Source organism: Falco peregrinus, chromosome 10, assembly GCF_023634155.1.
Source record: "Falco peregrinus isolate bFalPer1 chromosome 10, bFalPer1.pri, whole genome shotgun sequence".
Taxonomy (NCBI): Eukaryota; Metazoa; Chordata; class Aves; order Falconiformes; family Falconidae; genus Falco; species Falco peregrinus.
Window position 1 is genome coordinate 34,295,851 of NC_073730.1, and position 109,106 is coordinate 34,404,956.

At 43.6% G+C, this 109,106-nt stretch overlaps 3 protein-coding genes across 9 annotated transcripts; 2 read left to right on the forward strand and 1 right to left on the reverse strand.

The window, feature by feature from the left end:
* The first annotated feature begins 359 nt into the window (after nucleotides 1-359).
* SRSF11 (serine and arginine rich splicing factor 11) lies at nucleotides 360-22,494 on the forward strand. Of its 6 annotated transcripts, none has more exons than XM_055815788.1 (13): nucleotides 360-509; nucleotides 656-805; nucleotides 7,020-7,153; nucleotides 11,143-11,252; nucleotides 13,303-13,395; nucleotides 14,869-14,918; nucleotides 16,439-16,566; nucleotides 17,564-17,645; nucleotides 18,771-18,902; nucleotides 19,484-19,573; nucleotides 20,166-20,261; nucleotides 20,906-21,044; nucleotides 21,154-22,494. In XM_055815788.1, the coding sequence occupies exons 2-13, from the start codon at nucleotides 678-680 to the stop codon at nucleotides 21,349-21,351; spliced, it is 1,380 nt and encodes a 459-aa protein (XP_055671763.1). In that variant the 5' UTR covers nucleotides 360-509; nucleotides 656-677; the 3' UTR covers nucleotides 21,352-22,494. The 6 variants fall into 6 exon arrangements, with proteins under 6 accessions (XP_055671763.1, XP_055671765.1, XP_055671764.1 ...); XM_055815790.1 differs by having other exon boundaries at nucleotides 21,157-22,494; XM_055815789.1 differs by lacking the exon at nucleotides 360-509 and having other exon boundaries at nucleotides 554-805.
* Nucleotides 22,495-25,628: 3,134 nt separating this feature from the next.
* Nucleotides 25,629-53,169, reverse strand: ANKRD13C (ankyrin repeat domain 13C). Of its 2 annotated transcripts, XM_055815448.1 has the most exons (14): nucleotides 52,596-53,169; nucleotides 46,473-46,514; nucleotides 42,458-42,562; nucleotides 41,429-41,514; nucleotides 39,868-39,913; nucleotides 38,090-38,156; nucleotides 36,470-36,614; nucleotides 35,567-35,698; nucleotides 34,466-34,627; nucleotides 33,630-33,709; nucleotides 32,035-32,133; nucleotides 31,382-31,482; nucleotides 30,100-30,242; nucleotides 25,629-29,238 (listed from the first exon to the last, which is right to left on the reverse strand). In XM_055815448.1, exons 1-13 carry the CDS (start codon nucleotides 52,942-52,944, stop codon nucleotides 30,112-30,114), a joined length of 1,545 nt encoding a protein of 514 aa, XP_055671423.1. In that variant the 5' UTR covers nucleotides 52,945-53,169; the 3' UTR covers nucleotides 25,629-29,238; nucleotides 30,100-30,111. The 2 variants fall into 2 exon arrangements, with proteins under 2 accessions (XP_055671423.1, XP_055671422.1); XM_055815447.1 differs by having other exon boundaries at nucleotides 25,629-30,242.
* A 3,613-nt stretch (nucleotides 53,170-56,782) lies between these two features.
* Nucleotides 56,783-74,270, forward strand: CTH (cystathionine gamma-lyase). The gene is made up of 12 exons (XM_055815581.1): nucleotides 56,783-57,011; nucleotides 58,556-58,637; nucleotides 59,166-59,261; nucleotides 62,271-62,380; nucleotides 63,020-63,151; nucleotides 65,174-65,231; nucleotides 66,009-66,086; nucleotides 67,309-67,461; nucleotides 67,672-67,793; nucleotides 69,670-69,722; nucleotides 70,938-71,076; nucleotides 73,508-74,270. The coding sequence occupies exons 1-12, from the start codon at nucleotides 56,820-56,822 to the stop codon at nucleotides 73,526-73,528; spliced, it is 1,236 nt and encodes a 411-aa protein (XP_055671556.1). The 5' UTR covers nucleotides 56,783-56,819; the 3' UTR covers nucleotides 73,529-74,270.
* Nucleotides 74,271-109,106: the final 34,836 nt, after the last annotated feature.

Sequence of the window (109,106 nt, forward strand, 5' to 3'; positions counted from 1 at the left end):
TGAACCCAGGCAACAAAATAACCGTTCCACTCGTCTCTACCTGAATGCAATTAATTCACGTAGCAAGCAACTTCGCCTGTCAAAAACATGGCGGCTTTAAGCTTGAAGGAACCAAACAGCGCTACCAAGCCGATCTGGAGCACCTCGGGCTGGGCACTACTAGCAGTACGTCAGGGTAGATGCCCCCGAGCCCTATCCGGCCCTCTGAAAGACTGACCAGAAGTACTCTAGAGCCCCCGCCACCATCCGGATGAGCTTTGGCGATAAAACACAACGGACAGCCCAGCCCGACGCTCTCTTATCAGCACTGAAGTCCCTCAGCGCCGCCTCCCGCCCTGCGCACGCGCCGGCCGCCCCCCCGCGCGCCCGAGGCCGGGGACAGGCGCATGCGCAGGCGCGCGCGGAGGCTGGGCGCGAGGCCCGGGCCGTGAGCCTGCGCGGGGGCCGCGTGCGCCTGCGCGGGGGGCGTGCGGCGGGGCATTGTGGGATACTGCGGCCCAGGCAGGCTGGTGAGGCGGGCGGGCGGGCGGCCGGTGGTGCGCGGCGGCGGGGCAGGGCCGGGCCGGGCCGGAGGCGGCAGGAGGCGCGGCGAGGAGCTGCAGCCGGGAGCTGCTGGGGCCTAACGCGCTCTTCCCTCTCCCCGATGTGTTTGTAGCAGCGGAGCGGGCGGCAGCGCAATGGCTTCGAGCAGCGGCACCGACGTGATCCAGGTCACCAACGTCTCCCCCAGCGCCAGCTCCGAGCAGATGCGGACGCTCTTCGGCTTCCTCGGAAAGATCGAGGAGCTGCGCCTCTTCCCCCCCGAGTGAGTTCCTCCCCCCGGAGCGGGCCCCTTCCTCCGCCTCTCCGCGGCCCGGCCGCCGCCTCCGCCTTCCCCTCCCCTCCCCCAGGCCCGCCTCCCGCCTCCATGGCGGCCGGCGGCAGCTCGCGCCGCGCCGATACTCCAGGCCGCGGGCTGCCCCCGCCGCCGCCCGCACCTCGGTCCTGCCGGGCCCCGCAGCCTCGCCCCGGGTGCCTGGGGCGCGGTGGAGCCCCCTGCCGCGGGCCGCGCTCGGCTGCCTCCGCAGATCTCTTTCTTCTTGACTTGCTGGGCTCTAGTACGGGCCCGTGGGCTTACCGCAATCGCGGTTACTCATGCAATTACGTTATGCACGTATGTGGGGAAAAGATGGTGGTTGATGGCGTGCTGTTACAAGCGGGATGCCTCCTGTCAGACGCACATTTTACTCAGGAGTGTTTATTCCAGGATTGTCTCGCTAAAACCTCTGCTGTCTGCATAACCTCTGGAACTGTGGGCGTTTTATGGATTGTTGGCCAAAACCCTAGAACTTTTATATAAGTATGCCTTCTTTGCAAGGAATTTTGCGCAAAATGGGCAGGTAATCAGTAATACACAGACAATACACATTATTATGTTAGGCGTTAAAATTGATTTTGGTCATTTCAGTTTGATTTGTTTTGCAGAGTCTAATGTCATTGTATGTTGACCTTTTGCATATGTATTATGTAAGTAAAAAGGTTTTCTTTTGCGGTGATGAACGAGGTTTGCTTGATTGGAGAAAAATCAAACAAGAACACAGTCAATTATTTTTACTACCCAAAACTTCGGATTTTTTTTACTTTAGGAAAAAAAAACCCACCACCAAAGCATTCATTTTCTTCATCATTGAATCTTCAATCCCTGTTAACACAAAACCAAGAAAATTCACCTACCCTGCTAGCTGCTTGTGTATGCAAATTCAGAAACAGTATTTCTAGTGTTTTTGCAGTTTCTTTATTTGGGTTGGATTTTGGCAATGCCATGTTAGATGTTAAAGCATAGAAGGAGATGGACTGTATATGTGACTGAAATTGAGGGACAGTTCCAAATGCGAGAGTTGCATTGTTAATAACTGGGGTAACTGTACTTAAATGGCAGAACCATTAATGCTTGGCAGCCAGTGAAGTAACTCGCCTTTAAACAGATGCAGTTATTTGTGCTGCTCTGTATTTTAATGTTTTGTTCAGTTTTTAAGGAAGGTTATTATGGGTGAATTCTGTTTCTGAAACTTTGTAGCTCTAGTTACATTAACTAATATATTTAAAGATCACTTTTGTGGTGTTGGAATGAAGTGCTCTACAAAAAAACCCAAAATCCAAAGCCCAGCCCAGCAAGTCTCCCTCTACCATACCTGAGACTGTCTGTACATTCTTCACTTGGCTCCTTTGCACAAATGTCTAGTGAAACACTGGCCCCACAGGACCCTACTCGGTATAAGCATCAGATCTGTCTTGGGGTTTTGTGTTGGAGAGAAGTCTGTGATAGGTGTGTTGTGGAACTGGGCTGTGGGAAGAGAAGAGGGGGCTTCAGGGACATCTGCATTGTAGCCTTGTGTCTGTAATGCTTGAGATGACTTAGGTACTAGTCACTATCGGTCTTCAGGGCGATCTTACTGGTTTGTGTCCTAGCATAAGTTTATTTCTGCCAGAAGGCTTAGGTCCTGCTTGTGACTGCTGCTTCCTTTGTTGTGGCACAGGTGTTCTTGTCACTTCAGCTGGGTTGTATTGTTGGTATAGAAAAATACCGAGTTGACTGCCTTTACAGCTGCCTTGGTGAAGGCTACGTGCTGAGGGAGAAAAGGCAACAAGATGCAAATAACTCCAGTGACCCAGGTGGCAGATACCTCAAATCGGATGACCAAAAGTTACTTACAAGATTTGGCCTAAATGTCTGTCTTATTTCAAAGTCTTAAATAAGAGGAGGATAATACTTCTTCATCTCATAGGGAGATTGTGAAGATTTCTTAGTATTTATGGGTTACTGTAGAAAAGCCATGGAAGAAATTTAATACGGAACAGGAAATGTAGTTAAACTAGATAGGGCTTGCACAGAAGGTGTAGAAAATACTGAATAGCTGTTGACATGAATGTTATATATCTTTATTCTAGAATGTATGGCTTGGTAGAAAAACAGCATTATTGAAAACTATGTAAATGTTGTGCAGCTGATACTAGACCTGGGCACTTTTCCGGACTGGGATTAATTTTTAACCTTACTGTTGTAAGAAGGTTTTGTATCTTTTCCTTTGTGCTGCTGCCCATACAGATGCCAAGGGCTCTGGCACCTCTAGACCTGCTGCAGTTCTCTGCTGGGGTGCTCAGGAATCTGATCTCAGATTGCTGAGTGTCTGATGTCATTTCACACCAAAGGGGGATGTATTTTCTGATAGTGGCAGGTTCTTTTATCTGTTTCTTTTAAAGCCTTTTCTGTTCCTTCTCCTTTAAACTTCACATCCTGACTTTTTCCCCGCCCATGGTGTTCATCTGTTTTTCAGGGGGTAGAAGATATAAACTGTAATCTGTAAATTCTCTCTGTAGTCTGAATCTCTGTAATTCCCAGGTTATACTTGGATTCTTTCTTGCATGTTGTATTTCTGAGTAACCAGTTACATTTTTCCACTCCCTTATTTGATCTTTCTCTTGGTTACTCTGATTGTGCTGTCCCATGTTTAGATGTTCCTTATTCTCCCGGGCTTCCATATCAGATATAACTTCCAGAGCTTCTCTACACTTCTGTTTCTTCACCTTCATCTATCTGCTTATCCCAATTTATTTAATCAGCTATTACACATTTTATGTATAATTCAGCTTCATATTGCACATTAACCCACAACCTTTTTCTTTTGTTTTACTTCTTAACATTTTTCCTCCCCAAGCTTGCTTTTCCTTCTTCCTTCTGCTTTACCCCAGCTCTCTTGCCTGGTTCTTGCATTTATTGTATTCCATATAGCTTCATCCTCCTTGGTAGGCAAAACTGAAAAGTGAAAGGAGTGGATTTCTGAGAGTGCGGGGGTTGTGTTTTTTTTAAAAAAGGGGAGGAGGGGCATTGTGTGTGCATACACACATGCTGATTTCAGCATATCCTGTTTAGCATATGAAAATTTTGTTTCCATCAAAACTTAAGTTTCTGCTCTGAAACTTGGATATAAAAAAGTTTATGCCACTGGTGTTTCATATACAAACCAATGTGTTCTCTAGTCTTGCTCTTTAACTATGAGTGATCCAGTCAAATTTTTATGGTCAGATAATTTTACCAAAAAAAAAGCACATCTGGTGGAGAATACAGAGTTAAAGCTTTGATAAAATGAGGAGTGTGCTTAATAAAAATTTCGTATGTGGATGGCATAGTAATTAGCAAGATCTTTTGTCTTATCTAATAATTGCCGATAAAAGTTACACTGGCATTACTTGCAATGGCCACTGGTAGTTGTTCTGCTAAGAGGATGACGACTTTCAGTTTCCAAATGACACCCTTGGATTGGTTCTTTTTTTGGGGGTTCTTTGATTTGGGTTTTTTTCTTCAGTTTTCTTTCTGGGTGCCTTTTTTTTTAAAAAAAAATGTTTCTTCCCACCCAACAAACATGGTAGTGTTGAAGAACACCTCTTGTGTGGTCAATGTATTCGATCCAGCCTGATTTGACATCAGTAATAATGCCGGTAATGGTGTTTATGTAAGTGGCAGAAATACCCTTTAAAAAAATCAGACAATATTTAAGATGTTGGTTGCAACGTGAGGCAACTTTGTTGGAGCAAGTAGTTAGAGGTTATGATACGAAGGTTGGATTTCCCTGTTTATCTGCTGTATTTCAGAATCTACGGTACTTCAGAATAGGTACGTTGTTCAGACACAAACCACAGTAAATTGTCGTGTGTCTCAGCATTCATAGGCATGATGTCTGAGAGACAATTATTAAATTTTTCGATCTCTGGTGAATTAGAATAATGATGTCCTTTTTAGGTAACTGTTGAGAACATTCTGTTCTTGATAAATTTCGCTCATTACAGCTTGGATTATAGAGTGACTGGAAATACATTTTTTAAAATGAAATACACTGATTTGTATTAAATGTCAGGCTGCATAAGCATAGCCTTACATATTTTTGATAGAACTTGTGGATTCAGGTAGCTGTACAATTTAGTACATAGTGGTACTCATGTCTACTCTGTCTCATGTTCCCATGTTATCACAGACCTTTTAAGAACGTTTGAAAATGCTGTACTGCATTTATGTAATAAATTGTTTACTTTTTTTTAGAACTTGGTTTAGTGTACCATTTGGGTATGCCATAACTTCTTGGTTTACTTTCTTTAAAATTTTACTGCTGTGATTTTGTTAAACACTATGGGCTGATGTTTCTCTAGTTTTTATGCTTTGGACTAGAAAAGGCACCATCTTGGCAAGCTACTTTGTATTCATAGATACAAAAGAGCTAATAGTTTCAATTTTTCTATCTCTGTGACATTAATCACTGCAGTGTTGCTTTCCAGTTTATTAAATCTGCAAGATGTTGGGTGAAATGGGTGTTTCTAACTTTTAAGATCCTAACAGCTGTGATACGCTGGCTCCGCTCTAGTTTTTCACATCAGGTGAAATTTAAAGTATATTAAAATGTGATCTGAAGACTTTAATTCTTGCATTTGTGTAACTTGCATGTCAGGCTGGGCCTTTGCTCGGTGGCGGTGAAGGTTAGATAGGTTTTGGCATTTGCACTAACAAAAATAGATCTTGGATGTCTTTCTCATTGATGTCGACGTCGTTCTCCTGAATTCTGACAGCACTGTCCGTGCTTTCAGTGCTTGGAGACTTGATCAGTGTTTTTCAACCCAGATAAAATTGTTTTGGGAGGGGGATGAGTTGTGAAGAGCTAGTTTTACAACCTTTTCTGGGAATCTGGTTAGTAAAAGTAGATCTTTGTCATGAAGAATTGAGAGGATGTTTCAGAGCTACCTCTTTAGGCTAATTTGTACCTCTGGTACTTGAGGGCAGAGCTGAATAGCACATGTACCCTGGCCTTGTTTAGGGACAGGGGGTTTAGGACTTGCTGCTACTTTTGGTACCTGCACTGTGCCTTCTGGAGGCAACTTTTAACTCATCTGCTGCACAAGTGGCCTGCGTACGAATTTTTCTTACTGTCTTTTAGTTTATATGTCTGATTAAAGCAAATTCTGCACCATTTTCAGGATATATGGACTCTCAAAGCCCATTCAGGACCTTTACCAGGTTGATTCTGCCTGCAGTTTTTAGACATTTGATTGGGGGCGGGGGCAGGGGGAGATGCGCATGCTGTTGAATGGCCTAGAAATCTTTTCTGTTGTTGTAGGAAGCAGATATTTCTCGTTGTTTTTTTTCCCCAAGGAACCCAAAACTTCTGCCTTCTCTTTTCCATGTCTGGGATTTTTTTGTGCAGTTCTGCTGACAGATGCTCATTTTGAGCTGTGGAGTAGGTACAGACTTATCTTGTGAAGAGGTCTGTGCTTACTGATCAGTTATTTAGGAGCTTCTCACCCATTAGTGAGGTTTCAACTGTAGTGTTGCCTACCTGAACTTCTTGATTTTCTTTGCTTAGTTCTGTTACCGCTGAATGATAGACACCTGTTTGGCGGCATACATCTCTTCAGAATGAACTTGGGCAGTTCCTATATGTGTGAGAAGCAGCATGATGGAAGTCTAGAAGCTTTTCTGAAATTGTGTTGATAACTAAAATCATAGTGGTCTTTTAATTGTTATCCTCTTATTTCATAATTCGCCTTAATAAGTATTTGGGGGCGTAAAGCAGAGAGTGTAAAACTACTGGGTTTGTTAACTTATGTGGTATACTTATTAGGTAACTTTTTCTTGAGCAAAATTTCTCTTCATCTTCTTCCCTTCTCACAGACAGGTCATGAAAACTAGTTTGCATTTAGGTGACTGGTCATAGATGTATTGTGTGTAATAGAATTAATGTCCGGTTACAAATGAGTCAATAAAACTATTTCTTCTATTTTACAGTGAATTAGCTTCATTCAGTTTAATTTTGTATCTGTGGTCATGCAAAGTGATGTTTGATACAAAACCTGAAATCATGTTCTTGCATAGAAAGTACCTTGCGACTTCCTGGTTTGACGAAAGTGGGGAGCCAGTAGAAGCTACAAGTTTCATGCTGTCAGGCTTGCTTCCATCTAAGTAAATTTTTGGGTTTTGTTTTGTTTTTTTTTTCCAGTGATTCTCCTTTGCCTGTTTCATCGCGTGTCTGTTTTGTAAAGTTCCATGATCCTGACTCAGCAGTTGTGGCCCAGCATCTGACAAACACTGTATTCGTTGACAGAGCGTTGATAGTCGTACCATATGCAGAAGGTTTGTGAATTGTTTAATGGCCTATGAAGCCACCATATGATGGCATTTTATTCCAGTATAGTTCACAAAAATGAGGATTAGTAAAATGTCAAACATGTAAGTTATTAACATTTTGAAACCCTTGGTATATTGCCATTGGCCCATGGATTATATGATTATTTTTTTTACTCTATTGACACTGAAGGGAAGTGGAAAGTTTACCTCTTACTGGTTTTGCCTGTCTTTAAGTTTAGAGTATTAACATCTTAGGCAGAATTATTTGCAAATTTTGCTCTTTATCAGTCTCAGTGAGACATTTTCCTAAACAAATTTACAGAAACAGGTCAACATTTTAAGGAAATTTTGCCTTAATAATTAAGTGTTTGCCACTTTGACATAGGTGTAAATCTCTTCATGAGAATGGTTTCTCCCTCCCTGAGAGTGCATGGGAGAGTAGATTAACATTTCTTTGAGAAGCTGCCACTGTGTTTAGTTGGGAACTTCCTTGAAAAGGCACTCACTTTCATTGTGAATTCCAGTATACCAAGGGTTTGAATAATTATGGTTTAAATTGAAAGTGAGATCTTCCCAGAGGTGCCAAATGGGCACTGGTATTAGTTTTTTATTCCAAGTTTTCTTGTTCATCCTTGATATATTTGATAGAATTTCACTAAATAATAAACTCTTCTCTCTGTTATTTGTGTGTGTGATTTTTGTAGTGGAGAAGGCAAATGCAAAGCCCTTCCAGATGACTGAAAAACAGTGGGTCCTCTGCAGCTACAGGGGATTCTAGACATTAACTAAAGGCCAGCAAGCACTCAAGTCCCCAAGTGTTTTCCTGGTGTAACCACTTGTTAACTACATTTTCTCTTCTTCTTTTTATTTTTACATTTTAGGGTGTTACAGTAATTTGAAAGGCAATGAGCAGGGTTTTTGGAACTTACCTTAAAAACAAAGTGCTGAGAAGACACCTCTTCTTACAGAAGTCTTATTAAACTCTTCTAGACTTGCTTTAGAAGTAACTGATTTCCATTGTACTGTTTCTTGATTTACTTCTGAAATAATGGATTTTCCCAGATCGCTTGAATTAAATACATTCTCTGCAGATTAAGTCATGTTACAGTAATAAATTTGGTACATGGCCTGGGTTCAGACCTGTAATGAAGACATTGTAATGCTGTAGGCTGTCTTTTGAGTCCTGGGGAGCTGTCTTATCTCTGTATTCTTTAAACTTAAAAGATATGAAAACTCAATTTCTGGAACGTAGGAATCTGCAGCATGACCTTTGATTGAGATGTGCTGCTTTTTGAGAGTATAGAACACATTCTGAAATTGCCATTGAGTTACTGCTTCTGCTAGTTTAGGTATAATAACATAGCTGAAAGGTATCTTGTCCTCGTCTTTGTATTATAGCATGATATAGCAGCAGTCCATCTGAGTTAGTACAAAATACTCTCCAAGGCCCATGGTGAAGATTGTTAGTGTTTAACTTTTCCAATAAGGATAAAACCATTTTTCTCTTTGTCAGTCTGATTTTGTCCATTGTGCTTGATGGTGGATAAATCTGGCACATAGACAAATCTGCCCAGTAGTTTTGTTTCAGATTGTGTAAAGAAAATAATAAAGTAGAATATTTTAATGGGCCTGTTTAAATCAAGGAGTTCCTCATGGGCTGTTTCTTGTGGTGGTCTAGCAGATCACAATGTTGATGTTTTTGGCATAATGATGTGGCGTATCACAAGAGATAATGTTCAGCCCGTAAAGTTATGCCCCCTGGTTTTGTAATTATATGCTCTTGTCCCTGTGCTGGAGTATAGTTTTCCCTGCAAATGCATTCTGCCAGGGTCCCAATTCAACAAGCTATTTAAGCACAATACAGCAAGGTTCTTAAAACTATAATGAAATTGCTCATGTGCTTAAAGCCAGGCATATGCTTAATTACTGTGCTGAACTGGGCCCTTTTATCTTTTATTTTCTACTGTGATAATTCTGTATTAATATTGCCTGTCACTAAAGTGAATGTTTATTATCTGTTTAGTGCAATAATTATCCCCTATATCACAAGCGCACTCCAGTTTTAGCATACACAGACATTTTGGTGTTGGCTGTTGCTTTGTGTTATAGAACTATACACAAAGTCTACGGTAAGGTTTAGTATTTGTAATTTTCACTGTGATATTCCTAGATTTGGAAGGAACTCTTAAGATTAAAGATGGCTGGGGGGGTATTTAGGTTCTTTGGTTAATGTTTGTTTCTTTTGTCTGTTTCTTTTTCTTTCATTTCTACACATTCATGCAGTATTTCATGGTTCTAACAAAGCAGCAGTAAAAAAAACTTGAAGCATGAAAATTAACTGGTGAGGGGCCTCATTGCTTTTTTTAAAATTGTAGTTTATTTATTTCTAAATACTTTTTTAAAAAACAATTAGAGGATCAGATGCATGATTTTTTTTTAATGGATGCAGATCTTCTATGAGGTGTCTCAAGATAAGTCTGAGGATTTGTATTTAGATGCCAGAAATGTTGTAGTTGCACTAATTTGAAATGTTTAGATATAATTTATAAATATCCTCTGAGACATAATTTTGCATGCAAAATTACCCCATAATCTCTCTGTAGGTATGTTAATATATTTATGCATTAATGCCCTTTATCTAAATGACCTTTTTCCCCCCCTCTCCCTCCATAACTTTTGGTATCTAAATTGATGACAGCTCAATGACACAAGCAAGATAACAGTGCTGTGTATTATACATTTGTTTATATTATCGGCACTTCTCAGTATAGGTGGAAGGAACCATTACCTTTATTTAACAGTGGTTTTTCTTTTTTGTTGTTGTGTTTTACAGTTCTTTTCCCTGGTTCAGCCTGAACTATATACCAGGCCCTGCTGAAAATACCACCCAACAGTTTTCTTCTGCAGCTTATCCAGTTTCTCTTAAGTGCCCTGTACATATTGTATGTTTTATGATGAGATGCAGTTTCTTAATATGTATTACAGAAACACTACTGGTATTTGCAAATATATAGTAAAATTGTTTTATTGAACTCTCATTCTGGGGGCTTGGGCACATTAACAAATTAATCCATCTGTATAGGGCTTTTGCTGTTGGATAGAATAAAAATACCTACATAATTACTTGTTTTATAGTAGGACCCTTAAAATATGTGCAGAGCAGGCAGTAAAATAAGACACTTGTCTTAGTTGGCTGCAAGATTTTGGGCCAGAAGTTTCTTCTGAAATGGCAGTATGTAGCAGCATTCTTGGTACAATAAGCATGGCACATATTGGAACAAATGCATTTTACTGCACAGGTAAGGAATGTGCCACGATATACTGTATGTATGCACCCAGCCACCCACAGACACACATACACAGCGTGTATTTGAAGATCTGCAGAGACCTTCATTTTCATTTGACAAGTCAGCAAAAGCCCTACGCTTGATTCAACAAAAAATATTTCCATACCTTCTCTTTAAGTTTTACAAAATTTATATGGTAGGTTAAAAGAAAACATAGTGAACTGTACCATATTATTAACCCCTAAATCAAACTTTTTTTGTCTTGTGTATCTTGATTTTTCTGTGTGCTTTATAGTGAAGCAGCCGACACGAGTCGTTGTTCATAAAACAGCTTTTGAAAGTTGAGAGCACACCCCTGGAGAACCGACTGTGCTTGCTTACGTTTGGTTCATGACTTAAAAATCGAGTACAGGTGATGAAATCTTGGCAGTGTTAACAAAAAAGTAGTGTGTATTGTGCTATTTTTTTGCTCTAGAAACTTAACCATTTGTAGAGAAAAAGGAACAGTCAAATTTTCACACATTGAAGTTTCATTCTGACAAAAAAATTAATGATAAATATTAATAGACATCAAGCTTTGTATTTTAGCCAACATAAGTACTTTCAACAAACTCAGGTGGTGTATCAGGGAGACATTTTCTGGGTGTATTTGTGTATTTTCTGCCTTTGAAATGGAATGCGTTCTAATGCAAGGCTATTTCTCTGCAGGAGTTATTCCTGATGAGACTAAGGCTTTGTCTCTCTTGGCACCAGCTAATGCTGTGGCAGGTCTGCTGCCTGGAGGTGGACTCCTGCCTACTCCCAACCCACTTTCTCAGGTAGGCTTTCCAGTTAGGCTAAAGTCAAGGCAAATTATTAGTTGTATTGTTAGATTCTAACTTACCTTCTCTTGGGTTTTTTTAGGACAAATAGACCGATGTGCTAATACGGATTCCTAAATGTTTTAGTTCATATACCTTGATGGATTGTTACAGCTGTCTGATATGAATTGTGGCAAAATGGCGATAAGTTGCCAGATGGGTTAATTTTGTTTCCTTAATGTGTTACTTCTGGTATCTCAGGGGCCCTGTGTTTATCTCTCTTTCACCCCTCTTCTATCCATTGCATGCTTACAGACAGATTTGACAAGCCATAGACATCTCGTAGCTTTTAAATTCATGAAGTTCAAGGAGCTGACATGCTGTGGAGATACCTTCTGTTAATACTCCAGCTGAGGGGGAAAAACAGTAGCTTGTATTTGTTCAATATCTAAATACACAAGAATTTGTGTGGAAGATAAACAGCAAGAATAATAGATTGTGGAAAAAGTTTCAGTCAAAACGCATACCTTATTAGGGAACAGAGAATCAAAGTACTAGAGGCAAAGTAATAAGAGTAAAGCTTCATTAATTCTGCAGTTCTCACATCTGCTTCATCTTGTGCTTAGCTCTTTGTGTAGCTGCTGTTAGGGTTTCTGATTGCATGAAAGATACACTTGCCATTGAGTTGTTCAGAAGGTCTTTATAACCATATGCAGAGGGAAAAGTCTAAACTTTAACTGTGAAACTTGAGGAAATGGATGGAAGAAACAAATCAAATACTGTCTTAAAGATTTCTTTCACCTAAACCTGTACATATATAAATTCCTGAAAACTATTGTTGAACCACCTTAATTTTAGTTCTGTCACTGAATCCCCACCTACTCCCAATCCATTTAATGGTAGAATTTATTTAACACATCCATTTTTATGGAAAATGATGGTGGATGGTCAGTTGTTTTTTTTTTTTTTCAAGCGCATCTTGAAAGCTTGTTACATAGCTCCTTTTGGCTGTTGCTGGGGGTTGGGCACCTAACTCAGTAAAAATGAATTAGCTGTAATTTACATTCACAAAATCAACATGTGGGAATGTGGCTTTTTATTTTGAGACTGCAGGGAGAAGCCAATACAATTCAAGAGATCAGCTAATGGAAAAACTCGTCAAAAAGTGGAAGGTTCTGCTCCCTTGCTCTTGGCTACATGCTCTTCTTGCTGCTGCTTTTGTGCTGGTTCTGGAGCTCATCTGCTCCTGTAACGAACTGTTGTGTTGGCCTGATGCAGACAGCACAGAAATAAGTTCTCTGATGGCTCAGTGGGTTGAATTGGTTGACAAATGAGTCTCAAGTGCCGGAGCAGTCAGAAGGGAGGTGGTGAGATGGAAGGAAGGGGGAGCAAGGCCTCATAGCAACAGGACAGTGTTTGATTAACATAAGGTCATGTGGGTTTTAGCATGGTGTGTGTTTTGTTCCCCCCTATGTTTTGATCATGTCGCTTTAAATGGCCAAAAATGAGGTTCCTTTATGAGACTTCAAGATTACTCTAAGGAATTCACATGTATGCCATCATCCTACATATTCTTTCAGTAGCTTTCCAACTCATTTGCCAGTTTTAAGCGAGTTTGAGAAATTTCCAGAGAGATAGTAATATTATATTGTCTTTTAACATAAAACATGTTAATTTCAATCCTAAATTGATTTAGATATGTGGTAGCTGGCTCAGAAACTTTGTCATTTTAACACTGGAAAATAATTTCATTTTAAACTGTTTCTTGAATGCAGTAGAATGCTTTACTTTCTTACTTCCCCCCCTAGCCCGTCCTTGGGATGCAGAGAAAACAGAATTTCGTTTTAGAATATTTATAGGAAAAAAAATCTTTCATACACTAGGCTTTGAAATACCCAAATAAGGAAAACCAAAATACTCTCACTGGCCTTAATATAACATCTTCTGTAGCTAGAAGCCTAAGTAAAACCCAGTTCAGGTTTCCACGTGTCTTAATGCGTGGGAATCTTGATCTAACCACTTTTTATCAATGGAATATGGCTTTGTCTAATTGCTGTCTTTGTTACAGATTGGTGCTGTTCCTTTAGCTGCTTTAGGAGCTCCTGCTCTTGATCCTGCCCTAGCTGCTCTTGGGCTTCCTGGAGCAAATTTAAACTCTCAGGTATGTCACACGTTCTGAAATTTCCTTTATTCTCCCTAGCACATGCATAGTTTGACTAGCGTACATGGTGCTCTTAGTGTTCATCAGTATATAAAATAACAAGCTGGAGATCTGGAAATACTATACTTAGGTTTGAAGAAATGTTACAAAATATTACTTATTTTTAAAGACTTGGCTCGGTGTAGGCTGCTGGCTCATTTAAACGTCTTTGTTTCTATAAACATAGCATGTTTATTGTTGCTATAAACTTAGCATGTTTATAGGTGAACACTTCGTTACCCTATTTTCTTTTTTAAATGTAATTTTTATTTATATCAGTTTAACAGCCACTGTCTGAAAAATGCAGTGATTGATTTTTCTGAACACCAGTTTGGAAAAAATAGTACCTGTAGGAGTATCAAATCAAATGCTAGAAGGACCTAAAAAATAATTTGGGACTAGTAATCTGATATTTCAGATATGTGTCATTATCAAGCTATGAACCTGTCTTGTACTGACAGTAAAAAAACTCGACTTCTTAATTTTGTAGGAGTAGAAAATACTGAGGAGACCTTGTTAGACTGTAGTCTTTTTAAAACTGAATAAAAGTACTTAAGTACTAAGTAATAGTAGAATATTCAAGTTAACATTTGATACTGTATAGAGAACGTGTTTTACAGGTACAAAAATTTGATGCATTGCTAAGAAATCCATCATTTAGCATTCTCTTTATGCATGCCATGTGTAGTAACAAGCAAATAATGGTGATAATGAAATAACAAATGGGACAAAAAGCATTCTAAATGCGTATTAGAAAAATACAAATTTGGTATGATGAAGATTTGTTTCCTCTGTCCATTAAGCCAGCTGATTGTAACAAACTGTTTAGGTTGAGCATGTGGCTGCCTCTGTATAAAGAAAATTAGTGGGGACTAACCATTTTGTTGTTAATACACCACTGCTACAGGAAGTGAGCAATTGTAATAATATCTGGATTTTCCTAAGAGCTGTAAAGTATGTATTTTTTGTGGAATTTTTAAAGTAAAGAATTTATGAAGAATAAACAGAAGCTTGACATTGAGACTTCCCATGGACAGGCAACTTAGTTCTCTTTAAGAGGTCTCTCCTTAAGTAACAGAGAAATAACCTGTAAATATCAGAAGTGTATTTGTATATTAAAGTTCTTTGATTTTGTTCTGGAAAGGGCCTGTGCTTGGTTGCTGTAGAAAAAAACCAACTACCTAAGCACCACTGAAATGTGATGTTGGCACCCTCACCACCATCCACAAGTTCTAAACCAGAACAATACGCCCTTTCATCTGTGACTTGTTTGGGGGTGTGTGTTTTGTTTTGTTCTTTCCTCTGTAGAGACTTTGTGCTTTAGCTAATGCTTGAGCATACGTTCAAGGAAGGTAATATTCCTAAACATATACATCTTCCAACAGGGTTTAAACTTTTTTCTTTTTTTTTTTTTTTTTTCTTTTCTCCTCACAGTCTCTTGCGGCAGATCAACTACTAAAACTTATGAGCACAGTGGATCCAAAGTAAGCATCAGTGTTTACAAATACTTGTATTGCAATACACTTGGATCTTGGGAATATCTGTTGTGATAAATTATCCAGTCTTTGTCCTGCTGGATCTAATTAAGGTTGGAGAAGACTAATGTCCTGGGGATCTTGTGCAGACTCTTTTCTGTGGTAGAGAGAAGGGGAGGAAATTAAGATTATCCAACCTTGCATCTGTGGAATAATGCCGATTAATTTCTGGGATTTCATTTTGCTAGAGACAGAAATTCAGTTTTTTGTATGTCATTTTTGTCACTTCTGTGTCTAACTGTAAAGGTGCATCTGGCACCTTAGTCCTGCGAGGTCGACATGGAGGGGCTGTAACTGAGAATGTGCCGAGACCAGCAACTGTTGTAAAAGACAGTAACAAAAGTCTATGTATGCTACAGCTATCAAAAGATAACAAAAGACAGCATCTTTTATTACTTGGTAGAAAGAAGGAGCAAATAACAGTAAGCACAAGTATTTGCTCATTTTATTTAAGTATCCAGAAAAAGGATAATTTTATTCGAAGTATTATGGCTTGGGGACAGCAAGTAGGGAAGGATTGTAGTGCTTAATGTGCCATTAAGCTACTGATAACATTGCTGTGGGATGATGGAAGCATATGCCATTGGAAAAAAGCTATTAGAGACATTAGTAGATGAAAAGTCTACTTAAATGCAAAGAAACCACATCTGCCTCAGAAAGCCTTTGTGTTGCATACTGCATGAAACTTTGGAGAGAATTCTTTCCATTCTCAACTTCATGAAAGATACCGATGTATGCTTGCCCTGCTGCTGTATTAGCTAAATAGACTTCTAACCCTGTTTGGCTGTTCCATTGTTTTTACATTGTCAGAGCAATCTGACCTGTACCAGGGGATAAGGTTATATATGTGATCTATCTTTGTTTTAATACTGTTCTGGTGTATTATTACCTATTTTAAATTGACATTTCTGTAAGCAGGGAATGCGTAACTGATTGAACGAAATAGTTACTCAAGTTAGCGGATTAGATAAACATCAGTCAGGTATATTGGGTATACCTGCCTGGTTTCAAAGCCACCTTGTAGAACACACCTTCCACACTTAAAATTCCACCGGTGTTTGTATGCTTCTCAGTGTGGCTTACAAAAATGAAGGCTGGCTCTCTACTGCGTAACATAACTCTTTCCTGTGGAGTTGCTTTTTCAGGTGATGAGAACTGAAATTTTGTTGTGCAAAAATGTTCTGAAAAGTCTCGTTAGAAACATCTGTGCAAGACAGTACAAACTTTCCTGCGATTTACAGTTTACTGGAATTCTAAGAGCTGTATATGCTAGTATCTTGTGCTGCTGTTTTCAGCACAGATACCGCATCTTGGACTTAATACTCTGTTGCCTGAATGGTGACAGAATGCAGGCTGATCCAGATTCATTTGGATCGGTCACTTGGAATAGGCTACAAACGGACAATGGAGGCATTTCTTTCTTGGATTCATCAATACTGAATTTCTAAAATTCTTTTTTTATTTACCAGGTTGAACCATGTAGCTGCAGGTCTTGTTTCACCAAGTCTGAAATCAGATACCTCGAGCAAAGAAATAGAAGAAGCTATGAAAAGAGTACGAGAAGCACAGTCATTAATATCTGCTGCTATAGAGCCAGGTAATTTTAAATTGTAGAATACTTTGTTCAGTTCAGGGTGAGAGTTTTGATGTAGTATATGATAAAAGCTAATAGTCTGTTGCAAAATATTGGCTTATTGGCTTAATGGTTTCATGTTCTGCACTGACTTAATTTATAGTTGACAGGTTTTTAATTGTCCTACAGTGTGAATGCTGCATGCGTTCTGCAGAATGATGCAGGGAATTAATCATCTGTTGTTTTTCCCAAAATTCATTTGATCTGAGGACTGCAAAATGCTTGAGCTGCCCCTGATGGAAGTTCATACTGCCATCTCTGAGATTTCATTGGAAACAGCAAGTGGCTTAACCACTTGACATCCCAGTGATGTTTGTTCTTGGGGATTATTTCCTTCCTTTTAATTCCTAATCTGTGGAAGTTTGTAAGTAATTCTTTTTATTGAAGCTTAGTCTGATAGGCCTTATTCTAGAAAAAGATGCAGCAGTTCATCCATAAATGTCAGATCCACCAAATCTGAGAAGCAGTAACTTGGAACTCTGAAAATACAGTTTTGCAGCCCTCCTGATACGTTTTCAGGGAAGAAAATGCTTTTATTATACCAGAAAAATGGGCTGATAGTTTTGCTTGAGGCTTTTTGTGGGAAATTCAAAACAATAATTTGAGAGATTTCTTCAGCCCTTCCCCAAACAGCAGAAATTCTGAGATTTTTAACAAGACTTCCCTTTGCCCTGCAGCTGTCATCTTTTAATTGACTTAAACATTTTCTGAATTTCGACTTCTTCAGTTTTGCATAAAACTCTATGTTGATGTCACATACCCGTCTTTGTCATGTGTTTGTTGTTCATGTCATCTTGTGAGGAAAAGGATAGATAAGCCTTAATTTCAAATGTCAAAATATTCCGTAGGTTTTCTTTATTATATCTATAGCATGAAACTCAGTTTGCTTTCCTTTATAAAATCTTTTTGAATACTAAAGTAACATTGGGGGGTTTGCTATGTTTTTCCTTCTTAACTCTAGACAAAAAAGATGAAAAACGAAGGCATTCAAGGTCAAGGTCACGCTCAAGGAGGAGGAGGACACCTTCTTCATCTAGGCACAGGTAGTTAGATTATTTGAATTTAAAAAACCACACATATCTGAAACAATTCCTTCAAAAATACTTGTTGGAAGTAACACTTCACTGGTGGAGGCTGACAGACGGAAGGATGTCCATGACCTGAAGAAAGCTGAGGCTGCGACTTGGCTAGGCTGTGCTGTGAGAGGGAGGCCCACCTCTGTTTTTGTAGAAAGGGTCCGAGAGAGATGATAGCAAAAAGTATTTTGAAAAATAAACCATTGCAGAAAGCATGTCAGGGCACCTAGTTTGGACTGGACTCCAGTTTTATTTATCTTGTATCAGATAAGAAACACCTTAGCGCAGAGCCTTGGTTGTACACCGCCCTCACTACTATGAATACCTAAGGCATTGTAGGCTGTCCGTTTTACAGTAGTTCCTTAAATGGCTGTTCTTTCTTCAGTCTCTTTCCAGTGTGCTCGTGTGGCACTTAAAATTTGTCTTAACACCAAGTACTAAGAGGCTTCGCTGAGCATTGTTATTTATGTATGTAAACATTCACCTATTGGGCTGTTGGGTTCTAGTATGTGCAGCAAATTCAGCTTAGTGGAAGTCTCTGGGACAAAAGTTTTTCTAGCATTTTCTAGGTATGATTTACTTGGAGATCGGGTCTGGTCAGGTGTCCTGACCAGAGATCTTAATATTGTCCTGCCCAGACAGAAAGGCATATGGCTTGTTTAAGCTGTTGGCTTGTCAACTGCAATTGGACAGTGCGTGCCAGTGGTCCGTGCAAAGCCATTTTAACAGTGGCCTTCCCATTTGTACTTTGCTATTTGCATGTTCAGTAATTGGCTTGTATTTGGTTTAGTGTACTAAAAAGGTCTTTGCATTTCTGTGTGACTTAGCAGTTTTCCTCTACAAAAGGACTGATACTTACAAGGAGAATAGTAAGAGAGCTGATAGAAGCATCATTGTTCTTTGACATTTAGCATTTGTGCACTTACTCTTCCCGTTTCCTTGGCAGACTCAATGAGACTCCTTTGCTGTTTTCTATGTTCTTTTTTCTGTATCATTGTGCATTATAATACTATTAGCACTGAGCAGATGGATTCTGAACGGTATATCAAAATTTCATATATTTAACTCCCTTGTACGACGTGTTACTGGTAGACGGTCAAGAAGCAGATCAAGGAGAAGGTCCCATTCAAAATCAAGAAGCAGGAGGCGATCCAAAAGTCCAAGGCGAAGAAGATCTCATTCCAGAGAGAGAAGCAGAAGGTCTAGGAGCACATCCAAAACCAGGTGATTGCTTCAGTAAATCTCATCTATTTGCTTTAAATTAAATTACTAAATTCTGGTGCTTAATTGAAAAAATACAATCAAAAACCACACAACCCAAAACGTTAAAAAAAACCCCACAAATAAACATAAAACCTAGGGCACAATGAACTAGTGGTTCTTTTTAAAGTCAGAGTCTTTTGTAACATGTCACAGAATTACATTACAATTGCCCCATACACATGCAGTTAGTTACATAAAAACATGTAACATGCTTTTCCTGAGAGTCAACAGATGCAGCAGGAATTAGCTGAATCACTCACTAGCTGTCTTTGCAAAGCAGGAAATGTGAGCATCTAGACTTGCAGATTTTGTGCTGTTCGTACGCAGAAGCTATCAAAGAGCTATTCTTTATTTTGCTATAGATAACTGTAATCTTTGTTGCCATTCATACAGTGTGACTGGCCCCAGGAATACTAAACAATGTATACTGTCCAGTGTAGTTACTGTGTCCTCATTCTTTTTCGTACATGGCAAAAACAGTGGAATGCTGCTTGAATAGTTTGAAACCGACTTGCACTTAAAATCTGTGTTTTACTTAAAAGGGATAAAAAGAAGGAAGAGAAAGAAAAGAAACGTTCTAAAACTCCCCCCAAAAGCTACAGCACAACTAGACGATCAAGAAGCACAAGCAGGTATGGTCATATGAAAGTTTTCCTTGGTCTCTATTTTCAGCATGCTTTATCCACTTCAATAGAAATAGCACTCTTGTGTGTAATAGGGTGATGATTCTGTTGTGGGCATATTGGGTGCATGCACAAACACATGGATATGCTCTCTCTCTCTGTCTGTAAGCTGCTTTATTTCCACCCCCTGGTTCCTGCAGTTTTGTGGAGGTATTGTTTGGACTTGGAATAGTTTTACTTGCTGTATATCAAAGAGAGTGTGATGCTTTGAGGTCACTATTAAACTCTTCCCTGATTTGTGGAATAAATACATGCAAAGTGTGTGCCGTTCTTTTTTAAAAAAACTTCTAAAAATTAACTTGCCATATTAACAAGAACAAACTGTTTCTATTTGCAGAAAGAGTCAGTGTCCCTAATACATTCTAAGCTAGCGATTTGTTTGTGGAGGTAGAACAGGAAACAACTTAACTCTGCTGAGCAGCAGCTGTGTGGGCTTTGCAGTGCTGCTGATAGTAAATACCCATTTAGAGTTACATGTATTTACTCCCTGTTGCTTGTGCTGGTTTTGGAGCCAGAGATGTATTTGATCTCTTTCCTGCAGAGAAAGACGACGTAGAAGAAGCAGGAGTGGAACACGGTCACCTAAAAAACCTAGGTCTCCTAAAAGGAAAATGTCCCGGTCTCCATCTCCGAGAAGGTCAGTAAGCCTCTTGCCTTAAAAAAAACACCACTAACCAACTGGTTTTTGGGTGGAAAATTCCCAAGATGTGAACTATAGCAAAGATCACAGTGGGGTTATTTCGAAGGTGGTGTGTGTTTGGCTTGTTCCTTATACCTAGCCAGTAAGCTGACTTCTCAAGGGAGAGCGTGCAGCCTGCTGCTGCTTTTACCGTAATTGAATCAGCTTCAGGCATAGAGGATCTCTGATAGTGCCCAAGAACTCCAAACACGAGGTGTTCAGGGGTGAGGAGCAGGAGATACCCAGAGTGCCCGGCCCATGTGGCTCTGTACAGTAGGAGTCAGCTGGGGTTCGGGTGGGCCTGGGCGATTTGTGATCCTCTCCCTGGATGGGGGGAGCATGAGGTGCTGCTTCGTAAAATGCTGCAGTGTTGTGTTCTTAACACGGTCTTCCTTCTGCTTCGCTTTGTTGTATGAGCCATAGCTAAGAATTGGGGATGTTTGGTGATTTTCTGAAAGTGAATGGTTTATCTTCGCTGCACGCTGCTGTTTTCTGTCTTTAGATTTGTAATGAGCTATGGGTAGCGGTCTGGACACTGTCTGTGTTCTAGTTACGCACTGGTGTGATAGCGGTTTTCATTCTACGTACTTTTATCATTGTAGACATAAAAAGGAAAAGAAGAAGGATAAAGACAAGGAGAGAAGCAGAGATGAGAGGGAGAGGTCAACAAGCAAGAAAAAAAAAAGTAAAGACAAAGAGAAGGATCGAGAACGAAAATCCGAGAGTGACAAGGATGTGAAAGTATGTTTAAAAACCTGTTTAACTTCCCTGCCTGTGCTGTAGTATTAACCTTAAACCAACAGGGGCTTTGAAAGCAAGTTTTACTTTTTTTTTTTTTATCTCTGCAAAGCAGGTCACAAGGGATTATGACGAGGAAGAGCAAGGATACGACAGTGAGAAGGAGAAAAAGGAAGAAAAGAAAATGGTGGATTCTTCCTCTCCTAAAGCAAAGGAGTCTGCCGCTGATAAAGGCAGCGGCGATTCAGCAAGGGAATCCAAAGTCAACGGGGATGATCATCATGAAGAGGACATGGATATGAGTGACTGAATTTTGCCTTTGCAGTGAACAGAGCTGCAGACGTGCATCAGTGTCATTCCTGTGTGATTCTTTTATGCTGTACTTGTTAATCCTAAATCTAGATGTATACAGCTCTGAGCTATACATGGTTTGTAAATCTCCTGATACTAACTCACATCAAAAGCTTTATAGAAAGGTAACCATTCTTGTTCTGGCCAAAAGGGATTGCGTAGCCAAGCGATTTTTACTAACTTGGTGATGCTTCAAGCAAAAGTAAAAAGCTGCATGCATCTACAGCAGGCATGGACTGTTTGTTGTATGATCTCCTTTAGTAAATCAGCTCACTTATGATAGTGTTTCTAGAATTTGATTCATTGCAGTAATAGAGCAGTATAGGGAATGCACTGACTGCATGTTGATTGTGGCAGAAACATCCTACATGTTCTAAAGTCCTACAACATACGGTGGATCTACTTAAAGGTCTTAAGTGTGACTACACAAAGAAATTTGACAGTACATCTGAAAATAAGCGTTCTGATATAGCTAGGGTTTTTTTGTTTTGTTTTGTTTTTTTACGCCATGTGGCTGGGGTTAGTTTGTTTGTTTTGGTTTTCCCGGTGGGTTTTGTTTGGCTTTGACAAAGTTAAAATGCACTAACCTTTTTGAGGGCTTTTGGGTTTTTTTAATCTGTCAGTTGAAATCCATCTCAGGAGACTCGTAATAGTTTGTAACTTTTCTTCTTGAGCCTTGGGAAGTAAAAATCTCTGCTCAGTCAGTGCCCAGTCATTAAAGGTTGATTTGTGCCGTTTTCATAATCCAGGTCGTGTTATTTGTTAATGAGCTAAACACATTGCAGAAAGGTAGTGCATTTTAAGATTGACCTTCATATGCTTTTAAAAGCAAGTCTACTTGATAATGTACTTTTTACTTGATCTCAAGTTGTACAAACTAATGAATTTGTGTTTACTGTCACTGCAGTAGTAATCTTATGCACACAGTGATTCCATGTTATATGCAAAGTAGTTAGGCAAGCTGTTTTCTTAGTTACAGAAGTTCGAGAGCTTTTACTTTTGTGCAGGTAAAAAAACAAAAGTAGGCTACAGTCTGTGCCATGTTGATGTACAGTTTATGAAATTGTTTTACAAAACTTTGATAATAAAACCCTTAAACTTATACTTGTGTTCCTATAAAACTCTGCTGGTATTTATTTACACCACTGAATGTATGAAACTTTACCTCATTCATTTAGATAATCTGTTTTTCCCCATCTACCTATCTTAAAAAGACCGTAACAACTCCATGTCTTCAAAAACTGTAAGTGTGGTGACAGAGCTGCTCAGCCTGCCGTTTTACCTCTAGTCACATATGTTACACTACAGAATTATTTTACTTTTGGGGGAATGAAGGGGATGGGCTTAAATGGGAATCTAAAGGTGTTATGGAACAAGTACTTTTAAAAAGAATATGTATTTGTAAAAATATTTTGTATTTTCATTGAAACATGAACATTCACCTCTTCAGGATGGTAACAGAAGACTAGCAGAAGGAGGAAGCAGCGTGAGCTTTGTGCATATCGAGTAGGCTGTTAACATCAACCAAGGACTCAACCGGTTTACATTAGTAAGTTCTGGAATGAAACTGTAAGTGGTGCTTGAAATGCTTGAATCTGATGAGTCAAACCACCTTCTTTCTAAACCGTCCTTCTGCCCCAGGCAAAGTGGAACTTGCCATTTAGATATGCAGTGTCATTTTTAGATTTTGTAGAAATGTAAATTTTTACCGTTTTGAGTATTTTGTCAATACAGAGAGGTATATGTCATACAACCAGTTCTAGGCATTTATTTCTAGCGGAGAGGGAAAGGTGATAGTTCTTGTAATAAAATAAAAAATCAGACATGGACAAGGTGCATGATGTCTTCATAGATGTGCCTTTTTTTGTTGTCATCAAGATATTTATATGTGAAGTACAAGAACATAAACCAATTTATAGTAATAAAGTAAACCTCCTTGATCCTTAGACCGTGTTGTTGTGAAAGTCATTCACGTGCTGCAGTGAAGGACCAAGTCAGGGTGTCTCGCTCAAGAGCTACGTGTAATTAAGTGTCGCTTCTCATTTATTTTGCCAACAAACCAAGCCAGCTGTTAACTGTGTACCTCCTGCAGTTTTGGTTTGTTGCCTTGCAGGGGCAGAGCAGGTAGAGCCGTGTGGCGAGGGGTGGCTGCTGGTGGCTGCAGGGAGCAGCCTGCCCTCCTGCATTGCTCACACCTGTACCGGAGCTTCCTCGCCCAGGCACATGCATGCCACGTTGCACACGGCACAGAGCCAGAACTACTTTATTTTAGTAATTTGAAGTTGGTTTGCTAATTATTACGGAGCACAGGCTCACCAGCCTCTCGAGGGGAGGCCTTCCAAGTCATGTCACACCTCTCTGCAGGACTGGAGTATCCTGACACAGCCGTAGCTCCGGGGCTCTGGCATCCCTGCAGCTGGGCTGAAGGGAGCCTAACTGGCAGTTTTTCTGCTTTAAGTTGTGCAGAGATCCAGGCAGCCATGGCCCCGTGTGGTGCAGCACCCTTGAGCACTGCCTGGCTGGGTCACAGCCCAAAGATGCTGAAGCACAGTAACAGTAACTTGCTAATTATGAACTGAAGGATGAGGGAAAGTGGTTCCTTGCTTTTCTCCCAGTGTCTTTGGCAGGCTGCAACCACCAATCAGCAACTATTTTTAGACCAAACCTAAAACTGTTGGTACAAACACCAGGTAGGAACCACCGGTGAATCATGTTCTTTTGTGGGTTGCAGCTGCTGAAGCCCACGCCGTGTTAAAAGGTTTCAGCAGCTCTCCTTCCTGCTACCGGAACTAAAACCCGCAACATTTTAGTATCAAATAGGATTTGCTTACGCGTCGGCCTTACATTTGCTGTTGTCAGAGTGCAGCTTCCATTCAGAATATGAGGAAGAACTTCTTCACAGGGAGGGTGGCAGAGCCCCGGGCTGGGCTGCCCGGGGGGGTCTCGTCCCCGGAGACACTCAAACCCACCGGGACGCGGCTCTGTGCGGCTGCTCGGGGAGCCCCTGCGCTAGCTGGGGGATGGTGGTGGTAGTGGTCTGCAGAGCTGCCCTCCCACCCCACCATGCTGTGACTCTCTTCCACTTGCACATCAGCAGCAAGGTGGCCAAAAGCATATTCCCTCTGATCCTGAGGAACAAGACATCTTTTCCTCCAAAACAAAACTAAAAATGTCAGCAGTGATTTTGTTCCAAACCCTCAGACAGCCCGCACGCAGCAGTATTTCATTTGGAATGAATGTGGATGTCACACATTAGAAGAGAACAAAGTACCTCAATTCCGATGGAAAAAGCTCCGTCCTACTGTTGACACCAGGGAATTCCGTTTCAAGAGCTGGGCCACCACACATACCATATGTGATAGAATGTCTTGCTCAGGCCCTTCATAGCAACCTGGAACGTCCCTAGCGCTGTCCTACTCCTTGTAGAAGTACTTTGCCTTGCGGCAGCTGGGCTCGCAGCTGCCCACACTATTGAACGGTGTGTTGCAGCAGCATAAGGGCTACCACTGCACCGTTCCCTGAAATCTTTGCTTTTAACCAGTGATGTTTTAAGCACTTTCTGTAACTCCAAACACGAGCTCTCCTTACCCTTTATAAATATGACATTTTAAAAGTTAGCAAGTCCTTAACTATAGAGGGATGTCCTGATCTTTGCTTTGATCAAAAGCTCAACTTTTGATGCTTGCAGAGGGCAAAAAAACAATTCTAAGTAAAAAAAACCCTGAAACAACCACAACTAAAAAACCTTGTACAAGACAAAATGAAACTTCAGAAGTTCCAAGTTTTGCTCTCCAAGTCATCCAGGGCTCTTCAGAGAGGCTACTGTTAAGACCAATTGTCACATCTTGTTATTTAAATGACTGCATTCCTGGATTTAGGGGATAAAACTTCCATAACTACTGAAAAGGTCTCCTTCCCTCCCTCCCAGGTCATGATTTCTCACCCCTTAGCCCCAGGTAAATGCCAGAAACGAATGTCTCTGTCTTCCCACTGCTGCTATTCCACTGGGTACTAGACAGTCCAATAAAATCTGGACCTTTACAGGGCTTAGAGAACAATCTATAATGAAAATGCAGGATTTTATTTAAAAAGTGAGCCATGAAATTCCCTTGCAGAATGTAGCAGTATGAGCCTGTCCCCTCAGATCGAATCCCTGCCCAGAGACGCACACCTACAGTGTGTGTATCCTGTAAAGTGCTCTGATGGGAGAATTAAAACTTTTCACATGTTGAACAGTTTCAGAATCAAACAGCATAATTTGGTCTTTATTCTAACAAATGATACAACCAAAAATTACTATTAGTGAAGGTAAGTTAAAAACATGGACCAGACGACTAGTAAAATGCAAAAAAGTGACATTGTTTCCATGATAATTACAAATTGTAAGGAAAATAAATGTGAAACTGCAGCATTACAGGAAATTTGTTAATACAGATTAAATAATGCAGTTACCCTTGCATGAATTACAAATCAAGAACAAATACTTTTAAAAAAAGATGGTTGCTTTGAATATCAACTGAACGAGGTGGGTTTCCAGCACAAATATATCCAGAGGTTTGTCGTGGTTTTTTTTGTAACAAGTCATTTCAATACATAAATCAAGAATTGCAGTAAAGTGAGGACAGTGACTGGAACAGCAGCTCCTTGAAAGGAAAAAGAAAACGCATTCCCTTTGCCACAAATTAAAGCAGTATTTTGGAAGACTAGTAAAACAGTTTGGTTACGAAACAACCCTAGGAATTCTTTTACCAAAATGAACGGCTGTCTTTTAATATTTGTAAAAAAACCTTACAGCCATCAGAAAAAGAAAGAAAAAAAAAAAAAGCGGTGAGATCAGAAAGAAACAATGCCCTAAACTGTGAACTGAGGTGGTCACTCCCACAGCCCCGGCACGGAGGTTTGCCCCTCTGCTCACGCACCACCGTCAGCTTAACCTCAAAGGGCACCAAGGGGTCGACATGGCGGCTCTCCCCGCCTGTGCCAGCTCCGCTCCTCACCCCACCCGTGTTAACCGCGGGCAATGCCGGACCCCTCAGCTGGCGCATCCACAAAGACGCTTCCAGTTACCCAGACACACACACACACCGGGCCTCCCGGGCAGTGGAAGTCCCTGCGTGTGCACGAGTCACAGTGCAAGGTAAAGCTGACAGGCTGCCTGCCGCGCAGCGGTGATGAGACCACCTCCGAAACCGCTGCGGCTAGGTATTCACTCCACAGGGGACCAGACCTTCCCTTAACACCCAGCGTGGTCTTAAGGAAAAGGGAAAAAAATAAAAATGAAGTTCTGCTAGAAAAAATAAATTACCAAAAGATATCTGACCAGGAGATCGCAAGTGGTACAGGACACCGGTGCCCACAGCACAGCTGCGGACTAAGGCTCCCTCTAGCCTAGAAACACTTCCCCCATCCACAGCACCGGCAAAGCTTCTGCGCAGACGCATCCATACTGACAAATACGCACTTTGTGTCTGTACAACACAAAACCCCCTTGCAAGCAAAACAAATTACAGTGGATAAAACATTTATATCAGTGTGGACAGAGTCACCACTAAAGAACTGCACCAGCACAGCTACGCTGCCAGGATCGCACCTCTTCGTGCCTGTGGATTGCTACAGTTGTGCCAAGACGCGCGTCCCTAAGGTAGGCTCAGCCTAACGTCCCTCTTGCTCGTGAGGACTCCTGCAGCTTGCAGTGCAGCCACCAGGAAACTATGCCCCAAGCGTCCCTGTGTTTGAAGTTTTGAAACTCATCACTAGGAATGTTTCAGAAAACACATCACCAAAAGTTGGAAGGAAATGTACCGAGAAACCGCACACCGAGTCTGACTTCATGAGGCTGTCACAGGAATCCGACAACAGTCACCGAACTGGAAAGGACAATCTGGTTGGAGTCAGATCATTCAGCTCCATAGTAAGAAGAAAAGAAGCAGCAGGGTACGTTCACCGTAATAATGTAAAAAACAACTCCAGTCAACCAAATCTGGGTCCACTCTTCTCTGCTGACACTCCAAATTACAGCAAGTCTTAATATAGCAACCCACTATAAAAAGTTTCTGCAAATCTTAAAATGTATCAAAGTTAGTAGTTGTATAATCATGACTGTTAAAAAACCCCACATAATCTGCAGCCAGAGTCCGAGGAAATGGCAGAAAACACTTCCGCAGACTGCAGTGGGCTTCGAGTCGGACACCTCATTTGCCACCAGAAGATGACATGGGCTGTTCTATAGGCAGACGGAGATACACAGAACCCTCTGTTCTCATGTAAGGCTACACAAAAAGCTTTGTTTTTTCAAGTCTAGAATCCAGTCCACTGCAGTTGTTATACTGCCTAAACCATGTAGCTATGTCCGCTCCTTCCTATGCCAGCCAGCCCTGTAATGGTAATCTGGAATAACCGAAAACGCGAAGTAATGTGAAACATATGGTTCCTTCCCTGCAAGACTGAGAAAAACGATCTCTAACATTCACCTTATGGAGAAATGTTCTTCTGCATTTGCTGAAATTTCCAAGTAACTCTGTGCTCCTGTATGGCGCCTGCACTCTGCAGCATCACGCCTGGCACAAGACCCGATCCAGCAGCACTCCACCAAACATTCTACCCTGCAACGGACGTCAGTTCAAGAGGGCAACAGCAGAAATCTGTATTTGGCCCCACGGACATTTAATCCAGACCTCCAGCACCGACAGGACAACTCAGTCCCTCCATACATTCAGCCCTGGTCTCTCACGGCAGGGGTCTCGGCTGATTCTGAGGAGCACCACGAGGCGGGTATCAATTCATACCGTAGATGTACAACGCTTCAGGAATTCATAATGACTTGGAAGACCAAGTTCCATCATTCCTACTGAATGTTCGACATCTGCTACTGATACAGTACTTTGACAGTAATTACAATTCTACATTTCCCTTTGCTTTTTCCCCCCCCTATAGTTCGATTTTTGATTTGCTTTTGAATTAATAACTCCAGTGTATCGATCATGGTCTGCAAAGTAAACATTACTCACCTGTCCAACTTGCAGGTTTCTAGTGATGCTGGAAGAGGATCAACCTCAACCTCCTATTTTCAGTTTACCTGTACTTTGTACAGGTCCTAGATTCACTAGGACCCCATTTAGAGTGGGTACCACACCTCTCTAGAGCAGCCTCTTTGGGTTTTATACAGACGGATTGCAGAGGTTTTGAAAGAACATCTGCTCCAGACATGTATTTCCACATTCTGTCAATGTGCCTGACTTGTGATAAGCCATCTCCATTTATCACCTGCACAGTTAGTTAGGTTGGTTACCTTTACTAAGCATTGATGGTACTCTTTATTATAAAGTTTGATACTTAACTCTATTGATTTCCAGAAAAAGTTTTAACTACAGTGCACAAAGAATATAATTTTGAAAATATTTACATATTATTTTTTTACAATTACACCACAGCACTTTAATCTAAATTTCTTAATACAAACAAATAGCACCATTAGCCTTTTGCACAAATTCTTTCTAACAAACCAAAAAGCTGGATTATTGTCAAATTAGGAGACTGGAACCACTTGGAATGAGAATAAGCTCAAGAAGCCAGAGCGCTGAAACGCCTACCTATTAAAAATATTAAAAGGAAGGAAATTAAGCCAGAAACATTCTAAGCATTAGCAAATAAAATCTTCCCATGTGAGCCCTATTCAATGTGCACTACAATTAAACTAACTTCAAGAGAAACTTTTTCTTATATGAAGATTTAATGCTCAAACCCATTGTTCTAGTAACTCTTTATACGCACCCCATGTTTTCAAGTGGCTGCTGAATACAAATACAAGGTAACCCAGCTGATGCTCAACCATTATGGAGCAAGTCTCCTAAGTAAGTAAAAAAAAGAAGATCAAAGTGACTTCCTAGCTAACAAACCAAGCATGCTAATCAACAAAGCATCATGGACACAGCAGGGACTCCCAAGCCAGTATGGTGGAGAGAAGTTAAGCGCAGAGTCAACGAAAGGAAGATTAATGAACAGCTCAGTGAAGAAATCAACGGTTCAGAGACATGGATAGCACCACAATGGATTGCACTAAGGTGCTAGAGGAGGTACCTTATTCCCTGCAGAGCAAATGCTGTTTCTGAAGTGTATTGCAGTATGAAAATGCAATTGTTTTAATGGTTACCATTTGGTTCATTCATCTACAGAAAATGCATTCCTTCTAATATACGTTCAACTAACGTTAGAATTACTGAACTATACATAATGATACATACTTTACAATTCATGAAAACAAAGCGTGAAAGAATATAATATGGTCACCTTAAGTATGGTGGGATGTTTCAGAGGGCTAATATCCAGCTAAGACATTTCAACTTTTACGCTAATGGTCCGACAGTGCTTTTTGTATCACCAAGAAATGTAAAAAATTTAAAAACGAATGATAGTCCTCACAGCTGTTAAGTATTATCAGGGTCATTGAGGTGTCAAACTACCACGCTTGCAGTACTGGATGTATAAAAGTGTGAACGACACATCAGGAGACTTGCTGTAAATCAGGAACTAGATTAGATGCCCATTATAGTGAGTATCAGTACGTCAGTCATTCGATGCATGTTCCCTTTTCTTCTGGATTATTAAGTTCATCCCTTCCTTTATGACCCACTTTTCTATCTATATCTGTGGGCTACTTGCATCCACTTGCTTTCACTGTGGTACGCTGGTATTGTTATTCACCACTAACCTTCCAGTTTAGTTAGAGATCAGGAAAACGGCTGGGGTCCTCCTTGTAGTCATCAGGAATAGTGAAGATGGATTCATCAAATTCATCGTAACGGAACTCCTGAAAAGTCACAGTGGCTGTGATGGTGGGAAATACAGGAATATCTAGATAGGAAGCAAAACAGTACAATGAAGAGCCAAGAAATACAGGCTTACCACTAACTGCCAACTGCTACTTAAAGATCTGGAACTTCAGTCTTGCTAAAGACACAGAAGCTTGTTTAGCATGCTATACAACGGTGATTCAAAGCTCTTAAAAAAGGGGGTTTAGAGAAAGTTATTTCAGAATATACTCAAGATACCCTCACCACCAAAAAAACACCCAACTCAATACAGCATTCAAAAAAGTAATTAGTATTACTAATTCAGAGGTTTTCCCTTCTTGATGCAGACCAACAACACAAAAACCAAGGTGCTGTGAACATACAGATTAATCTCTTGAAGTAGAGGACACTGGCCTGAAGATGATAGAAGATCAAATAACCTTGCCACACTTAAGAGTTTGGCTGAGCAAACCCACATGAGAAGATGAGTCTTTTTAACGTTTGCTTGAAAATATAACCCATTTCCAACCTGAATCTAGGCTGAACACTTAAAGAGTTCTCCTCAATAAAACTGGCTTGCCCATGAATTAACGAGCTAAGCAAAAATTCAATCCTAAATAGAGCTGTGCAAATATGACAAGAGGTAGAACACAGTCTGTTTGGAATTTTCTAGCTTAAACAGCTCATTGGTATGCAAGAAGTCCTGTAACACTCGGAAAAGGTACTGTTATTTTTTGGCAGTTTATGCTGTGATAATCTATATCATGAATAAATTGCTTTACACATTTCCGTTTGTTAGAAATGTAATAGTTTTCTATTTATTTGTAAGTGAAAAATATACCAGTAATCCTTGAGGAAAAAATTAAAATGCTACAAAATATTTAACTTATGACCAAGATAATATTTTAATCCAAGGATAATTCAGCATATCTACAGTACTCTGAGAGCAAGACTCTAGCATTAGGAAAATGTAAGCTACAGAGCTCTCTTCCCGATTAGCACTACATTCCCCTTTCAGCTGCACATTTCCCACCTAACACTACTTCCACTAACTTCGCTACACTCTCCTGAAATCTACAGCAACACACCCTTATGTAAGAGTTCTTTTCTAAAACTCAACAGAAGTTTTGAACATACTGCAGGAATAAGTACACTCATTTTGGAAATACAAAGCCACAAGAATTGTTGTAGTCTTCTTACCTAATTTTACAGGAAAGCCTGGTGGAAGCTTCATTTGAACAAATTCTCTAAGTTTGTTAAAGTGCTTGAAGGGTGCAATTACTTCTAAAACATTCAACAATCTGAAAAGGAAACCAGATTTCATTACAAATTCTTGTTTCACAATCTCTTCCTTTGTGTAGAAAAGATAAAAATGACCCAAAGAGCAAGATGATAAAAAAGGAGTTGAAAAATTACATGATGTTTACATATTTATCTCCTTAGACCTTCTGTATCAGCTTCCTCCCACACCCTCTTCCCCATGGACATAAGAAACCTGACATGGTTTTGTACTGGCTTAGACGACATAACTTTGTGCTAAAACTTCTTAAAGGAAAAAACATTTTAGAATTCTGTAGGATTGGGCACATCAGTATTGTGACAAGTTAATGATAAGCCTGGTCAAACCTCTGGTCTTATCAAGTAACGTAAGCTCTTGGCTCTTCCAAGAACAGGCACACCAGCACTGAGGTCTCCAATTTTAACAGTTTAGATGCTTAGCAGCATGACTTCATTCACAGGTTTTAAACTGTCAAATCCCCATATCTGAATATATGAAGAATTCTGCACTCCATAAATACATTAAAACATTTCCTACATATATGAAACATTCATGGCCAATAATTTTGACTTACGATTCAATTCCCAAGGGAAATTCCTGGCTCATAGCTATTGTGGCTTTAAAGGTTTTCTTGCTTTCTTTGCAGACCAGCTCTCTACCCAGATGAGGTGCTCTGCAAGGTGGAGGGGAGAAAGACAAAGTCAAGTTTTTCCCAGTGAAACCTTGGTTTTAAAGGCAGGCAGGCAGACTCAGGTTTGAAAACACCAGTAAAGAATTCTTACAATAAAGCAAATACTTGAAAGTAAAAGCTGTGCATAGTAAAGATGACTCCGTAACCACCTTAATTTAGATGACTACAAGTTCTGCTAAACTGGGAGAAAAAGAGAGTAACAGTTAAGGAAACAAGTTAAATAATTCCTCATAAACATTGTATCAACAAACACTACAGAAATATATACAGCTGACTGCAGGTGTTAATTAAAATAGTCTATATGTGAACAAAGTATCAAGCTGGCCTAGAAAAAGGTTAATTTGCTTTCAGCCTAAAATATCAAACAATCTCAGAGAAAGCAGAAAAGTTACACTTATCAGTAGAAGGCAATACTGGAAAACACAGGACAGAAAATTCTTTCATAGGAGAGGAACAGACAGGTAATAAATAACACATCTTTCCCTCTTTTGCTTTACATTAGCTAGACACCTAGACTTCCCATTAAACTCCTTTCAGTTGATCAGATTATTAAACAAAGTAACATCTTATATACATCTTTATTTCTGTCCCAACAGTAATAGCCGTTGAAGCATAACCTATTTATTCTGCTTGAATATTCATTCTATCTCAAATATATTAAAAATTAAATTCATTTAAAGAACTCAAAACAGAACCATGTGCATTTCTAGTAAGCCTGTACTGTAGTATCATGATATTCCCTGGTAACATCTGTATATAGGCTGGACTAATTATCTTTGGAGAAAGGATTTTTATCATTATTACTTATGTGACACGCTCAGTACATTTTTGTGGTCCTTCTACATTCAACAGCTAGACGGCATGCAGTCTTGGAAAATAAACTCAACTGCTTGCATCTCCTACAAATGAAGCTACTGTTACAGCTGTTTGCTACCCAGCTACACACCTAGAGGAGAATATCTTGCAAAGATCTAGCCAGTACTAGATCTGTACGTCCTTGTATTCCAGAAGTGTGCATTTTTTAACACTGCCACTGCTACTGGAGTCTTATTAAATCATAAACTTTTATTTTAAACATGGTGGATTATTTATTACTACCATAAGATAAATTAATTACAGAAATGAATTTGTCAAAATCTTCCTAAAAAGAAGCCAGCTTAGATGTGCGTATTTTCAAAACATTTAAATTTCAAGCCATGAGTATCAGGTAGACACCCATCCAATATTTTCATTGCCAGTCGATGCAATAATACTGTTTACATATACAGGTATCAACCTCCGAGTGAGCCTACTGAAAAATATCAAACATCTCAAGACATCAAAACCAATGCTCCTCTGTCTGTTTATAGAAAACTATAAACAAAAAGCACACACAAACTAGAGAACACACACACACAGAAAAGACAACACCTCCCACCCCACCCCACCAACCTGAAGGTGTCTATGAAAGTTAATGTCAATAAAACAAAACCACTTACTTCCCATTTTCAGCAGATATGTACTCTTCCCATGTAATCGTATTGGGTGATGGTGGAGTAAGTGACTGCCGTCTGACAGGCTGTTCAGAAAAACATGTCTTAACTGTTTATCTTTCCTTATATTCTCTTAGAATTTTGCCATTCAAAAGATAGAGCTGTACTTCAATTCTACGAAGAACAGCAATAAACTATCCAGTTTGTGGTTGATACTTCACTGGGCTTTTCAACCTCCTGCTCTTGCTCTCACAGTCTCCATTTAGGTATTTGGCCTCAAACTGGATTTTACATAGAAGTTAGCTGGTATTAATACATCAGTTAACCAGTCAATTCATGTGTCTGAATGACACTTAACAAAGCACAAGCTAATACAGGAATAAATTAATCATTTTAAAAAGGCTCTATGCATGCTCCCAGATGATGTCTGGCTCATTATGAATAGCTCTTGATTTCATGGTGATAATAACAGGCTTAGTTCCATTTTAATGAAGCTAAAGGAAAACATGATTGAAAAGAAAGCCCGAAAGGCGTTCCAAGCAATCAACATTTGATCCAAAAGAAGTTGGAGTGATTTGCCACAGCCAAAACCATCATCTTTTACTAAGAGACAAATTAAGATTGAAATATCCAATACCATCACAGAAATTCCTCAATGTGTGCACTAATCAGGATAATCCATTAACATATCACCGTGATTATAATTGTAGATCATACTTACTATTTTAAAATTAAGACAACCAGAATAAAAACATTATCTACAGAATTTGCTGAATGACTGGTGCAAAAGATTATTCTCCTACACAAAAATTTACATACTGTGAAGAGTTACTCAAGCATACCTCAAAATTTTGTTCCATTAAGTTGCCACCTTTGCTCAGGCTCTCCATGATAGCTTTATTTCGAAGAATATCCTCCTCACTGAGATGTTCTCTTCTTTTCCTTGATTCTAATACAAGTCCATTAACCAAGTAGAAATCTGCCAAGAAGTTTCCTACTCTTTCCTGCATGAAAGGAATTGGACATTAACGACTTGCAGAAGATAAAATAAAAACATTTAAATTCTTGTATATCCAAATAATTGCACTTCAGTGCAATAAGGTAACTTCAGTATTGAGATGTTGTAATTTACACAACCAACCACACGAGCCATCAGCGGACAATCGCAGTGAGGTATGTACAGCACAAACACAAGAACTCCATCAGGAACAGATATTTCATACCAATGGGAATTTTAAAGGCAGGAAAGATTGTTTAAGAGTGGCCAAGGGAAGTCTGACTAAAATCCCCTTCGACATCATGCTGTGTTAAAGGATCATTTACACATGTAGAATACGGATATGGTATGCAAAAGGGAAAAAGTTCTGAAATACTAGCTCAGACAAAAACTTGTGATGAACGGCAACACCTGAACAGATCCAGATGAAAACAAAATCCTTCAGAGCTAGTCAGATAGCAATTCCCTAACCAAAGAAGTTACGACACTGGCTGTTTCAATTTCTTTCCCAGGTGAGAACCTGTACCTCAGTCAGGCTGGTGACACAAAAGGAACACCCAAAGGAAACTACCCAGAACACTCCCGTCTTCCTGCATTTCTCTGACAGAGGAGCACGCAGAATCCTCACTACGCACCCCAGAATGAATTTGTGGAGACCCTATACTCCTACAATACAGTAATTTTCAGTACTGTCTGTTCTCCCCCCTGTCCAATAGCTACAGTTTGCTGTCCTTCTTCCAGGTGACTTTCTTCTTATGAAGGCAGCCCATCTTACATGTTCTGTGTGGTCAAACCAGTGACAACTGGGAGGATATGGGGAGATATTTTATCTCCATCCTGGACATCTTACTCTTTTACTCCTTATTTCTTCCCAACCCCATCATCGTAAGGCTGTCTGAACTTTTCTGTCTTTAGTAATGCAGTCTGAAATTTTCCTTCAGCTTACTGTTTTGTCTTCTCGAAAAAGCCATCCCGTTTGGGCACGTGTGAAGGTAATTGATTTGGTTGATAAAGTTGCTGAGTAAATATCACTGCTCATCAAAATGTCAACCTCTTCTTCTGTTTCCATCTCAGATTCCTAGAAGAAAAATTCCCAAATACTGAACAGAACTTAATAATAATGATTACTTCTTCTAAAATATTTTTTTTTAAAAAAAATATTTAAAAATCAATAAACCTTTTGCTTTGGAACTTTTCCCAGAACCAGCATTTCCTGAATTTTCAAACTGTTTTATAGAAGCTCTGCCCAAATAGTTACCAAACAGCTTAATCTCAAATATTAATGCAAATAAAGCATTCAAGTATGATTTATCCAGAAGCTCAGCACCCACACCCTTTGCACAGGCAAAGATCCATATGCTTAAGTGATTGGTGGATAAAGCTATGATTAAAAACTTGACTAAATACAAGGGGTCTAATGAGTCATACCCTTGCATTGGTAACAACCAAACTGGCCACAAAGGGACTAAACGGATGCAAAGCAGTGGCAAGCAAGTTTGAAAATCCACCTGAGGACACCTCAATTAAACCCACTGGAAAGGTTAAAAGTAGCATGCCTATGTGTCTATTCAGACTAATAAAAGATTTTTCCAAAAGATTCACATTCTAGCTTTTGCCTCATTTGGAAGTTTGTGTTCAAAAAGCACTGTTTTTCATAACAAAATTTTATGTCATACATATACATACAGCTTAAGTTATAACAACCCAAGGAAAAACTCATTGGTTTGCATTCCTTTGCAGCTTGTTTGGGTCTTTCTGAGACACATTTTATTTAGTAAAATAAGTCAGGCTTCGGATGTGAAGTAAAAGCTTGAGATATTTCACAACCTACATTCACACGGATCTTTACCTCATGATGTATTCGCTGGTAAACTTTTTGTTCATTGTCTAAAACTACAAAAGATTCAGAGGGTGCGGCATCACCATTAAAAATGAAGCTTAAATCCCCTCGTTGGCACTTCATGTCAGTAAAGTCTATGAGAGTTGTGTCCAGCCTGTGAAAATATACCAATACTTTAAAAGGAGTTATGTTCTAAAAGTAGTAAGTTCAGTTTGCAAGCAGAAGCATTTTTTTTTTTATTTAATCACAACCAAACACACTAAGGCCTAAGTTTTCATAGAATATTTCATAAGTGAAACCTGGATGCAGAAATAAAACCCCCTGCTATTAACAATTACGCAGTTTCACATTATAATATTTCTACTGTTATAAATGCATTCCAAACTATACTTATGTTAAATTCACAGGATAAGGTAAAAGTTCTATTCTGAAAACTTTATTTCAAAACCGTCAGCATGAGGAAGTGGCAGAATTTACATAGCCAGTATGTGCTGCACCCTGAGAAATACAACTACTCCATATGATCAGCATCCTGTTCTACAAGAAGCAACCACTGCTTTGAGGAACAGTATTAGGACATGACCCAAATTATGAGGAGGACTAAGAAACAGACTGATTTTTTTATTTGACTTATTTTAGTTGCTATTTCTATTTTTCACCCTCACCAACACAAAGGAAATGCTTCTGCTGACCTAAATAACTAGAAGATGGAGCCAAGGACAAAGATCTCTCTAGCAACTCATATCTGTTACTGCTAGAATATTTACTTCTTTAACAAAGATGGTTAAAGAACCTGAATTTAGGCATCACTTCAGTTCTAAGAGGCGATTGCTTAACACTCATCATATATTGGCCTCTGAATTCAAGAAAGAATCTGTAGCTATTTCCACTCAGTGCCAGTCGTTAACTCCCAGTCTTGTACAAGCAGGGCACACAGAAATGAGGAGAAAAAAAAAAATGCTTTCAGACTCCAATTTGACCTAAAAAGTCAATTCACACACTTTCACTATCATCTTTAGAAGAACAAAATTTTCTACAGATTGAATCTTCTGGATCATATTCTGGACTTTTTGTTTGTTTTAAACTTTGGAAAAAGCCAGGAAAAAACACCTGAATCCAAACCCCCAAACTAAACCAGTTAAAGAGCTGTGCTTGGAAAGACTCCTGGAAGCACTCTATTAATAGAGTTTGTGAATCTGTCACATTAAGCATTTTAAAAAGAGAAACTATATTCCTTTTTTTACTACACAGACTGGAGCAGCAACATTTCTCCACAAAACACTGAAAATTCATTTATTTGAAATTGTGTTAAAAATACCAAATATCAATTTGCAATCAATCATTGTCATGTCTGGTAGCTAAAGCTCTACACAGCTTAATTGCTTTTGCTTTGTGTTTTAAAGTGACTCAGGAACTGAAGTTAAATTCAGATCAATAGAGAAAAAAGATAGGCTGAAGTTCAAACCACTTCTTGCCTCTAAACACCAATGTACAAACAACAGTGCTGTTTCACAAACGTTTGCAGACTCCTCGGTGATTTCTTTAAGACCACACTGGAACCCAGTGTTTTCACTAACATGCAGGTTATTTACGACTTGGATAACACACACTGTAAAAATCAGTGCTTACCTGATATTTATACCTTGTTTGTGTATTTTACATGCATCAGAAGGCAGAATTCGGGAAAGTAAAGGCACTAAAGGTAAGGAGAGAGAACGCAGTTAGACATTCAGATTCCTCTGCAAAGTACTTCTATTAAAACTATGCATCAGTTTGAATCTCAATGTATTTTAATACAAATACAGCATACCCATTTTCCATCATAATCTCAATACAAATACAACTGACTAATACCAGGGTTATTTCCATTCAATAACTGCAAAACTGATTTGTAATTGTACAGACTACTTTCAGCATCAGGAGGTAATTTAAAATGTCCTCAGCTGCAGCTAAATCATTTATAAATTCTAGTAACTCATCTTCTAGATGTCTGAAATTTTAATTCTATGATTTGACAGTTTACTCATCTATTGTACCAACTGAAAGCCTAGCTTTGTAGCTAGCTAGCTTTAATTGTTTAAAGCAGAACACCCACAAGCAGGAAAAAAACCCCATCCAATGCACTAAGCTTAGAACATCAAGCAAACATTAAACCACCGGTGGAACAGAGTCGTTACAGTATTACGAGATGGATATATGAGACTGTAGCTGCCCTTATGCTAAAAAGGACAATAAAACCAATTCAACACACTGGCATTTCAACACTTCCTTCAAAATGAACTAAAAGAATTAAGTCCACCGGTAAAATTTAATTAGCCTGGAGGACCAATAATTAGGACAGAGGCACTGCCCAGAGCACCTTTTTCCCTTCCAGAAAGGGAATATATAGAAAAAGACTAAGTAAGGTAAACAGCAAGACTCCGCATTGACTCCTGGAGAAGAGAACCCCTAGAAGTTGGCTTTACCCTGGCATCACTATTTCTGTGCAATGTCTGACTGTCACCATCATACTCCGCAAGTCAGGCTGCAGCCTTGTCACTAAGCAATGTCTTATCTTACTCCATGCCTAGTTCTACTCTTTTTTTACACTGACTCTTCCGTGAAAAATTCCACTCATTACATGTGCAGCACACAGTAGGCCACCTAGAAAAACGAGGTGTTTGTTCCATATCTGTTCAACATTTGATGTCAGCCTGGCTGCTCATTCCTCCTCTGAATATTGGAAGAGGTATACAGCATAGTAAATAATACCTAAACTATACCTATATGAAAGTATATAAAGTTACCAACTGAAATTGCAACCCGTAACAGAAAGTATCCCTTCAGATATTTTGACATTATTCAGACATGTTGGTTGTTGTTAATACATTTTTGCTAATTTATTTAGATTTTTCTTCTACAGGTAAGAGGAGGTGGAAACTGAGAAAGCACTAAACATTATAGAGTCACATAAAGAAGCATTAAGGTGAAGCTAGCGTCTGAAGAACCTATCACATAGCTGCACTTAACTGACAGTCACCATTCAGAGTACAAGCTGAAATTCAGGAAATTAAATGCCCCGAAGTCCAGTTAATGACATCGTTCAAACCACTGCTCTGTCATAACACAAATCAACCAGACAGAGACATTTTAATACTTTAATCTTCTAATAATGGATCTCTTAAAGTAAACAGGTTGTTCCCCTTCAATAGTATCACTGGATCACAGAACAGAATTCAGCTCCAAAATGAATAAGCAAAAATAATTCAGAAAAAAAGTTGTCTGTCCTTTCATTATAATTCAAGTCTTGAGAACTGGATTGTTAGCTTTCCAACATGCAAACCGCAAGAGAATTTAAGCTTGAGAGAACAAGTGTGCTGAAGACTGATTATATTATCTCCCTGTGAAAGGAATATGCAATTGCTTACCCCAACTTTGAAAATCCCAGTGAAGCTCTAGATAGAAGTCACCTAGCTGAGATGAAAGGAAGAATATATTAACAAGGTTTTTAGTCTAAAGAACAATTGTAAAAATTGCTGAAACACAGGCAGAAGTTGTGTTTTGCCAAAGAAAGAAAACTTTTTCTCTAATGTTAGTACTTGAATTTGTACTGAACTTACATGTTTCTGAAGCTTTAACTAGAGCAGAATCAATAATGATAAAATTATGTAAGTCAATTGAACTACACATTTTTAATGATTTTTAAAAAGTCAGTAATTCACACAGCTATTAAGATGTGGATTATAAAAGATTTATTGTAAATGTAAGTTTTTAAAAAGATCTATGGGGCTCTTTGCTTGCTTTGATTGATCACATCCAACCCGATGGAATTATATGGTCTGGCTTAAGTTAATGAGTCAGGTTTTAGCTGGGAGTATTCACATACACAAATTTCAGTTTGCCTTCTGGAAATATGCTTACATCATTACACTAAAATTCCTCTACCTCCATAAACAAATGCCAGCCAACTCCTTTAAACTGCATGCAACGCAAAAGCAAAGTAAGGGGTGACTTGATTAAAATTAGCAAATGTTGGCAATACGCTGAGGTAGGCACATACTGCCACTCCACGCAAGAAGAGAAACACACAACTCTAGGCCAGGTCTTACACTAGCAGGAATAAGGAACAGCGGAGCTGTTTTATTGAGGCTGTACCTGCTTTCTGTTTGCTCTCACACAAAAACTGAAAGCTTTTCACTTCTAGACAGACAGCAGGGTGTGGGTTTTTTTCTTGAATCATTGAAAAACATAGGAACATTGGTGAGCATATTCCTAGGGTGTTATCACTGACGCAGTTTAGCTCAACTTTCCAGATGTATGGTTTAATTAACTCAAGAAAAACGGTTAGTTTTCTACAAACCCATTCATATTTTACCAGTTGACTATGCAGGAGAAGCTCACCCCACCTAAAGGGAAATAAACACCTGTGTTTTATAACCACAACTTTAGCACGCTAGCAGCAGTTTGAAATGGAGCTTTTCTTCCTGGTTTCTGTAAACTGGGGTACGTTTCACTCTGCTCAAGAACTGGCTGCTGCACACAGATGGAGAATCAAACCAAAAATCTTTTTCATTACACTAAGCAAGAAAAGAAAGTGCCATTCATGACTAGTAACTAAAAAAACCTAGTAAATTATTCACCAAAATGAAATATTTAAGAAAGACTTAAAAGTCTAATGAAATAAACACAGATTAAAATTACATTGTTTAATTTTTAGACTGCAAAGACGGCTAGCAGGTCTGTCTTACACAGACCTTTCTATCTGAATTTCTAGAAGTTAAGAAGGAAGTATTATCTTAAAAACGCACATAATTCTGTGACCCCTTAAAATGGACACTGTAAGCCAAGACTGCTATTAAGAGCAAAAGAGATCTGTAAAAGCAAGTAAAAAAACTTTTTCACAGCTTGTCAGAGCATCCGTACTAAGAACACAAACCACTGCTTTCCCTCATGATCATGTTTTTGTCAACATAACTGCCTTGAACTTACCTCTTTCAGGGCTTTTAATAATCGAGGTCGCTTTTCTTCAACACTTTCCCTGGACTGCTGTTTAAGCTTCCTTAGAAGTGCTGAAACTAAAGAGAAATTAACTATAAGGTAAATCTATTTTTTTGTTAATTACAGGTTAGTGTCATCATTTGACATCTTAAGAAAAGAAAAACCAATGTACGTGTAGCATTTCATCAGACTTTGGAGAAATTGACTTAAAGTTATAGTAATTATACATAGCCTACTCTGATCACACCAGGAAGAGAAACCTCAGTAATTGAATAGAATATGAAGTATACAACCATGTTAAGAGGTCTTTTAAGTGCATATTAGTACACATGCAGGTACACATGTATATTATTTAACATGAGCCTATAGATTGCATAACATCTACTCCCACTGAGAAAATTCTTTAATAGTGAGGAGCTGACATGCTGTTAGAATGTTGTTAGAACATTAAAAACCAGTGCATTAATATATTAATATATCTATAATATATAGCAAGTTTTCTGCTATGGGACATGGTAATAGCAAATAGTATTAACATCCGCTAGCAAGTAGTAGTAGAATAATTTTCCTTTTACTACTTCATATCTAAAGTGAGTAATCACTGAATTTGCCTACTGAGATGCAACATAAAAGCAGTATCCCATTGCCAACTGATATATTTAATATACATATGACCACACACAGAAGTTCCAATTAGATAATCCCATACACCTGAAAATCTATTCTGACCATGTAACTCCAATTTTTAAAAAAGAAAACTGATTTATAGCTATTACAATCACTTTAAGCAAATCTTTACTTAGGTTTATGTATCCTGATGCAATATCTTTCTTATCAAGCAAATGGACACGTGTAGAACTTGTCATATCATATTTAGATATAAAAGGTTCAGCTGATTAAGATAAACTCTTCAGAGGACAAAACCAGAAGTACTGTAATAAACTGTAGCTTGAAAATTCCTGTCTTCCTGGTCTGAATGAGGCCTCAGTTTCTGATCAATTCGGAAGCAGAGGTTCTTACTCATTTGTCTGTCTCCATAGCTGATGGCTTCTGCAAGAGGGCTCCATCCCTGAGCATTTTTCACCTTTACTGGAGCATTATGGGCTAAAAGCAAGTGGGCACATTCTGTAACAGAAAAGTAATAATTATTTACAGTAAACGTCAGGGATGTAGCAGTATCATTCACAATAAAGGAAACAGTACTAAAGCAAAAGCACTAGCTATTCAGTATATTAAACAGCTTATCAAAATACATATCTGGATTCGGACTCAAACTTTAGACAAACAAAAAGCATTTATGTACTTACAGCACTTCCCAGCTAAGTGTCAGCACTAAAAACATAATTGGTGATCAACCACCAATTACATAACCTCTGAAGCAATGTCTCTTCTGCTTCATGTATTTTGCTTTTTATAAAGCTGTATTTCTGCATGTGCATACACCCCCTCCCCCCACTATGTAACAAATATTTTTAAAACATGACATCAGCTCTACTTAATGCGCAAAACCGTGTAGGCAAGACACCTTTCATGGTCTTCCACACAGGGAAGTTGCGCATGGTCTTCCCCCCCTCTGTCTCAGCCCCCTTCTCCCAAAGGTCAACAGTGAACAGATTTGCTGGAAATGGGCACGGAGACACAGACTTTAGGCAGCTCTTGAGAACACGGCCTGTACAGGTGGCAGAGAGGAAGCCGTGGCACTAACACATCCCCATGCGCTCTGACATCTTGTGGTAAACAGCATCTAAAGTGGGCCAACTAGCATACTCTGACCTAGGAAAGCCTCAGAATATGTGCATAACCGGCCATACAACAAGTAACAGGTATTGCAGGACTAACAGCGTGGATACCTGGAGCACTAATATCAGAGCACAACTCATGGTCCTGTGCTCCATCCACACAGAGGTACACTTGCAATGCACTACATTTTTCATCAACATCAGTAACAGCGTGCATCACTGCTATCCCTGACGCTCAGCATGCACACGCTGTGCCAATAAAGCAATGTTAACATCTCATCAAAAATACACAAGTTCCTAGCAGAGCCATAGCCCAACCTGCACTCCCTTCTCTGTCTGCAGGTAAAAGGTAATGCTAGAATGATGAACAGTCCTTAAAATTAAGGACAGAAGCAAGCTTTCAGTGTTTCCATGTTTCGAATAAGCTGTCCTCATTTGAAACGGGTTCTTCAGTTTCTAACTACAGAAAGTTTCCTCACCGCATCTCATTAAAAATCAACCTGACCCATATGCAAATGTGAAGCTGGAGCTGTAGGCTGAAGAAATATCTCATTAGGAATAGGATGGGCAGGCATGACGGATAGAGGAACTTCCTGGATTATTCTACTACTATAGGTGTTACAGGAAACTGTCCTAGTCATTCCAGATGCAACAATCATGAGTCACTGGCTAGCACCAGTGTTTGGAAAGGAAGAAATACTTCACTGGTGAATATACTATCTTCTGCGGTAAATAAACAAAAGCCCTGACTACTTTGTCAGCAAACACAGAGAAGTATTTTAATGGTTGCTACAATATAGTGCTTAATACAACAACAACACTGCACAGTGAGCAGGCAAATAAGCTTGCATTTATCAACCAGATTACATTTTCAGTTAAACAAACACAGTGTAAATTCACCCTGCACTTCAGAAAAGACTGGCTATAACATTGCTATATAGAGCTGGACAGCCTACATGCATCACCCCAGAAAGACAGCAAAGTGACCTTCGGTATTAACAAGACAGATCAACATGGTAGGAACAGACCTGGGGTTCTTGGTGGATCAATGACTATGCAGGATTCAAAGCTGAGCCAGTAAAACTGGGTATTGTGCTGGATGTCACATACAAATAGCCCTGCTCTAGGCAAGCTACACAAAGGCTCACCACAAGCATCCTAAGGGATGCAGGGCTTTACCCACAGGATGACTGACTATATGGAAAGAAGTCAAGAGGTGAACTGCAAACTGAAATCTAAAACATGCAGCCAATGAGAAAAGGAGTAGAGGCAAGAAATGGCTCTTCCTTCCTCGCTGGACTAATCACAAGGATAACTCATATTCAAGGAATCTGGCAGCACTGAACAGATTGCTTTTTATCCTAGAGCTGAAACATAAAATAACCAAATTTTAAGAAGGACTTAGGACAAATATTCAAACACACTGAATTAAAATTCGTGAACTCTTTTCTATCAGTTTTATCAGAAGCACCTTTGATCAAAATTGTTTGTATTCATTATTGTGGTATGATACCATTGTAGCTATATGGAAAGTGTCCCTTCATGCCAACTAATTGCCTTTTAACCAAAAACCATACAACCCCTTCTACACCCAACAGTGCAAAACTTGTAAATATTAACTAATAACCACGACAAACTAAAGCTTGAAACACTGTGATTAGGCACAACAGAAGTCATACACATTACTGATCATCACTGCTTGAAAACACAAAGTGGTTACAAAACTAAAATCTACCTTACAAAGAAAAATGCCTTGTTTAAGGCTGAGAAATTAAAAAAAAGCTTCTGCCTCTGTTTCCCTCTGTTGTTCCAGGCCTCTAGTCCAGGACCCTCATTGGGAAACAGCAGTTCTGATAAAGCACCGTTTTTTGCAAGTTGAAAAAAATCTATTTGCAATTTCCAGCAGGCAGGCACTTGTAAAACATTGGCCTCACTGCTGTCTCAAAAAGTTTGCAAAACTTTTCTTTTCTTCCTCTTTATTTATTTAAAGTATCCCAGGCTAGACCAACACTGGCAGATTCCAGCAAGCTCTACTGCTTCTTCTTTTGTGTAAGCCACCTCTCTGAACTTCTTCCCTCAAAATTACTTCCTGCTCTAACTCAATTATCTCAGATCACTTCATAGGTATTACCACAACATCCTAAGACAACTTACTGCATTTCCTACATTCCACTCTCTGAATCTGCCAGGTGTTTTGGTTACCAACAGCCCTCTCATGGCGCAGTACCCCGTACCAGGCACAGGACTCACATGGCTGAATGAAACCAAGCCATTCTTGTTTCAGTAACTGAAAAAGAACTTCACTGTCACAGAGACTGAACAATCATACTCCAGGTTTCTTCCCAGTCCTGAAATGTGTCTACTTCCATACTTTCTATTTGAAATAGAAATCTAAAACTTGTGCTTTGAAATTCTGCTGTAAAGAAATCCTCAAAGGGTAAGTGGAAAGATGAGAGCCATTGTGAATCAACAGACTGCAAAGCCATGTAGGCTGTCCTGTGCCCCACATACAGTCTTGACACAGGAAGAAACACCCAGGCAGTGAGCCAGAAATGTGAATCAAACAAGAGGAGTATGCAAAAAACAGGTGAGAGATTACATTTCCACTTACAGAGTCATTTTATTCTAGAGGATGTTATTCTGATTGACTTCAGTGGGAAAAAGCTAACCAGGGCTGTTCAATATACCTCTAGTGAGCAGATTAGCAACACACAGAGCAACACTAATAACCAGAAAAGTGTTGACAAACAGAAAGGGTATCATCACACAAACAGAAATCAGTAACTTCTGTACCATGAATTAACTGCACATTAAAAGAGAGACCTGTCTGGATCAAGTCCCCTGCCTACACACATCGAGTATATCCCTCCGCTTTAGCTGCCTGGATACCAAAGGGGAAGCAGGCGTGCACGTGCTGCCTCCACTGCTTAGAGGAGTTTCTCAGTCTTCTGTGATACTCCAGGTTTCCCAATTTCCTTCTAACTGCAAAAATTGAGGAGCTGGGCCCACCCACTCTTCTTGTTTTAGGCTCATAAAGAGTCCGACTGCTACAACTCCCTTCCACTCTACCCCATTCACTACCTAGCTACTTGATTTTGGCCCTCAAGAACAGCTCTGATTTCTTCTACAGTTTCTCTCTTCTAGATCTGCACAGTGTCTTCTTTTCAGAAAACCTCAGCTTTGAACTAGCTTGCAACACAGGAGCACGTTTAGGAAAACTGGAAAATCTTTTTCTCCTCTTGCCCCTAAGCTTTCAGGATAATTGAAGAGCTAGCAAAATTGATGGGTTTACCTACCTTTATGTCCCAACATCACAGCAAGATGTAAAGGAGTGTTTCCTAAAATAAATAACAGAAATAAAAAGATATTAGATTAAAAGTAACTGAATCCATTGTGATTCCTTCAGGTGTTTGCACATACAACTCAAAACACTGCATGTTAAGAAACTTCAGGTACATGACCTAATCAAGGAACACACTAAAATACACCAGAGCAGTTATATATTTATTTTAACAAGTGTAATCCAAGTGCTTGCTTAGAAAAATGTATCTGAAACACATTTCATGGGCCAAGAGTGGTTTTTTTTTTAAATGACATCTTGAAATTATTCCAGCCAAAGAGGTCCAATTGTATCTTCAAGGAAGAGATAACCCAAGCCTCTACGCCTATCATTGTCTAAAAAGTCTTGACATTTTACAAAGAATGACGTATCTAGGCTAAAAGCTACTCACAAGATATGATACTAATTAAAATTTTAGAGCCCAATTTATTAATTTTTCAGAGATTTAGTACAAATATTTTACTAATATAGTATTGTGAAGTAACACTAACTTCACTACAAAATAAAACCTTTTGGTTATTTCAGTTCCTTGTTTCCAAAGAAAGCTTTGGAGCTTATTAGCAGATATTACAAACATGACCTTATTTTCCTGGCTATGCATATGACACATTTTGTACTTCTGTTCTTAAATATGCACTGTAAGGTACAGAGGGTTGTTTTTCTGGATTAGTGCTGCAACCAGAATTCTGCTGTGTTTTATTTATGTAGCTTAAGGATGCAAAACTCTTCCATTTAACTGTATTACTCTGTTTGTTAATACATTTAAACATTTTCTTAGTGGAGTTAACAGAAAAATTGCTGGCAAACAAATTTATTTTGCAATTATAACAAATTCACTTGATTTTAGTTATTTTGCAGTATCATGTTAGCAATAAGTACTTGCTACATGCAAAAAATTATGTACTGTACATCTGAAAAACACAATCCAAAACACTGAGAGGTTGCTATACAAAGTAGTTGCTAACATACCACAGCATCGTGAAATCTCTTATCAAGATAGAAATTCTGCCTTCGACCGCTTGCCTAAGTGGTTTTGAACGAGCTATTCAACATGTAGCACAAATAATTCTTGCATGTCACTGGCAACATCAGACAGCTACATCCTGGTTCATTACACACACTCTAACCTAACCTCAAATTTTCTATTAATAGATTTTGTAATATCTGTGAGCCAAACAATAATTTAGAATACTGGATGCAGACATTCTTTGTTAAGTGACTGAAATAACAACATTATTGAGGAATGAACTCAAGAATGAGCCAAATCATGTACTCAAAAAATTCAAATTATGCAAGCCAGGGGCAAACACTTTCCACACCTTACCAACCACTTCAAGGGTATAGACAGATAGATAGAGAACAATAGCTCTACACTAAGGTTTCTCTTACATTAATAAACCTTAAAATTTAAAACCACACCCCACCTTTCAAACAGTGAATAAACCAGAGCCAGACAGCTCCAGCAACTACGACTGCTTGGTATAATGGCAAGAAGCAACAAAATGAAAGCTAACCAGGCCCCTGACAGCTTTCCTGAGAACTTTGTTGGATTTCACTCAGCTAACAAGCGGAAAGTGCAGTTGTGCAGTAACACACAGCATTTCAAAACTCCTCCGGACAAGGTTCTGACCAACCTGATCCAGTGTTACCTCTGCTTTGAGCAGGAGGCTGGAGTAGATCACCTCCAGAGAGCTCTTCCAGCATAGATTTTTCTTTGACTCAGTGATCATCTTCATACCAAAAAGTATGCAATTCAAAAAATTACATGGGAAACTCGAATACAGCAGACAAGGGGGAGAAGAGGAGCATGCAGAACAGTACAATAACCGATAAAGCACAGAAATGAGAATCTATCAATTCCAGAAGAAAAAAAAATTAAAAGCTATTTATGAGGAAGCTGAAAAGTGGTAACAAATATCCTGCTTGTTGGTCCTTGGCCAGTAAGTCCCTGGTAAGGAGTTCGTCTAAGATTTAACAAACACCAGCAAGATAAAATAAGATATCTGCTGTACCAAAGGGAGAGGAGCCACACTAACAGGTAAGCCAGGAAAGCACCTTTAGGAAAGGGTGTAAGAAGGAGAGGCAAGGCAAAAACATAGAAAAAGGATATTGCAAAACTTAGAAAGTAACACTATAGTTCCTGGCCAGTCAGGCCTTTTTCTCACTGCCCATGGTTAACTCCTTTCCAGGCAACTCTTAACCCAGACCAGCCAAGCTCAGCGAGCATGGACGCAACAGCATGTGGCTGCTTTAGAGAGCCAGCTGGAGCGTGGTGGCAGGACTGCGGATGGCACGGTCCAATAACAGGCACACAGCACACCAAACCCTGCAAGCACCACAGTAAGCTAATGTACATTTCTATTCCATCAAAATTCCATTACTACTTCACAGAAAGTACCTCCCTAAAACAGTCTCAGCAAGAGCTGAGCTTTGGCACATCCAAAAATCAAACCTGCAAGAGCATTTTGCACAGTTCCATTGCTAATCATCTATCTTAAGATCTGATAAACCTGGGGAGGTCTTGGTGCTCTTTGGGACAAAGAAAATGGGTGTTATCAGCAGCAAATTTAACTCAGACTTGTCAAAATAAGCCACCCACACTGTGTAAGGCTGTATGTCACAAAATGAAGAAATTACAGTGAGGAATCACTCTGCTCATAGAACGTCTCCATGTGATCTTCAGGTTTTTCCCCCCAGCAGGAGAAACGAAGAACTGTTCAAGCAAAAAGACTCCTCTTCTGTGCAATCACAGTCTTAAGCAGAGGTAAGCTTTCACTCTGCCCAGGAAAACCAAGAGAAGACAAAATACCTTGGAAAAGATGAGACCAGCGCTGCCACATCTCCCATCTAGCAGCAACTGCCAACCGTCAATACTGAGTCACAGTGACAGTACTTATCAGGGTCTGCAGTGGACAGCAGCCAAAGATTTTCCATACGTTTCATCTCAGAAACCTGGCTGGCTGGCAGGTGCAATAGGACAAGTTAACTTCTACTCCTTTGGGAGAGATGGGACATGAAAACGTAAACCAAATCCCAGCAGCTGCTGAAACAGAGCCACACTATCATGGTTCTTGCTAGCATTTGGACGATTAAAGTCCCAGACTGATAAATTAATTTCCACTTGAATTCTATCGCACTGCAACCTCAAGTTCCACCAATCCTACAACACCAATCACGTTTAATTGCTTCATCATGGCAAGAACAGCTGCGGCTCCTCTAGAATGTTCACTATCCAGAGCACACAGAATAACTCTAGGTAAAATTAGTCTGATTAAAAAAAAAAAAAAAAAAAAGGTGAACTTTAGTACTAATAAATTTTTCCTAGCCAGCGCACAGTGCCACTAAGCATTTCTGCCAGGACAGGCAAGAGGGTGGGAGAGGGCTGTTTCACTTCTTCCAGTTGCATGGACGGTTTTAACAGCTTGAGGTTTTCAAGGAACCACAGTGCAAGCCACAACAGTAAATGTTAGATTCCATGAAAACAAGTAGCTTTTCATGAGACAGCTGCTGGAGAGAGAGAGAGAGTTGTATATTTGCATCCTTCTCTATGTCATTTACTTATGTAAAAGCTGTAATAAAAAGGGCACTGTAAATAATTAAGTGGCTGACGTGTAGTTTTAATGACTTCCATGCAATTTAATCATAACGATAACATGCTCAATACGATCATTTCTAGACACTAACTAGAACAGGAATGAGCACATACTTGAACAGCTACAATCAAATCCATTCTCTTTTGGCAACGGCTTGAGTCACCACATAAACAAGTCTCACATTTCCCTTCCATCTAAAGACAACTTCATCAATATCTATAGCTTTGGGAAATGAGCAGACAAGCTTCCCTCCCCAAGTCATGTAGCCTACAGGGCCTTATTCCAAGAAAGCAGTGATACCACAGTGCCTGAAATCCTGCACGTGCACTTCCAGGCCATGCAAACAAAACCTGTTTGCACAGAAACACAGTACTTGTCCACGGGTGCGTGCATGTGTAGCTTTTAACCTTCCGTTAGGCAACTGCCACACCTACAGGGAAGCTGGGTCTGTTTTCCAAGAGTAATACAGCAAGATATGTCTATTCCAGAATATAAAACGTTTTTATTCTGAATATATGTTTAAGCCCTTAAATACCTGTGATAGTAAAAATAAAAGCAATCTAATAGGTACACATCCAAACTTCTCCCAATAAACTAATTGCCTTTGTCATGATACTGGTGTTATGATGGGGTTTTGAGGTTAATTTATAGAGAGGCAGGCTGCACTCAATTTACAGACACAGCCAGTGTTTCTTTTATCAGAACACCAAGAGTTTAACATTCTACAGGCCTTGGCTTTTCTGCACTTAACTGCACACTAAAAATGGGACTGAGTTGTTAACAATAACTGTTACTAGAAGTTCTTTCTCCCCTCTGTCACTTCCTTATTATGTACCAGGATTCTCCTGGCTTACTTCCGAGTGTAATTGTAAGCTGAAGTTATCTACCCCAAATAACTCACAATTCAAGTATGTAAACAAGTGACAGATGGATTCAGGCAGAAAGAAAACAATAACAAGGAAATATTAGTCAGGCCTTTGGTATGTGAAGACATCAAGGGTTTTGTTGTTGGGGTTTTTTTTGAAAACTTAATAGCAAAAGAACACTTGAAGTAAAAACTAGGAGAGAGATAATGAGACCGAAATCCCCAAAGCGCTCCTACTGTAAACAGCACTGAGAAAGCAGAAAGATGTTCATTTGAATTTTTTATATGTATATGAGTATGTATATATGTATACATTTTAAAAATGGATGGTATCACTGCTTGTGAAACACATTGAAGACAACAGTGCAGTGAAGATGGATCAGGAAGTGCCTTCAAAGTAAAGATATTAAGCTTATGATGACCAGTTATTTAAGAGGAATTGGAGGAGGTGTAGGAGAGAAGTCAGCAGAAGGAATACAACGAGTGTGAAAATGTCTTCCTGAGTCTGCTGCTTTCATTCTACCAGTATTTGCTGCAACGTTTGGAAAGAAGATGACAGGATAAATATATCTGTAGCTATATTTATAACAAAGTACTTAGAAAAATGTTGTGACAGTTGTAAGAAACAGTCCTCCCCATCTCGATTGAGAGAACTGAGCTGTATATTACTCCCCGTACATTAATCTGTGTTTCAGAGTGCCTAATGTTATCATGGACATGGCTTTTAATTTCCAATTAAGTTATTCTTCCCATAGTACCAATCCCAAAGATTGCTCTACCTTAATGTTCCTTTTTATTTTACATAACACAATTAAGTAAAACAAAGGGAACATTTATCTCTTAATCAGAAAAAGAACATAACCATACCCTTTAATCATAACTTCCCCAGATACCACATGCGGTATAACTCGGCACTCGCCAGCAGGGAGGTATCGCGTTACTTTTGAGACAGGTAGGAAACGCAGAGATGAAAAGTAACCATGGAACTGAAGCTGACTTGACAGGCTGATTAATTTTTTAACAACGTAAAATATCCCCCAAATTAAACCTTATTTTAAAGTATGTCCTAGTGAGGTTTTAAATGTTTATGCGTTACAAAGTAGCACGAGGATCCTATTTCTACCTTTGCTACTGCCACTCGTGTGTCCACAGCACGCTCGCGGAGGGGCAGAGAACAAGAATGGCTCTTTCAAATCGCAGAACTAATGGATTTTAAAAAATAAAAAACACAAGAGGGTTTTTTTTTGGCCGGGGGAAGGACCAAGGCTAGTTCCAAGGACCGAAGCTGGCTTTCCCGACAGCCAAAGACCCGCTCCCGAGCGTGCCGCTCACCCTCAAAGCGAACAGGTGACAGGTCGCTTTCAACAACCACCACGGTAGTTTTTAAAATGAAGCCGGTCTCGGCCGCGGAGCAGCGCCCGGCCAGCGGCGGCTCTCCCACCCTTCGAAACGCGGCGCGGGACTCCCTCAGGGCCGACCCCCCTGGGTCCTCCCCGGCGTGCGGCCGCGCCGCCCCGCCGAGCCCGCCCGCGCAGGGCCCCGGCGGCGGCCCGGGGCACCCCGAGGCCCGGTGGGGCCAGGCCGCGGCTCCCGGGGGAGCCCCCCCGCCCCGGCCGCTCACCGTGACTGTCCTTCTGGCCGATGCCCTGGGTGCGGATGAGGGCCGAGAGCCGCCTCACGTCCCCCTTGAAGACGCACTCGTGCACGGGGAAATGCGCCGGGCACTTGTCGGGCTCGGCGGCAGGGCCCGTCCCGCCGGCCGCCGGGCCCCCCTTCAGCGGCAGCCGGTGGTGGTTGCTGAAGATGCGGTGGCCCCCGGCCCGGCCGCCCTTGCCGCTGCTCCCGCGCCCCCCGGTGAAGATGCCCCCGGGCGTGGCCGCCGCCTCCTCCTCGCCGGGCGCCAGCAGGTCCCCGTCCTCCTTGCTGGGCTTGTGGTCCCTGCGCAGCGAGCGCAGCTTCTCTCCGGTCATCGCCAGCGGCGGCCCCGCGAGCGGCGGGGCCCCGCCGGGAAGGCTCACCGCAGCCGGAGGGTCGATGTGCTCAGAGCCGTGGCGGCGAGTCCCGTCCGGTCAGCATCCCCCGCCAGAAGCAGCCGGAGCCCGCCGCCCCGAGGAGCCGCCTGCCTGCCTGCCTGCCCGCCCGCCCGCGGGGGCCCGCTCAACGGCCCGGCGCCGCCGCCATCTTGGCCGGCTGCTCCCGCGAGAGGCGCGGCGTGAGGCAAGACGTGGGCGGGTATCGCGATACTTCGCGCAGGGCGGGCCCGCCCCTCGCAGGGACCGGCGGTTCCTGCCCCGGCCGGGGTTACGCGCGCGGCAGCGGTGTGCGGTGGGCAGGTCCCTCTGGTGAAACGGTGCGGTGCGCGCCGGTAGGAAGGGCCTGCCGTTGCCTCACGGGTACGGGGAGAGGGAGTAGCTAGTGGGCCAGGCAGCCGGCCGTTCTTCCCCTGAGGTGACTGCGTTTCACAGAGGGCCGTGCTCTCCTGCAGCCCTCGCAGCCCTTGCAGCGTTACTGCTGCTCCAGCACCAGCTGTGCTGCTGGGAGGTGCTCCTGCCGCCCAGGCTTATCTCGGCCCGTGGTGGAGAGAAGCGCTGCCTCTTGGTGCCGTGTGTCATGGGGGAACGACCCAGATTCTCAGTCTGTTGCAAAAATCTGCTGTGATGGCTCCTATGGATTCCCCTTGGATTCATTTTGAAGTAGCAACGTGGATCCAGGACTGTCTTGGTTTGAAGTTTAGTTATGCAACTGTATAGTATGTTACTGTGTGCCAGAGGGGTAAACAGACCGCATAACATTGAAATAGATGTGATGAGCCAATTCCCCTCGTTTGCAAAGAGAACAGCAGCTCTGGGTTGCTTCCTGGGTCGCAGAAGGTCCAGGGATTTCTCAAGGCCATCTCAAACTGGCACTCCCGCGCCTCTTCCATGAGTCCTCTTGTGAGCCAAGGAAAAGAAGGAGGCTGCTAATGCTGTCCTGAACAAAACATCGCCTGGTCTCTTTGCTATTCATCCATTTCCCTTATTTGTGTGGCTATTTTGTTCACTGAGGAAAAGGGAAAGACCCAGCATGGTGCGTGGCTGTGAAACAAGAAGCAACCTGAAGAACGATGGGACCTGTACAAGTTGTCTCCCTCAAAAGCACATGCAGAAAAAGGGAAAGATGAGACAGTCATCCTGTCCTTATGTCAGTCCTTGTAATGCATTGTCATCTTAGGAAGTAACTGCGTTAGGTTCAGAGCCTCCAGATTTCCCTGCAGCAGCTCCTTCTTGATGCTTGCAGCACTAGTTCTGCAAGTATCTACTTACAATAGTGGAATGAATCATTTAAAAATGATGATATGTCAAATTCCAGGTAAGCTGGATTTGTTAGTGATGTTTCCAGGGGAAACAACCTACAAGTTGTCAGGAAGATTAGATCTGCTGTGATAAAAGAACTACCTTTCTGTGTGACCTCTTTACCCAATTTGCATCATCTGCTCTCATGCTAAGTGGCTAAGAAGAATTCTAGGCAGAGATGGGAAATATGAAATACAATTGCTGTGCTTGCTGTCTTTAGAGTGACAGCAGAAATGCTTCCTGCACAGCTATTTACAATTCTAATAAGGAATTTAAAATAGTTCCAGGGGGAAAAAAAAAAAAAAGTCACCTTTGCTCTATATTCCACTGATCTTTCTGACAAGATTTTTTGTCTTGGTTCTTCTTGGTTTTAGGGGAGATTAAAACCAATTTACAAATAGCATTTGAGAGGTTGACGCTGTTCACAATTCACATGTCTCCTGTCTGTTCTCCAGCGGCTGTTTGCCCTGGTGCTGGGCTGGAAACATGTACAGTGCATAGCTAGTCTTGTGGAGGATAAGTACTAGCTCAGGTTTTAGCTGATGTTGGAAGCTTCATGTTGCATTTTTAATTACTGGAGGCCACCTAAGAGGAGACAGAGACATGAAGTCACTGTTTACCAGCTTATTATGGAGTCCCTTATTCAGTCCAGAAATATAATGAATGTATTACTAATGGGAACTGCTCTGTGAAAACTGGTGTTTGTAGTGAATCCAGACATCCTCCATGCTAGGACTGTATTGCATAATTATTATACACCCACAAATTCTGGAGAACATTTGTTGGGTGGTTTTTTTCACCATCTAACAACAGAACTTTGTCTTGTTTATATTTTCCATCTTCTTAAATTATTTAAATTGCTCTCTTCCAAGAACTACTCAATTTAGTTAAAAGTAGCAGGATCAGACACTGTGACAACGTGGAACTGCATTTTCTACGCTTCCTGAGCTTTAAGTCTATGGAAACTTCACTTACAGCATTCCTCAAGTAGGAAATAAATAATGTAGGAGTAATTTCTCATGGGTGTATTCCTCCAGGAAGGATGCCAACTTTTTTAGTGTATAAATGAACAGTTAAAAAAAATAGGATTAAAAGATTGAATTTGTACAAAACCCAAAGGTAGGCAGTAAATAAAAAAATGCTATACTGTAAGCGTGCATCTGCATTTATTCTAGCTGTAAGTCTGACAGTAACATTTAAACTTGCAAAGAGTACCTAATAGAATATTGAAAGAGCCCGCGTATCAGCAGTGCTCTTCAGTTGCCTTTTTCCTTGCTTCCACAAGGCAAAACAAAAATAAGTGAGGTCCTGGAGGACAGTGAATGGAGTTTGCTGGTTCTGGAGTAATTAACTTTTGCTTCTCCCAGGCATTCTGAAAGACTGGCTTGAGAGATGCTAGAGAGATGCTCAAGAGAAATACCTTTTTCAAAGTGACAAAGAACATGTAAGGAAATGAAATTTAACAGGGAAAAGTAGGTAAGAAACCTTAAGACATTGTAGCCTTGACGTCTTCTGTTCAAGTGGAAGTATTAATTTCCTTTTCAGCTGGTGCCATCCCGAAGCACTTCAGACATTTTTCTATCTCCTTATCACAAAGAAAAAAAACCCAAGCTATTTACTTAGGTTACTCAGACTAATTCATGGGACTAGCATCGGTATAATTCCTTTTTGGACTTACTCAGTGAAATGCCTCAGCAGCCAGTTGGGGGGATATCAGGGTGAGGGTCTGTGTCTGTGAAAGGAGTAGTAGCACCAAAGACCTGGGCACTCACGAATGGGACAACCTCCTCCAGAAATAGCCACAACAGTCTTTTGTGGCTGTTATCTACACAGATAACCATAATGTGAAACTGGAGGTGGAGGAAGAAATTTTGTATGACAAGGAAATAATTCCATTTTTCTCCTTTGTCTCAGCTTGACTATCTTGAATTTCATAATAGAAATTATTATAAAGGGAAAATGGACACTTTATGATCCTGAGATTCACTTGGCCACCTGGAGCTTAGCGACCTGGTGTCCTGGCAGTATGGTGGGTTCACAGCACAGCTTTGCCTGTGGCATCTCTGTCGCCATCTTCCACAGGCCTACGGGAAACATGTTTGTCACCACAGGATTAAAATTCCCCCATCCTACATTTCAGCTCTCTCCTGTGCGCCAAGGCTGGAAAACAGACTTGAGGCCAATCGCTGCATTTCTTTCACTTAAGATTCCGTTTTGCTCTACATTTACCTGCAGATGGTATGAAAATGATTTCAAATTCAGCCTGAACTGCAAGAGACGGGGGAAGAAGTTCTCTAGCCGTACGGATTTCGGCAGCGTGGCCCCGCACCGGTGCGTCTGAGCTGATGGGCCGCCGGGGCCGCTAGGCGGCCCCGGCTGCCCCACGGGCCCCGCCCACCCCAGCCAATGGCCCGGCCCCGCCCACCCCAGCCAATGGGAGGGCGGCGGCGAGGCCCCGCCCACGTCGGGCCCCACGTTGCGGCGGCGGTGCCGGCGGGAGCGGGAGAGCGGCCATGGAGCGCGGCGGGGTGCGGGATGCGGTGCGGCGGGGGTCTCTGTCGGTCGGCTTCTTGCCGCCCTTCGCGCACTTCGCCACGCAGGCCATCCACGCCGGGCAGGAGCCCGAGCAGTGGCGCTCGGCCGCCGTGGTGCCACCCATCTCCCTCTCCACTACCTTCAAGCAGCAGGCCCCCGGGCAGCACACGGTGAGTGCGGCCGCCGGCAGAGCACCGGGCCCGGGTTTGGCCCCGCCAGCCGGGGCAGGGGGCCTGGGGTCACAGACGTGGCGCTCGGCCCGGGTCAGGGGGTGCGGCCCGGCATGGCCCGGTCCGGCGTGGCCTGGCCTCGGGCGGTGCTGGCCGGCCGGGGAGGTCCGGGGAGACGGCAGGGAAGGAGGAGAAGGGAAGGAAGAAGGAGTCGGGACAAGAAGGGATGGAGAAGTAGAGGGAGAAGGAAATAGGAAGGAGAAGGGAAAGAAGAAGGGATGGAGAAGTAGAGGGAGAGGGGAATAGGAAGGAGAAGGGGAGGGGGAGGGGGGCTCCCGGTTTGCAGTGCATAGCCATGCTTTCCCTCCTGCTAGCTCATGAACAGCAGCCAAACACGCTTTTCCCGCTGGAAGCCACGGCTGCCCCTGCAGTGGGTTGGAAGGCACGTCTGGGGTGATGCTCCAGGAGCACCCAGCGCCCTGCAGCCTCAGCAGGTGCTGAGCATGGTAGGGCTCAGGCCCTGGCCGGGTGGTTTGTGTGCGGCTGGGGGCTTCCCCGCAGTCTCTGCTGACGATGCTTCACTTGGCTGCTGGGCCCTGGCAGAACGCGTTTTCTCATTTGCAGAGATTGTGTAAGAGGCTGCTTCAGTTGTCCTTCCACACCGAATGAATATTTCTCAAGTATTTTGTGGGTGAATTGTACTGGAAGTGTTTGTGTTGAACTATCATGAAATTTCTGATGGCTACTGTGCACGTAGGAGGGAAATGGCACGAAGCTGCAGCTCATAAATCACTACTTGTTCTGAACCTGAAGTCTGAACATCACGCTCTGCTGGTTGGGCAGTAGGAATTTGCCTTGTGATCTTTGATTCCACACAAAATCACATACACAGACTAAAATTGAGAATGCTTGTAAGTAGGCAGCTGTGTTGAAGACCACAGAAGGAGGAGCCACGTGCTGCTGAGCTCACTGACTGATGACAGAGTGGCCACGTTCTTGCCCGAAGCTCCGAGGGTGGTCTGCCAGATTCCTGAACATGATGAAGTTGTCATTAAACAGAAATCCTGAAAGTACGCAAATACCAGGATGTGTAGCTGGGTTCTCTCTGTACCAAATGCACCCGTACATGCATGAGTGTTCTTTTTTCTCATTAAAATTTCTCAGTATTTGCATAAAAGCTGTTGCAGTGAAACATGGAACTTGGTCTGATTGCATGCGAGGAAAACATTTGAGCTTCTAAGAACTTCTGATGGGTACAGGTTGGCCCTGGCCAGTACCCTGTAGCATCTTTCAAGCACAGCATTGTGGAGATGGGACACTTGCCCCAGCGCACCCCTAGAAACCATTTTCAGGTTGGGGCTGCCTGATCGGATGTTGTGTGCAGCAGCTTGATATAGCCAGAAAACCAGCCTGCTGTTCTTGGAGGAGGTGGATGCATAACCTCAGTGTTGAGAGTGAGGGCTTTTTAAGGAACCTGGGACTATTACTGTACAAAACTTTCTCGGTGCTCTCTCTCTTACATTTGTTTCTTGCTTTCACAATAGGGTTTTGAATACAGCCGGAGTGGAAACCCTACACGGAACTGCCTGGAGAAGGCTGTAGCAGCACTAGATGGAGCGAAATACTGTAAGCAATTAATAGGTTCCTCAAGCAAGATGTAAGCGTGTGTGTCTCCTGACCGTCTACAGTAGGCATAACTTGGGGAGCAGGGACACTGAGTTGTCATCAGCAGTTGTATCACAGCAAGGCTTTCACAGCTTCTGACTAAGGGCCATAGGCCAGAGCTGCTTTGTGGTGTGAAGAGTCCGACACTGTTCAGGAAAGTCCAGCTCAATCATTGGGTTTTCTGTAGTGCTTCTTGCTGCACTTGACACCTGAGCTAAACTGAATCCGTCCTTGTGCCGCAGCACTGAATGCGGTGGGGAGCGGGAGCTAGGCAGCAGCTGTCCCCAGGCTGTTACCAGTGCTTGTCCTGGGTTCTGCTCTGTAAAATCAGGCTGCTGCTTTTACTGAATTCACTTAACGAGCGCGATAGCGTGAGAGTGACAGAACAGGTTCCTTTTAAAAGCAAAGTGAGGAAAGTGGAGGCAAGTTTGACAAGGTTGTATCACATTAAAATACAGTCTGTCTGCCACTTACTCTTTTCTGTTTTAGGTTTAGCTTATGCTTCTGGCTTAGCTGCTACTTTGAATATTACTCACCTGTTAAAGGCAGGGGATATGATTATCTGCATGGATGATGTCTATGGAGGTATGTAAAGCACAAGCGTGTTTTTGATCTTCATTGTGCATATGATTAAATGTAGCTGTTTCTGATTGTCCTGAACTTTCTGAATTTCCCACATAGGACCTTGCTTTTCTTTAAAGCCTTTTCACTTAATGAGAATGCAAGAACACTCCTGTCTGATTTTGGTGTTAGCAATTCAAACATTGAAAGATTCTGCCACACAACATGGAAGTTTTAAAAAAACATAGCTAACTAGTAATATATGCTTGAATGAGGGGAAAATAGCAACATCCTAGCCTTGCACAGATTTGTTTGGACAGCAGGACCCTCTGCAGTCCAGCATAGCAGAGCTTTCCAGCTTCCGGTATTTCTGCTATTCCTTTTCTAGGTTTGACCCTTTACCAACCAGCATCTTGTCTGGACTGTTTCAGACAACTATTCTGCCATCATCCCTGAAGGCACAGCTTGCATCTGTTATGCCTGTGTCTTCTGAATGCTTTGGTGATGTTGCAGCCCGCTATTAGGTTTTGATCTTGCATATTTTTTTGGGGCCTTTTTTGATCCGTTCTTCCAAGAATCTCCTTGATAACAGAGTGCATCCACCTCTGCCAAAGTCCTTCAAAACGCTGATGCCACTGAAAAGTCCCTAGTAGGGAAGTCTGCCAGGATGCCCTGTAATGATCGGTGTCCTCAGTGCCACACTCCTGTATTTCACTGATCAGCGAAGCTTGTTGTCTCCCTCTGCTTTAAGACCTTGGCACAAAGAGATGGTCTGCTTTGTTTTCAGAGGAAGGCTAGGGAGGCCAGCAACAGGTGGCATTTTCCCAAGCAATAGCTGGAAAACCTTTTAGCAAGATTAATTACCTTTCCCATTTCTAAGAATAATTACTGTTTGCCAGTCAAGCTTGTGCACATCAAATATACATACACCCATTTGCTTTTAGTGTCTCGGTTCTGTCGTGCCAGATAGCTCTTCTCCAAAGTACATCTGGAGCCAAGTTGAGTAAAGACAGCAGGAATGCCTGCTGACAATCTGCTCCTTTAATTCATGGTCTTCCCACTGCTGAACTCAGTAAATCAAATTCACTTGGTCAAAGCTTATTATCAGTTCCTCACTTCAGAAAGGCCCATAGGTGTATTTTTTCAAGCCAGACCAGTTCACCTGCTCATTAAAGCCTCAGTCTGCGGTGATTTCTGCAGAGGTTCTTTGTTTCTTCTCTGAATTTTTTTTGTACTTTTGTTGCAAAGAGACTGGATTCCCCATGGACAGCCTTATTCGGTAGACTTCACACCCCATGACATGGTACATCTGTAGATATGCCACTGGCTGCCGATATACCGGTAGATCTGTAGATACGCCACTTGCTGAACAAGGTGTTCAGCCCCTTCATTCTTCCCTTGGATATTAGGGGCTCCTTGTCCCCTAAGTCCCTGCTTGTTTTTCTCCTAGGCTGTGCTCTTTTGGCTGTCCTAGTCATCTCTCTTGCTTGCATTCTTGCACGCTGCAGCCTGGTCCTTTGTCAGTCACTTTCTCACTGTCGCCTGTGCTGACTCCTTTTTGCTGTGTGGGGTTTACTCCTCCACCATGCTTGCCCTGTGCAGCCTTTCGTACTTCAGCCCTGTAACAGCAACCTTTGAGTCACTGGGTGCTGCGTGCTGGTGCGTGTCCCTGCTACCTCAAGGGTGCACTAACTTTGGTAAGCTTTTAGTGTGGGTTTTGGTTTTTGGTGGGGTTTTTTTGTTTGTTTTTTTGTTTTGGTTTTTTTTTTTAAAAAGCCTGGTTGGATAGGAAAGCAGTACTGTTCTTCTAACTCAAATGAGCCTGCAGTATTCAAGGTTGTCAGAAAAAACAGCAAAAGAAAACTAAAAGCTCTCGGGCAGTGCTGAAATTGCATGGGCCGTGTCTATAGATGCGTGAGGAGCTGTAGGTAGTTGGAACCTGTGAATCCTGAGCCATCACTGTAACTTCTTAAAAGGGCTACTTTGGGTGTCACCTCTCTTTTCCATCCAAGGTTTTTTGTAGTGTGCTATTATTAAAAGTATGTAGACTGCTATAAAGCAGCTTTTCTGTCATTTGTATTTGTAGAGTTGACGGCCTATGTGAAAATTTCCCATGCTTGAATAAACTTCTTACAGCACAAGAGAGAAAGTAATATATAGTTTATTGTAGAAATAGAAGTGTTTCCTTTAAAAAAAAAAAGAACATCATTCACGTGTGGCATTTGGCACACAGAATCATACCCTGCATGTTCTATGATTTGGTGGCTAGGTGGCAAACTGCTGTTTTGCGTAAGTGAGTAAATGTTGAATAACCTTGGCAGAAAGACATAATAAATTAATTTTTAATCCAGCAGTGTTGCCAGATAGTCAGTATGTTGCACGTCTAGTGATCAGCAAGTTGCTTCTGGTTTCTTCCTCTAATCTTTTCAATGAAAGGCTTCAAAGACAGAAAGGAAGGAAATAATTACTTTGTGTTCCTCACTATGTGTTTATTTAATGTAACGATAAGAAAAACAGTAGCTGGAGTCTTCCCCTCAGTTCTTCTTCTCCCAGATTCTCAATTAAGCTTATTAAATAGAAAAAGTTGTTTGAAAATATGTGGTGGAAAAAAGTTATTAAAAGGGGGATGGGGGAAGGAGGATATAAAAACTGGAACTGCTAGCTTGTGCATGGTGAAGTGCTGGAGGAAAGATTAGAAGCAGGTAAACTGAAAGGGCTCTATTAAATTTTCTGATTAAAAAAAAAAAACCCCAAAACAAACGAACAGCTATTAGCTGACAGTATTTCATGAATCACTCGCATACCCTATTTCCCATTATTACTTTTCCATGGTGTTTAAAACTACAGCAAGCTTTAAACTTTTTAGAAATAAAAAAATACTACTGTGTCTTTTGTGGTGTATGGCATAAAACTGTACTCCTAACTTTCCATGGATGTGTAAAAGAGACTGGAGGCTGCTGAAGGAAGGTTAAGGAAGTTGTTTCATTTTGTGTGTCTTTGTTTTGTTTTGTTTTGCTTGCGGGTTTTTTTTAGGAACAAACAGATACTTCAGGGAAGTAGCCATGAAACTGGGTTTGAATGTAGTTTTTGTGGATTGCGCAAAAATGGAATGCCTGGAAGCTGCAATTACACCAGAGACCAAGGTAGGGGAGAGGGAAATTGCTGAACTTACTTGCTTAATGTCGTTAAATAATTTTGTTGTTGCTCTTGTTGTATTGGGTGTATGTGTGAAGCAGGGGTGGCCTTTGCAGGGACAGGTTGGGGCACAGCTGACTCCAGCACATCCTCACTGCAGGCCACTTGGTGGGTGACATTTGCAGTGCATCATTGAAAACATTTTAAAAAGGGCAAAAAACACCAGAGAGGAAGAGAGGTAGGAAAAGGTAAGAAAGAACAGAGGAAGCGCCAAGGTTGGAGGAGGAGGAGTTCCACAGAACTGGAGTAGATAATCCCCTGCTCTAGTGGAAGATAATTCAGCTGGAAAAGGCTTACAGAATTTGGCATATCTGGCTATGTCAAGCCTTCTTCAGATGTGATGCACTTAGGTTTTCAAAAGCTTTGATGTTCTTCCCACGTATCAGTTGGTTTTTTTGGAGAATATTATCTCACCCAAGAAACCTTGCCCTTCTTCAGTAGGGACGCTTTGTTTCCACTCTGCAAACCTGCAAGGGGAGCTGACGCTCAATGAGTTAGTATTTAAAAGCACTTGTGACTTACGCACGTATCATCACCATCATTGTAAAATCTCTAAGCTGATGTTTTGTGCTGTTGAACTACTGCAGCTTGTTTGGATTGAAACGCCCACAAACCCCACGCTGAAGGTCATTGACATTCGGGCCTGTGCAGCTGTAGTGCATAAGCATAAAGATGTTCTTCTAGTGGTAGACAACACTTTTATGTCTGCATATTTCCAGGTAAGCACTTTATTTCTTTACAATTACCCCATTATTTCAGTGTATGCGAAGATACATTTTTGAAAAGGAAGCACCACCAAGGAACTTTAGATTTGATCTACACGCTGTAAAATTACCTGTCCTGTTTCTAAATGCACCCCGTGTACTGCTGCTGTTTACACCAGTAAATGTGGTATGCATAGTATTTTGTAGCTAGCCATATACCAGTATGATACCAGCAAAGCCAAGATAGCTCAGCAGCCCAATAAACACACTGTATCAGGACAGTCGGGTAAGCCCTTGGGAGGATGGCTTCTCTGTCATTCAAAAATCATATTTTTTAGTTTTCACTGCTGGAAATCAACAGTCCTGTTAAAACGAGTGTCCTGTTTTCTATCTTTGGCTTTTTTATGCTGGTTCTTTTATATATGCTCTTTATGATCTGTTCTGAACCACTTGATATTCTAAAAAGTAGTGGAAGAAAAAATGAAAACAAGAAAACTGTTAAATCGTTCTTTGAGATATTCAGGTTACCTTTTTCTTCAATATTTTGGTGAATATATGGCTTAGAAACACGTACATGTAATTTTGATCTTGAGCAACTGGCCTAACTTTTCTGGTTTTAGAATACACAAAGTGAAGACAATTTCTTAAGTTCCAAAAATCATTCAGAATAAACTTTGAAGTCTTACTCATGTTAATGTGGGCTAGAAATACTCATGTATATTTCCCAGGAGACCAAGCTAATCCCTTGTATTTTAGGTCTAAAGTAAAACTTCTTTATGAGCGCAGAAGGCAAGGTGTCTTTGTTTGTATTAAGGGTACTGAGCTCTTCATAAATTAAGAGAGCTTTATGGAAAGCACCAATGCTTAGCTAAAGCAGCACTTGAGTGTGTCTTGTACACATCAAAGGCTTGGTGATTTCCACACCCCCCACCACAATGTGTGTTGCTTCAGAAAGATGTGTGTGAAGAAAAAAAAAGTGAGCATCTGGGTATATGAGCTAGTTAAAGTAGCTTTTATTGGCCTGGTGCTAAGAGAAAGTCAGTTGTAAAGATTAATTCCAGTAAGCATAGCAAGTAATGCCTGTAAACCCCTCTGGACTGCTGCCGATACACTGTACTAAGATGATCATAATTGTAGAGTGATTTATATAGCAATATTGAATGTAAAAGGCACTGGTGTTTATGCTACTGTTCTCCTGGCTGTGCATTGGGAATGAACTTTATCCACGTTCCTTGAATAGACATCCATGTTTATCTGACAGCCACAGTCTTTCATTCTAAATCTGCTTCGTTACCTTTTAACGTACTGATACTCTTCGGTCTACTTAATGTGCTTATATTATGTGCAAAGTCCTTAACTTAGTGACAGATTTGTTCATTACTTCATGGCTGCCAACATCTCTGTTTGCCTCGCCTTAAAAAGGCTTCTGGGAGGAAAGCTGGGAGGTTAGGGAAGAGGGACCTGGCAAACGAAATCCTTTGCACTTTCTTCAGGTTTTCAGTTGTGCTTTCAGTGCAGAATCACCAATGCTGATACCTAGAAAATGATGCAATTTTTTTTGCTTTGCAGGCTGCATTGAGGTCTTCATCTTTCTAAGGAAATATACTTTAGAGTAAATACCATTAGTTATCTCTTCCTTAGCCAAGCAATATAACTATTTTTTTTTTATTTTTTTTTTTTTTTTTTTCACAAATATGAGTGGACTGTACATTAGATGTACTTACTCACTCCTCTCTCTGAAGCTGGTGGGAATTAGACCAGTGCTTTTAAATCATATTTTATTGTGGTTCTTTTTATTGTGCTTATCCTGAATTCAGAATGCTTTCCTGAACTGTTATTTTTGTCACATACTCCATCTGTCTTCATTCCTCAGGATTTGTGTTTAAGGCGTTAAGTTTTTGTGGCTTTTTTTTTTTTTTTTAATTTCTCCACCTATTGTTATTTTCTGTGGTGGACCACAGCCTTTCTGGAATAGCTTGAAATGAACCAGAGTGCACGCAAGCTTTGACTGGACCTATTCTTTTCATTTTATTTCAGCGTCCTTTATCTCTGGGGGCTGATATTTGTATGTATTCTGCAACCAAATACATGAATGGTAAGTATGTGAGTTCAACACAACTCAGGATGGCTATTTAAAAGCAATTCTGGTTGTGGGCAGTTCATCAAAGTCAATGTGTCTGCCAGTAATTCTTAGGTGGACCATTTGAGGTGGACCATTGAATAGACCATTAGTCTTCATAGCTCCTAAACTGTCCCTGGGAGAAGGAATATTGACCTGACGTCGGGTAATAGAGCTAGAGGTGTATATAGCCATGTTGCCTTTAATTTGACTACAACAAAGCAAGTGGCTTCAGGAGAAGGCAACTACCAGAGATTATATTGAAGTTCAAAGAAGGTTTTACACAGCTGTGTTGGAGCCTGTCCAAAAGCACATTCAGGGTGTTGTTTCCCAAAGAGTCCAGTCTTGGAGCTAACATGACTGTGGCTGTGCTGTAACCACGCGTCCCTGTCAGCGCGGATGGAAGTGGAAGCTTTCAGGCTGGTGTTTGCTCTTGCTAAGACGGCAGCCTGGTGCTGCTCCGCAGGACACACTGCTCCTGTACAATGTCCTGCTTTCTGGCAGCTAGCTGCAGTGGGCTTGGGAAGTGTCTGGGGGCATGCATGCAGCACACAGCAGAGCTCTAGAAAAAGCTGAGGTTTGCCTTAGGATTCATGTGCTGCACAGGAAGGATGGCTGTAGCAATGAGAAGGAACCCTCTGTCTCACAAAAATGGGACTGTGTTAGCACCAAGACTGAGGTAATGGGGGTTTGTGGCAGAACCCTAGAGCAGATGGAGTGTCTGATTCTGTTCTTGTCTTCTTGCATTTTTAGGGCATAGTGATGTTGTAATGGGACTTGTTTCAGTAAACTGTGATGACCTCTACGAAAGGCTCAAGTTCTTACAAAACTGTGAGTAGTCATTATAGGAAGTATCTTGAAATGAATCCTATTCAAATATACCAGCTCATAATGGGAAGCATGGTACGTATGTGCAAGTATGAAATCTTACCTAGAGGTGTAGCTTGGGTATTTCGGTGTGCAGGAGTGTAAATGACTGGAGAGAAAGTGGTAAAGCAGATGTAAGAAACCTGAATTCTCTTCCCTGGCTTTCACCAGTGTGTAGGGTGGCCTTATGCAAACATGATGGCTTTTGGTGTGCCTCTGTGGCTTCTCGCTCAAATAAAGTTAATGACACTGGTCTCTACTTCCTAACTGCTGCTAGAAAAATGCTGAGAGCAGTGTGGCTTGTTGAACGTTTGTTCACCAGGGGCTGGTGAGTGGGATGAATTGTGTGGTGGCAGGTGCTTGAATGCAGGCAGGACTCCGCTGCAGGACTAATTCCCCTCTTTGTCTGCTTTCCCCTGAAAAGAGGGTACCCTGCAGCTCCCAAGGCAGGACTGAGCCGTGGAGTGTCTCTGTGGTGCACTTCCCGGAGCCACACGCTGGTGTGGCACAGAGAGCTCTGCCCATGCTCTGTGCCTGTGCGCAGAGGCAGATGTGGCACTAAGCATCGGGTGCAGAGTGGCTGCGGTCTGCCTCCCCTGGGCAGCACCTGCCGTTACGAGAGGCGTGACTGCTTACAAAGTCTCTCTTTAGGTTATAGTTAAGACCATGGCAGAAAAAGCATTGTTTCCTCTATTCACAGGAAGTCATGTATGAAGAGGCATACAAATATTTAAATTATGTCTTTATTTATTTCCATCTAACTCGTGTCAAGTACACCTGGGGTTTTTTAAACTCATTTCACACATCAGATATGACTAATGCAGAATTTTCTTACATTGGTGTTTTTTTCTCTGAGGTTGATTTTAACAATTTTACTGCCTCTTAATTGTAATGAATAGATCTCTGGATAATATTCTGTCTGCCCTCTGCCTACAGCAGAAAGAGTAAAGGTATACTGTGTCTAATGAATTTAATCTTTGAGTCTTCAGCTTATTAATTCAGTTCATTAATTGGATTCCTATGTGTGAGAGATGAGGAAGACAGATTATATCAAATGTCTTTCCACTCATCTTTTCTAACTTTATAAATTTTGGAAATTAGTTTTACTGGGGAAAAAAAAAACAACAAACAACAACCAAACCACCAACCCTTTATTTTATGTGGAATTTTGTTTCAATTTCTGTAGCTCTTGGAGCTGTTCCATCTCCCTTTGACTGTTACCTGTGCAATCGTGGTTTGAAGACACTGCAAATCCGGATGAAACAACATTTCCACAATGCATTAGCTGTTGCTCGATTTCTTGAGTCGCATTCCCTGGTGGCTAAAGTAATTTTCCCAGGTAGGTTGGCAAGACTTCAGAGCAGGTGACGTCTTAGAGTGGTGGATTTGAATGCTGTAATACTACGTGTCGTTTGTGCACCCTCCACATTCAGTGACTCTGGGTTAGGTGTCCACCCCAGCAATGGGCTGTTTCTCCATAGCTGAGGGTGAGCTGCGTTACCCTTTGAAGTGATGGTAATTAACTTAAAGCAACTTTTACAAATTTCAGGCTTGCCTTCACACCCTCAGCATGAGTTGTTCAAGCGGCAGTGTACTGGCTGTCCTGGGATGGTCGCCTTTTATGTTAAAGGAAATCTTGAACATGCTACTACCTTTCTCAAGAATTTAAAGGTAAATGGCAGTAAATACACACTACCTTAGAGGGACATGAGAGTGTCTACCTGAGGGCGATAATGGAAGGAAGTGTTTTTTCTTAGGGCGGGGGGTCTTTTTCTGTACTTGCAAGGCTCCTGAAGTCTTTTGGGTGTAACCATCTCTAAATAATAGATTATTTGTAAATGGGAGGCTAATGAGAGGGAAGAAAAGGATGCCTCAGCTCATTTGAAGTATTTGTTTGCACATTAGGGTGTAGTATATCCAGGTTAGCCCAGGCATTCCTTCTAATAAAGGGCCTGCATACCAGCCTTTTGCAAAAATACCTGTAGGATTTGGAAGCAGAGAAGCTGTGGCTGGTGTAATATTATTGTAATATTTCAAAGTACTCATCAAGAGAAAAACCCATTGAGAAATGACATGAATCATGAAGCAAAGACGGAGTCCCTCAGTTTGGAGAATAGTTGTTTGTTTTACCTAAACCATAGGCTTTTGGGTTTGTCTCTGCACTGCATTAATTCTGCCTGTACTCTTTAATGTGTTTGCTAGTCTTGATCTCTGGTTAATTTGTACCCTGCTCTTGTGGTTTTTCTGGTTGTTTTTTTTTCCCTGGAAAAACAAATCAGTAATAATTGACACAGGTAAATTAGAACATCCTTCTCTTCCCTATCTTACTTGCCAGCTAATGTCATCAACTGAAAATTAGTGTACTAAAAATATTTTTTTTCCCCAAAAATGGCCTTTTACATGAGAGAGAGAGCATTTAATCCTGGCACTGTAGATCTACCAGCTTTGACAAGAAGTATCAGGGAATATGTTCCAGGAGAAGTAGTCCCTTGTGAGTATATTCACTTCAGCCCTTTGACTTGGATAACCATCCGTGTATTGCTAGGTCAGTACAAAATTAAAGCTATTGCCTTAAACCAGGCTGAGATGAGGATTATTTGGTTGAAAGGTTTAGTTGTTTAGTTTTTTGAGTTTTTTTAAGGGGAAAAAAGTGCACGTGAACGACTGGGACAGCAGGGAAATGTTGAGGGCAGTAAGTGCATTCATAGCAGACAAATTGTGAATCAGTGTATGAGTGCAGCTGGCTCTCTAGAGAGCCTTTCTGTCATCTAGGAATATGTTTGTAATTCAAAGATCAGTGCTAAAAAAACCCCTTACCGAACAGGAAGCATTTCACAAACGCTGGTCCTGTTAGGCACTGAGAAATTTAGGCTGGTTTTCAAAATACTGAACTAACCATCAGGCCCAAGGAGTGAAAAAAATCTGTTCAGCCTTATGGGAAGAATCTTAAATATTTGGGGTTTTCTCTGCATCAAGTCTGCCATCTGCCAGCCTGAAAAATCATAGGTGTTAAATATGAACAGTGATGAGTGATGCTGAAAGAACAGTATGTAAGGACAGGATATAATCACTTAAACCGTAAGTGAAACTTTTGAGATCTGAGTCTTACTTTGTTCAGGCAGCCTGCACTATCCTTCCTCTGAACAGAATGTAAACTCTGGTGGTGCCTAGACAGAACCTGCTCCCTCACGTTGTGCGTTGCCCCTTCTGCATTTCTTCCTCTGTTGCTGCCCTTGCATTGCATTGTAGGAACTACTCCTGAGTTATATTTGCTCAACACGGACATATTTTAATTTAGTTTTGCATCAGTGTCTCTTCAGACCCTTTTTAGGACAAGTCTGTTCTAAATATTATTAGCTCTTACCTGCTAAGTGTGCACGTTTTTTCCTAATTACAGGTAATACCTTTTATAATTTAAAAGTTATTATAGAAAAACCTAGGGGGGAAAAAAAGTGCCCCTAAACGTTCCTTCTTCCTTAACTGTCTCTTTCTAAGCATTCATAACCTTACACTTCTTCCGTTAACTTATGTTCAATTTTTCCCATAGGTTTTTGCACTGGCTGAGAGTCTGGGTGGCTATGAAAGCCTGGCAGAGCACCCGTAAGTCATTCTTCATCTTAAAAGTCTAAAAAAGCTGCAGTGTAACAACAAATTCTTGTGGGAGTTCTAAAATTTTCAAATACACAAAGCCAAAATATTTTGCATGTAATTGAGATTCAAGGATAGTGTGTTGTGTAGCACAAAACCCAGCGGCTACTCCAGAAATGAGTGTGACTTGTGAATATAAGATGCAGTGGTGAAAGAATTTCCACGCTTCCTGGTTTCAACAGGGGACTGAGACGCAGTTTGTTGTTATGACAACAAATCCAAGAAATCGGTGTGTCTTTGAATAAGTAGTATTGAGCAGCTTTGGTCACGTTGTTGAGGGAAGAGGTCTGCCATGCCGCCTGCTTACACAAGAGGGCATGTTCAGTATGCTGCGCCTAAATGCATCTGTCTCCGTGTCAGGTAAATTTTGTGGGGATTTTAGTAATACTTAGCTGCAGCTGTCTAGGTTAAAAGGATAAAAATAGGATTTTTATGGAATTGGATTACTTTATGTAAATCCAATTTGCTGTTCAAAAAGGTACATGGAGAGTTATGACTAAACTTAGATGCTAAATCATGTCAGTTACTCGTTTTAGAATAACAGCAAATCTTAAAAACACTCAAGCAGTCGAAAGGTAATTGCAAATTGGTGGATGTCACACTGACTGAGCAGACGGGGAGAGATAGCTTCTTAGAGATAGCATCCTCCATAGTTGGAGAGAATAAACTCTTTGATGTAAGTGGGTACAGTTTAACAAGTGATCTGAGAAAGGAGAAGTAAAAAAAAAAATAATTAAAAAACCAGGAGATTTTGTACTGGAGATTGTATGGTATGCGATGGCTGTTTCTCCACATGCTCAAAGCAGAGGTTGTAGATACTCTGTTTTTCCTTACAAAAAAAAAAAAAAAAAAATCTGGAAGGAAGAAGAAAATTATTTTCTCTCTTTTCAGTTCCAGATTAACTATGCACTTCTTATTTATTTCTTATTTGCTGTACTGAAATGCTGGGAGATACCAGTCACTGACTTGTCTGCAGTTCACATAATTTGCAGAAACTGTTGGAAATTGATGATGCAATCTTTTTACATCTGTGGGTTGACCAGCAGGTGGTATGCAAAAGGTGTGAAATCTTCATAGAATTTCAGGGGATGCTGGCAGGAAACAGATTTGTTTAGTCTTTACTGATAGAAAAACTCCTTAGAAAGAAAAGCTAATTTTTTCCTCCAGGGCCATCATGACTCACTCTTCAGTGCCCAAAGCAGATAGAGAAGCTCTTGGAATCAGTGATACATTAATTCGCCTGTCAGTTGGTTTGGAAGACGAAGAAGATTTACTGGAAGACCTGGATCAAGCTCTGAAAGCTGCAGTAAGTGGGTTGTTACATTAGTGCCATCACTCTAAAAATAATTTCCCTTCTAGTCCTGTGCCTTTCTCACTAAACTGGCTCCTGATAATTCTTTTCTCAATTTTTAAACTACTCATAAGCATCCCTTGCAGAGTGTGTGTACATTTTAAAGCTTTTGTTGTTAGATTTCTCTGTGTGGCAAGCTTTACAATCCCCGTTGGTCACAATTTGAATTGACATAGATTCAAATACAGCGGACAGGATATCCTGGGTGTCTGAGTGATGGGGATAGCTGCTGAAGCTAGGCTGAGGGGAGGTGCTCATATAGGCGTAGAAGTGCTTAGTGTGTGCTTCAGAGTTTTCATGTTGTAGTTTTAGAGAGGGTTGTAATATATATTAAGGAGCTTAAAGAAAAGAGCTTCTACCAGACAGTAAGGCTAATATTTGATTAATGCCACTTTATTCATAAACACTACTTCCACTCCTCTACCCAAAATTCTGTATTTCAGACAATAGATTAAAATTGTTCTTTACACGTGGTAATTAATGTAGTGCCATGTAGTGAATTTTCTTCTCAAGGTAGGTCACCTAAAATATGTGAGGTGTACAGGTATACACACACGTGTGTGTGCAGGGGGGAGGCTGGTTAAATGTGCATTGTCTTTTGGTCCTATGCAGATTTGTGCTATGCTTTGGATCAGCTAATGCTGTGACTGAAGGAATAATAGGGTTTTTTGCCAGCTTTCTTTTTTTTTTTTTTAGTCACTTTCATCACTTTTTTACTGGAAAGGATTAGTCATAGCTAAAAAATACAAAGTATGGGCACTTGACTTTGAACGGTACATCAGTCTGATTGATCCCCTTTGACAGGTGCAGACTTGCAGTTTGATGTGCTAGTATTTCATTGCAGAATGTACCATGTCGTACTGCACTCTGTATTTATCACACTGTGACTTAGTAAGGACATTGCCAATGTCTTTGGTTTCTGCAATTGCAGCTAACTTATGAGGTGAGTTTCCCAGATGATCCTAGGAAGCAGATCACGTCGTGTGAAAGGTCCTTTCTCTTTCCCAGAAGGAGGTCACTGACCTTCAGGTATGCAGAGAATTCCACTTGGTGTGAAATATGGCAGCTTTAGATCCGAATGTGAGAAAAGCATGTGAACCAGCTGCCTTAAGCCTACCCAGGCACTCTGCCTCAACCTGTCATTTTGTCTGTTCTCCAGAGCTTTAGTGGAAGATTAAAAGCCTTCCAACCTTCATAAGTATAATTATATGTTGAGGAGAGGAAGGAGAACTTCTTCCCAATCCTGGTGGTCGACAGAGCCCAGAGGTATTGCTGCCGGAGTAAAGTGCCAGCCAGTGCTTGCAAATGCTGTTGGAGCTCCTAGCATACCCATTGCTCAAGGATGCGTACTAGGTCTTCAGTTCTTGTTGCAAGCTTAGTTTTTGCTCTCGGGAGCTGCCAACTACCATCACGCAATCCCATCCATAAAATTTATTATTCTGTCTTTACAACTTCAGGCTCCATTCCCAAGTATCCTGCTTGCTGATACAGAATTTCACTCCTGGGAAGTCCAACACTTGGATTTACAAAATGTGCTAAATGTATTCCTAGTCTCTTTGTAACCATTTGATCACACCTTGCTCCCACACAGGCAAATGTCAGTATTAGGCAGGTTGCTAATGGGCAGTGAAAACGTTTCATCAGGGCAGCATGCTCTGCCATGCTGTGGGGTGGGCAAGGGGGCCAAAGAGAAGGAGACAAACCAAGGACTACAGCAACACACTGAAGGGGGGCTTCAGCAAGTGTTGGAATAAAGTTTAATAAATAACTACATGAAAAAAGCATGACTTTCCTCCTTCCCTTCTCCCAACTTGTACTTTTGTACTGTAGGAACACCGTAACTCTCATTGGTTTATCTGTCTGTTTTCTTTGAGTGGGAATTCTGCAGATTTGGTGACTCCTCAGAGTCCTTGCAGTGCTGAGGACAGAGTTTGCAGTCTTTGGTGGACCTTGGCTCAGCTCCAAGTCAATGGCCGAGGCAGAACTAGGTTCAGCATGACCTTGTTCTCTTCTGCCACCTCCATATCCCTGTGGGCACCTGCATCACAAAAAGAGAATTAAAAAATAAAGGTGTTTGAAATACTGGGTTTTGTCTGTGTGAGAGAACATGGTGGTGTTGGTGGGTAAAGGATAAATTAGAGTCCTGCAGCAATCGTAGCAGATGGATAGTAGTTTGTACTGTACAGACAGGAGATTGTTTGTCTCTCTCTTTGTTTGGTGATAGGAAAAAATTAGCAACAGTAACTGCATGTATTTCTATGTGGCAGCACAGAACTTGAAGATAATCTAATGCAAAAATGTATCTTATTTATGAAAAGGAAAAAAAAGTGCATGGTTAATATAAGCACATAGCATAATTAGATCTCATTTTTCCTTCTCATTGCAGTTTGCAGACCGTAAGGCTTGACGTTTGAAACGGGAACTTGGACTTGAACATTGAAGTGGTTAAAGAAGGTGACATGGAAAGCAAAATTGCTGATGATTTTCCTTTGATTTGTCTTTGAGGATTTAAATCTGCTCAATCGAATGCTGAATTCCCAGGGAGTTCTCACTGCGTGCTGTTAGTTAATTCTGCTGATACCTGGCTAGACATAGACCGTGCACTGCGGCGCACAGGCTGTGCTCTCCTGTGGGTCTGTTTCTGTGTATTGTAATCCTTTGGCTTTGGAATTTATGGAGTCAGTAAGCTGTGAGAGCAGCCACGATGCACACTCAGGAATATAATCCCGGTTCTCTCAGCAGAGATCAGTGTTTCTCATTTGTTGTGCTCATGCTGCAGGGGTGTTAGATCAAAAGAGTTGGTTTGTGTTGTTGCTCCTCAGGATGCACAGTTAGTTTTTCTGATCTCTTCTAATGCAGCAAACCAACTTTAAAACTGTGGATTTACCTTAGATTTTAATTTTTTTAAGTTAAGTTGGAAATGTGCTTAAATACTTTTTCCTCTGTTGATGTTTTATGGAGTATTGAAAATGAAGAGAAGTCCAACACCTGGTAAACAATGGTAACTTTCTAAAGAGGATTCTTTCACTCAAAAAAAAAAAAAAAAAAAAAAAAAAAGAAATAATCATGTAATGTTAATTGTAGTAATTATTTTATTCTTATTTGGAATTTGAATAATCCTACTTAAAATACACTTTGAATTTCCCTGATCTATTACTTGTTTCAACACTTGCGTATACTACTTGCATTCAAAATCAGATGATGAAATGACCCTGGATTTGTTTGAATTTTCCAATGGAAAAATGATGTCAGTGATGCTTTTACTTTTGTCAAGAAAAAATAAAGTGATAAATTCTAATATATAACAACTTACCCTGCAAATTGCAGTGTTGAGGCAGGGGATATCCAGGTGCCTCAGGGTGCTGCTTGCTTGGGACAGGAGGTGAGTGGCTGCCTGTAGTGCCCTGCAAGGTGTTGTCTGGGCAGAGCTCAGCCCTTCTGCCTGCTTCCCCGTGGCCTCTTGTCTAAATATCTGCTGAAGAACCACAAAAGAGCCACAAGTACTGCAGGTATTTGTTACAAGACTTAACCACCCAGATCTTTATTGATAAAAACACCTAGCCTTCCCAAACTAACTGAAAACTAGAATTTCTGGGGTTCTCTTTTCATTTTGTTTCTCAGGTTGGGAGCTGACACGAAACGTGAGTCTGGTGACTTTGGCTCACCAGCTGATGGAAAGCTGCCTTAGATTATGGTATGGGACACCCTGACACATGTGCGAGTGAGACAAGAGGGCTGTAGCTGAGGCGAGAGGGCTGTAGCCGGTCGCTGGGAGCCCCGGCTGTACCCCGAGCAGGGATAACTTGTCTGCTGATGCTGCAGGAGAGCTGAGCGGTCGGGGCAGAGGCTGAGCGCAAGATGGAAGTGAAGGTATTTCACTGAGCCGTCTGAGTGGGTATTCTGAGTCGCTCGTGTTAGCCTGTCTAAGGTCAGTGAAACATCACAGGTAGCTTTTTATTAACTTGTACAGGAAAAATAGTTACTGTGCTGCCCGGGTCTGTTTTTGACTCATAAGCATAAGCAGCACATCGGTGTTATTGTCTATGGAAACACTTCAGCAAGTAAGTTTTTGCATCTATAATTATGAGTGCAGCTTTCAAAACGTTTACGAGCCTCACATGAGCTGTGTTAGCATTTGTGCAGGTGCGTGACACGTCACCGAGGGCAGGACGGGGCTGTGGTGGGGGAGATCCAACAACAGAGGAGTCGGGGAGCGGCGGTGGATGCCTGCTGTGCAGGCAGCGTGCTGAGATCCTAGAGCCTGGGTTTGGGACGATAAAGCAGGTCTGAAGTGGCGGGGCTGTGCTTTGCATGGCAAACAGTGTCATGGTGCATCAGGAACAAGCACAGAGGGTGCCCGTGTGCATCTGCTTACAGATAACGGCGCAGCCCTGCCTCACGTCGGCGGGCACAGCGCCTGGGCTCAGGCAGAGCTTTGATGGGTAAAGGCTGTTTGTTATAATTAAAATGGAAGACTCTGCTGTTGGAAGAAGGGTTCGCCGGAGTCAAGAAGACGCTCAATATGAGTTATGCATCCTGCTCAACTTTATTAGTTTCTAACACTACTTATATAGAACCGATACACATGCACATTCATAAAGCAGAAATATAATTGGCTATTAGTCTCTAAACGCGCGGTTCTCACACCCCTAATTATCATGACTAAAATAAGCATTCTATCCATGTAGCTAATTGTGTTGCTGTGCTTCAGCCTTGTAGTTTGTCACTCCCTATATTCCCATACCGGTCCCTATCTTTCTTGGCCCTGCACCTGCTTTCCCAGCAGCTGTATCTTGTTACAGCCACGGCCTGTTGGCAAACATAATTACTCGGTCTCAGGATTCAAGAATAGCTCAAGGCTACCTTTCTTGTTAACTTCAGTACAATTCTGATTACAGGCCTATTCTAATACCAGGCGTGGATTGTGCAGATCGTCAGAGATTCTAAGGCCACGCTTCTGCAGCCATTCTTCTACACTCTGCTTTCTGTACCAGGTCAATACAACATTTCAGTGTGAAGTACAAAGACAATCCTATCAACTTGTCAAGGCACTGTGCCTTCTGAGCAGCAAACAATTACATATATTGAGACAGGAACAGAATAGTCTTGATTATCCAGAATGCTTAAGTTCTTCACTTTAAGGGTGACAGAGCATGGAACAGGCTGCCCAGAGAGGTTGTGGAGTCTCCTCTGGAGATATTCAAAACCCGCCTGGACACGAGTTTAGCAGGAGCACTAGGTGACCTCCAGAGGTCCCTTTGGACCCTGACCAGTTCCTGACTAAATCCTGGGGAAACTGAGATGAAGGTATGCATACCCAACAAACACCTCATTTGCTTCTTTGCATACAAGTGCATTACAAAAGCAGCTGCAGAATGGGTGAGGTGCTCTAGGGAATGTAGGCTGGCAAGTGGTATGAAAATGAGGTGCTCATGCTATTTTTCAAAAAGCCAACTGATGGTGATGAAAAGCCTCAAAGGCATCGTGGTTGTGTTGTGTGAGGTAGTTACTCTCCCTGCTCAAGTGAAAACCATCTTCGCTTCCATGATAGTCTATCTTTTAAATTGTCCTGTTTGTGGTTACAACATTCTTTTGACTAAATATCTGATTTCTATATTCCCAGTCCAATAGTTTTTGTAGTGTCCTCACTAACAAGGTGGCAACGAGCGATGAAAATGGGCAGTTTTAGAAAGGATAAACTGCAGAGGAAGATGCCTGTGAGGCACTGATGGGGAGGTGTGCATGTCCCGGGCCATAGGCACCCTTAAGTGGCACGATGGGCTGGAACCCCTCTTCTCCCTGCTTGAGCAGAACGAAGCAATAAAAGGTGAGCAGCCTGCATTTTTCCCCTTCTCGGGAGATGAGGAACCAGAAGTAATTTTTCCATTATTCTTTCCTCATCTGACTATCCTTGATCAGTGTTTCCAAATTAGATCATGAATGTCAAAATAAGATTTCACCGAAATGTTGAATGCAAGAGCTGCCACGCTAAAGTAATGCTGGTGCTTGGCTCGTGGCTGGCTGGAAAAGGAAGAGTCCTGGGAGGCTGGACTGCAGGTCAGCGCCATGGAGGGGACAAGAAACGGACACAAATGAGACCTGGGGCAGGAATTGGCGGCGGCAATGGGCTGGGTCCTGCTGTCCTGAGTGATCTGTGGCCTTGGTGTGGCTTGTTTTGGCTGATGGGGGGCCAAGCTGGCCCCTTCCAGTCTTGCTGCAGCTCAGGAGGTATTTGCCTTTTTGCAAACAAGTTTGCTAGTTCTAAGTGTAGCTACGTAAAACAGCTTTAAATCAAGATACATCATAGAATTGTTTAGGTTGGAAAAGACCTTTAAGACCATCAAGTCTAACCGTTAACCCAGCATGGCTGAGCCCACCACTAACCCATGTCCCTAAGCGCCACATCTGCGTGTCTCAGATATGTCCAGGGATGGGGACTCCACAACATCCCTGGGCAGCCTGTTCCAGGGCTTGACAACTCTTTCCATGAAGAATTTTTTCCTACTATCCAATCTAAACCTCCCCTGGCGCAACTTGAGGCTGTTTCCTCTTGTCTCGTCGCTTGTTACCTTGTTACCCCCTTCCTTCTGCTGTGGTTTCCCCAGGCCTAGCGCACACCCCGGGTGCTGTTAGGCACAGCTGTCTGCGTGGGCCGCTCGAGGATGCTTCTCTGAAGAGCTGCAGTTCAAGGGCTGGGGACACCCACGTTTGTGCTGGATCCGAGGGCCCCTGCCGTTGCCACCAGCCTCGCTGGGCCACCATGATGCTCTCTGCAGCTTGCGGCAGGCTCAGTATGGTTGCTGGGTGGCATGCACAGTATTTTGTGCTTTGATTTAGTTCTTCTTGTTTCTCCAAAACGTGAGTTTCTTTATACCAGGTCAGCAGCTTGCAAAAGCCCACCTGTATGTTTTTTCTAGTAAGTGTGCAGCCACTGGGTTGTGCAATGAGCTCCAGCTCTGGCGTGGGGATGGTTGCTCTTCAGCTGCTTGTGGGGGGGCACAAGCGTCTGTTTTCTGTCAAAAGACTGTCTACCGTGAAATGAATACCTCGTGTGTTTCTTAGTACTTCAGCTGCTGCCTTCTGCAGACATTAATTTCCTTTATACCATTTATTTGGGGAAAGGACAGGTGAAACTGCCAGCAGCTAAATTCTCAATGAATTGTTCAATGATTTTCTTATCACAGAGTATCGGCCTGAAGCTGGCTCTAAGGCTGTCCTCCCCATGGCTGGGGCTGGCCTGGCGCTGGACCTGCCAGAAACTGCCCTCCTGATGGGAAGGGGTTGAAGTGAATGGTAGGGGAATGCAACAAGCTGATTATACATCTGAACAGAACGTAATCCTCTGAGATCTTCTCTAAATATCCGTTCTTCCTGTGACTTTCCTGGAGTCATCCCATCTGCCCCTTCTCACAGACCGACTGCAGATCTATCATGCATTTCACATATCAAATTCTTTCTGAAGTTAAAAGGATGCATTTCATCCTTTGATTAGATTTTGCAGATGTGGATTCAGAATGCATTACACTTCAAGAAAAAAATATTTTTTATCTTGAGCCCCAGATAACACTTGTATTGAATAAAGATTACATTTGTTCCCTGGAAAATAATTGCATAGCATTAAGCCTAGAAAGACCGATTAAACTGTGTGTTCTGAGAAACCGCAGCCTGCAAGGTGGCTTAATGGTGTTAGGGGGAAAGGGGAAGGGATGCAGTGGGCCAACCAGTGCGGTGCACAGGTCTGGTCCTTGCCCTGTGAATCTGATGCGCTGCGAAGCTGCGTGGTGGGGAATGCCAAAGGCAAAATGGTCCTTGTCCTTACACTGGCAGGAATCTACTGAGCAGAGCGGGTTCTCGGGTATAAATGAGAGCAGAGCTGGCTTTTGACAGCGAGAGCTCTGCCAGTGCCTGCCCTTCGTTTTCTGTAATGCACCGACTCACTGGCCTGGGTCAGAAAGCGAAAGGCAGATGCAAAAGCTCCTTGGGAAGGAGAGACATCACTGCTGAGCACTTATTCTGTGCACCAGTGCTGGTGGTACACACGTCAGAAGAGTTTCTCCACTTGGGGTGCCCCACTCATGCGTGTGTGTGATGAGCGTCAGCAGCAGAAGCTGTGGCTCGCTGCTCCTTGGCAAGCCTCATCTCTGCCAGCTGTGAGAAGGGGGTTTCTGCTGGAAAAAGGTAAATCTTGAATCACGGAGATGTTTGGTGGGGGTTTTTTTGCCACCAGTGCTGCTCCTGCCTCACCAGCTGCAGCATTGTGTGCCCACCTTCCCCCCTGTTCCTTGGCACTGCTGGTGGGATGGGGCTCGCTTGCTCGGTCCTGGGCTTGTCTCTAAGGATTAGTGCCCCGTGCTGAAATAGAATGCCACCTGTGCAGAAAAACTTTGGACTAGAGCATCATTTTAAGCTGTATACAAGAGTGATCCCCATCTGGCTGTTGGCTGACACGAAGGAGAGGAGGTGCTGCTCTTCCCGTACCGACCAACTGCAAAAGCCATCATGTCCTGCACTCTCTCCCAGCCTCACATTCCCTTAACTTGAGCTTTTCTTTCTTGGGCATTTATCGGCTGCAGTTGCAGCCGTTTGATGAAGAGGTTTTTTTGATATCCAGACATAGCACAGCCAAGAGCTGTACATTAGTCAGAAGATTTCTTAGAAACTTTCAGCTTTTACTTACAGGAAAGTTGCTGTAATTGAAATCTGCTATTTGTCATAATTGTATCAACTTGTATATATAAAAAGTATCAAGTGATATTGTACATACTTTCCATTTCAGTGGAGACACTCAGCCATTTTGCAGACTTGCAGGCTGGCCCTTGCTGTCACTGACCATGAACACAGAAATGTGAAGATGCTTCATCTCATCCTGCTGCTGTAGATCTGTGTCAGATCATGAGCTGGGAAATGGCAGCTCGCTATCCTGTGTGTTTATGGATTTAGTAGACACCAAGACATTAGCTCTAGCAAAGCAGATGCACTTTTGTATTGGTACAACTTCCTAACCATTGCAAGCATGTCTTTGTGAAACTCTAGAATGGGTTTGAGCCTGATAGGTGCTTCATATTTTTTTTATCTGCTCTTGTGTGCAGTAGCTGACTTACAAATGCAGTTTTTGTTCCTCCCTTTTATCGTTTTCCATTAGGAAAATATTGATTTTCTCATGTCTTACTAAAAAGCCAGGCTCTGTAAAAGGGAAGCAGAGCCATGGCCAAACACAGCCCCGGGTGCCCGGAGCCTGCCCCGCACAGCTGGCATGGAGGTGAGGGCATCCTGGGCCTGGGGTTGGAGCTGCATTCCCATCCCTCTGGCTGGGTCCCCAGGATGTCGGAGCAGGGAGCGGGAGTGGAAGATTTTTCTCCCAAGGTCTTCAGCCATCGTTTCTAGCCCTATAAGCAACCATGAACGTTTATTTTTCCTCTATTGCATAACAGATTTTTCACCTATTATATTACTGCTGTATTAAACCAAAAGGCTGTGTAACTGCCCTCGTTTCCTCCCCTCCCCACGTGTTTACCTACAGAGGTGTTTGCACAGAATCTGCCACTGCTGTCCCCAAGCCCTACCAACGAGGGCATTAGCCTCGGCTTGCCTCCCTTCTGCCCCGCACCCCGAGCAGCAGCAGCGCCTTCCCTGGGGCCGGCAGCTGCTCCCAGGAGCTGGGGAGGAGAGAACGCCCTGGCGCTGTATTTCTTGCCTGAGTGCTCTTCCTCCAGGCCAGCGTGTTTACTGGAAACGCTGACTTTCCTGGTGGAAGTTTTCTGGTTCAGGTTGGGACTGTCGAGGCATTACCAAGGGCAGAAGTGGGCAAGAAGACAGGGCGAGGACTGATGAAAAGAGAGATGTTCTGAGCCTGACGCCCTTCTCTGAAAAAAGTCCAGCAACTCCAGGCTTTGCGTGTCCCTGTGGAGAGGCAGCAGGCATTTGCCTCTCCATCACTGCCGTGGAGGCAGCTGGTTCCCTGCCAGCCCTGCCAGCACCAGGACCCGACCCATTTTCCCTGCTCTAAGGGCCAGGGATGCTCTCATGTCCCCAACACAGCTGGCAGAAATGGGAACAAGAACATATATTTTTTGCAAAACGAGACTTAAGCACAGTGACTCCTGGCTTGAGCCCTCACCTGGTCATGCGTGGGAAACAAATCCCAGTCCATCCCTCTGGCACGCGAGCAAAGGTGGTGTTTCTATGCAGCACAGTCCTGCCGTTTACAGAAATAAAAAAAAAAATCCAATTAGCAATGCTTATTAATTGACAGTATTTGATCTATTAACAACAGAAATTCATTTGCCAATTGATGCGCAATACTTGAGAGTGAATATGAATTAATGACTATAGATATTGATATCTTTTAGAAATCGTCAAGGATTCTGCAATCATTTCCTCTCACTCTTCTAATTAGGTTGGTCAATAGACATTTCGGGTACGTTTCTTGCATGTGGAATGCTGAGCAAGCTGCTCTTCAAAAGCCTAAATGTCATGATTGTACATTACTGCCTAGAATCAATGAAGAAACTGGTGTGTGTGGCTAGAATGTCCCCTCTACCTTGACTAAATATCAAGGTTATTTGGAATGAATAAATGAAGTCTGAACAGCTCTTGAGTTGGACGTGACCAGTGGGAGAACTGGAAGCTGTACTAGCGTGGAGATGGCCACAAATGGGGCTCGTTTTTCTCTTCTGTTCCTAGGGAACGCTGTGTTAATTTTTTGAATGGAACTAAAAAAATGCATTTCCCCCTACTTTTTTGACTGAGCTGAGCCTGGGAGCCCGGAGCTGCTGGAGGTGTGACTCCTTGGAAGCCTGGAGGAGGCTTGTCAGGACACACGTCTCAGATAACGCTCCAGCTTCAGTGCCATGCTGCATTGGCACAGAATTAATTCTTAAATTATCAGCTGTTCTTCATAGAAAATTCTGAGTTTTTCCTGATTTATCATCCCTGCGATTATTAAAACTAGACATGTATTTAGATGCATTTCTAAAGTATGCAGAGGGTATTTGTTTGGTCCAAAATCTGTGATTTTTGGAGGAGCACAAGAAAATTAAGATTCCTAATTCCGCAAGAAACTGAATACCTACATTTCCAAGGACAATCTGTAAATCCAAGAGATTTAAAATCTAAATTTAACATTTAAAAATTGAAACCTGCATCTCACTCTTAGAAAATGTGCTGCAGTTTTTAGCGGCAGTAATATTTATTTAAGGTACAACAGTACGGAGTTGTCTTCCATGGTCAAGACCAAATCCTGTCTGGTTTGTCAGACTTATATTGTTCTTAACTTCCTCAACTAAGTGTCCATGATTTATTTAGATTTGCAAAATCCTCGCTCTGGAGACCACTATATATAGCTGGGATGATATTGCTGGCAGTAGCAATTTCATCCTCATCTCATGCTTTGGCGGATGAGCTGGACAGGATCCCCCGGGGTCCCGTATAAGGAGTGGGAATATCCATCCCGCTCCGCAGCTCCCCGCCGTGATTTACAGCCCAGCTGTGAATCAGATTTAATGAGTTTAGCTCAATTCCACCACCCGATCGCATGCAAAGTTCTTCATCAGGTATTTACTGTTTTGAGCATGTGAACTCTTCGCACATCTCTCCTTTTGCCTTATAAGCATCACTTCACCCCCCAGCCCTGCCACGCTGCTGCCCCGGGGGTGAGGCAGCGGGGACGGGACCTCGGTCTCACCCAGAGGGTGAAGAAGAACAGCCCAGGTCTCAATCCAGGTCTTACAAATTCTCGGTGAGTGTGGATATTTCTTGGCAAACTGGCAGCGCCCAGAGGACCGCATGAAGCTGGCACTGGCTTTGCCTTTCTCAGCAGCTCAGAGCTGGATAGCGGGAGAGCGATGGGGCTGGGGGTCCTGCCGCAGCCCATGGCAGGCACTTTCCCTTCATTAGGTAATTTATTGATTTGAACAAACTCTATTTTACAGGCAATTCTACGGCTCACATTTCCTTTCCCAAGAGTGCAAGGTGGTCCTTTACCTGTTAGAAATTGCCTGGCTGCCAGACGGGAAAGGGATTTTTGGCTACAGCGGAGCTGCTGCGCCAGTTAATACATGTACATACATTTCATCCCAATGGACCTTCCAGATCAGCTGCAGCATTTGGGTAGGAAAGTTTATTAGTTAGGGTGGGGTTTTTTTAGCATTTCCATGTCTGCCTCTATGTCCAAGATGCCTGTTGCGTTCTCACCATGGCAGAATTACTGACGTTGTAATTACTGACTTTAAAAGGCTTCATGTATTTCACAAGAGCAATATGAGATCTGTGAAGAACGGAGTGAAATTCCATTTCAGTTGGGGATTTCCCAAGAGAGCAAGTCACAAAGGCTCTGAGAATGAAGAAAATCTTTATATTTAGATTATGTTCATCATTTATCTCTTCTCCTCTTCTAGGCTTGCACGAAGACAGATGAACGTAAAAGGAATTCTTTCACTTGGACACATAGGGAAGAGAAGAAACAGATGAGTTCCAGCCCCAAGTAATGTTTTCAGTTCCCAGCCTGTTTCAGAATCGGTGCATCTGCTTTTGGGGAGTGATTTCATCCCAGCAGCGAGTTCACAGCTAGCTTCAACAACATGTTAAGATAAGGAAATGGGAAAGTTAGATTTTAAATTTAGAAATACTACCATTTGAGATATCAAAGCAATTATTTGCCTGAATAGAGGAGTATCTTAGAAAGTCAAATTAAGAAGCTTCCGCTTGTAGGCAAAGTAGAAAAGAGAATGAACAAAAAGGAAGCAAAGATTGAGAATAACACAAGTAAAAGCAAAAGCAACCAGATATCCCAAATCCTAAAAATTTCCCCAGATTCTAAATGTTATCCCAAATCCTGCTAATTTCCTCAGATTCCAAATATTTGCCTCATTTAACTTGATTTTATCTTGTTCCTTTTTAGATGGGATGTGGTCTCCTTGGACTCATCTTGTATTTCCTACAGGAGATGTTCTGACCAGCAGCCTGGGGTCTGCGGTGGCTCTGCCTTGGTGATAATGCCCTTCTGCATTCACCACTCCCACGAAATACCAATTGCACAACGAGTTCTTACCAAGCCCACCCTCCTGCCTGGGCCTCTGCAGCCTCCCCAGTAGGGCCGTGGTGCTGACGCTTCCTGTGTTGCAACCTCATGTGGACAACAAAGCTAATGGGTCTTGTGGCTAAGTCAGCATCTCTAAAACGTGCATTGCACTATTACTATAATTCTGTTCGGATTTGTGGAGCTGTCCTTACAGTGAACACGAAAGCAGCTGCATCTTTCGTTCAGCATCAGGAGGTGCCTGGGCTTGTTGAAGGTTTTCCTTCTGCATAGCACTGCTTGTCCTGCATCTCACGGGTTTGTTTACACAGGTGGGGGGAGAAACGGATTCACCAGGTTCCCCGTGAGGAAGACTGCCTTCCGGAAAGAAATGAATTATTTTTTAAAAGGAAAGAAAAGTTTAACTAGGAAATTGAAATCCACTGAAAAGCACTGCCCCCCTTTTCTCCTTTCCCCCCACCTTCCTTCCAGAAATGTCTGAACTTGGAGAACTGTGCTGGTGTCCTCCTTCATGTGTGGGTTTTCATTTTTTTTTTGCTTTTCCAAAGGCTTATTTTGAAATAGCTTTGGTTCCTAACATCACACCTTACCTCAGGGCTTCAGCACTGAAAATAATTCATTGAAGCTTTAGCTGAAGTGACATCTCTGCGAACAGCCACAGCTCTGCATTAGCAGCAAGGCTGCCTACATCCAGCATGGATTCCTTGGAGCAGCTTATCCTGAAGCTCTTCCCAGGAACTCCAGGCACATCTCTGGCAGGAGTCCTTACATTTCCCAGTAAACTGATGCCACCAGAGCCCTGCCCTGGCTCCTCCAGTCCTTGATGAAGCAAACCAGAAGATGGAGGACCATGACACACTTGGTGGGACTCAGTCCAGCCTCAGAATTGCTTGAGAGAAAAGGGAAATCATCAAATCGTGGAATCACAGCATGGTTTGAGTGGGAAGAGACCTCCAAGACCATCCAGTCCCACCCCCACCATGGGCAGGGACCCCTCCCCCCAGCCCAGGCTGCTCCCAGCCCCGTCCAGCCTGGCCTTGAGCCCTGCCAGGGATGGGGCACCCACAGCTGCTGCGGGCAGCCTGGGCCAGCGTCGCCGCCCTCACGGGGAAGAGTTTATTCAGAGATACTTTTCAGGTGGCAAAATTCACTGTTAATCTCTCATGCTGGAATATGTTACTTTTTCCTGTTGTGTATGAAAATCATACTGGAGTCTATCTTTGGCTTGCTATTTTTTCCCTTTGGAAACAAATTTCTTGCCGGCTTGGCCATTGGGCTCAGTATAATGAATGAAAACTCCCCCTGAAACTCAAAGAAACAAATGCCTCCATTTACAGCAAAGGTTAAATTCAATTTACTCCATATTAAATCAATTCTTCAAAGAAAAAGCCAAACAAAACCACTGCAGGATTTTTTAGCACAGGCGACCGGTGCCATGCATGCCACACGTTGCCCAGGCATGGGGTTAGAGCAGCTCTCTGTGTCCCTAGACACGGGCTAGCATCCCCTCTGGGCCACTAGCCCCAGTGCCGAGTGCTGCTGGCACCACCGCCCATGCAGGGATGTGCCTGTGCTGGGGACATAACGATGAGGTCCGAGGGGACGCACAGGGGAGGGTGAGAGCTGATTTCATCAATTACCTACATTACTGTAAGAGGACAGGTACTATTTCATTGCCTATTGAGAAATGAGTTTTATTGATCCTGTTAATAAAGGAGATGGGGCTTTCTATTAGGAGGCTGTGAAGCAGGTAATGAGGCAGCTGCTCTTCTCTGCCCTTGGGTATTCAGGTACGTTGCTTTTCACCACCTTCTTGAGCACTGATCCTTTTTGACACCACATTTGCCCCTTCAGAAAAGACATGAACTCCATCTCATCAGAACCCATCTCCTGCAATCTCCCCGCACAGTGCGTGCTCTCCTTTACCTCTCCGCAAGCGCAGTTGCCGTGGCAGAACGTCCTTTCTGCCTTTGAGGCTTGAACCAGAGCTCTTCAATCTGACAGCTGCTGTGGAAGCTGGTAAAGCTGGAGCCAGATTTAGTCCTCCCAGGACTTCTGTGAGCAGCCGAGCCCCCTGGGGAAGCATGGGTCCTTTTGCAGTTGTGTTTCGTAGCTGCTAAGGAGGGCAAGTGGTCAGCCAGGGGGTGCAGGGGTTTCATGCCCCCTATGATCCATCAGCTGTTCTTTCCCTGAAATGTGAGAATTCCCCCACGGTGCAGCCGGTCCGGGTCCCCTTTGCCCGCTCACCTGCTTTCCTGACTGTATTTCCATTCTGCATGAGGTTTGGTAGCCACAGCAGCTCCTGCTGAAGGGACCCACAAGCCCTGGGGCCACCTTTCTGCTCCCAGCAGCAGCCAGGCCAGCAGCAGGGTGGCCCAGGGGGGGGGACACACGGGGCAGGGTGCTTTGTTTGCGGGGACACCCAGCATTGTGCCCTGGGTGCTGCAGGGGTAGCCCCGACCTGAGCAGCAGCACCTCTCCCTGCTTGTACCTGCTCATCCCGGCTCCGCATGAGCGGGCAGCCCTAAGTGCCGATGGATGGCCCGTGCTCAGGACAGGAACAGTGTCTGGAGCCGTGCGATATTGGATGACTAACGGGGAAGAGTGCCACAGTGTCCTGAGCTTCCTTGGCTCGCTGCTTGATTCACATTGGTAAGTGAATCTGTGAGGCTCCGTGGGATGGATGGGGTTGCTCCATTGGGGGTGATGCCCCCATACATCAATCTGCAGCCAGTGCAGCTGATAAACACTAGCACGACAAAGGCACTGTTAACACTTCAGATTAAGCACAATTTACAGTGAAATACAGGAAAGCTGGTGGCCAGCACCCTGTCAAAGCCATGTTTGGGAGCCTGTTTGCAAAAAGTCCCTCTGCATTTGGGAAGGTATGTGTGAGTCCAGTCTCAGGCTTGCTCTGGCAGATTCGGGCTATGGCAGAAATTTGGCTGCCGGGGGGATAAACAGCCGGGGGACGTGCGAGCTGTGGTCCATCTGCCTGCCCACTGGCTCTGTGCAGGTGCCGCTAAGAGCCAGCCAGCTGAAAGGTGCCCAGGCATGTGGGTGACAGTTTGGGATCATCCCAGTTGTGGTTAGCTTTCAGACAATCTATGGGATATTCCCTGGATTTCCTTCCGAGAACCGCGCTCATTGTACTGCCAATAGCACGGTAAAAGAATACGCTGTTCAAAGATGAATCTCTAGCTTATAATTTCTTTATTAAATGCAGATTTTTGGGAAGCTTTGCTCCACTGATGGGTGAGAAGCTCTTCAGCCCCCGCAGGCTTCAGCCATGGCAGGCAGCAAACCCGGCTCCTGTGCCCTGCTCCAGGACCCTCCGGGTGCCCGGACGCACCTCTGAGAGCAAGCGGAGCTTCCCTGCCCGCAGACCAGGTGGCCGAGGCAGGCAGCTCCCAGCTCCCTCCCGATCTGACCATGGTGCCCTGCAGGGACCCAGCTTCTAATGCACCATCCCTGCCCGGGGCATGCAAATATTTGTGGGGTGGAAAGAAATCCTTATCCTAGCATCTTTTCTATAAAACCTCTGGGTTGTATTTGTTTAGCTGCATTATGTTCAAATGGGAGAGCTGTGAGTGAGTAGGAGACTCACACAAAGTCTATTTATTTAAATCTCTCACTGTCATTTAAAAACTTAGAGATAATATTTCCAGTCCTTCAATTCCCTTTGTTCTAAATCCCAGTTTATGTTTTCTTTAAAACGTTATGCTAACACGAATCAAAAGACCCACAAGTCAGTTTGCAAATTTTGCTGCCAGCCCTTAATGACCTGCTAAAAATAACGCGAATGATTCATCTCCTAATCTATGGAAACGGTAGTTATTTGTTCTTGGCAGCTCTCATGGGTTTGGTCTAGGCTGCAGGAGATGACAAGTATTAGCAAATCAAGGAATATTGAAGTGATAGTTCTCTGTGTTTCAGGGGAATGCAAATATTCGCTACAAACCAAGGTGGGTTTTCCATGGCTGTGGGGGATATCCCCTGGGGAAGGTCTCAGGGATTCTCAAACCTGCGGTCCGAAATGTGGACACAGACATCTAATACTAACGTCATTTTTAGACAGAAGTACTTAACCAGAAATCATTTGAAACAGAAATATCCTAGGCAGTGTCTTTAAGAAGCCCTACAACATTCAACATTTTCTAATCTTTTGATAGGGATTGCTTAAATGTCCTATTAAGCAAATCAGGGCTGTTGTAATAACTTCTTTTTAATTGAAATCAGCTCCTCAGATTTATTAAAGCTATATTTTTGATTTTTTTTTTTTATTCCAAGTCTTGTGCAGACCTGCAGCATACTTTGTTGCAAAGGTTTCACAACGCCAGACCTTTTCTGACCCCTACCGCTCAGTGATGTTCAAAATGGCTTAAATTCTGCTCCTTTCTAAGGTGCAAATCCCGTTTTTGCAGGGGAGGGGCATGGAAAGCTGACCCCTCTCACGGCCAGCTTTGTTTTAATCGGATTTACTCGGATTCAGTCAGAGAAGGGGAACACGGGGTTAGCAAAGTGTACATGGGCTGAGCATAATGTTTATTCCTCTGCCCATAGCCCTCACTAATTGCACCTGGGGAACACTTACAGTAACTGTTCTTGTCTTTGCTGTGCTGGGATGTGGCCGTGTTGCACACAGGTGGTCAGCTGTGCTGATGTGTACACTAGCGAGTTTATTGCTCACTAAACAGGTATAAACCCATCTCTATTAATATTTTGTGCAAAGCTTTGCCAGTCTGAGCAGAGCAGCACACAGCACTGCCGGATCAGTGCGAAACCACCAGGCCAAAACGGAGCTGCAGACATACATGGGGCTGAAATTTGTTTGCAAATTATTTTGCAGCTGCGTACTGAAAATAAATAGACTTTCAGAAATCTGCGGCAGTTTGTGAATGCATCCTTAATGGAAAAAATTTCTATTTCCTCAAGTAACCAATTTACTCTCTGTAATTTAACCATCCCCATTAATGTCAAACTGCCGAGGTCATCAGGAGGAGGCTCTGCGCCCGAGTCGGGGGATGCTGGAGCAGAGGGGGGGGTCCCTGCCAGGCTCCCAGGGACAGCAGCTGGGCAGCAGGTGGGACTCCCAGGGTTTGAGCAATGTGGACCAGAAAAAACCCTGGAACAAGAAGTTATAGTCTATGTTGTCTTTTTCACAAATGTTTATTTTTATAGCTTAAACCAAAAGGTAACTTTGAATCAAAGGATTTGGAAAAAACATGACGTTTTCCAGATGAAACTAACAGAGCTGGGGGGTCTTGCCTGTGGTGCTTACAGCCAGAGTACATGCCAATGAATGAAAAAAGGTGTAAAGCATGAAAAATCAAAACATCCATTTGAAACCCTGTTTATTGAAAACGTGCTTTTTACTGCACTGCTGAGGAAGGATAAAGTGGTTGTGTTTAACTGTATCAGAAAAATATTTACGTAACTCCAGAACTTCCACCACTTCTCTGTATCTGGCTCTGAAAGCTTGTCAGAAGGTTTCCTGCAGCGTTTGACACCTTCCTACAGCACACATGCTGCGGGGCAGAGGGACCTGTGTCACCTCGCTGGTGGCTTTGAGCTGGAGCAACTTGGCCTCACCCCTCATCCCTCATGCTCCGAGCATCTCTCTGTGCTCCAAGCGTCTCTCCGAGCAATAAGCATCTATCCGTGCCCCTGGGGGCACCCATGCAGGGGGAAAGGTACAAATCAGGCATGACAATCAGGGTCTTAATTACCAACAGGGTGGCAGGGTTGTCCTTGGTTGTTGAAAAAAATGCCACAGGAATGGGTGCAGAGACTGATGTGGAAATGATCTGGTGGGTCTGATGGTCTCTCCGGTTGGAGGGGAGTTCAGAGATGCACCATGAATTTAATCCAGGCTACCATGGGAGGAAACCAAAAGGAGTTGAGATGTGAGAACAGATACGGTCAGCAGGGCAAAAGGCAGCTGGCAGGGAAAGATAACAGAGGATGTTTATGTGCTGTAGTCAGGAAGTTGATTCTTTTCTGGGTTGTCATGAAGAAAACGTGAAAAAAAAAAGAATTTGCATCAGGTGAAGATAGTGGTGGAAAAGCCACCCAAAAAAACCCCCAAACCAAATAAATCAGTTTTACGACTGCTGTCACAGGTTTCAGGCGGGGTTGGTGCCGGGCATGCCATTAGTTACCTCAATGGTGATTACCATTCTACAGGACAACGTGAAGAACAGAAGGTATTTGTGGATAGCATCGAGCTGGCAGGAGCTGCAGTCATTGCATTTTACAGGATCAGGCCTACAATGATCTTGAAAAATTGGAGACTGTTCAGTCAAGGCCCATTGGTCAGACGAAATTAAGGTTTTAGCAGGAAAAAATCCAAATACATCAAAGCTAGATGGGCAATACGCTGGGAGACGGCAGAGCCATCTGCTGTGGCCCGGAGGAGCATGTACTGAACAGGAACAAGCAGCTCTGCAAAAGCGCCATGTCCTGCCAGGGAATTTGGACTGTTTTCTGCTTTGCACAAAGCTGGTGAGACCTCAGCTAAAATAGCCTGTCCGGTTCTGAATGCCCCACCTCGACAGAAGCGTGGAAAAGCAGACACAGCTTGGTGGGAAGCCCAGGAGAGCCGTCCCGTCCTGCGGGCAGTGCTGGTGGGGTCTGGGTGTCGGGGGTGTGCAGTCTGTGGGGCCATTGTGGTCCCTGCTGGGTCCGCCTGTACCTGCACCCCCGTGAGAGCCGAGGGAGCCCGAGCCCCTGTGGGAATCATGCATGCGCTTGGTCCTTCCCTCTCTGAAGCAACAGGAGCAGCTAAACTGACTTTAATTATGCACCCAATGACTATGTGCCTCATTTATTGACCTTCATTGTGTATAAACGTCCTATGACTCAGACAAGCCTTGAGGAAAAGACCAGAAAATGAGCGCGGCTGATAGCGAGGGCACCCCCAGAGCGCAGTGCGAGATACAGACACAGGGAACAGCTACTCATCACTAGGAGGGAGAAGATGCACCGCAAAGCCACCTGCTTCTGCCCACGAAAGCTAAAGAGACTCAGCAGAAGATGCATTTTCAGCGTGTAGCAGTGAGATGTTAAGAGGGGCTGTGAACTCCGGGCACCCCCGGGGCCAGCTGCATCGCCTGGCGATGCTCACGCCTTCTGACCACGCTTGGGAAAATGCTTTTCGGCAGCTCTATTTTCCTGCTTCTTCGCAGCCACAACAGCTGGAAAAAGTTGTTATCCGTGGCTGTGGTGCGAGGGAGAGCGCAAGATGCGCCCAGCCTCCCACGTGCTTTGTGCCAAGCCCTTGGGGAGGGTTTGGCCGACCCTCCTTGCACCACGACCTCGATGCTGGGAGAGGGGCCCGGGGCTGCGGCCAAGCCATGGGCACACTGGGGGCTGTTCAGGGTGAAGTGTGGGGGCTGACATACAAAACGTGATTTGAAAAGGGGCTTGTAGAGCTGAGGTGAGCTAGGGCAGGAGCACGTTAACTGCTATCACTGCTATTGCAAGCATGGCTACTGCCGGTAGGGCTGTGTCCCATAGTGGAACAGTAATGTTCCCGGGCACCAGCCAGGATGCGGTAGGCAGCCTCAGCAATCAAAGAGTGAATAAAGGTAGCATAACATAAAAAACATGAGATCTTGTAAAGAAAAGATTAGTCTCATGATTTGGAAGGAGGAATGCATCTTGCTTTTGAACTTTCGGAGTTGGTAACAGTGTAGTTTTCATTGCATTTTTCTCTACAAGCATTTTTTTCTACAAGCTGTTGACATGAAATAAAATTACTTATTTGCTGCTGCATCTGAAACAAAAAGGGAATTATAAGACCAAATCATGTTTAACTTGCTGCTATTGCTGGCACCAAAGCATGGCGCGGTTCTGCCCAAGACGCCTTTCTCTAGCCTCTGGCAGTCGCGTACCTGCTCCCTTCACAGAACCAGTGACGATTTTTCCTGCCCAGCTGAGTTACGGTGTCGGCGTTCAGCAAATTTTATGACTTGTAAGACCGGTTTGATGTGCGGACCATAACTCTGGCAGCAATCAGGGATGAAACTCCTTTTATAGCACTTAGTGCTGAGCTCTTTGTGTTCATCATGACAGCTGCATGTAGGAATCTCGGATTTATTTTATTTACTTTTCGGTGACTGTTGTGTATAGTAACTCACACAGCTTGCTAGCCTTGCATTTTTGCAATCAGCTAACCCTAACAAAAGTGAATCCAATGACTTCTTGGCTTGTTAATGAGCCATCAGGCTGTAAGCCTCCCTGCTGGCAGAGCTGGCTGGGAGGTGTTGAGGGAGGGACACTTGGGGTTTGCGCGTCAGCCCCAGCTTTTCCCACCATGTCTGATGGACATATGAGAACACCATGAGGAGGAGGAGGAGGACATAATTATAAAGATTACTCATGGAGATTTCTTTCTTCTCTGCATCTCTAAGGACTAATGAAATAAAACTGCAGGGAAACATGTTACCCAGGGGCCAGGGAGCTGAGGAACACTGTGGCTGCGAACTGTACCCATTTGCAGCCCACTGGCAATGGCCCCACTTTTGGAACGAACACTTACTGCCCCACAGATGCTTGTGCAGCCAATGTGGTGCTGGGGGCATTCCCCCCACCTGGCTGCCCTGAATTTCTTCCTGAACTGGAAGAAAAAACTATTTCTTCTTTCCAGGCTCAGTGATGGAAAGCAAGAAGGTCATTCTCAGCACAAATTGCAGAAAATATATTAAATATTGACACTAATTAGATTAGCCTGCCTCAGTACAATATGAATATTGTTTTGATTAGATTGAATTTAAGGAAACAATGTTTAACTTAATGCCCATAATAAATGAAGAGGAAGGTAGTGAAGCTTTCCTCCTCCATCAAAAAAAAGACAGATCAGAAAAAAAATCATATATTAGGCTCTGAAGAGAGATATGGTTTCAGGTGGTGTGGGCGACTACCCTTATGGCGCGGTTCCCTGCATGTGAGCTGTCGGGGCAGCCTGCGAGCATCGCTCGCCCAGCAGCTGCTGGTGGATGGATGAAGTAATGGAATAAGGAACATCAGGGGAAAATGGGAGCAAGACCAGTGGCTCTGCACAGCCCAACCCTACCTGGCTCAAAGCCCCTGTGGCTGCAAGTCCATCAGCCGTGGCTCGTACTGGCCCCGGTGGGCTCCATGGCTGGGCGGTGCAGAGGATGAGCTCAGGCTGAAGACCTTCTGGTGTCTTGATATATCCTCCCATGAACATTGTTTTTCTCTTCCTTTTGGCTTTACTCCTTCCTCCTGATGAAGGTCTAGCAGACAGGAGCACTAGGGGAAGCAGTGGAGAGCATTCACACCAGCAGCGAGCAGAAGCCCGTGGCGATGGCAGCCCTGCCAATGGCCCAGCCAACCCCTTGCCTACGATAGGGACCACCCATCATCCCAAACCCCCCTTGGCCTCTGTCATCTTTTCTGGAAACAGACAATGTTGTGATGGAAGCAGCATCTGACACCCAGCTTCGCTGAAGCACCCTAGTCCTCCCAGGAGCAGGACCACGCCTCGCCTGCCCGGGAAGGTGGGCTCCTGTTCCTCCCGCTGACAAACCCTCTGCCTGAGGCCAGGGAAGGTTTTGGGGATGCTCGGAGCGCTTCTCTTGAGGCAACCCATGTGCAGGGGATACTCCACCGGTGGGACCTCCTTCCCCAGGGGCTCCATCTCCAGGGGCTCCTTCCCTTCGCCCAGCCAGTCCTCCCTGTCCCTGGTGTCATTTCCCAGCCATTTCCACTGTGCCACAGCCGTGGCGCTTGAGATCCCCTCGGTATTTGATTATTAGTGGATTTTATTAACTCTTTGAGACTTTTCAGAGGGAAAACTTTCAAGTTTCAGAGGGGAAACTGCCCCTCAAGGGTTCTTTTTTAAGCTAGGTTAAGTTCTGTGGTTTGGATAGAAATATTTAATCCCACAAATAAACATCTACGACCATAACTAATGAGGACACAATTCCGTCCTGTTTAATATTACCATCTCATAATAGTGAAAACAGGATGTTCCTGCTCCCCAGTGCCGATTTTCCACAAGAGTATGATTTAACTCTGTTTTTTCTGCATCCCTGCTGCATCAAAAAGCTACATGGTAATTAATACGGATATTAATTGCCATGGACGGTTGGCATTAGCGGCACATGGCCGGACAGAGGCAGGAAGGCAGAGCTCCTGTGATACGGCAGCAAGCGGGCGTGCTGCAAAGCTGGCAGGCTGCACTGGGGAGGATTGCTTGACTTTTTAGTGTGAAAGCTGTGTAGAAGTTCAAGGCTGCTAAAAGCAAAGCGCCGCTAGGCGAGATGAGACTCCCTGTCCCACCAGATGACCAGCTCCCAGCTCCTGCCCCTGCAGCCGGGCGCACGCAAACCCGTGTCTTTTAGGGGAAAGGGGGCGAACAGGGACCCTGGAGGGAGGAGCACTGCAGCAGAATTTGGATGATACATGGTTTGCTTCGAGATAGGAATAATCTGTTTACCATGGCTTTGTTGCTATAGCAGCAAGATTTTATTCCAGCAATGTTGACTTGCGGGGGGAAGGGGCAGCCAGCGGGCCTGGGGGTGTGAAGGCCAGAGGTGAGAAGCAGTATGGAAAACGCTTGGTTCTAGTCCGGGTCTGAATTCCTGCTGCAACATGGAGGGCCCCCGCGGGGGATATATCCAAAATGCCACCCTGATTGCTGGGGCTTTTCAGAGCATCTCCCCTGGGAGCTGGACCACAGGGCCAGGCGGTTCCGCACTGGAACAGTGAGCTGGAGGTGCTGGGGGCACTGAACGGGCAGGGGTGAGCAGAGGGGCGGACGGGGACAAGCCCCTCATGGCAGAAGCTCTCTTGGGATGGTTGGTGACACTTTGCAGGCATGTTTTACAGTAATATCAAGAAGGTGCCTTCGCAGCTATTCCTTGAGACCCTTGGGAGAGAATTTAGTTGCGTTTATTTTCATTTAGTTTGGGCAAAGAGAAAGGACCAGTCTGGCTGGCTGCTGTGGATGCAAAGATGCTCCTGTACCCACCTGCCCCTGTGCATCTCTACAAACAGGAGTAATTTTGCTAATGGAATATATGGAAAAATCGTTTTTAGGTGACTTTGGTTTGTGCAGCTTCTCTTTCAGGTCAACGGAGTTTTTTTGTCTGGTCTGTGTGTGAGTGAACTTTTTTAGTGCAAAGAACAGCGGGACTTCTCCCTTGTTTGTTCTTTTTCTTTGTTCTAGCAGTTTTTTAGAATTGACTTCCACAGATACGAAGAGAATTGCCGAGATCATCCCTGGACTACAGCAGCAATACTCTCCTTGTAGTGCCACAATACTACTGTTCTTGTTGCTTCTGTAAGCAGACTGTAAAGAGTTGTTAAGGAGCTGCTCGTTAAGGAGGTGGGAAACGGTCATGGCCCAATAAACAATCTGTCTCTCTGTAAACATCCTTGTCTTACAGTCAAATAATGAACTGTTTAATTTATTACTAATTCTTTATGGACTTTTTGATTGATCCTTAGGACTGAAGACTAGCAATAGTTTTTAATAGGCAAGACTCAGAGCCGAATCCTTGTTTTTCTGACATTTTCCTGAGGTTCCCACTGCTGAATACAGCTCTGAGCTGGTGTCCGTGGTGCTGTAACCAGCTCCACGCAGGTGCGTGCTCTGCCGGCCAGGGGCTGCCCGCACGCCGCAGGGTGGAAGCTGAGGGTCTGCGGGGGCAGGATGAGGGGCTTCAGGCTTCCAGCCCTGCTCTGCAGCCAGAGAACCCTACGTGCGTTAGAGCAGGGCATTATGCTCTTGTGCCAGCATCTTTGGGTGTTCTGTGAGCGTCACGCACAGTGCCACCTCCCTTTGCCCAGGCTGACACCCCGAGCTGAGCTTTTTTGTTACCGTAACCGTACTCCCAGGATTCCTTAATTGAAAAGTGCAAATAAATAAGATGAGGCGATGAATACTGTATTATTGCTCAGCTTTGCAGAAGGCTAAGCTGACTTTGTGCAAGTCTCTCAAAATTTGGCAATATGACAGACGTAAGGCTGTGTGTCAATGACAGGCTTTCGTTAGCCTCTTGACCGCTGGGACTTGAAGCAAAACTCCCTCAGTTGTTTTACAATAAATGAGAAAGAAAGAAATTTATGTGCTGCAATGGAAACACACTTGGAGGAGCTGACACCGGAGAGCAGTGAAACGGGATCTTCTGGGAAGGACATTTGCCAGGCTGGAATGCAGCTGTGATAAACCCCAAGCGTGTCCCTCAGGTCACTAATCCCCTGGATTGAGGGGATGGTGACCGAAGGCGGCGAGGCTGGGCCACAGCAGGTACCAGCACTTCCATTTCCTACAGCCTGCCCGGGGGCTTCCCCCGGCGGAGGCGGGAGCATCCCATGCACCCAGCTTCGGAGCCTGCAGGGCTGGGCGCTGCACTGGGGCCAAGGTTGTGCCAGACCTTGTCTGGAGACAAAAGACATCTTGGCGTGATGGACCTGATAAATGAAATCCATAGGAATTTAGCTGTCTAGACAGTCCTCCATGCTTAATCTCCGTGGAGCAGCATGTTTATCCTGTACCTTTCCTTGTTGCTGTGCTGAAAACCCTGCTGGGTTCTAACACAAACTCCTGTTTCCAAACGATCATTAGAAGTTATAAAAATAGTGGTGGGAGAAGAAGGATAAAACGGATGGGGTAAAGAGAGAGGCATTCTTGACATGCACAAAATAATTACTGCATGCTTCAGACAGGGTGGGTGCTAACTTTTGATAAAGGCCATGTATATGTTCCTAAAGACATTTATCTTGTTTCGCACAGCAATAATGTGTATTTATTGCCTGCCTGCTTGCTTCACGTATTCCAGCTAAGATGACGTAGTTCAGTGTGGTATGGCACGTGCACCAAACTAGCGTAAAGCACAGAAGACCGCGCTGCTCCCTGGCTGCTGCAGCACGGCAGCTCTTTCACACGCGCCTCTCCAATACGCCTGGTTCGAGTTGGAAAGGTTAGAGCAGGAGGTTTTCAGGTAGCACCCTGCTCGGGATCTTCTAGATCGTGCTGTAATCATGTAATTATCACCTGGAGCAGCTAAAGCATTGTCCTCACTCACCACAGTCCTGCTGAAATACTGGGAATTTGCACACAGGCGCCGGCAATGCTGCAGTGACCCCCCTGGCCCCCACGGCAGGAGGCATAGCAGGAGTGCTTAGGGATGGGGTGGGAAAAAGGTGTGGAACAGTTTTGGGGGTGCGGGAGCACTGACGGTTATGATGGCTTAGGCTCTGTTTTATGTTGTGTTTTTCCTGACTGTGTTATGTCCCTCACGGCACCTTCCTTTAACAGAAAATAATTTTCATTACTTTGCATTCCTGCTAGTCTGTATTCCTCCAAGGGGCTATAATTCATAAAATTATGTGTGTTTAAAAAGCTGTTTCATTTAAATTTAATTCTCTGATTTATATCATTTCCATACCCTTGCAAATCTCGGCTGGAGGCTCAGGTGCATGCCAAAAGCACCTAATGATGCTGGTGCTACAGGTCAGCGCTGAGCTGGAGCCCGCAGCCGCGGGGAGCTCAGCACCGAGCGGCTGCCCCAACGTCTGCATTTCAGATGCAGGTTGCAACCAGGCTGGACTGTGATGCCACAGCCACTCACAGCCCAACCTAATCACTCCTGCAGGCACATAAAATCTTTCACTATGAAAACTTGCACTTTTTGCAGTATAAAAGTTATGGCTTTGTAAGTCTGCAGGGAGCTGGGCTGCCCACTGGGTATTCCTTAGCTGAGCTGGAAAATCTGTGTCTGCGCCTCCGAAGCACAGCTGCCCGTCACTTCTGTTGCAGAGCTTTGCTGTGGGTTTGGGGGTGCTGGAGAGTTTTGGTTGTGGCCCTGGCTGCCCCGTCGGACTGGCTGGATGGGCAGAGCCCGAGGGGCTCAGGGGACCCTGCCTGCGAGGGGCATGGGGCTGCAGCAGGCATCTGCTGTGCGCCTTCGAGGTAGGTTTCAGCTCCTGGGCAAGAGGTAGTAAAGAAAAACATGTCCAAGTGAGAACAGCGGGAGGGCTGGGGTGGGCAGGGGCCTCCAGAGCCCCCTGAGCCCAGCCCTGCCCCAGCACGGTCTCCTGGGGTGGGGGCCAGGCAGGCTTGAGCACCCCCAGCAATGGGGATGTCACAGCCTGCCTGGGGACCTGCTCCAGTGTTTTCATTAAAGTGTCTCCATAAAACAATTGCATAAATGTACTTGTCACTTTAAAACTTTTATGTTATCAATATTGAGCAAATATTGGCATATCTTCAGCCGGATTTGTTTAACAAACTCAACGAGCCTCTTTTGGTGTGACTCGTGACCTTCCAGCTGACCATGTAAAGGTAATCCCTGTCTGCCTTTATCAGGGAACAGAGCCCACCGCAGAGCCCCGTCGCTGTGATGGGTTTTGGTGCTGCTGGGGTGAAGGAGAGGTGGGCTCCTGAGCCCACCACAGAGGGCAGGCCTGGGTCTGTGATGCCAGGGAGGTGGGATGCTGGGGAGGTGAGGTGTTGGGGAGGTAGGGTGCTGGGGAGGTGGGATGCTGGGGACATGGGATGCTGTGGAAGTTGGGTGCTGGGGAGGTGCGATGCTGCGCAAGTGAGGTGCTGGAGTACTGAGGTGAGGTTCACAAGGGCCTGAGGAGAGCAGGGCAGCCCTGGGGAGTGGCAGTGGTCCTTGTTGCATCCCGGCTGCACAGGGATGCACCAGACACTTCTGCGGCTGCCGACCACAAGCGCCAGGTATGTCTTGTGACCAGTTGGCTGTTTTACTCTCATGGCTCCTTGCCTTACAAAAACAAAGCACGAAGACACTGCAATTTGTTGTCTTCTCTGGTTTAGTCTTTAAAACAAAAAAATTACTGTTGGGCCTCTGGACTTAGTCACGAAAGATACAATTTAATAACCTGTATTTTTAAACTGTGGCTCATGGGTCGGAAGGCAGATATGTTTTTCCAAGCCTGTGTAAGAGCATAAAGTGCTTGGCTGCAGACAGGGGTTGAGTTTGAACTGGTCTGCAGTCGTTACAACTCCTGCCAGTGTTAGACCGGGGCCAAACCCTCTCGTTGTCAGATCATCCCTCAGGTTTGCAGGGAAAACAAAGCAGCCACAGTAAATGCAGAGCCCCACTGTGTCTGGAGAGCTATTTTCCAGGAAAAACCTGGGATTGGAGACCCCTTTTTTCTCTGAGCAGGGCTTCTCTGACTTCACAGGGCACATTGTTTGGGTCCCTTGTTCCATGGTCTCTGGCATGGCCGGGGTGCTGTGGCACAGGGCCACCCTCCTGCGCTTGGGTGCCTGCTCCAGGCTTGGTGCAGGCAGCCCTGCCAGGCTCCCAGCAATTAAATGGAGATAATTTGGCCTATGTGGGCTGTGTTTTCGGAAAAGCAGGGCTCACTGCCAGGGCAAAACCCGCTGCCATCAAACTTGTGCGTGACAAAAGGACCTTGTTGCCTCTGGGAAGGCAATGTTTGGGGGGAGTCCCCAGCAGCGGCAATGGCAGGGGTGCAGCGCAGGCTGCGGTACCCAAGCGGTGCTGCCGGCTTCCCAGGGCAGCCAGCTGTGCTTGTAGGTCGCTTCAGGAAAGCCAGGGCTGTGGGGGAGCTGCCCGGTGGGTACATGCGGCGGAGAGCCCGCTGCTGCTGCTGCTGCTGGCACAGCCTGTGGGTCCCCTCCAACCCCCAGGCTCACTTACACGGGTGGGTTTGGGCTGCTAACTGTGCCCCCCGTGCCAGGAGGGAGGCATGGCCCTCACCAAGGGTGGCTGGTGGGGCTGGCCAGCCCAGCTCCCCGGTGAGGTGCACGCCAGGCTGCCGTGCCCGGTGCGCTTCGGCTGCAGGGAGCTTCGCCACCGGCTGGAGTGGGACCAGGGACTCCTGCTACACCAGAAAATGTGCCCAACAGGCTGCGGCCACAGCTGGCAGCTATATAACTCAATTGTTTATCATTTACAACTGCTGCTTGCTTTCTTCCAGGTTGGCAGGTTTTCGCATTTGTTCCGTCTGATGAAAAAGAACATTTTCTTTACACTGTTACGTGGGTGAAATTGTTTCTCTCCCAAACCTGACAGGAATAAATTTGCACAGGCTACAGTAGCGACCCTCCTTATTCGCGATGCAATGTGCTTGTTGTTGTTAATGGGGAAAAATAAAAACTGGAATTTCCAAAAGATATCCAGTTTGTAGAATCACAAGAAACTTACCCGCTGCTGGTGGTGCGGGGGGACCTAAAGGAAATGAATCCAGTGCTAGAAATTTATAAATGCGTATAACAAAAATATGTATGTTAATACAAAGAAAATATAGAAACCAATTGTTATTTACAAATAAGGAGAGAATAACATTGTCCTGAAACATGTTTCCATCATCGCCTTCTTTACTTGTTGGTGAATTATGCATCTGACACACAACTGAATCCAGAAAATCTGTGCTTGGAGAGGAGGAGCATAAAAGCTGACAGCAGAACCGGAGTCATGCACATTAGCCTTGTGCCAAGAATTTTTCTGTTCCTGCTTCTCTTTGAAGGGAAGACACAAAAATAATTCAGCCTTAACAACTGGGTGAGGAAGGATGTGGCATAAAGTATGTTGGTCAGATGTACCACAATAGCACAGCCATAACTTTACACTGGGTTTGGCATAACATAAGAGAGAAGTTAGCTTACTATGGTTTTAGTTAATAAGCTGTTTCAAAAAAAAAAAAAAAAAATTAGTACTTTTGTATTCCTGTGAATACACTTCCTTGACATCCAGCTGGATGCTTTTCCCTTCGCCTGGTAAGGAGCCAGGTCCCCCAGCCTGAGCAAGTTTCCCCTTGCAGGAATCGGGCTCCACATCAGGGTTGCCCGCTGTGGCATGGCTGCTGAGCGCCGCTGCCTCAGGAGAGCTCTGGAGCTCCAGGGACATCACTCACTAAAAATACTTTACTTTTAACGAGCCAGACCCGAAGGCACTGTCTGAAACACCCCCGGGATTACAAGTAAGGGAAAGGAAAGAGGAGAGAGGAAAAGCAAAAAAGGCAGATTCAGAGTGTAGGCTGAGCCCGTCTGTGTTCACCTCTCCATTTCCCCAACCCCGACTCGCTCTGCTCGGCATCAGCCCCACGGCAGCACTGGGGCTGCCTCTCCGCCGCCCAGTCCGCACACAGCACCCACTGGGGCAGCCATGGGGCCAGGGCTCCCGACACCCTGCGCCCAGGGGACCTGGCAGCTGGCAGCGCTCGCATCCCCCTTCCCTCCGCTCCGTCGTGTGGCTCGTTCAGCTGCCCAGCTGTGTGGCCATCCCAGGGAAGCAGCAGAGCTGGGCAGGGGCTTCGGAGCAGCCCCAGCACCCACGGGTTCCTTGTGCTGCCCTGGTTTTAGCCCCCATGGCTGGGCTGTCGCCTCCTCGGGGGGCTGCGAGGCTTTCGGGTCTGCGGAGAGAGGTTCCAAGGAGGTGCTGGAGGGAAAGAGCTGCTGGGGATTGCTGAGGATTAGATGTGGGCACTCTGCCGTGTTCTTCCGAGCAAGGGCTAACACAAAATTTACGCATTTTGGCAGATTAGTTTTCCGAATATACAGCACAGAGGAGAAGCTAATGTTAATGGCAGGGTCCAGATGTTTTCTGATCTCACAGCTCAGGGCTGCAGCCCAGCTTCAGGCTCCCGTCCATCGCAGGGAATGTTTCTCCAAAGCAGAGCTGCTGAAGCAAACAGGATTAGCACAGGCTGCTGGAATATATTTTATTTTTCAGGGTCCAGGTTTCATCCTTGGAGTTCACACTCTGTTTCATGTTTGCAGCCTATGTTGCAGAGGGGTTGTGCTGTAACCTCTTGTAGCTGTTGCAGCATCAGTGAGGCTTTGGTGGCTGGAGTGGAATCGAAATGGAGCTGAGCTTGTTGCTCAGCATGTGTGAGCAGCGTCTCGTGGTCCTGACTTAGCACGAGACACGGAAAAACTCTCTAAAACACCTGGGAGAGCTCTGCTTCCCTGCGAGCCATTAATTCCTACCAGCCAGATTTCAAAGCGTATTGATCAGCAGCGCATCTTGTTTTGCAGTGGGCAAGGAGAGGAGAACAGCTTCACAGCAGCCAAGGAGATTATATATGTGTGATTTGATTAAAGTGAGCTGCGACAGGAAGGCCAGTGGCATCCCGGCGTGCGGTAGGGATGGTGGGAGGCCATCAGCCCCCTTTCTCAGCACTCGGCAGGCTGCATCTGGAGCACCACCTCCAGTTCTCAGTCCCCAGGACAAGCAAGGTGGGAGTAAACTGGTGTGAGGTTGGTGGAGAACCCCTGGATGGGCAAGGGAGGACCTTCACAGTGGTGCGTGGGGCGATGGAGAGACACGGGTGGGTGTCAGTTGGATGGGCACGAGGAAAGCCTTTCTCCCTGTGCGGGCTGTCAGTCAGAGGCACGGGCTGCCCACACATGGTGTGCAGTCTCCATCCTTGGGGGCTTCCAAGACCAGGCTGGGTAAGGTCCTGAGCATCTCAGAGCACCCTGCTTCTAGTGGGCCATTGGGCTGGAGCCCCCCTGAGGTCTCTTCCAGTGTAAAATAGCCTGGAAACCTAGGATTTTAATTTTCCTTCAGTATATAAACCAATTGTTTCAAATCAGTCTTCAGTTCTTGGTTCCCAGAGTCATCTTCTGAAGGTATTTATTGATTCTCTTCCAAGGATATGGACTCACACTGGAAATGGAACAGCTGATTCGTTAAAAAAAAAAACCACGTTTGTAACGTTTGTCCTGTAATAAAAGTCAGTTGTTCTGAAAGTTTTCCTCTGTGAAATACAACCACAGACAGAAGAGACATATATTAACAAATATTATTTTTTTTTTCTTCTCAAATCTGGAAAATTTGTGTACGTGGAAATTTCTTCTCCAAATTGTGTAGGTGTGTAGATCTGTTGTAAAGGAAGGAAATTAATGTCTGTGATCGTCCCGGGGTTGTGAGCTGCAGAGCAGGACCCAGATGACCATCATGGGCTGGTGATGTTCAGCTCAGCTGGGGAGCATCTGGGTGGGGATGCTGGTGCACTGGAGCAGGGCAGCAGTGCTCCCAGGCAGGGCACAGGCGGGGTCTCCAGCAGGCAGTAAAGCTTGCCTGGAAATGCGAGTTTACAGATACGTGGTAATGCAAGAGACTGGATGTGGAGAATTACACAGGGGTGTCTTGTGCCTATTTAAAATCTGCCTTTCAGCAGGTCTCCTGTTTTCTCAAATGAGTATTTTAAATACTTTGTGAAAACATGTTGATTCACATTAAACACCAAATGTGTATTGGTAATGTGGACAAATACAGAGAAGTACAGACTGGCTGGAAAGGACAAATCACTGTAGAACAGCAAAACCTTACTGACATGGCTCTGTTGCAGCCTACCTGCTTCTGGGTTCAGGCAGGTTTGATTTTTTAATTTTTTTTTCTTTTTTTTTGACACCCCCCCCCCCCCCCCCCCCCCCCCTCCCAACAGAATGTCTGCACCAACGCCAAGTTCTGCCTGGGGGATGTGCCTGTCGGCGAGAGGCAGCACTCCAGGCAGGTGATGGAAAGCACAGATGATGCCGTGGGGGCTGCAGGGTGGGCTGCCCGCTCTGCCGAGCTGGCCGTGGGTAGCCCCCGGCCTGTGCAGGGGACCTGCGGGTCGCGCTCAGCTCCTTCCTTTCCAGATCAGTTCTGTAAGGATGACAGAGATGCCTTCCCTTCCAAATACCCACTGGCTGGCGATGGGCTGGTGCTGCTCCAGCCCTGCTGCTCCTTCCCCGGTGAGGATGAGACCCCTGTGGTGCCCCAGCCCCGGCCAGTGCTCAGCTGGGGAGCAGCAGGGTGATGGCCAGTGAAGCAGGACAGCCCATTTGCAGTCACCGTGCTATGTGCACGGGGTGATGGCCCTGGCAACCCCCCGTGAGCACCACTCTGATCGCCAGCTGCGCCCTTGGCTCTCCATCCTGGCCCCTAGCATCCAAGCTCCCAATGCACCAGGGAGACCCACCGGCACCGGGGGTCTGAGACCCACCACAAGGTCCCCATCGGTGCTCGGTGTCTCACACACTCTGTGACATGCTCAGGGCACGGCAGTGCTGCAGACCGTTGGGTGTCTTGAGTTTCTGGAAGCTGAGACTGTCATATATTGTATATTTTGGCAGGATATTTAGGAGAACATAACCTGGCTTGCTACCAGTCTGAAAAAAATTGGATTTTTAAAATTTTATTATTTTAAACAACTTTCTTCGCTGCTTTCCGTCACCAGTCCTGTACACAGATCTTGCTGAACCAAATACTCTGTTGTTGACTGATAAAGACAAAAGCAATCTACTGGTGCTTAAAAAATAAGTTGAATGTCACCAGAACACAGCTCTGGAATATCTTTAAAACTATTCCCATGTCAACAGACTCTTCATGTCCCCTCCTCCATCCTGCATATTGTAAAATTAGAAGCAATGACCTTCCAGACCGGACAGAAGAAATAAACACTAAAGGATATCTCAAGTTACTGAGATATTTAAGTTAGACCATTTCTTAGAGGTTTGAGGTGAAAAGGCATAGGGGGTGCTTCTGTGTGATACTGCTGGAGTCCAATGTTGATGTAACTTTTCACCTGGTAGCTTTTCAGTCTCTGATATTGAAGGGGGACAGATATTTGCCAATTTGCCATTTCTGTGTGGCTGAGTGATCTTAACAGATAGTCTGACACATACAACCCTGCCCTTTGCCAACCCGTGAGGACCATGGTCGCGGTACGAGCACAGTGATGGAGTCAAATCTGTGAGATGGCTTCAGCGGCATCGGGTGAAGTGGAAAGGAAATGGGAGTAAATTAATTTGAAAATGACAGCATAGCTGCCTCAGTTGGTAGGGATCTGTCTATCTATCTGTCTATCTATCTATCTACTGAGTTTCCACCCTCTCTGCGATCCAGACTCAAGTTAGGTTCATCTACACATATATTATGCTTTGATCAGGGGCTGAGGAAAACACAGACCTACAGATCAGTGGCTGGAAGAGTAGAGCTGACTTGATCTTCACCAGACGCTGTTATTAGTGTCTTGGTACTGATGAAGCCTGAGCTCATCATCTTGGATGTGTTCAAAGCTCTGGGTGTATGTGCTGATGGGCAGGTTGTGTACTCATCTCCCAAATTCTCCTTCTGCCCTCATCTCCCTCCAGCTCCCGGGTCTCTGGCAAGGCTCTCAGGTGCCTGGTCTTGTGGCCCTGGGACCCTGGCCATGGCCTTCCATCTGTTTGCCTCTTTCTCTTCAGCTCTCTGATCACAAAGACGTGGCACTCTACCAGCCAGCTCCCTTCAGCCTGCGCACACTGGGTGTAGCTTTAGGATCTCTGAAGGAAAGCGTGTGTGTCTCTTGTTTCTTTCTGGCTTAAAAAAGTGTTGCAATGCTCTGTGCGCTCTTTTCTGGGGGGCCACAGTGCTGTGACCTTGCCCCACCAGCAGCCCCGGCTCTCCCTGGGTAGCTGGGCTGGGCTGTGCAAGGTGTCCGGGTGGATGGAGGCAGGTTGCTCATGTCTTAAATAACGTTTTTAGTCCCTTTTGTTGTTTTATTACCTTTAAATTGGTGGCACAGACTAGTGCAAGCTTAAAATCTGAGGCTGTAACCACTTTGGTTCAGATTGCTGCAGCAATGTTTTAATGAAAACACCTTTATTTTGATTTCTGGGGAATTTACTCTTTTTGAAAATCACTAAAAGCTTTCAACAGCATTGCAGCTTCAGGTCCCCTTTCCACCCCCACTCCTCTGCCCACTCTCCCCGATTCCCCCCTGTGCTTGGCAGGACTGGAGCTTGCATGGGTGAGATGCTGGCTCTGCAGCCACCCGCGGACGGTGCCAGGGATGGTGGTGCACCGTGGGGCCCCGGCTCCGGAGGTGTGCACCATAAGACGGAGAGTGGTGGGGTCTAAATGGGATGCTTTTTAGAGATGGAGTAAAATGGAAAAAGGTAGTTTAAAAAGGTAAAATTTTAATAGAAAGCAAAGAATGTCATATCGAGAGAAGACGGGGGAGAAATGGCATGAGATTATCTGAGCAGAAAATGTTGAGCTGCTCTGCCATAATTGGTATTTATGAACCACGGGGGTGAGTGCTTGTATGCTTGTACCTTGGCAATGTTTGGTGTCATAGCAACAGGCTAACTGCTAAATAATCAATACTCATGCTTGTAAATAAATGTACAGACATGTGGGTAACTAGTTTCTGCTTGAGCTTTTTATTTAGGTTTAAGTGCAATTGTGCAAAGAGATGAATAAAACCGCATAGAAACAAGCACACAGCGTAACTGCAACAGGGAGTTAGAATTTTGTTAAATTGGTTTATATTTCCATACCTGTGGAAGCTGCATGGACTGATGTTAGGCTGACATATTCACAGGGCAACTCTCGACAGCTGTTTTCTAGGGTCTTCAATATCAAAACCTCTGAATGCACATTCAAAGTGCCTGTAGCTTCAGACGTGACCACAAATACGGGTGTTTTGTGAGATGCTCGTGCTCTCCAGTTTTAAAGACGGCATATTGAGAGTGAGCAGAGCAGCGGTGGGTGTTGGTCTGCTCCCTCCGGGCAGGGCTCGGGCAGGCTGAGGAGTCTGAACGGAGACGGTGTGTGTGTTGGTGCCCAGGCTCTGCCTGCGGGGAGCAAACCCCCTTCACAAGACGTGAGCGTGAGTGGGGTGGGTGAGCACTAGAGGCTCCAGATGTAATTAACTCCGTATTCAGCAGTGGCAATATTTGTATTCAGTATTCTCTCATGTGCACTAGGGTAACTCATTAACCACAGGAGGCTAATTTTAGGCATTTATGGTTAGGTTCCGCAGCAATAATACATGGCTAAAGTAGTTTGAGCTCTCAAGGGGAAAAAATAAAAGATGATTATTTCCTAAAAATGATTTTAAAAAATCATAAAATGGTGTTAAATTGTGTTAATTGCTTTGGATGTTGGAACAAACGGTGCAAAGTCAGAGCACGTAGCAACACTGCTACACTCCCTCCCCAGCGCACTAAGCATCTTCGGCTGGTGCGCGTGTCTGTACGGCAGCCACAGCTCAGGCTGCTTGGCGGCGGAATGACCCCTCTCCTCCTGTGTTTGGCTGATTTAACAGGAATGTTTCCTGCTAAACAGGAACCACCCCCACCCTGGGAAGTGGGAAGCGTTTCCCCGAGGAGCTGCCCTCGCACCCTCGCCACCTGCAGCCGGAGCACCAGACATGGTCAACACTTTGCAGCTGTAGGCTTACATGTACTCCATCAGTCCTGTACGCCACCTCGCCGGGATTGCAAAGCTCAGCAGGCTGTTAGTCACTGGCTGAGAATCTGTTGCAGCAAGGGATCTCTCAGCCTCCAGGAGTAACCTGGAGAGACATCCCTGCTAAGGAGGAGAGCCTGCCATGCCGCCAGAGAGCTCCACGGGCCAGGGAGCAAACCGATGAACTTGGGGGCATATTTGCATACCAGCTCTTTCTCGCGTGGCGCACGCTCCGGCCCTCAGCTGCTGAGCCAGATCCGTGGCCCTTCAGTACGGTGCTGTCACCTGCCTCCCCACACGCCAGCGTCGGACCATCGCTGGTGGCCATTGCTTAAGCAGAAATAGTTGGGGGGAAAGCACATGCCACGCTGCACCCCGTGACTACAGGCCCCTCATCTTAACCTCACAGAGCGGTCGCCGGCCACCTCTTGTCTCTGTGCCATAAATAATCTATATTGATAGTTTGTGCACTTACAGATCCACGGTACGCAGACAGCAAAGCCCTGCTATTTGTTATGCCTTAATTTGTATTACTATATGCGTAGTTGAAATTGGGTTATTTGTTTTATTATGTACCACACCTTTATATACAATATAATTGTAAGTAATAGACATGCTAGAGTTAGTAAACTGCCGCAGGTACCAAAGCTGTGGGCTCCCTGTCCAAACAGGTTGGGAAGAAACCTCAAAAGAAGAGGCACAGAAATGATGCTGAAGACTCCCATGGTTTTCATGCTTCTTAAAAAGGGTGATCCCAAGGAAACCTTCCTGCCCCGGGAGTCTGCCACCCAACGAATCATCCTCGTGCGTGGCCATGGTGCAATATACTGCTTTCAGTATATACATATCAGCATATTCAGCAATATGCTGCTGTAATTCATATTTCTAGAGGCCAGCAGGACAGATTTGCTATCCTATTTATACTGTCATAGTTTGATATTCTTTTTTAATATTATTTAAAAAGAAGCAAACCTCAAGCCCAGAGCAGTGGTAATGGCCAACGCGCCTTTTGTCCCTGAGCACCAGCCGTGAGTGCCGTGCCGGTGGCTGAGCTGCTCGCTCAGGGACGTTGACTGTTAGCCACGGCATTGGAAGTGCTGCTGCTCTCTGCAAATGCTTTACATTTACACCAGTAGGATCACTCACACAGGATGAAAATGAGCTAAAGTATGAGATGAGGTATCTGGATCCAGTTGCTGCTCTGACTGGTTCTGCCTCAGAGCTGCAGCATCACATGGCAAATGCAAGGAAGAAGCTGTGGTGCTGTTAGCACACGGATTTTGTAGCAGAAGAGCTGCCCAGACGGCCTAATTACAGCCAGCCTTGCTTTCCGTAACCCAGCACCACGCTGTGCCAAATCCGTTGCTGGTTCTGCACTTGCTGGTTTCTTAGCAAGGGCCATGGCAAGTGAGTGAAGGAAGAAGTGAGCCTGTGAGATGATCTGTTGGACTTCCAGGAGGAATTCAGCTGCTGTGAATGTCTGGAGGAGCAATAAAACCTTGCCAAATTACAGCACACGTTCCAACGTGGTGTGCACATGCACAACATGTAAGAAATTATTATCATTTTTAGAATAAACAATAAGAAAGAAAGAATCTGCTAACTGACCCATCCTTGTTCTATTTGATATTTAGACTTATACACTTATATTGGTATAGCAGAGATACATGCAACTTGGTGTTAAAAAAAAATTAACACTTATTCTTTAAACTATTTTTTTCCTGGAAAACACACTGATCAATAGCATACTA

What these genes read in the sequence shown, in the direction of transcription:
- SRSF11 (XM_055815788.1), top strand. Translation starts at nt 678, where the DNA reads ATGGCTTCGAGCAGCGGCACCGACGTGATCCAGGTCACCAACGTCTCC. An exon ending in CTGCGCCTCTTCCCCCCCGA is followed by an intron (nt 806 to 7,019) that starts GTGAGTTCCTCC and finishes TTTTTTTTCCAG; the next exon opens with TGATTCTCCTTTGCCTGTTT. An exon ending in ATCTGCTGCTATAGAGCCAG is followed by an intron (nt 16,567 to 17,563) that starts GTAATTTTAAAT and finishes TCTTAACTCTAG; the next exon opens with ACAAAAAAGATGAAAAACGA.
- ANKRD13C (XM_055815448.1), bottom strand. Translation starts at nt 52,944, where the DNA reads ATGACCGGAGAGAAGCTGCGCTCGCTGCGCAGGGACCACAAGCCCAGC. An exon ending in TATTAAAAGCCCTGAAAGAG is followed by an intron (nt 39,914 to 41,428) that starts GTAAGTTCAAGG and finishes CTTTCATCTCAG; the next exon opens with CTAGGTGACTTCTATCTAGA. An exon ending in TTTCCCTTGGGAATTGAATC is followed by an intron (nt 31,483 to 32,034) that starts GTAAGTCAAAAT and finishes TTTCCTTTTCAG; the next exon opens with ATTGTTGAATGTTTTAGAAG.
- CTH (XM_055815581.1), top strand. Translation starts at nt 56,820, where the DNA reads ATGGAGCGCGGCGGGGTGCGGGATGCGGTGCGGCGGGGGTCTCTGTCG. An exon ending in CATGGATGATGTCTATGGAG is followed by an intron (nt 59,262 to 62,270) that starts GTATGTAAAGCA and finishes GGTTTTTTTTAG; the next exon opens with GAACAAACAGATACTTCAGG. An exon ending in GAAAGCCTGGCAGAGCACCC is followed by an intron (nt 69,723 to 70,937) that starts GTAAGTCATTCT and finishes TTTTTCCTCCAG; the next exon opens with GGCCATCATGACTCACTCTT.